The sequence below is a fragment of the Vicia villosa genome, linkage group LG5 (genome assembly GCF_029867415.1).
Source record: "Vicia villosa cultivar HV-30 ecotype Madison, WI linkage group LG5, Vvil1.0, whole genome shotgun sequence".
In the NCBI taxonomy this organism is placed as follows: Eukaryota; Viridiplantae; Streptophyta; class Magnoliopsida; order Fabales; family Fabaceae; genus Vicia; species Vicia villosa.
This window is the reverse complement of record NC_081184.1, coordinates 139,376,513-139,517,721: the sequence shown is the minus strand read 5'-3', so window position 1 is coordinate 139,517,721 and position 141,209 is coordinate 139,376,513. Positions and strand designations below refer to the sequence as shown.

Below are 141,209 nucleotides of genomic sequence, written 5' to 3'. Positions count from 1 at the left end.
CTCTCCAACTGTTCCCTCCCTTCCTTACACTTAGCCAAAACACCAATAACCTCAACACCCCTCTCAAGTCCACATTCAACACATCTCATCAGAATTGGCACCGCGCCACAATCCACCGCCCTTTTCCGATTATCCCGAAAACAGCAAAGCGCGTAAAGCGCAGTAGCCGCTTCTTTCCTCTCTCTCCCTTTCCCGTCTCGAAGAATCGCCACCAGAGCTCCGATTGCCCCCGGGAAAGCTCCGATAGTCGCTTTATTCACCTCCACAACCGCAAGGCTCGTGATTATGGTTGCAGCCAAAGCACGGCAGTCAGACGAAGCTGCACGGAGGAGAAAAGCAACAACGCGTGAAATTGCACCTTCTGCGACAAGTCCAATCTTAGTGTCGTCGTCGAGACTAAGGTTCAGAAGAAGAGATAGAGCCTTCTCCTGAAGCTTAGAGTCACCGGAAGCGGAGTCGATACAGAAGAGAACGGCGAAGACGGCACCGGAATCAACAAGACGGCGGCGGAAGTTCGCGTCACGCTTCGAAAGTCGACCGAGTTGGCGGAGCGAGTCGATTTTGAAATCGGAGGAAGAGGAAGAAGCGGTTAAAGACGAAATTAGGGTTTCCGGTTGGGACATGATCTGGTGCAGCGGTGGTAAGAGTGTGTAGCTAGAGATTAAGCTTCGAAGAGCGTGATTGGGAATAAGGGAAGGATTATCAGGGAGGGGTAGTTTGGTAATTGGACAAGTTCTGTGACCATCGTCTAGCCATCGTTGGATTGAAGGACGATCGAATGTGTGACCGGAAGATAGGATGACTGGGTCAGACATTATTTCGAGGGAAATCGGACATTTGAAGTGTTCCGGAAAGTCACTCGCCATAGCGAAACGGTGTCGTTGCTCTGCTGGTTTGGAGTAGTTGAGCGAGTTGGTGACTCGGTGAGTGAGTAAGAGGGTTTATGAGGTTTTGGGAAATGGAATGTGATTGGCTGTGATTTTTTCTTCCTTGGGTTCCGCCATTGTTCCTTTTAGCTTTGTCAGGGATTGTTATTGTTTTTTTTTGAGACGATAATGCCCTCTTTTAAATAATCTCCTCAAGTCAGTTTTTTATTTATTTGGATTACACTCTCTCTCGTGTGGATCGTAATTTTTTTTTCTTTTAGAATTTCTTCACGTTTTTTTAAAAAGTCTTTGAAAATAAAGTCTTTAATTTTTTTTTATTTAATAGTTGATTTGTCCTTTTTTAGATTAATCAAATTCAAACCATAGAAGATTTTGTCCATATCCACGGATTATAAAAGGTTATGCTAGCGTGTAGTTTAAGAATTCATGTTAAAAAAAACTACAAATATAAAATTTATATTAAAAAATAATTATTTTTCATTTCTTTTTAGTAATTACAATATAACCAAAACAACTTTATTAAAAAAATATATTTTAATATTTTAATAAAAAATATGTTCAATTTCCAAAACAAAGTATTTTAATTTAATTAACTTATGTTTTTATGTTTTCATATATGAAAGTTAGCCTACCCTTAATTGTATAAAATAAGAGGTGTATTTTAAAAAAATGTAATATATGTGACATGTCTCGTGAAAGACAAGCGAAATCTTAATTAGTATGAATTGAATCATTTTTTTTTCTAGCATTAACATGTTTATTTATAGTTGTTCTTATCGTCCAACTTGACCTAAAGTTAAGTTGTTTTAAGAGTCTAGTGGCCTCACCCTCTCATTTTATTGTGGTGAGCTAGTAATTGTGACTGCAGGTCAAATCCTCCACCCCAACCCACAACCACCTAAGTTAGCATAAGCATTCTCTAAGGTTTATGTCTGTTTTAGAACAAGCGGGTCAGATTCTGATAACTCAAGGCGAGCTTGTGTTATCATGAACATATTCACACATATTCCCTCAAGCACGAGACTAGTAGGGGCGAAGTGATTTACGCAATATTTGACACTTCACACATATCGATTTAAGTACTCTTTATTGGTCTAACATACTCTAAGACTAAGGCATTGGGTCTTGTTGAGGCTAAGCAAGTTTGGGCCTTTATGAATATATTGGTACACAGTTCCTCAAGCATAAGGCGTGTAGGTAGAATTTATTTAAGCAATATTTGACAGTTCATGGTCCCTTAACCACAAGCCTCGTAGGGCCGAGTGTTTTAAAAAGGCTAGCAATCAAGATCGCTAGTGTCATGTTAATAATGACATTATGGAATTTAACTATTTAATTCAAATGATATTTTTCAAGTATTTTTAAACGAAAAATTTTAGGAAAACCTTTGAAATTCAGTTTAACGGTCGTGATGATTAAGTTTGCCTTCCGAATGGTCGCTAAATTTGATCTAAATATAAATTTGTATGTGTGCATGTAGAACATTTGATATTCTGATATGCTAACAACGGCTATTGCGCTAGAGAAATATGCTCATTGATGTATAAATATCATAACACTTGCCTTTTTCTCTCATTATTCTCTTGGGTAAACATTTCGCTTTTCAATCTCTTATCTACTGTTATTTTGTCTTTTGTAACCCATTTTACCAAGCATTTGCGGAGCTTAACTACATGTATCTCCTTCATCCCTTTACTGTTCATTTCCTTTTGGTAGGATGATATTTGTTAGGGATTGTGATGTGGTGGTTATGTATCTGAAACTGATTATCACAAGGAGAAATGGGAGTTATGGTGTTGCTGCATTGAGTTTTAGGTGATTAGATGATAAGGTAAATATGAGATGTTTGGGAGTTGTGATAGTAGTTCTCATATCAATCAAAGTAAGAATATTCACATTATTTTGGTAGCTTCTTACCCATGATCGGCGAGACCTCGTATGGCAATTTTAGTGGGAAGTACAGTCGCCTTATGTAAAAAGGTGTTAAGCATCAACTCATTGTATAATATTAATACCCTAGTACGATCCTTTCACCATGGCTTATACATCTCAAATGAGATAAAGATGATGTCCTACTGATACCTTGCATCGAAGGCGATATAGCATGTAAAATTCTGGTACTGTTAGTCCATATGTCGTACATAATATCGTACCCTCGTTCTGGTATAAGATGTCGAACCAGGTGAGATATCTTCCCAAAAGGACTTTATAAATATTTTATGACACCAATATGGTTGATATGGTACCACGAAGGATGCAATGATGCCACTATGGGCCCAATAATACCCCTGGGGGAAAATGATGCCACTACTGGTGTAACGGTGCCCTAGAGGATGCAATGCTACCCCTAAAGGATGCAATGTCATTATGGGTTCAATGATAATCATGTGAAGCCCTTAGTTGAATTGTGGTATGGCGAGCTTAATAAAATAGGGTGCATCATTAAAAACAACCTTGCCTTTTGTAGGGGAATATAGCGTATCCCTTCTACTTTATTGATGTTGTAAATCCTAAGTATAGCAAATGGACACATGGAAATTTACATATTCGCCTTATTAACTTAAAAATAAATGTTAACTATAAAATTCCCTTTGACTTGTTAAGTTTCACCACTTGAGGATGCCCTGTCGTTGAGTTCTTTCAATATGCAAGCGTTATGTGATAGTTTCCCAAATTTCCTTTATAGTCCCTTTCAATCAAAAAATAGTTTCCCAATTCTGATCGGTGCCAATATTTTTTTACTTCTATGTCGCCATGTTTCATTCTTCTTAGAAAACCATGGTGGTACCATTTCTCTACTCTCTATTCTGCAGTGAACTTTTTATTGTGTTTCATCTTATCTGTCTTGTCCAGAAAATTATAACAAAGTTTAAAACTTGTCTTGTTTTCCTTAAAGGATAAGCACAAGAAGTACTGACATTTATATAAATTAAAAATGGGTAGGGATGACTTCAGAAAATAAGGGTTAATGCTAATGGAAAATACTAGAAAGGTTGGGTTGGCGAGTTCTTACATTCTCCCTTGAAGTGTTCACATCGTCTAATAGGTGTATCGATTTCCACGAGTATCATGGTATCAACGCTGAATATCCTATTAGAGGGCACTTACCTTATAGACGAGCACATTGTTGTATAGTGTTACCAAAATACTTCATATGTTTTCTTGGTCCATTTCTCATTTGTTTCATTAAGTTTATACTCGATTCTATTAGGGTTATCTTTGTTGGAAGATTTAGAATGCTTAGGAGAGATGAACTGAGTTTGTATTTCTAAGTGTTGGTTGAACCTATGCTCTATGGAAATGACAAGTTATATCTCTTTATCAGAGTTGATACCCCTTGGGATACCGATACTAAAAGTTATTGGTTTCCAATGGAATCACCCTATCTTAATTTCCATAAGGGTCATCTTCCCTAACATATCCCTCCTGTTGAACTAGATCCATGAAGATGATATTATGGATGCTAGATTTTTGGGTGATGCACGCGACCCTTGCCGTTTTCTCTAATTTTAAGTTGGCTTGGTAACATCTTCTAGCCAACCCCTCTCTTATAATTCATATTCGCTTATTCTTCAGGGTATATTTCATGGTTAAATAAAGTGTTGATAAAATTGCCTCTAAGGCATTAAATGTAGGTCTTCCACTAATAATATTGTATGTTGGCAAGTTTTAAAACCTCAAATTCCTAAAAATATTTTTTAAATTTTTTGTTTTTCACCAAAATCACTTTCAAAATATAACGTTTCACATGTTTTAAAGTCATGTTTTTTAACCTTGTGGAGATTCATGATCCTCACTTTCATCATTGCTTTCATTTCTAGAAAATATATCATATGACACTTTAGATTAAACTCTCGATGTTGTTAGACAACTCAACAAATTCCTCAACTCTCGAGGTTGATTAATTTTTGAATAGACCATCAAATAGTAATAAGAAGTTTGATCAATTTTTTAGCTATAAATTGCATTAGTTAGGTTGCAAGATGATGGATCATCATGAGGGGGAAACATTCATGTTGGATCAAACACTCACCTAAAGGTCAAAGACTTATCCAAACAAGTGAGAGAGACACCACATATTCACCCAAAACCTTAAGGTGATAGGTGTATGAGTCATCTCACTAATAAAGTGCTCAACCTCCACTTTTTTAAGCAATGTGGGACTTAGAACTCACACATTTTTCTCCACACAATCACAATTTTTTCTCAATAATCTTCCCTTCAAATGTGAGTCCATCCATTATATTCCCCCCTCAAGTGAAAGCTCTTTCACCCACATGTTTGTACCTCCATTGAGAGACACCCTTATCTCATCATGGGAACTTGAACGGGACACACCGTTTGACCACCATGTCAAGAAGACTTTCGACACAAGAAGTCGGTCCTTTACTTAAACTTGGCTTTGATACCACTGATGAGTTATCATGAGGGAAAAACATTCATATTTAGTCAAACACTCACCTAAATGGTCAAAGAATCACCAAAAAAAGAGAGAAACACCATATATTCACACTTATTTCTCAATATAAGATTCAAGAACTCCTTACTTAAATTTCTTGAATACTAAGATAATACTTAAGTGAGATTATGTGAGTAAAACAAAGGCTTAAATATCTTGACTTAGATTGAGAATGAATTCCCATTGTTTCAACTTTATCCCTTGCCCTTAACACAAGCCTATGATGGAATGTTTAAGATACACATTCATTGGTGTAAAATCAATATCTTACTAATATAAAAAAATATGAGGATTTCTTATATACCATAAAAAATAGTTTAATTTTCTTCTTTTATATCAACAATTACATCGAGAAAATTTCTTTTTATATTCCTTAATTTTTTTAGGGATTTTTAGCAAAATTTTAATTTTATCCCCTAAATTCATATATGCATATTCGAAATTTCAAACCCACTGCATTTTATTTTTTAATGGAAATTTTTGAAGATATATTTTTAAATTCACCCATTATTAAATTTTGAAAGTATATATCTGAAATAAACTTAACATAAATGGTATACACATGCATGATTTAATCCATTTAACCCAATATTAAAAAACAAAACAAGGTTATATATGCATGAATACTTTCCGAAAATATACAAATGAGAATAATACAACATTGTAAGAAATGCATGCATAATAAAAAAACTAGTATACAATTTTCAATTTCACTCAAAATATTAATCCAATTTTTAAATCTAAATACATATAGACATATATTCAAAATACTCCATTTTTTATGATTACAGCATAAAAATTTTAGTAGTGCGCAAGCCACACATTTCTCCTAAATTTGTACTGTCTTTTAAATCGAATTTGTGAAAAATTCTCTATCTATATGACAATATTTAAAAATGACAATATTTAAAAGAACGAAGGAAAAGACAGACGTACATAATATATAAAAAAATGAACTGACGAAAAATCAATTAATAAAATATTTAAAAATTTAATTTGAAGACGAAAAATCAATTAAGAATGGATGACTTTTTCAGAATTTTGGTATAAACTAAATATTTTTTGGAAATGCATCTCTAAGAATATCACATAATGTTTAAATTTAACATTTAAGTATAAATAATATGTTTTCAGATATATATTTTTAAAACACTTTAAAATTTAATTTGAGGTGCGTTTGGAAATTCATCTCCCAACATTACAAATAATTCACTCCTGTAAGCCTGAAAAAATACTTCACACAACATAATGGACACATAAAAACCCCTAAAATAGACATATTCAAAGAAAATGCTTTCAATCAAGTTACAAATAATTTTCAACTCACAAGTCACAACCACCTTCAGAACTATCTTTTCAAACACCCGCCACTTTAATTTCCTAACCTTATAAATATGTGGCCAAATCATAAAACCTACTAAAAAAAGGGACTAGTCTACGTCTCTATAATTTTATAGTAAGAAATTCGAATAGCATTAAGTATAAATTCAATTGAAACACGATAATAAAGGATGAAAAAGGCAAGGGAGATACCTTGGCTATATACCTTTGCACAACAAAGATCATAACATTGTCGTCCACTCGTCCATGTCTCAAATTTTTGGCTTAATGATAATTGAAATGGTTCAATTAATAGATACAACAGTAATGCTAAACTTACACTTATGAGTTTTTTTTTTAATAAGCCAAATTGATTAATAAGCTGGGAGAGGTACTAGTAGTACCAACAACCCAAAAACTATTACAAAGTTAAACAGAGACATTAAACACCTTTTAGTATATCTAAAGGTGCTTGGAACCAGAAAAATAACGGATTACATTTTCCTGTCTTAGCACATATCACTAACTAAATCCAAGAAACCACTTTAATATTAACTATAACTTCATCTAGAACAACATCCTCATTGTTGAACATGAAGTTGTTTCTTGCATTCCAAATAGACCAAACTGTTGTTAACCAAACCAAACACACTTTCTGCTTTGGCATCTTACCAATCAAACTTAAAATGAACTGCTCCAGGTGAATGTATCCACCCTGCTCACCCACCAATTTTACATCCAGCCATAAAGCGATATTCGTCCACACTTGTTTGGAGAAAGGACATTTGAAAAAAAGATGATCAATGTCTTCGATATCTGCTGCATAGAACACACAGAGCTTATCTTCTTCCCTATGTATGATGTTTCTATGCGCTAATTGGTCACGCACCGGCAGACGGTTTAATATAAGACGCCACCCAAAAAAATTTATTTTTGATGGAACAGTAGTATCCCAAAACCTTTTTATCACTGCTAAACTATTTGCGTCTACCACCCGCTCCAATTGATGTTCTCTCAAGGAAGATGTACAGCTCTTCACGGAAAAGATCCCATCGGTATTAGGCCACCACTTAAAAGAATCAGCACCTCCCACTATTGGATTAATATCGGCCAAAATCTCCACCAGCTCCAGGGCCTCCATGACTGCAAGTGGATTATCTAAAAGATTTCCAGCTTCTATGTGAAGATCCCAAGACCACTGGTGCCCTTGCCACGAACCCATTTCGCTCACGTACCCGCGCTGACTGTTTGATAAGCTGAACAGCAAGGGAAATAGCTGCTTTGATGTACTGCCACCCAGCCATCTGCCAAACCAGAATGGTATAGAATTACCAACACCTAGCCCACAAGAAATGTTACATGCAAAACAATCAACAAAGTTAGAATTATGTATGCTTGCCACCATCATGTCTTTCCACCAGACTGAATGTTTCTTTTCCGACTTAAACATTGCACCCATAAACACAGCTTTATGAACATCTCCGTATCTAGCTTTTAAAATAAGACTCCACATCGCTGCCCCTTCTCTCAATAACCGCCATTTCCATTTAGACAAAAGCGCGTTATTAAAATGGCCGATATGTTTGACACCCAAACCACCCTCTGATTTGGGTTTACAGATATTGTGCCAGCTAACCCAATTTATGGTTCTTTTATCTTCGGTTCCACCTGTAGCGCTAAAAAAAATACTCGAGGTGTCTACACACTCGAAAAAGAACAGAGTCGCCACCGATCTTTATTTGTTCCAGAAAGGAAAGGGAAAATGTCGAATAAAACCCATGAATAAAAACAAATGGATAAGATGGTCATTGCAACCAAATTAGGGTTCGGGAGTCGGTAAAGCAAGGGGAAGGTATTAGCACCCCTCACCTCCATCGTACTCGATGGGACCCATTTAGTTAGTTTTATGAATGAGTGTTTGCGTGATGTTTGCGTTCTTTAGTTTATTAATCGATAAAAGGGAAAAGGAAAAGGAGTTTTAGTTTTTTATTATTGTGAAGAAGAAGAAGAAGAAGAAAAGATTTTTTATTATTATGCTCGCCAAGACGTTTGTATCTTGTGCCTACGTATTCCCTCGTGCAATGGGAAAGTCAGAGCGATCGTAGTTCGGACTACGAAATTAGGTTTTTTATTAGGGAGAAAAAAGAAAAGATTTTTTAATATTATGCTCGCCAAGACGTTTGAGTCTTGTGCCTACATATCTTCAATGGAAGAATCAGAGCAATTGTAGTTCGAAAGAACTACGAGTTTGTTGGTTGATTTTATGAAGGATGTTTAGTGTTTGGTTCAAAGGATCAAAGGTATTCAAGAGGTGTGCACCCCTTGTCACTTAATCACTTTGATTTAATTAAGAAGGATTTTTTAATGTTTGATTCAAAGGATCAAAGGTATTCAAGAGGTGTGCACCCCTTGTCACTTAATCACTTTGATTTAATTAAGAAATAACTTTTAAGGTTCGATTCAAAGGATCAAAGGTATTCAAGAGGTGTGCACCCCTTGTCACTTAATCACTTTGATTTATTTAAGAAAGAACTTTTAAGGTTCGATTCAAAGGATCAAAGGTATTCAAGAGGTGTGCACCCCTTGTCACTTAATCACTTTGATTTAATTAAGAAATAACTTTTAAGGTTCGATTCAAAGGATCAAAGGTATTCAAGAGGTGTGCACCCCTTGTCACTTAATCACTTTGATTTATTTAAGAAAGAACTTTTAAGGTTTGATTCAAAGGATCAAAGGTATTCAAGAGGTGTGCACCCCTTGTCACTTAATCACTTTGATTTATTTAAGAAAGAACTTTTAAGGTTTGATTCAAAGGATCAAAGGTATTCAAGAGGTGTGCACCCCTTGTCACTTAATCACTTTGATTTATTTAAGAAAAAAACTTTTAAGGTTTGATTCAAAGGATCAAAGGTATTCAAGAGGTGTGCACCCCTTGTCACTTAATCACTTTGATTTAATGTTTGATTCAAAGGATCGAAGGTATTCAAGAGGTGTTCACCCCTTGTCACTTGATCACTTTGATATAGTTAAAAAAAAAAGATCAACAACTTGACGTTGGATCAAGCGTTTTAGGGTTTATGAAATGGGTCTAATCGCACTTGGGCGGAGAAGACAAACTTTGAAATGAGATTCACACTTGGGTGAAATTTGCACTTGGGCAATGAAAAGACCTCGCGCTTGGGCGAAAAATGAAATAATGAGTTTGAATTGTTTTTTGAAGTTTTTGTGAGAAGATATGAAATGGACCCGACGTTGAATCGAGTGCTTTATTGGATGAAAATCATTTTTTGGGATGAAATTGCTTAAATAAAAATGCACTTAACTAATTAATCAAGTTATTATAAATTTAATTAACAAAATTGATATGAATAAGATAAATTTAATCATTGTAATTAAGGTAATTAAAGACTTAAATAACTAAATCATTTAGTTACATAAATAATCTAATAAAAGAAAAGAAAATTGAAGTAAGTGGAAATTGGGCTAGGGGGTAAGGCCCAACAATTAATGGATGCATACTGTATGGGTGATGTTAGTAAACTAGTGGTGATATGGAAGTAAACCGACCGGGTCGGGTTGAATATGGCCCAAATAGTCTAACACTCAAACTGAAGAACACCCTAAAAGCCAACTACGTGGAAACGGCAAACTCTCCCTCTCATCTCACACTCTCTCTGCTTTTTGACTCTCTGTTCTTCTTCTTAATGAAAACAAAAAAAAACAAAAACTCAAGAACTCTCTCTCTCTCTCAATTTCGCGGTTTACTCACGGTTTCTCAGTTAGTGAACAACAAAACAACAACAAGTTGAAAGCCTCACTTCTCTCTCGCTTGATCTCCTCTGCTCATCTCACAGTTTGCGGTTTCTCTTACGAACAAACAACAAATAATACTTCGTTTCTCTATTCACCCCTTCCCAATTCATTATTGATGTTAGTGATTACATGGATTGATTACAGCAAGGAGCAACAAAAGTGTAAAGCGACAATCGAAACAAGTAACAGCTATATTGTGAAAAGAAAATCTCCAGGTATGATTCTAAACCCTTACCTTTCTTCGCTTTGCTTCGACTCGACTCTTTCCTCGATCTGCTCCTTTCTCTGATATATGCACGCCTTCTTCTTTGTGTGTATGATTCTGTGAGCATGGTGTGTATTGACGCTATGAGTTGTGTTCTTTTGTTCTCGCTGTGAGGCCGTAGTTGAGGCTCGGTTTTGAGCGGTGGAAGGTTTATGAGATTGTTGGCTTTCTGAGCTGAGTATTGCAATAGGTGAAGGTTGAAGTTTAAGGTTGAGAGGTGATTTGAGCAGAGTTTTTGTTGCTATCGTTTTTGGCTCCCCTTAACTATGAGATTCCTCCCTGTTTTATAGATAGACCAGAATGCATTTGGGGGGAAATTGGGGATGGATTTGAACATATTAGTGAACTGATTTTGTTACTTTTATATGCAGGTTTTTGTGTGACTACTTTTGAGCAATTTTTGGACAGATTGGAGCAGCATTTTGGACTATTTTGCTTGTTGCTGTTTTATTGCTTTTTGAATGCAAGTTTCACTTGGTCTATTTCCGTGTAAAGGTTGGACTATTAGGGACTGTTTTTGCAGGTAGTAGTATGCAGATTGTTGGACAGCATCAACACATTGGAGCAACATAATTTTTTTGGAGTTTTGTGGCTATTCTTTTGCAGTGGGCATGATGTTGATGATGGATGGGGCAATGGCTTATGGAGACCGATGATGACATGAAAACAATTCTTAACTTGTTTTTTTATTTTGCTGTAACTTGTATTATATGGTTAATATAATACAAATCAAAGTGTAAGAAGAAAGTTTACCATTTAATTAAAATAATTATTCACTTGATAATCAGAACATGTCATTTTAATTATCAACTAACTAATTATTTAATTAAATCGAAAATAATGGATGCATGCTCTTTAAAAAAACAATGGATAGAGAAAGACTCAAAAATCTAACTTGAAGTCCGAACGAATTGCTTAAAATGACTAAATCGGCCACACATTTGACTTATTTAACAACTTAGATTAAGAATACCAAAAATGCAAAAGTATAATATGCTAATTATGCAAAATGGAACAATTAGAAAAACAATTATTGATAAAGTGCAAGCTCTAAATGCAAAATTGTATCTAAGACCAAATTCTTTTATCGATTAAATGACATATGCTGATGGGATGAATTGATGCCAATGCAAAATGAATTAAAGGATGAATATTCATGTGGGCAAAATTTGGGGTATGACAGATGCCCCTATTTAATTATCTCTAGCCAGATAGCACGAAAGACTTTGGTTTTCGTGATATCAATGGCAGGAGGTAATTAAATACTAAAAGACCCGAATTTTGCCCTTTGACACAATGAGATGTTATGAATGTGTGGATGCATGAATTCTTGTTGGGGATATGAAAATGGAGAGTGATCTTCGTGGGGATTTGAACGAAGGGTTGATTCTCAACCAGTGGATTGAGCCTAAACAAAAGAGCAAGTTGACATCAACCGGTGAATCGATAAAATATCAACTAGTGAGTTGATTCCATAAAATACCCCACTGGTATAGAAACAAAGGATGCACCGACTTTTACTGAAGGTGGAGAAACAAAAGATACACAGACCTTTATTGAATGTGAACTACCGACTTTTACTGAAGGTAGAGAAAATGAAAGATACACCAACTTTTACTGAAGGTGAACTACCAACTTTTACTGAAGGTAGAGAAACCAAAGAATCACCGACATTTACTGAAGGTGAACTACCAACTTTTACTGATGATAGAGAAACAAAAGAATCACCGACGTTTACTGAAGGTGGACTACCAACTTTTACTGATGGTAGAAAAATGAAAGGATTGATGGAGGTAAAACAAAATGTTATCAACTTGTGAGTCGATTCTAAGACAACTACGTAACTGACATTAACCGGTGGATTAATGAATGTGGAATAAATTTGTCGTCAACTAGCGAGTTGACTCCATCAACCAGCGGATTGACAAAGAAAAACTGTTTTCAACCAGTGGGTTGCTTTGATCTAAACGGAAAGTAAATGATTGACTGTAACCAGCGGGCTAACAAGATGAACGATAAATTTCTACCAGTGGGTTGGCAAGGCAAATGATGTTCAATCAGTGGATTGACAGGAAAAATGATTAATTTCAACCTGTGGGTTGACAAAACAAGTGATATTCAATCAGTGGATCGACACGTAAAAGATGAACTTCAACCTGTGGGTTGACAAAACAAGATAATATTCAATCAGTGGATCGACACGTAAAAGATGAACTTCAACCAGTGGGTTGACAAAACAAGATAATATTCAATTAGTGGATTGACACAAAAAAGACAAACTTCAACCAGTGGGTTGACAAAACAAGATAATATTCAATCAGTGGATTGACACAAAAAAGACAAACTTCAACCAGTGGGTTGACAAAACAAGATAATATTCAATCAGTGGATTGACATAAAAAAAGACAAACTTCAACCAGTGGGTTGACAAAACAAGATAATATTCAATCAGTGGATTGACACAAAAAAGACAAACTTCAACCAGTGGGTTGACAAAACAAGATAATATTCAATCAGTGGATTGACACAAAAAAGACAAACTTCAACCAGTGGGTTGACAAAACAAGATAATATTCAATCAGTGGATTGACACAAAAAGACAAACTTCAACCAGTGGGTTGACAAGATGAGTGATATTCAATCAGTGGATTGACACAAAAAAGATAAACTTCAACCAGTGGGTTGACAAAACAAGTGATCTTCAATCAGTGGATTGACAATAATTGAAAAATACGATCCATGATTAAATTCAACCAGTGGGCTGACAAAAATGAACAGAACAGTTCTCAACCAGTAGGTTGATTCAGAAGACTAGAAGGTAAATGATCAATTTCAACCAGTGGGTTGGAAAAGGATTAACAAGCATGTTCAATCAATGGATTATCAAGAAAATAATGATTGTAGTGACATCGTTGGGGATTATGAATCCATGCATGCTTTTTGCTTATGCATGAGACATTTTTTTTTTTGCAAACTGATGCACGCGTAATGATGCATGATGGTTGATCAATGCAAGTTATGAATTTACTAGACGTGTGCCAGTGGGTATCAAAATTTTTCTTTGGGTACCTATGGTGGGTCGAGTTTTGTTTTTAGTGGAAAATACCGAGCAAGATTGAGCTTTATGATCGTAGGTGATATGGAAGGTGCCCCATGAATTATATGCATGATTATATGATTAATGAATGCATGTTATGGCTGAATGTTTCAATGGGTGTCCCAATGGGGGGCATGAGAAAGGTTCTCTGGTACACTTTGTGAAATAGAAGAGGTCCTTTGGTAGGACTTTTGTGCAAGCATGATTCCCAACACCAATCATGAGCTTAAGGGCCGCTTGATATGACATAGTCTGTTTTGACTGCTTGAAGGAGAGATCTTGGCCTTGATTTGCCCCAGAATGTTGAGTATATGGAGAAACTTGCTTCAACAAAATTTGGATTCAAAATGATGATCCTGAGATGACATGCCCCAATGTTTGGGAACTTTGAAATGAATTGCCTTAGTGCTTGGAACTTTGGAATGGAGTGCCTCTGAGTGAAGGACTTGTGAAGTGATGCGACCCTGATGATTCCACTTTAGGCTCTTCAATTGATTTTCATTATCGAAACTTCCTTGATGGAAAGTGTTGGCTTGCAGATGAAACTATTCAATTCAAAGTGGTAATTTTAATGCGACGTGCATGCAAGTTTTGAAAACAAATCATTTATTGAAATGAAATTGTGGTATTCAATGAATAAATCCTGATGAGGATGCAATGGAAGTTTGAAATTCAATATCTGAAAGATGATGTGATAACGTGGTATCAAAACAAATGATTAGCAAATATTTAGAAGTCAGGTTATCGCAACCTTGCTTTAGTATGCTTTCAAAAGAAATCTTGCTTCAATTAGGACTTTCGGAGGTTGTAACGTGGCCAGGTTCACGGTTTGAGAAACAAAGGATATAGGCTCAAAATTTGATTTAAACCCACCCATTCTTCGTGATGTACTTCAGTCCTAAGTTCAGTTAACTGACACATGTATTCAAATTCCAAGAGGAGTTACGAATGATGCTTGAGAACCAATGGATTCTAGGGTGACAGTCATCTATTCTTCTTCGGAAGTCACACAAGTTGGTTTTTGCTTTTCTTCTTTTGATAATGATCTTCTGATCTCTTTTATTTTGACTTTTGTATCCCTAAATTTTTTTTTTGCCTAAGTCTCCTTTTTAGGTTTTGACTTAGCGGGCTTTTCTTTTGAATAATTTTTTTTTTGAACAACTTGTGTGACAATTGTTCAATGATTAGAGAGGAGTATGACTGCCCCACTGATGGTTCAGGAAAGACAACCATTATGAGTTTTGAATATTCATTACTTCTTCGACATAGTGTACGAAGAGAGGATACGGTTGAACCTTTGGTCGGGAATGGTTCCCATGAAATGATTCTCTTGGAAATCATATGCATTAGTCATTTTAACTGAACAACTACCCTGCCCCAGGTTTTGATTAAGGGTTTCAATTGCGTGCAGAAAGAAAACACCTACTTCTAAGGCTCAAAGGGGTTAACAAGGGATTATCATCCTTATATCTCCAGTGTTTGGGGATTTGAAAGAATGCCTGTACATCATCAACAAAGTTTTATTTGAAAGCACACTGATGCAAATTGGGTATTTTGTTTATCGTCATCCTCCAATACTTGCTTAAACAAAAGTATGGTAGAGAAAAGGAAATAGGAGAAACATAAACATAATTTTTTTCATTTTTTTTTAGGAAACAAAATAAAATAAAAGGAAGAAAGAGTGAATACGAATGGACCTATTCAAAACTTGCATGCTCATTTCATTAATATTACCATTAAAGTTAACAATGTTCAAAAGCAAATAAACACTTAGCAAACAAGCGAAGAAACGTAAATGCAAGTGATAAAAAGTGGCTCAATGATCTGCTTTGACCCATTGGTTTTAGGAATGTTCTTGGTGTCTCAGCACTGATCATGGCATAGGACCAATATCCTTGAAAGAGAGTATCTTTTTGTCAACCAGATCTTGAACTTTTTCCTTCAGGACATTGCAATCTTCAAGGGAGTGACCTGATATCCCATCGTGAAAATCACACTTGACATTTGGATTGTATTCCTTGGGAAATGGAAACTTTGCAGGTCGGGTTGGTCTGGGAGCTATTGCTTTACTCTCGATTAGATATGGCCATAGTTGAGCGTAGGTCATTGGAATTGGGTCAATGCGGCGATCCTCCTTCTGATGGTTCCTTTGAGGTTTATTCTGATTCCGTTGACGATTCTGATTCTGAGCTGCATTCTGAGGAGCATTTTGTGAAGAATTATGAGGAGGAGATGCCCAAGGCTGTCAGTATGGTTGCTTGAATTGTGCGGCCGCAACATATGGATACTGATCGTATGATATGAATGGTGCCTGCTGATAAGCTAAGGGTCGGTAGGAACGTGAGTTATGAGACTCTCCACCATCAATTGCAAAAGCAATAGTTTCATCTTCCCACTTCTTCTGAAAGTTGTTTCCATATTTCTTGGTTCCAATCGATGATTCAGATTCCATAGTCAAACGTCCTTCTCGTACGCCTTCTTCTAATCGCATTCCCATATTCACCATTTCAGTGAAGTCGGTTGGAGCACTTGCAACCATTTTTTCATAGTAAAATGGGCTTAGGGTCTTTAAAAACATTTTGGTCATCTCTTTTTCTTCCATAGGAGGAGAGATTTGGGCGGCAACCTCACGCCATCTTTGTGCATACTCTTTGAAAGACTCTTTCTCCTTTTGTGCCATGGCTCGGAGTTGGTCTCTATCAGGAGCCATGTCGACATTATACTTGTATTGTCGAATGAACGCTTCTACAAGGTCATCAAAAGAACTGATATGAGTACTATCCAATCCCATGTACCATTTCAAAGCAGCACCAGTTAGACTATCTTGAAAATAGTGGATCAATAACTTATCATCATCAGTATGAGTGGCCATCTTTCTGCAGTACATGGTCAAATGGCTCTGAGGACACGAACTCCCTTTATACTTTTCAAAATCAGGCACTTTAAACTTGGCAGGTATTTTCACATTTGGCACAAGACACATATCATAAGCATTCTTTCCAAATGAATTCTTCCCTTTGAGGGCCTTAATCTCCTTTCGCATCTCTTGGAATTGATCTTGGAAATCATCATAAACTTCACCTCTTTCATTGGGCTCAACTTGGTAAATGGGTTCCTCAGCTTGTGGCACGGTATGTACCGGGGGTGGAATCACGGTCATTATAGGAGTAGTTTGAGCAGCTCCAGTAACAGGATGGTATCCCTCTGGCACAAAGTTGTAAGACATGCCCCCAGGGTAGCCATTAGGCATCTGATAGTGAGAGAGACCAGTGATAGGAGCCATAGAAACAGTAGCAGTAGAAACTTCGCAGATCGTAGTAGTCTGGACTTCAGTTTGTGTTTGAGTGGCACGAGGAGATGAAGGAGGTGATGGTTGATTCCGAGCAGCCACTAAGCTTTCCACCAAAGCAGTCAATCTTTCCACCCCAACTCGAAGAGTAGTTACTTCATCACGGAATTCATGATTCTCTTGTTCAAGGTCTTCCATCTTTATGTCGAGTAAGACTTCGCGTCTGATAAGGATGCCTGGGAATCAGCTTGGCGATTGATGGTGACTGGATGAAAGAGACAGTTGGAATGAGGTACAAGGACAACATGGATGTATGCATGATGCAAATGATATGTCATGCAATGTTGGATGCAAAGCAAGGTAATAGAACAACCTATCGGAAGGCTCCTTAAGTTAGGATAGTTCTAAGTTCTTTACCCAAAAATCCCCTCACAAGGTTAGCTCTAGAGTTTTTGGATATAACGGTTCCTAGAGGCATCCGAGCATGATCAGAATTTCATCATGCGACAGGTGAACCATCTTATAACGAATTTCATGAGTATGCAACCTCTAGGCGAAGTTATTGTACCCATCATACAAGGAGTGCACCTTGGGGATCGATACATAACTTCTTCAGATGGAACGGGTTCTAAAGGTCCTTGGAGTTAACGACGAAATCAGATTTTCGCCATGCGACGGGTGAACCATCTTATGACAAATCTCATGAATAAGTCTCCTCCAAGTGGGGTTTTCGTATTAGCCATTCAAGGTGTTCACCTTGGGGACTAGCACTACACAACCACCTCCTAACTTATGTTTTTCTCTTGTTTTTCAAAGCTCGGGTTGAGAGCTTCACTCAAATATCATTCCCATACCCACAATTGAGTATATACAGAAATAAAATAAAAGCGATAAAGCAAGAGTAAAGAAACATAAATAGCACAGGAGTAAACATAAGGAACATAAGAATAAGCATAAAGAACACAAGAATGAACAAACAAAAGCAAACACTTAAACATAAAACAAACTAAACTAGGGTTGACTCTCTTAGGATAGTCCCCAGCAGAGTCGCCAATTCTGTAGCGCTAAAAAAAATACTCGAGGTGTCTACACACTCGAAAAAGAACAGAGTCGCCACCGATCTTTATTTGTTCCAGAAAGGAAAGGGAAAATGTCGAATAAAACCCATGAATAAAAACAAATGGATAAGATGGTCATTGCAACCAAATTAGGGTTCGGGAGTCGGTAAAGCAAGGGGAAGGTATTAGCACCCCTCACCTCCATCGTACTCGATGGGACCCATTTAGTTAGTTTTATGAATGAGTGTTTGCGTGATGTTTGCGTTCTTTAGTTTATTAATCGATAAAAGGGAAAAGGAAAAGGAGTTTTAGTTTTTTATTATTGTGAAGAAGAAGAAGAAGAAAAGATTTTTTATTATTATGCTCGCCAAGACGTTTGTATCTTGTGCCTACGTATTCCCTCGTGCAATGGGAAAGTCAGAGCGATCGTAGTTCGGACTACGAAATTAGGTTTTTTATTAGGGAGAAAAAAGAAAAGATTTTTTAATATTATGCTCGCCAAGACGTTTGAGTCTTGTGCCTACATATCTTCAATGGAAGAATCAGAGCAATTGTAGTTCGAAAGAACTACGAGTTTGTTGGTTGATTTTATGAAGGATGTTTAGTGTTTGGTTCAAAGGATCAAAGGTATTCAAGAGGTGTGCACCCCTTGTCACTTAATCACTTTGATTTAATTAAGAAGGATTTTTTAATGTTTGATTCAAAGGATCAAAGGTATTCAAGAGGTGTGCACCCCTTGTCACTTAATCACTTTGATTTAATTAAGAAATAACTTTTAAGGTTCGATTCAAAGGATCAAAGGTATTCAAGAGGTGTGCACCCCTTGTCACTTAATCACTTTGATTTATTTAAGAAAGAACTTTTAAGGTTCGATTCAAAGGATCAAAGGTATTCAAGAGGTGTGCACCCCTTGTCACTTAATCACTTTGATTTAATTAAGAAATAACTTTTAAGGTTCAATTCAAAGGATCAAAGGTATTCAAGAGGTGTGCACCCCTTGTCACTTAATCACTTTGATTTATTTAAGAAAGAACTTTTAAGGTTTGATTCAAAGGATCAAAGGTATTCAAGAGGTGTGCACCCCTTGTCACTTAATCACTTTGATTTATTTAAGAAAGAACTTTTAAGGTTTGATTCAAAGGATCAAAGGTATTCAAGAGGTGTGCACCCCTTGTCACTTAATCACTTTGATTTATTTAAGAAAAAAACTTTTAAGGTTTGATTCAAAGGATCAAAGGTATTCAAGAGGTGTGCACCCCTTGTCACTTAATCACTTTGATTTAATGTTTGATTCAAAGGATCGAAGGTATTCAAGAGGTGTTCACCCCTTGTCACTTGATCACTTTGATATAGTTAAAAAAAAAAAGATCAACAACTTGACGTTGGATCAAGCGTTTTAGGGTTTATGAAATGGGTCTAATCGCACTTGGGCGGAGAAGACAAACTTTGAAATGAGATTCACACTTGGGTGAAATTTGCACTTGGGCAATGAAAAGACCTCGCGCTTGGGCGAAAAATGAAATAATGAGTTTGAATTGTTTTTTGAAGTTTTTGTGAGAAGATATGAAATGGACCCGACGTTGAATCGAGTGCTTTATTGGATGAAAATCATTTTTTGGGATGAAATTGCTTAAATAAAAATGCACTTAACTAATTAATCAAGTTATTATAAATTTAATTAACAAAATTGATATGAATAAGATAAATTTAATCATTGTAATTAAGGTAATTAAAGACTTAAATAACTAAATCATTTAGTTACATAAATAATCTAATAAAAGAAAAGAAAATTGAAGTAAGTGGAAATTGGGCTAGGGGGTAAGGCCCAACAATTAATGGATGCATACTGTATGGGTGATGTTAGTAAACTAGTGGTGATATGGAAGTAAACCGACCGGGTCGGGTTGAATATGGCCCAAATAGTCTAACACTCAAACTGAAGAACACCCTAAAAGCCAACTACGTGGAAACGGCAAACTCTCCCTCTCATCTCACACTCTCTCTGCTTTTTGACTCTCTGTTCTTCTTCTTAATGAAAACAAAAAAAAACAAAAACTCAAGAACTCTCTCTCTCTCTCAATTTCGCGGTTTACTCACGGTTTCTCAGTTAGTGAACAACAAAACAACAACAAGTTGAAAGCCTCACTTCTCTCTCGCTTGATCTCCTCTGCTCATCTCACAGTTTGCGGTTTCTCTTACGAACAAACAACAAATAATACTTCGTTTCTCTATTCACCCCTTCCCAATTCATTATTGATGTTAGTGATTACATGGATTGATTACAGCAAGGAGCAACAAAAGTGTAAAGCGACAATCGAAACAAGTAACAGCTATATTGTGAAAAGAAAATCTCCAGGTATGATTCTAAACCCTTACCTTTCTTCGCTTTGCTTCGACTCGACTCTTTCCTCGATCTGCTCCTTTCTCTGATATATGCACGCCTTCTTCTTTGTGTGTATGATTCTGTGAGCATGGTGTGTATTGACGCTATGAGTTGTGTTCTTTTGTTCTCGCTGTGAGGCCGTAGTTGAGGCTCGGTTTTGAGCGGTGGAAGGTTTATGAGATTGTTGGCTTTCTGAGCTGAGTATTGCAATAGGTGAAGGTTGAAGTTTAAGGTTGAGAGGTGATTTGAGCAGAGTTTTTGTTGCTATCGTTTTTGGCTCCCCTTAACTATGAGATTCCTCCCTGTTTTATAGATAGACCAGAATGCATTTGGGGGGAAATTGGGGATGGATTTGAACATATTAGTGAACTGATTTTGTTACTTTTATATGCAGGTTTTTGTGTGACTACTTTTGAGCAATTTTTGGACAGATTGGAGCAGCATTTTGGACTATTTTGCTTGTTGCTGTTTTATTGCTTTTTGAATGCAAGTTTCACTTGGTCTATTTCCGTGTAAAGGTTGGACTATTAGGGACTGTTTTTGCAGGTAGTAGTATGCAGATTGTTGGACAGCATCAACACATTGGAGCAACATAATTTTTTTGGAGTTTTGTGGCTATTCTTTTGCAGTGGGCATGATGTTGATGATGGATGGGGCAATGGCTTATGGAGACCGATGATGACATGAAAACAATTCTTAACTTGTTTTTTTATTTTGCTGTAACTTGTATTATATGGTTAATATAATACAAATCAAAGTGTAAGAAGAAAGTTTACCATTTAATTAAAATAATTATTCACTTGATAATCAGAACATGTCATTTTAATTATCAACTAACTAATTATTTAATTAAATCGAAAATAATGGATGCATGCTCTTTAAAAAAACAATGGATAGAGAAAGACTCAAAAATCTAACTTGAAGTCCGAACGAATTGCTTAAAATGACTAAATCGGCCACACATTTGACTTATTTAACAACTTAGATTAAGAATACCAAAAATGCAAAAGTATAATATGCTAATTATGCAAAATGGAACAATTAGAAAAACAATTATTGATAAAGTGCAAGCTCTAAATGCAAAATTGTATCTAAGACCAAATTCTTTTATCGATTAAATGACATATGCTGATGGGATGAATTGATGCCAATGCAAAATGAATTAAAGGATGAATATTCATGTGGGCAAAATTTGGGGTATGACACCACCCCAAAGAAAACGACTCTGAATGCTTATTAACTCTTTGATAACCTTGACGGGAGCACGGTAAAATGACATAGTATAAATTGGGTGACTAGACAACACCGAATTAAGAAGTGTGACTCTGCCCCCAATTGATAGAAGTCGCGACTTCCACCCTGATAACCTGTTTTTGACACTACTCACAACATCCTTCCAAGACTCTATCCTTCTCGGGTTTATTCCCATCGAAATTCCTAGAAATTTGAAGGGAAGTTTATCCCTGCTACAACTCATGAATTGTGCTGCTGTATCCATAAAATTCTCTTCCAAATTCACACCAACCACTTATTAGTGAAACTACACCATATATTTATACCAAGAGTTGTGCTATACTTACACTAAATTTTTACACGTATCTAAGTTACACCGTAGAAATACAATGGCTTTAGCTTGGCACAGATTTTGATGCAGGAGAAAAAATTATTAAAAAAATAAAAAGTATTGATTTATGGTATAATACATGGTGTAGGTGTAAGTTTGGGTGTCAAACTAGCATTTCTCTTATACCAATCCATGTACTTTTTTGTTTTTTTATTATTTTTTCTTTGCTTCGATTTCTGTGCCACTCCTAAAAGCTTTGAAAAAGCAATGGTGTACATCTACGGTGTAGCTAATTTAAATATAAAAATAGCAAACCTCTAGATACAATGATATAGGTTCAACTCTTACATTGAACAAACTTCTCTTATTTTTCTTTTACTCTTAGTAAATTATGGTTAAAATTAAAAATTCTCTCTCAAAAATACACTTATGGAACAAACAAGATTAAAACTTGACGATTAAGTTATTTTTGTTCATTATTGATTCTTACATGTACTTAATATATGCTTTTAAATATCTATTTTGATTTTTAAGAGAAAATTCCTATAAAAAATTGGGTTTGGTTGCCCTTGCATAAGGTCAGCCCCGTTAATCAGTTAAAATTACTATTCTAGGATTAGCAGTATTAGGATTAGGCTACTTAGAAAATAAAGTGCGAGTCATTACTAATTATTCTAATTTTCCTCTATTAATTGATTGGATACCCTTATATTATCTATTAGATCACAAATATTGGAGGTTAGATTGAATTCTGATCTCTATCTTATTTATTACCATAGAACAAATTTTAGATCTATATAACCTAAATTCTGCCTTTTAATTGAACATATAAAGAGTTTGAGATGGATTTTTTTTAAGAATGAATCTTGTTTCAATTTTTGTAGCTAAATAAAATATAAAAAATAAAAATAGGAATTACAAAAAAAATAAATTTGGGGGACATATAAATTTGACCCAACAATTACATATCAATTCTAAAAGGGTAATACAACATAGAAATAAAAATGGTATGAAAAAAATAAACTAGACAAAAACCAGTAAAAACCAATGCGAAACAAATAAATACACACATGGCACAATTCAGCAAATCCAACGTGAGGTCCGAAACCAAATTGCAAAAGAAAAGTATGTAAAAGCATGCAAGCATTCAAGAGACGAGTTTGAAAACTCAAACCAATCTTTTATAAAATGGTCAATATTTTGACCGCCAACACGGACAAATGCACGTACGAACAACTCCTATGAAATAAATAACAACAAGCTTAACAGCTCTTTTAAGCCTAATCAAACCATATCGCAGCGAGCAAGCTTAACAGAACTGACCACTGGTACACCCCAACCTGAAACAAGTAAAGATCAAATCTAAAATCAATTGCCTCTACAGAAACCATGGGAAACGCTGTTGTAACTCTCTGGCTCTTGTACAAAACTGCTTCGCATACAGAGTGGTCTCTAGGAGGAGCGTATGGTAGATTATCTTCTATTTGAAGTAGTCTTTGAGCCAAAAAGTGTGTGTTTTGCTGCTCTACCGAATTGTAAACATTGTTGAGCAGTTTTTAGAGGCTTTAAAGCATCTCATGTCTAGGAATTTGTGGTTGCGCCGGAGGTTGTGTTGAGGGTTGGCTTTGGAGTAGTTGTAGAGAAGGTCGAAAGGACTTGAAACGTCCTCTAGTCAGTAGTTGGAAGAACTAGATTATGAGAAGTTAGGAAGAAAGAGATATCACCAAGATTGGATCATCTTCGACTGTGGGAGGAAGTGGAACCTCCTTCCCGAAATTAGGAACATCGATTGTCGTGAAAATTGCGGCGACAATGTTGCATTAGGCGGTTAATCGAGTAGATTTCGACGCTTCTATGGTTTTCACGAGATCGATCGATTATTTGAACACAAAGAAGATCAATTATTAGCGAGTTACGGTAAAGAGGCAGTGGTTTCTCGTAGATTTTTTAAGGAAATTAGATGTTGATTTCCACATATGACACCAATTTTCAGTGGTAGAACTAGTGATATGAAATGAGATAGTATGGAGGTCTTCCAATGCGGTGGTAAGTGCTTCCAATAGTATGAGATAATATGAAATGAGATAGTATGGAGGTCTTCCCGTACGCTGGAAAGAGAGACAATGATTTTAACAACAGCAAGAACCAATGTTGTTGAGGCATTAAGAAAACGGTTGGAAAGGTGTAATAAAAAAGCAGTATTTGATAACTTAATCCGAGGTGTGGACAAGGAAGAGAACAGTAAGGGTGGCAAAACGGGCCGCCCGCCGCCCGCCCCGCCTTAAGCCCGCCAAAAAACGAGCGAGGCGGGCATGCCCGCCAAGTGAAATGGGCATAAAAATCATGCCCGTCCCGCCAAGATGGCGGGTTGGCGGGCGGCGGGCTTGTCCGCCTATTTTTATTTTTTAATAGATTAATAATTTTTTTTTACCTTTTAATTAAATTTTTCACTTATTTTTTAAAACAATTTATTATAAAAGCAAATTTTTAACAAATTTTACTTAAAAATATATTACATATATTTACAAATAAATATATAAAATAAACCATCAAGAATTGGAATTACTAGAATTAACTAAAAAACATGGAATTTTGGAGGAGGGGCAAGCTTTGGAGGGCGGCAGACATTGGCGAGGCGGACTATGGCAGGCTGCGGGTTTTGGCGGAGCGGGCTTTGGCGAGCGGCGGGCCAAAATCTTAACCCAACCCGCCATTTTTTGGCGGGTACGCGGGCCGACCCGGCGGACCACAGCCTGTTTGCCACCCCTAGAGAACACTGTGTTACATTTAGCAGAAACAAGAAGTGATCTAGATTGGCACATTTTTGGAGTTGCCTTGCAAATGACGTGGCATATCAAAAGGTATGGAAATGGCAGGTCTGTTTAAAACTGGTTGTTGATGATATTGTTCCATGCATCACTAGCTTTCTATATAACTATTGTTGTTCCATGCATCACTAGCTTTATCTATAAATGGCATTACAAGCTTTATATATCACTAGCTTTATATATCATAGAACAACATATTAGAGACTTTGACAAAGAGGCAAAGGTTTCCATAGTAAAACCCAACACTATACTAGTTTTAATTGATCTTTTCAGAACCAGACTGCCTCGCAATAAAGAGAATGCAGCTGCCATTTTACTTGCCTTGTGCAAGAGAGATACCGATAACCTTTCCTGTATTAGTCGACTTGGTGCTAGTATACCTCTTTCCTCTTGATATGTTGGTTCTAACCTATTGCATGAGATATATGTATTGCATGTTGGTGTTTTCCTAATATGTATGAAGTAGAATCTGGAATGTAAAAGAAGTCCCGCATTGAATTTTTAATAATAAGTGGAAGTGTTTATAAAGCTCTTTTAAACAATAGTTGTCAAATGTTCAGGTGTTGGATTGTTGTGTAAGGCAAACTGGGCTTTAGGTCCAACGTAATATTTTGATACTATAAAATAATAATTCATAAATAAATATTAATAAAATTAAAATAATAATTCTTACACAGATGCAGATAAGTTAATGTCATGATGACAGTGCTATTAAGTAGTGGAATTTTGAGAAGGGCGGATAGGATTGTGGAAAGATCCTTGTCCTAAATGAGGTTTTGATCTCGCTTTCTAGGATGGGATCCTAGTGCGTATGTATAATTTCTATGATGGAGAGGTTAAAGAAATACTACACATCTTGCGGACGTGGACGTTGGGTTTTCTTTCGGTTTGAACATGAATTTGATTTCGAGATGGTAAGATGAAGGATAGTGTACAACTATGAGTACGCGTTTGGTTGACTATTCATGTCTTATTCAGTCATTGGGCGTATTGTGTGGGTTGTACCTCAATTATTCCATTGTTGTTAACATTTTGGAGGGATAACGAGTGGTACACCTTTGGAGGGTCATATGCGACGTAAGAGTTGAGATTGAATGCATGAGACATGCTTTATGTTGGTTATGTCAGATGAATTTTGAGGATCGACTAGGGAAATGTTACCTAGAAACTGGAGAGTCAGATGAAGGACTCCTATCCGAAACTTTTCACTTGAAGTATGTTTTCGAGGACGAAAACTCTTTTAGTGGGGGAGAGTTGTAACACCCCATATTTTATATTTATTAATTAATTGGATTTTAATTTAATTAATTGGATTTATGTAATTATGCAGTGATTAAAATAATAAAATTGGAATATGTAGTAATGGGTCAGTGTTGTAGTTAGTGAGAAAGGGGGTGCAAGAAATAAGGCCTTACTAAAGCTATGTTGTGTTTTTCATAAAACAAGAGTTCTGGAAGAAGAGAAATACAAGTGCATTTGGGAGAACGCAGAGAACGTGAAAGTGCGACAGAGGAGAAGAAGAGGAAGAGAGCTTCAAGGATCCCAAACTCTAAGGTAAGGGGGGACTCTTCCGGTTAACCTCTATTATCGGGTCGTAGGTGTTAGGATTGAAATCGTATACTATTGATTCGATAGAGAATATGTTCTAGGTTGGGGTTTTGGTATTTAGGTTCAATTTTGTGAACTTTGTGTGATTACTTGTTGGTAGTGATTGTTGATGTTAAAAGTGTTGTTTGGTTGATGATATAACTCATATTGCATGTGAAATCCCTCTGTTTTTCGTATACAATCGTATTGGTTCGATTGGGGGATGTTTGGGGGGATTCAAGGTGCTGAAAACTGGTTTTTGGGTTGCAGGTACGAGGTAATCGGTTACCGAAAGGGGTGTAATCGATTACCCATAGTAAAAACAGCAAATTTGAGTTTTTGAGTCTAGTAACCGATTACTGGTGTTTGGGTAATCGGTTACCGCTGTACGTTTTTGAAAAATACTTGTTTTTATAAAACTCATAACTTTTGATCCGTAAGTCCGTTTTGGGTGCCGTTCGAAGCATTACGAAGCTAATGAAATGCTCTTTATGATTAAAATTAATTAATTAGCACTAGATAATTTAATTATTATGTGGTTTTGAAAATGACATGTAATTGTGTTTGTGTATGTCGCGGATTAATGTTATTTAAGAATAACATGTATGGGTATTGTGTATTATGTGCTAATTGTGATACATGGAATTGATAAATGATAATTTCTATGTATTGTTGTGATTGTTACATGATGAATGTAGGTTATACCAATGGTGGATAATTCAAGATGTTGAATTGTGATGGATGTGTTATACGTGGTATTATGGTGATGTAAATCTCATGTTGTTGTTGTGTGGATTTGATGTACTTGGTACATAATTGTGGAGTGTATTATTGTCGTATGCACTGTGTGATGAGTCGAGATATTATAATGTTGTTCATATGATTGAAGTGACGATGTTGTGATAACATGATTATAATGTTGATAATGTGATCATGTGGTGATTGTTTTGATTGTGTGATGATGATTGATTTTTTATGAATAGTGCATGATATATGTACATACTTGTTGGTGATAACTATGTTGAGTTATGTGAGACGATGTTGTTCATCGGATCGGTGGTGTTGTAAGTATGTGATATGTGTGCATCTATTCATAAAGCATTTTGTCGTGGGTTGTATCCCTTATGGTGGTGGGACAGCGGTAGCTAATTCCCATTATGTGGAATTAGTGAGAGAAGTAGCCGAATCTTTACGGTGGTGGATCGGTGAGATGGGTTATCCCATGTTTGGTACCACATGCATGTAGTTGCATTGCATTAGGTGTTTGATATATTATAACATGAATGGAAGTTGTCCAATGTTATAATATTGTGTGTTTGGTCAATTATTGTATTTGGTGTATGTTTGTATAGCCTGAATATATACTGATGTTGGGTGAATATTATACTGTTGATGTTTTATCGTTTATGAACTGATAACATTGTTTAATTGAGAATGAGACTCACCCTTACTGTTGATTATTTTTCAGATTAAAGATTAGCGGCTTGTGCTGGGTGAGGATAACTCGTAGAGTTACTCGTTAGTACGGTTGTGTCAGTGTCATGCTCTGGTCTTGTAACACTGGGGGAACGTTTGTTTTAGAATTTGATTGATGGATTATTTCTTATGTTGGAATAATGTTTTAGTGGTTTAGATCGGTGAATTTGGATGTGAATCCCGATGTTTTATGTTATTCAGTTTTGAAGTATTTTCCGCTGTGTTAACATGATTATTGAATAATATGTTTTGAAGTTCCTCATAAGGCATGACATGGCTTAATGTTTTAAATATTTTGAAGTTGTAATACCCTTTTCATGTTTTACTCTGAATTTTATTTGTTATTCTGCGGGGTTTTATAAGGATGTTACAATAGTGGTATCAGAGCAGGTCGGTCCGTCCGGCCAATTGTCGAGTCAGTTGAGTTGCACGACAGTTGAATACTGTCGGCGTTTTATCCCTTGGTACACGACATGTGAGTGAATCACTGTCGGTACTTGTTTGTTTTGTTGCAGGTGTTGGATTGAAACAAGTGGGGGAGAAGCTTCGCTTCTCGGTTATGTTTCAATTGTAAGATGATGGTTCAGTAGACTGTTATTGGCAACAGTGCAAGTGTTGTTGGAGTTGGTTGTTTCCCGAATCGAAGGTGACTTGGAATTAAGACTTGACTGGTAATTAAATTGGAGCATCTCGAAGGAGGATGATTATATATAATTGATGATTATTTGTAAGAGAGGGAAATTAGAAAGTTGCAATGTATCAGCTCTGCTGGTGGACTGCGAAGTTGTCAGTTGAGTAGCCTTACATCTCGGAAGAGGTTCAGTTGCAAGTTTGCAAGGAGGATTACGGACGTAATGTTTCAGAAATCGCACTTCGGCGAAGGGATGTATTGCTCAAGTTATAAGAATGTTTGGAAGTGAAGAGATATGATAAGGGGTTGTTTAGAACGTGATTGATTTGAAGAGGATGAGTTTCGAAGTGGAATTTCCGCAAGCAAAACGCAGGGAAGTTGCCGAATCGTTATGAAACTTCGAAAATTCATAACTGGAGTTCTGGACATCCAATTTGAGTTCCGTTTGAAGCGTCGGAAAGCTAACAAGATGAACTTTGTTATAAAAATGGTTGCAGCAGCCATAACATATTTAATTGTGACAGCATGACGTTGGAAAGAGGTGAAGTTACGGTTACACTTGTACTTAGAACTAGACTTGTTAGCGCGTACTGCACGGGATGTCAGTGTCAGAGTTGAACGGATTGAAGGGATAATTAAAGGCTTATTGAGAAATAATTTTAGAAAATTAAGTGTACCATTTGAGGAGTTTTGGAAATATTGTTTAAAGTGTCGCTGTATGGCGTCGGTGTTGCATTTTCGGATAACGATTGGAAAATTCATATCTTGAGTCCTGAGTGTCGGAATTATGTGTCGTTTGAACCTACGAAGAGGAGAGGTTATGTTCTATCTTATGGGATGGTTATAAATACAGTAGAGTGATCCTATGAGGAGAGGTTCTGAAGTCGGTTATGGAAGCGTGAAACTTGTTGAATAAGAATGCCTACTACCGTGATTGTTTGAAACAAAATTGAGTAGAACATGTTGTTGATGAATAAGTTGATGAGATGTTCGGTCATAAAGAAGATTTGAGTACCGATGGATTTTAGTGAGTAGTGAATTTGTAGTAAAGGTGGAATAAACTTTAGAACTCTTGGAGTCGTATTTATGATAATAAAGTAACGATAGGTATAAAAGAAGAATTGTAGATAATTTCTAACACCTGTTGATGTGAGGAAGACTTTGTTGAGATGTCAAGTGGAATGACATTGGGCGTGAAAGATGTCATGGAATTTAGAGTAAAACCACGAGTTATGAATGTTGTCGCGGTCTTTTGTTAAGATGAGGATTTGATTTGGAACGAGATGAATAGTAATGTTCGAGTATATTAGTGATTATGAAGTTTGAAAGTACTTAAAAAGTATGTGATGCTAAGTGACTATGAAGCGGATTGCGTAAAATGTTTGGACGTTGGTGTCTCACCGACAAGATCCAATGAGAAGGAAGTGTGCGAGTTGTAAAGACTCAAAGTGAATTATTGGATTATGATGATGTTAATGAGTTTGAGTGCAAACTCAGGAAGGACACTATTATGTAGTAACGACAGTTTATGCTTAAATATGGTTGTCGGCTAACTATTGACAAATTAAGGACTTGATCACCCTTAATCTCTTGTTGATAGTAGACGGAATCATATAAATGAGATGAGCTTGTTTTGTTACCTTAATGGTATAAGTTGTGATGGATATTAAACCGTGATAATAATCACTCACCATGTTGTGTGAACTTATGAAGAAGTGAATATGAAAGAGTGCAATATAATGGACAATGACTTAAGACGGGTAATCAGAGTCGCGCAGCGAAAGTGTGATGTGGAGTAGTGTTATGAGTACTACTCGTGGGCAGTGAGGAATTAATATGTCGGAAGCCTGCGTAGAGAATATATATTGATCTATATGTTGGATTTAAAATCTAGTGGATGTAAGGATGCTGCGCCGGAAGATTATGACTCTTTTGAATAATTTCCGAGATGATGAGTATGTTATTGTGGTTGTACGTAGTTAACGAGTATGTATTCGGCGAAGTGAAGACGATGAGTTGATACTATATGATGCTATAACAATTTTGTGTTGTTGTAAAGTGTTATTGTAGATTTCCAAATATAATGAAGAATTATACTTTAGGAAGGATGAAGTTGATTTAATTCTTAGAGAAGAGTGAGACTCGGTTTGAGCTATTTTGTAAGGAATGGTATATTGAGGCAGATGAGTGTAATTATAACTACTTGTGTGTGCTCGTTCCGATGGTTGGAATGTTTTAATAGATGTAGTAACTCAGGAATTTATTTTGAGTGCGTGCAAATATTGCTAAGTGGTAAATTAGTACCATGTATGGTAAAGAAGGATTTTAAACGAATGAGTAAAGAGAGTCGGAATTGGGTAAAACTCAGAAATCTAATTGGTAATGATGGTTGTAACGAGTAACCAGAGTAGTGTAGTGAAAGCTGACTATAACGGGTTAGATAATTGCTGGTGTGACTCGAGAGGAGTCAGATAGTGGAAATTAAATGGTATAGGGATATGCTTATTGAGTTCTTAAAGGAAGCAGTTGGTGAAAATTTTTATCGCTTAGACGGGAAGGTATGTTTAAGGATGGTACGTTAGGGAGATGGAATGCATTACTGCAGTGTCGAACGGGTGTAATCATGCTATGGATAAAGAATGATATTACACAGACGTGTGTAGCGGAAATCTATATTAGTGTTGAGTGACGACCTTATTGACAGATGCAAATAAGTTCATGTCATGATGACAGTGCTATTAAGTAGTGGAATATTGAGAAGGGCGGATAGGATTGTGGAAAGATCCTTGTCCTAAATGAGGTTTTGATCTCGCTTTCTAGGATGGGATCCTAGTGCGTATGTATCATTTCTATGATGGAGAGGTTAAAGAAATACTACACATCTTGCAGACGTGGACGTTGGGTTCTCTTTCGGTTTGAAAATGAATTTGATTTCGAGATGGTAAGATGAAGGATAGTGTACAACTATGAGTATGCGTTTGGTTGACTATTCATGTCTTATTCAGTCATTGGGCGTATTGTGTGGGTTGTACCTCAATTACTCCATTGTTGTTAACATTTTGGAGGGATAACGAGTGGTACACCTTTGGAGGGTCATATGCAACGTAAGAGTTGAGATTGAATGCATGAGACATGCTTTATGTTGGTTATGTCAGATGAATTTTGAGGATCGACTAGGGAAATGTTACCTGGAAACTGGAGAGTCAGATGAAGGACTCCTATCCGGAACTTTTCATTTGAAGTATGTTTTCGAGGACGAAAACTCTTTTAGTGGGGGAGAGTTGTAACACCCCATATTTTATATTTATTAATTAATTGGATTTTAATTTAATTAATTGGATTTATGTAATTATGCGGTGATTAAAATAATAAAATTGGAATATGTAGTAATGGGTCCGTGTTGTAGTTAGTGAGAAAGGGGGTGCAAGAAATAAGGCCTTACTAAAGTTATGTTGTGTTTTTCATAAAACAAGAGTTCTGGAAGAAGAGAAATACAAGTGCATTTGGGAGAACGCAGAGAACGTGAAAGTGCAACAGAGGATAAGATGAGGAAGAGAGCTTCAAGGATCCCAAACTCTAAGGTAAGGGGGGACTCTTCAGGTTAACCTCTATTATCGGGTCGTAGGCGTTAGGATTGAAATCGTATACTATTGATTCGATAAATGATAATTTCTATGTATTGTTGTGATTGTTACATGATGAATGTAGGTTATACCAATGGTGGATAATTCAAGATGTTGAATTGTGATGGATGTGTTATACGTGGTATTGTGGTGATGTAAATCTCATGTTGTTGTTGTGTGGATTTGATGTACTTGGTACATAATTGTGGAGTGTATTATTGTCGTATGCACTGTGTGATGAGTCGAGATATGATAATGTTGTTCATATGATTGAAGTGGCGATGTTGTGATAACATGATTATAATGTTGATAATGTGATCATGTGGTGATTGTTTTGATTGTGTGATGATGATTATTTTTTATGAATAGTGCATGATATATGTACATACTTGTTGGTGATAACTATGTTGAGTTATGTGAGACGATGTTGTTCATCGGATCGGTGGTGTTGTAAGTATGTGATATGTGTGCATCTATTCATAAAGCATTTTGTCGTGGGCTGTATCCCTTATGGTGGTGGGACAGCGGTAGCTAATTCCCATTGTGTGGAATTAGTGAGAGAAGTAGCCGAATCTTTATGGTGGTGGATCGGTGAGATGGGTTATCCCATGTTTGGTACCACATGCATGTAGTTGCATTGCATTAGGTGTTTGATATATTATAACATGAATGGAAGTTGTCCAATGTTATAATATTGTGTGTTTGGTCAATTATTGTATTTGGTGTATGTTTGTATAGCCTGAATATATACTGATGTTGGGTGAATATTATACTGTTGATGTTTTATCGTTTATGAACTGATAACATTGTTTAATTGAGAATGAGACTCACCCTTACTGTTGATTATTTTTCAGATTAAAGATTAGCGGCTTGTGCTGGGTGAGGATAACTTGTAGAGTTACTCGTTAGTACGGTTGTGTCAGTGTCATGCTCTGGTCTTGTAACACTGGGGGAACGTTTGTTTTAGAATTTGATTGATGGATTATTTCTTATGTTGGAATAATGTTTTGTTGGTTTAGATCGGTGAATTTGGATGTGAATCCCGATGTTTTATGTTATTCAGTTTTGAAGTATTTTCCGCTGTGTTAACATGATTATTGAATAATATGTTTTGAAGTTCCTCATAAGGCATGACATGGCTTAATGTTTTAAATATTTGGAAGTTTTAATACCCTTTTCATGTTTTACTCTGAATTTTATTTGTTATTCCGCGGGGTTTTAGAAGGGTGTTACATATACGAACGACGGGAGAGAGAACAACAGTGGTAGCAGGTGGCGAGAGCACTAGTTCAGTTGGAGAAAGTTTTTGTGACTTATGGTTTCTATGTTCAGTATTTAGAGTTTGGTTTTAGCTGAGTATTATGCTAAAAGGAAGTAAGCATAAAGAAAGATAAAGAATGGTTGGACCGATACAAAGTTTTAACTTAAAGATGGATAGAATAAAAGATTTAGAGCCTAATTATAGCCATTGGTTTGGTTCATCGATTTGGCGGTTCCTAATAACTAAAATTGAAAATCAAACCAAACCACCTTGGTTTTTATTGGTTCAGTTCGATTTTGGAACTGAACCATAAACAGTCAGTTTTTTCCGGTTTGGTTTTGTTTGGATTGTCTGTTTATTTGGACGGTTGAAATACGGGGATCATAATTCCAAAATTTTCCGTTTATTCATGAAATCTAGATTTCAATAGAATAATATAGTTGGTTTGCTGTTAGATTGTGTGTTAGTTGATGATGTATCGGGTATTATGGACCTGGCTTTCAAGCATTTTCATGACATATTCCATGAGCCTCCTCTTAAAAGGTTGTTTCTTGAAGGTGTCTCTTTCAATTCTTTATCCCCTAAAGAGAGTCTATCCCTTGAATCTCCTTTCTCTTTGCAAGATATCAAGGACGTTGTGTGGAATTCGGCTTCGGGAAAAAGCCTTGGGCCTGAAGATTTTTCTCTGGATTTCTTTAAGGTTGCGTTGGACATTATTCATGTGGATTTGTTCAATTGCTTTTTTAAATTTTTTTGTGCAAGATCATATTCTGAAGGCAATCTCAACGATGTTCATTGCTCTTATTTCAAAATCTCAAAATCCTCAAGGCTTAAATGAGTATCCTCCAATTTGTTTAATAGGGAGCATTTATATGATTATTTCAAAACTATTGATTGGGAGATTGAAGGGCGTCATTGGTAAGCTCATTTCTGAATCTCAATCTACATTCTTGCCAAAGAAGGGGATATTAGATAGTGTCTTGGTGCTAAACGGAGTGGTGGATTTTGCGCGAAGGAATAGGAAAAGCTTATTTCTCTTTACGGTGAAATTCAAAAAAGCTTTTGATCAGCTCTCTTAGGATTATCGTTTCTATGTTCTTAAGAGAATGAATTTTGGAGAAAGATCGATCTCTTGGATTAAGGCGTGCATTTTTTCTTGGTCTATCTAAATTCTCATCAAAGGAAGTCCTACAAGGGATTTTCAACCTAGTATAGAGCTCTTCCAAGGAGACCCTCTTTCTCCCTTCCTCTTCATCTTGGCTACCAAGGGATTTGTGGGGTTAATGAAGAATTCTAGAGCAATTCAGTCATTTTATCCTTTAAGCTTTTATGATAATCTTCAGGTTGATCTGTTATAATTCGCAGATGTTAAGAGGTTTTGAGCTCTCTTTGGGTCTCTCTGTTAACTTTCACATGAGCATGATAATTGGAATCAACAATGACAAGGAGTTCTTAAAACCGCTTTGAAATTCTTATCTTGTGCTACTGGTAATCTTCCTTTCACTTTTCTTGGTTTACCTATTGGAGCTAATCCGCGGATAATTTCAATGTGGAATCCGGATCTCTCTAAATTGAGGAGTAGATTAGCATCATGGAGAGGGAAATTGGTTTCTCATGGTGGGCATATTACTCTGATTAATTTTGTTCTTAACTCCATTCAGTTATACTTTTTCTCCTTTTACAATGCCCCGAAGGCGGTGGTAGTTCAAGAGATTATTAGGATCAAATGCTTTTTCTTATGGAATGGTGAATAAAAATCAAGAGAATTAACTGGGTGGCATGATCGAATATGTGTAAATCTAAAAGTAATGTGGGCTTGAGATTAAGCATTACGAATCATTCAACCATGCTCTTTTGAGTAAATGGGGGTGGAATATTGTGTCAGGGAGTAATGCTACTTTGATTGAGGTTCTTCGGTTTAAATACGGGGATATTAAAGCAAAAATTATGGATCCTTACTTGAACTGTATCATCTCCAAAATGTCTCTTTGGTGGCGTAATCTTCGGGTAGCTTTTGCACCGTGTGGTTCGTAGGTCAAGTGATTTGCAAATGGAATCTCTTGTAAAATGGGGACTGGTTTTGATGTAGACTTTTGGAGGGACAACTGGCTTGGTCGTGACCCCCTTTCAAAGCAATTTCCTGCTTTGTTTCTTTGTGCGCGAGATAAGGCATCATCTTTGTGATTCAAGGTCGTGGTTGGTGGGTTGTTGGAGCTGGTATTTTGGTGTCAATTCTGTAGAGATACCGAGTCATCTCAAGGAAGATTGGACTTCCCTTCACAATATTTTGCTCGCTCTTTTTCCAAATTCGACTAAAGCGGATAAGTTTGTTTGGTGGCCCATCCCATTTGGTTTCTCTATTAAATCTTCATATTGTTGGTTGTTCATTTTGCTTGCCCAAGACTTTAATCAGAGAAACACTTTGAAGAAAGCTCTTTTACTTGTTTGGAAAACGAATGTTCCGAGTAACGTACAAGTGTTTGTTTGGAAGCTTCTATTGGGAAAGTTTCAAGGGAGGGATGAGTTTGCTAAGCGTGGTATCATCTCAGGTGTTCACAATCTTGTTTATCCACTCTGCCTGGGGCCAAAAGAATCACATTTTCATCTCTTCTTGACTTGCTCTGTTGCTGCCAGGGGTTTAGAATTATATCTTAGATTGGTTACAAATATGCATGTTGTCATCCTGTGTCTCTTCTGCATATTACTTATTATGCTTTGGAGCGACATTGTAAGATAAGATTATAGTTAGTTACGAGCTCCTTGTGTGGTTAGCTATGGTGAGAGCGATTTGGTTAATAAAAAACGAGACTTTGTTCAATGGAGGGATGAAAAGAGCTTTTGATATCTATTGCCTAGCAAAAAAACTTAGCATGGGACTGGTTTGGTGCTAGGATAAAAGGGTCGCCTTAAGTGTTCGAAATCTGTTTGGTTATTGGATCCTTTTGCTTTCATGAGTTAGTTTCACTCTCCTTTGGCCACTTTGGCTTTCTGTTGTATGGTTTAATTTAGTTTCAAATAGGCATGGCAACGGGGAGGATCGGAGACCGTTATTACCGTCCCCAAACCTAAACCTAAATCCTCAAACAATATCCGTTCCCCGCCCCAAACCCAAACAGGAATGAAGAATTAAAACCCAAACTCAATTCAAACCGATTCGGTTGGGTTCGGATATTTCTCCCCCGCCACCATCTATTAGGTGATATTAATTTTTTTAATAGAAACTTATTTTTTTCAAAATCAAATTACATTATAAATAATAAAATAAAACAATTTCAAAACATTTCATATACATTTAAAATATTTTAAATAAGCAATACAAATCAAAATACGAAAATATTGACCACATATTTAATATTCTAAGTTATGAAAAATAAATAATATACATAATGAAATAAACGAGACGAGTTTGGGGTGAGTATTAATCTCCTCATTATTCAACCTGTTCTAATATTTTGTAATCGAAGAAAACCAAAATCCAAATCCAATCAAAATAAATTTTTTGCGTCAATTTCGAGGCGGATTCTGATAGATATTCGCGAATATGAATTTTGTTGTCATGTATAATTTTAGATTCAGTTATAGTTATTCTGGTTTTGTTTGGCTTGGGGTTTGTTGTAGCTTTTGTTTCTTTTTATTTGTAAGGGGTACTCCTTTTATTTGTTATCTTAATTCATCTTACTTATTAAAAAAAATGATTTTTTCTGATCTGTTTACACACTTACATTTAACTCTTTGTCGTTCAATGCCAACAATGGCCTCTTGTATGGTGATACTGCAACACAACTTTTGCTTTGTGTTTTCTGTTAATTTTTTTTCTTAAATGTTAATATTAATTTATTTATTGCCGGTTGTAAAAGACAAGCAAATATATGAAGTTTCATAAATAAATTAAAAAAACCGTAACAAGAAGAAGGTTCCATAATTATGACCAAGGAGAAAATATTTTCACACGGTTATACTATTTAATTTACTTTTTGTTTGTTATTTGACAATTTAAAAGTAGTTGAAAAGTCAAAATGTCTTTGATGCCAGGTTTTCTTTGAATTTGGGCGAGGAATTGGTGGTGCTATATAGCACTACTCTTTTGCTTTAATGGAACAAACTCTCCACCAGTAATTTTAGAGTCAAACTTTCACAATCTATTTATAAAATATTATTCTCTCTTATATTTAATTTTTTAGTTCATAAAAAAATACTCAAATAGATAACTTTTTTAGTTCATAAAATAATATAAAAAATCAATTGCATATTATTGACTTATTTTTGTGATATAAAAAAGTAATATTGACTATTCAAAATTCATACACTACAAAAAAACTCTTCCCCAGCGACATAGGTAGCGACGTGGTTAACACGTGGGTAGTTGCGACGTGTTACCCACGTCACAACAAACTTTTATAATTAAAAAATCAATCCAACGTTATAATCAGGCGTGTCAGAGGTTGATTTTTTTAAAAAACTGTTGCGACGTGTGAAACACGTCGCTAATAAAAAGTAAAAAATAAAAAAATACAAACTTTAACGTTGTAGTTGGTGGGAGATTTGAAATTTTTTGAATTTTTGTAGTGACGTTACTCCCACGTCGCAACGTATTACTTGGGAATATAACTCTGTCACTTTTACAGATGTGTCATTATTATTATGACCGTTTAAGTGTAGCGACGTGTTATCCACCTGGCAAAGTAGCGACGTGGTCATCACGTCGCTGATGTCCTTATATACACAAAACCAAAACCCTTGCGTTCCAGATTCAGAAAGAAACAGAAAGAAACATTTTCACAAATCCTCCACGCATCTCCCCTTTCTTCAGTTCCTCCCTCCATTGCTCCAACTCCCCCTCCCCTTTTCTTCTCCATTGTTGTCTTAATATCAATCAAAGGTTAGTAATTTCTTCTCCATTCTTCTCCATTGTTGTCTCCATTGTTGTATAATTTAATTTATTCTGAATTTAATTTAGAGTTTTTTTTGAAGGATTGAAGTTTGAAGATTGAAGAATATTGTGAAGAAGAGGTACTACAAGAGTGAAGGAGATTTGAAGAAGAGGTATTTTAGTAATTTTTTATATTTTATTTTTATTGTGATATACTGAAATAAATTTATTTTGTATATTTGTGAATTTATATGTGTGGGATAAATCTGTGAATAAATTTAAATGTGTGGAATAAATTTATTTTGTATATTTGTGAATGTATATTTGTGAATTTATTCTGAAATAGATTTTATTTCACAATATCTAAGTTTAATATATATATATATAAATTTTTTATGTTTTTTATATTCTGTTTAATATATACGAAAATGTAAGTTTATTTCACAATTTATTTTGTATGTTTTTTAAGTTTATTTCACAATGTAAGTTTATTTCACAATATCTAAGTTTAATCTAAGTTTAATATATTCTGTTTTTTATAACTAAATAAATTTATTTGGTCTAAGTTTAATAAATTAAATTTGTATATATTCTGTTTTTTGTCTAAATTTATTCTAAGTTTATATATTTAAAGTTTAATTTTTATATATACGAAAATGTATAAATATATAAATAAAAAACAGAATTATGAAAATTATGAAAATATTTTTAAAACAGAATTATTTTTGCATATATAGAAATTAAATTTTTTATGTTTATAATAAAAAGATAATATATTTATATTATGAATTATGAAAAAAAATATTAAAAACAGAATTTTTTATGTTAACATTAGTTAAATTAGTTTAAATGTAAGATTATAAATTAATAACTACTACAAACATAAATATACTCTTGCATACTCATGTAGTGTGATAACATTTAGAGAAATACAAAATTTAAAGAAATACAAAATTTAAAAAAAAATAACATTTAAACGACAAAAAGTAAATATGTTTCTTCTTTTTCACAAACTATTACACTACTAGAGAAATACAAAATTTAAAGAATATAAAGCTAACATTTTCTTCTTTTGCATATATAGAAATTAAATTTTTTATGTTTATAATAAAAAGATAATATATTTATATTATAATGAAAATAAAATATTAAAAAGAGAATATTTTTATACATATAAGTTTTGAATTTTTTATGTTTATATAAAATAAGTTATTTTTTGAAAAATAGAAATATAAACAAACTACAATTAAAAGTACATCATTGTTGTATATATTTGATAAAAATAGTTTTATTAAAAAAAATCTAATAGACTATGTTTTATATGTAATATATATTATTGTTTTTTAAAATAGAAATTATTACTAAAAATAAGATACATATTAATCTTAATGAATGTATAGAAGTTATGTTTGAAAAATATTATTAATATTTAAAAATTAAAAATAAAATATTATAAATTTACATTTTGTATATAATATTTATTATATATTTAATAAAAAAATTATATTTATTATCTTTATGAACTATGGTGTTACATGAGTAGTACTTTTTAATAGATAATATTTATTTATCTGGTACATGTTTAATAGTTGAATCAAAAATAATATTTTTAATAATAGTAAATATTTATTAGTAGTATTTTTATTAAATAATATTTTTAATATATGTAGTTAATAAAAAAGTAATTTTATGGTTAACATAGGTTCAATATAACATGTGTAGTTAAAAATATTAGTATAAATGTAGTCAAAATGACAATGATTGTATAAATTTGCAGTATGGAATACTATCGGTATTATCGTAGTTGGATGTACGATAGAACATTTCCAGGAAGAATGGGACTTAAACCCAATTTTATAGTAGGAGTTGAAGGGTTTATCAGTTGGGCGTTTGCTCAGGAATTATGTCGAAGCGAAGGAGGAGTTAGGTGTCCCTGTCTTAAATGTGAATGTAGACCAATAATTAGTGACCCACAGGAAATAACAGCTCATTTGCATAGAAGGGGTTTCATAGCAAATTATTGGGTTTGGACGTTTAACGGTGAAGAAATGCCTAGTAACGTACCAGAGACTAGCAACTCTCATGCTTCAAGTAGTCGGCCGCCTGTGGAATATGAGGAAAACTTTAATCTGATTGGTGACATGGTTGAGGATGCTTTTGGTGTGAACGTGACTTATGATGAGCCTGAAGATTTTGGTGGGGAAGAGATGCCGAATGAGGAAGCGCAGAAATTTTATCAGTTGTTGAATGAGATGAATACGCCGTTGTTTGATGGATCGTCTGACTCAAAGTTATCAATGTGTGTGAGATTGTTGGCCGCCAAGGCAAATTGGAATGTTCCTGATAAGTGTTTGGAATTCTTCGTAAAGATGATGTTGGACTCAACTGCAATGAAAGACAACTTGCCTACAACATTTTATGAAGCAAAGAAGTTGGTGTCGAAGTTGGGCTTAAGAGTAAGAAAGATTGATTGTTGCATTAATGGCTGTATGTTGTTCTACGACAATGAGTTTGGTACTCAAGATGGGTTGTTGGAGGAATGTAAGTTTTGTATGAGTCCAAGATATAAAGTTCCAAGTAGAGCCGTTAACACTAATCAAGACCGTGTAGCAGTAAAGTCCATGTTTTATCTTCCGATAATACCAAGGTTAAAAAGAATGTTTGCTTCAATGCACAGTGCAAGTCAAATGACATGGCATCACACAAATAACACAAGTCCAGGCACTATGCGGCATCCATCTGATGGCGAGGCATGGAAGCACTTTGATCGGATGCATCCTGATTTTGCCGCAGAACCTAGAAATGTCAGGTTGGGATTATGCTCTGATGGATTTACTCCATATGTCCAAGGGTCGGGAACTGCATATTCTTGTTGGCCAGTTATTGTAACCCCCTACAACCTCCCTCCTGAGATGTGCATGACAAAACCATACATGTTTTTGACGTGCGTCATTCCAGGACCTTCGAGTCCAAAAGCAGGAATTGATGTGTATTTACAACCTTTAATTGATGATTTGAAGAGATTGTGGATTGGAGAATGGACTTATGATATATCACATAAAGAAAACTTTACAATGCGAGCTTCATTGATGTGGACCATCAACGACTTTCCAGCATATGGCATGTTGTCTGGTTGGGGTACGCATGGCAAAATGGGTTGTCCGCATTGCATGGGAAACAACAAAGGGTTCACGTTGGATAAAGGTGGGAAAAGCTCGTGGTTTGACTGTCACCGCAGATTCCTACCACGAAATCACTCCTATAGAAGAAACATGACAAACTTTAAAAAAGATGTACGAGTGAAAGATGCGCCTCCTCCTCGATTGTCACCATGGGCTATATGGGAAAAAGTTAGTGAGCTACCAAAATTTACAGATACTGGCAAAGAATGCCGAATTGAAGGATACGGAGTCACGCACAATTGGACAAAAAGAAGTATATTTTGGGACCTCCCGTATTGGAAGGATAACTTGTTGCGCCATAATCTAGATGTTATGCATATTGAGAAGAATTTTTTTGATAATGTATTTAACACAGTGATGGATGTGAAAGGCAAAACGAAAGATAATGAAAAGGCCAGACAAGACATGGAAAAATGGTGTAACAGAAGAGAGTTGGAGTTGAGGCCTCTACCGAATGGAAAGTTATTAAAACCCAAGGCTTGTTTCACTCTGACTTCCCAAGAAGCTAAAGCTGTTTGTCGATGGCTAAAAGATTTGAGAATGCCCGATGGCTATTCATCAAATTTATCAAGGTGTGCTGACCCTAACACTGGGAAGTTGCATGGAATGAAAAGTCACGATTGTCACATTTTCATGGAACAATTGTTACCAATTGCATTTGGCTCGCTACCCAAACATGTTCTTGATCCACTAACTGAAATTAGTCAGTTTTTTAGAGATATTTGTGCGTCATCTTTAAAAGTGGAAGACATCATGAAGTTGGACCAAAACATTGCAATCATTCTTTGTAAGTTGGAACAAGTATTTCCGCCTGGTTTCTTTGACTCCATGGAACATTTACCTGTGCATCTTGCATATGAAGCTTTTCTTGGTGGACCAGTTCAATATAGGTGGATGTATCCGTTTGAAAGGTTCATGGGTGATTCAAAGCGATCAGTGAAGAATAAAGCAAGAGTTGAAGGTTCTATATGTGCACATTACCTGCATCGAGAAACATCACATTTTTGCAGTCATTATTTCAATCACTTGATGTTAACTCCTAGAACCATACGGAATCCGGTAAATGTCAACCAGAGGAGTCAATTCACCTTATCGGTATTCGGTCTTCCAGGTCGACCTTCTGGAAAGAAGAGTGTGCATTGGTTGACCCAGAAAGAAATGCAATCCGCACATGTCCATGTCTTGATCAACTGTGTTGAAGTTAAACAATACCTTGAGTAAGTTTACCCAATAGTTTTTTTACCTTTGTTGACAATGTCTGTATACCAAACTTATTTAACTTATGCTGTATATTTTGTAGGGAATTTAACAATGCCTATTTTCATAGTACCGGTGTACAGTCAACATCCGGCGTCATTCATGCTCAATTTCCCTTATGGTTCAAGCAAAGATTGTCTACCGTGTTTCCACCAACTCCAGAAATACTCCATTTGAGAAACTTAGCAGAAGGCCCTATCCAAAGCGCAAATGATTGGCACACATACTTCGTGAACGGATATAAGTTTCACACTGAGGCATGGACTGAAGGGAAAAAAACCATAAACAGTGGTGTATTTGTAAAAGGAGTTACAGATGGTGGTGAAGATGACTTTTATGGAGTTATTAAACATATCTACGAGTTGGTATACCATTACATGGATTCAGAAAATAAAGTTGTCTTGTTTTATTGTGAATGGTATGATCCAAGTAGAGGCACCAAAATAGACAGGTCATACGGTACTGTTGAGATTCAAATGAACCGGAAATACAAAGAGTATGATCCTTTCATAATGTCAAATATTGTTAGGCAAGTTTATTATGTACCTTATCCTTCATTTGTGACACGTAAAAGAGGATGGTGTGTTGTAATAAAAACAAAACCCCAAGGTCATATTGAAAACGGAGATCAAGTAGAAGATGTTGCCTATCAAGTTGATGATGTTGATCAAATTAATGAAGTGGTTGCAGCTGAAGACATTACAAGTTTGAATGACACAACTGTTGAGGGACATCAAGTTGATGCATCTATATTGTTGGTTGAAAATAATGTGGATGAAGAGAATGATGAAGAGTTTGAATCCGATGACAATAATGAAGAGAATGACGAAGAGAATGATGAAGAGAATGACGAAGAGAATGACGAAGAGAATGATGAAGAGAATGATGAAGAGAATGATATGGATAGCGAAGATGAAGAATAACTAAACATTGAATGTAATATCTAATTATGTGTTAAGTAATATCTAGTTATGTGTTAAAGAATAACTATTTATGTGTTAATGAATATCTATTTATGTGTTAATGAATATCTATTTATGTGTTAATGAATATATATTGATCTTAATGAATTTATTATCTTTGTTGGTGAATAATAAAATAGGTAACATGCCACCTAAGAGTAAAGATAGTGGTAGGAAGTCCCAACGTCCGAGGATAGTAGTATGTGAGGCGCCTCCCATGGCCGTGTCTTCCCGCCCTCAGAGTGTTGATCATATGTCTTTAGCCAGTACTCAGGCTTTTACCCCATTACTCTCCTCCCACACATTCCCGTCTGGGGTACCACCATCCTTCCAGTACTCAGCGGTACCGCCATCCTTCCAGCATCCTGGTGTGCCCCCGTCCTTCCAGCAGGCGGCAGGACCTAGCTTTCCATTCACACATACTGGTGTGCCCCCGCCCAGCTTTCCATTCGCCCATACTGGCATGCCTTCATCCTTCCAGCATACTGGAGGATCTGGTTTCTCATATCCCATGCAGATGACTTCCTCCTTTCAGCATACGGGAGGATCCAGTAGTACACCTCCGACACAGGCTGGACGATCTCCTAGTCCACGCCCCACACAGGCTGGACGATCTCCCCGTCCACGTCCGACACAGGCTGGACGATCTCCTAGTCCACGCCCCACACAGGTTGGAGGCTCACGCACCCCACATCCCACACATGTACCAGCACGTGAGGTTGATGAGGCAGTTGATGAGATAGATGGAGCTGATCTTCGTGGGAGGGATGATCCTGATGAGATTCATGTGATTGACGGCAGATTTTGGATTCAGCCCGAAGGAAGCAAGTAAGTTTCCTATTTAAAAACTTTTATAGTATGTATACTTTTTCATTTTTTTTATAAATTTATATCTAACATTTTCATTTTTTGTTTCAGTTTTACGCCGAGTCGGACAGCTGCTAGGGTTGTTAGCTATATAATTCAGCAGATGTATAAATCAGCTTTTAAGAGCTATGGGGACGTCAAAAATAAAGATGAATGGTTTAGAATGTTTAAGGTATTGTTATTTATATATGTTATGCATTTAATTTATTGTTTTAGTTATAGTTATTTAAATAAAATTCTCATTATAATTACTTAACATTTTATTTTAATGTCATACATTATTGCAGGAGAAATGTGTGTGGGATCCTTTGAGTGAAAAAAGTGTTCAGAAAGTTTTCAACACCAGATGCTCTAAAAGAATGTCTGATATGCTGCGGAGAGTAAGGGAGAATCATGAGCTTCATGGCATCCGTCCTAACTGGATAGGCGAGGAGGTTTTTCATGATCTTGTTACATATTGGAGGAGTCCAGAATTCCGGGCTAAATCAGAAACTTTTAAGAAGATGAGGGCATCTGAAAAGGGCGGTTGTGTCAACACAGTTGGAAGTATTAGCACCGCCGAGCATGCCCGACGATTGGTAAAAATTTTAAATTTTTTAAGTTACATCTTTATTCATAATATATTTTACTAATTCTTTTTAATTATATTATTTAGGCTAAGGAGTTGGGGAGAAAACCATTGATGCCTGAGCTGATTTCGAGGACCCGGACAAGGAGATCGGGAGGTTTTGTCGACGAGCGCACGAAGTTGTATCTTGTAAGTGAAATTTACGTTGTTTATTTTTTTTAAATTAATACAAAATTTGTGACGTGAATTTCATGTGGCAATTGATAAATTGCCACATTAAAATCATGTGGCAAATCATAAGTTGTGGCGTGAAAATCACGTGGCAACTTTTTAATATATTTTAATTGACTAATTAAATATGCATTTAAATATTTAACTTACATTTTTTATTGAATATCTGTGCAGGAAGATTATGATAGGCGACTTGCCATTTTTCTGGAAAATAATCCTCAATTCATGCCAGCAGAGGGGGAGCCGCTAAATGCGGATGTTGATCACTATATCTGGTGTGAGGTTATTAAAGAAAAAGGACCTAATGGTTGCTTTTTTGGTGCTGGAAATTTGGCGGCCAGCTATAGACGTGGTGACCGCAATCTGTTTCAAAGACTTCAGGATGGAGAGGGTGGATCGCGTCAACCAAATCTGACACAGGAACAAACTGAATTAGTAAGGCAATTGGCGAGACGCGAAAGTGAGGCCCAGATCGAGATGATGCGGAAGAAGCAGGCTGATATGGAGGAGCAGCATGCGCGACAGATGGAGGGCATTATGAAGAAGCAAGCTGAGATGGAGGAGCAGATGAGACGGTTTATGCAAGGAGGTGGAAATTACAGTAATGCTCCTCCTCAAGAGCCGGAGGATGACGGGGTGGCTGATGATTTTAATCCGGATAATTATTTTCCGGATGATGCGTCTTGAAAACATTTTGTATTTTATTTATTTTTAATTTATTTTTATGTAAAATATTCTACATTTTAATTCATAACAGTATTAGTTTTAAATTTTTAGTTTTAATTAATTGAATTTATTATATAATGTTTATTATATGAATTTATTTTATACAAATTTATTATATAAATTAGTTTTTATAGATTTTAATATATAAATTTTATTTTATAGGTTTTATTATATAAATTTTATTTTATAAATTTTATTATATAAATTTTATTATATAAATTTTATTATATATATTTTATTATATATATTTTATTATATATATTTTATTATATATATTTTATTATATATTAATTAATTATAAAAAATATATAAAACAAAACAAATCTAGGGTGAATAAATTTTAAAAAAAAAAAGCATTTAATGTAGCGATGTGGTAATCACGTCGCTACATTGGTCAGCAAACACACTGTCCCACACCTGCCACGCCTGTTGTGTGTGCAGATGGATGTTCCCCATGTTTCCTTGTTGCGACGTGGGAGGCACGTCGCTACTTTCTGACGTGGTCTCCACGTCGCTACAAGTTGCCACTTTGTCTCCTGCGACGTAGTGGCCCACGTCGCTACTTTTTTGTTGCCACGTGATATTTCATGTTGCGACGTGTTTCCCACGTCGCTGCAGAGCATATTTTTTGTAGTGATAAACACTATAAGATTTTAGATTTAATAAGATTTATAAATGTAAACTCAAAATAAAATATTTAATTTAACAATAATGATATTTGTCTATTCAACCTCTTTATAAATAAATGGTTATAGTAGGCTTATTTTTACATGAAGGCGTTGATTAAACTAAGACTAAGTTCTCATTGCAAAGTCATAAAATCTAGATGAAAAGACAACATAATATTCTAGACACGGACCTTTTGAATATAAATAAAATTTGTTGCGAAAGTATAGTGTTCTATATATATACTTTATACTTCCTGATTTAAAACACTTCTCATTAAAAAAATTGACTCATTTTTTCCGAATAATTTTCTTTATAATAGCAAGATAAAATTTATATTTTGGTATTTTTATATTCTTATTTATAATATCAATTGATTAATTACATCAATATAAATATTTTAAGCTGAACTTGAATGCTCAAGATCCACCAAAGAACCGGCTTAACAGAACTGGACCATTGAACTGACCGAAACATGGTATGGTTCAAGAATGAATAAATTTTTAATCTGTTATTCGAAACAAGAATCGACTCAAGTATCCAATAAGTAAACACAATTATTTGTATAAATTATACTATTTTTATTTTATTTCTAAACTTTCTCCCCCCTCTTCAGTCACTCTCCAAGTCACTCTACTCTATCTCTGCCTCCGATAACCTCCTCTTCCCCTATCTCTTTCCGGTCAAGCCAAAAACTTTAGAATGTTGAGTGTGATATAATGATATTATCTGTTCTTGAATCTTTAGTGTGATATTCTGTGTGATATTATCTGTTAAAGTGAATCGTTCAAGTCAAAATCTTGTAATGCATTCAACCATTCTTTTTTTTGTTATACTATTCTTTACCATGTTTGCATCTTTGAGTTCTTGAATCGTTCTTTACATGCCTGTTTTAATTTTGACCTAACATGTTTCGATTTTGACTTAAAATGTTCTTTTATCTACACTTCTAAGTTTTGACCTAAATATGTTTTGATTGTTGTGAGTTTGTACATGCATATTTTAATTTTGAACTGAGTTTTGAGTTATGACATTTGATTAATAATAATAATAATAAAGAGGTTGTGTTTTGTTGTTGAGTTTTGTTCTTAATAAGGGTTCAACTAGGGTTTTGAATTGGGGTTTTTTTAATAATAATTGTTTGTCTCCTGTTGTTGAGTTTTATTTCGTATTACATTATTGTTTAATTAATATTGTATTTTCTTCCATGTCTTTTCAATATTCCCCATTGACTCCAACCATGGATGATCTTATTGATATTAATATGTTGCTTGATGGGATTGGGGAAGAGGAGACAATGGATGGAAATATAGAGATTGGTGAGATCATTGATTTAGAGCTTCCAGTTCCAACTAAGAACACTACTTAAAATACTACTACTGCTCAAAATACTACTACTACTACTACTGATGGGTCAACCCCTCCAGGTGACCAAAATCATAGTTCTTAGAGTCAGAGAAATGCCTTTGGTAAAGCTCCTCGTCCCAAATAATATGTTGTTCATACTGAAATGCTACTTATTGAACAACCTAATGGTATTAAGAAGTGGAAGTGTAAATGGTGTGGTAAGCTTTACACTTATGATGTGAAGTGCAAAAGTACTTCTAATGGTAAGAAACATTTAGAAGCTCGTACTCAGAGAAAGTTGAGGTTGAAAGGTAATAAAAACAAAGAGGTTACACAATCTAGGTTAAATATAGGTGGTAGTGATAGTACTCCTAGTTTGACAACTTGGACATATAATCAAGCTAGGGTTAGAGAAGTTGCAACACATATGGTTCTATGTCATAAATTTTCTTTTTCTGTTATGGAAGGTGTTATCTTTAATGAGTTTCTAAGAGATTTATCCATGGTACAAAAAGATTACTAGGCAACAGGTTATACTTGATTGAGAGACATTTTATGAGGCTGAGAGAGTTAATATGAAAAAGTTTATGTCTTTGATTAGCAGGATCAGTCTTACAACTGACATGTTGTGTTCTGGTGAACAAAAAATAGGTTACATGACTATGACTGGTCATTTTATTGATTCAAAATGGAAGCTTCACAAAAGAGTTTTATCTTTTAATAATGTGCCACCACCATATTCTGGGGAGGTTCTGCGTACGGAGATGATTAAGGTGATGGATGATTGGGGCATAAGGGATAAGGTTGTTTCAATTTCAGTAGATAATGCTAGTGCCAATGATAACTGCATTGCTAGATTAAAGAGAGATTGTTCTAGTAGGAGAAATTTACCATTAGATGGTAAACTGTTTCATGTGAGGTGTTGTGCACACATCTTAAATTTGTTGGTTTAGGATGATTTTGATATGATTAAGGTGGTTGTTGATAATATTAGAAATGGTGTGAAATACTTGTTGAATTTTGAAACTAGATGCAAAATATTCAAAAAAAATTGTTGATGCGTTGCAACTTGAAGGCAGAATGCAAGTGTTGGATACTAAGACAAGGTGGAACTCAACTTGGTTGATTTTGTCCACTGCATACCACTACAAAAAGTATGGCTTAGATATGCTGGGGAAATGGTGCATTTCTCAACTTTTGCCCGAGACAAATGATTGGGAAGATGTTCATGATATTTGCAGTTTTTGAGAGGTTTTTGCTGATGTTACATCAATTATAAGTGGCTTCTTTTACCTTACTGCTAATTTTTCTTGACTGAGCTTTACATGGTGAAGGTTCTACTTGATAAACCTTCAAGCATCTCAAATAACCCTCATCTACAAGTGACTGCTAATGAAATGAAGTTGAAATATGACAAGTATTAGTCAGAGTTTAATACATTGATTTCTATTGGTGTAATTCTAGATCCAAGGTATATATAAGTAGATAGATAATTAAGTTTCCATTGAATTGTACCTTAGGTAGCTAGTTTTCTGCTTGATATGTTGCCTTGTGATTCAATTTTTTCTATGATGATTTCTGTTTGATATGAATTATGTCTGAGGCTAATTCGGTTTGATCTGCTTGATATGCTGCCTTGTGATTCATGATGTGCCTATGATGATTTTTGTTTGATATTAAATATGTATGAGTCCAATTCTGTTTGACTTGCTTGATATGTTGCCTTGTGATTCAATTTTTCCTATGATGATTTCTGTTTGATATGAATTATGTCTGAGTCCAGTTATGTTTGACCCGCTTGATAAGTTGCCATGTGATTCATGTTGTGCCTATGATGATTTATGTTTGATATTAAATATGTTTGAGGACAATTCTGTTTGATCTGCTTGATATGTTGCCTTGTGATTCATGTTGTGCCTATGATGATTTATGTTTGATATTAAATATGTCTGAGGCTAATTTTGTTTGATCTGCTTGATATGTTGCCTTGTGATTCAATTTTTCCTATGATGATTTCTGTTTGATATGAATTATGCCCGAGGTCAATTCTGTTTGATATGCTGCCTTGTGCTTCATGTTATGCCTATGATGATTTATGTTTGATATTAAATATGTTTGAGGCCAATTCTTTTTGATCTGGTTGATGTGCTGTCTTGTGATTCATGTTGTACCTATGATGATTTTTGTTGCCTTATGACTTATGAGTTGTGATTCAATTGTGCCTATGCTTCAATTATGTTGCCTTGTAAATTCTGTGCCTATGATTCAATTATGTTTCTTTGTGAATTATGTGCCTATGATGAATTCAAAAACTGAGGCCAATTTTGTTACCTTGCGAATTATGTGCCTATGATGATATTAACTTCTGAGGCCAAATCATGTTGCCTTATGAATTATGCTGCCTTATACTCTACTTGATCAAGTAGGCATAAGATGATCTTCATCAAATGGGTATATCCGTTGTTGTATCCAAGTCCTACTTAAGAAACTTCCTATCAACAAAAGTTGTCAACCAACTTAAATTCCCTCTTCCAATTGTAACAAGATACCTATGGAACCAATGATTATGATGAACATGTATCTGAACTCCAGAAGTAGGATCCAGTTTTGGATTGTGAAGGAGGAATTTTGAGAGGTTTTTAGAAACAGTTAAGGGTAATAGTAATTCAAAATATGATATTGAATTATATCTTGAGCCTCCATTGAAAGTTCCCCTTAAAGCTAAGTTTGGTGTTTTAACATGGTGGATGGGGAATGAAGCAAAGTATCATGTTCTTAGTAAATTGACAAAGGATATCTTAACTGTTCCAATTACTACCGTTGCTTCAAAAGCAACTTTTAGTGCTGGAAAAATGGTTATTGATCTGAAATGATCATCTATGAAAACTAAGATAATTGAAATGGTAGTTTGTGAGAGTGATTGGGTGAATGAGAAGTATGGGATTAAGAAAGGTTGCATTGTTAGTGTTGTAAGTAGCTTTTGCTGAATGTCTTATTTTACTTAATATGTATATGCTTAATATGTTTTCTAACTTTATGCCGTTACTTTGTAGCTTGAAGAACCACAAGATGAACCTTTTAAATATCATTTTGGTGAAGACCCGAGTGTCGCTTCTTCGACAACTGCAACTTGAATATTTGTATTTTTCATTTCAAATGATGAGTTTATTCTGAGGCATCATTCAAAAATGTAATCTCCTTTTGTACTTTTTTGAAAATTTAAGTTTCATAACTTATGTTTAAACATTTTTTTTTAGAATCGACAACTATGTTATGTGAATCCTTACGATTTTTTTGAGATTCTGGAAATTCTGGAAGTTTTTGTTTGTTCTTCATTAATCCTTATCATTGTTTATTTCAAATTCTAAAAATTCAATTTTTTTCTATTTCGGGTGGTCCAGGTACGCACCCAAAAAAGTATCGGTCCAGTCTCGGTTCCAATGAAACAGTCAACTATATTATGTTTTATCAGAATATACTGGACCAATTTCGGTCCAAAAAACTGTCGATACCTTTTATGGTACGGTCTCAGTTTACTCGATTATAGTTTTGGTCCACCTCTCGGGAGACTTAATATCCGGACTCACCCGGATTAAAAATTACCCTATATACAACTGCTTAGTCGCCCAAAAAAGTATACATCTTATTTCAATATCTTTTATTTCATATTTTTTACTAACTTGAATGTTAGAGTAATTATGTAATTGCATGTACACTACGGTGACAACTAATCTAAGATGTACACTCAAGGCCGATCTTAATTTTCTAAAGGCTCATGTCAATTAATAAAAATGGATTCCTAATAAAAAACGGAGTAATCAATCTTGAATTTTAATTTTCTTTTTCTGGATTTTGTTTTTTCCTTTAGTTTAAGAGAAAGAAGAGGAGAAAATGATTGTGTCAGACTTAAAGAGAAAGGCGATGGTTGTCAGCAGAGATGGCGACTGGATTTTGTATTTGCTTATTTAATTCTGTTTTATTATTATGCATGTTTCCTCTTTTATGATGATAAATGTGTTTTTTTACTTTTAATTTATTTTGTAGTTTTTTTTGGGTGTTCTGTGGTGAAGTTGTTTTGAGACACTAATATGAGGCTCAAAATTTTATCAGAATTGATTTAAACCTTATCAATGTTGTGTTAGATTAGCATGGTACCAAATAATTTAAAGGCCGTATTTAAAAAATTGATGTCTAGTAAAAAAGTTGTATTTTATTGAACTAAAAATTTGGATGGATATTCTGTTTGAATTGAATTATTTTATTATATCCCTAATCTTCTTCTATTTGTGGCATCTCTGATTTTATTTATCTTTTATGTTCTCTAAAAAACACAATTGCATTTTTATTTCAAAGTTTAAAATTTTGTGTTATGGGGGCGACGTTGTTTTAAGATACTATGATATACGCCTGAACATTTAATTATAATTGATTTAGTAGCATGAAAAAAAGTAGAACTAATTGAAAGAATTATGAAACTTTATAAATATTATGTTATGTTAGACTAACCTAAGTTAAATTATTTAAAAATAAATAAATTTATTAATTTAATTTATTAATCATATAATCGAAAGACTTAATTAAAATAATGCTAATATCGCTCATTTTTAATAATTTTTTTAATAAAAAACCACTTATAACTATCTTATATATTATCATAAAAATTTAGTAATAAATAATTTAATTTTATAATAGTTATTTAAATACTTAACTATAAAGAATAAATATTATCTATAGTTTATATTAAAGGTTAATAAATATGAAATAATTATGCACACATATAAAGCAGGCTAAATGATTGGGACCCTGAGCTATGAGACTGGTTGCTATGGCCCAAGGTTGGCCTTGTGTAAACTAGCTTGCTCGTGATTTCTAGGAGTTACCCATTGTGATTTAGTTCGATAATCCAATTCAGATAAATGGTGTATTAGTCAGGTGTCAAAGATTTCTTTTACATAAAAAGAAGATAATTCTATGCAATGTCATCCAAGTCGACATGGCGACATGTACTCTATCACTACAACCAATAATCAACCTTAGAACGACATTCTAGTTGTGAAGGTCAATGACGAACTACCGATTTAGGATCTAATGGTGTGGTGAAGTATTAAACTAGAACGATTACTGGCTAGATTTGTCACATTGAGCAAATGGAAAATGGTCATAACATATTCTAAATCATACCTCAAATCACTGACCTTAGAGGATCCTAATAAAATATCTTACATTTTGTGTGTCCTGGTCGCATGATACTTCATCTCCTCAACCTCCTCCTTAGATAAACCAAATGCTAGAAAAATCTCTTTCTCCAAGACGCCACAAACAAAACTGTGGTTGTAGGCATCAACTAAACATAGTAGACAAAATCTTATATCATCAACTAAATATCATTTATTATCCCCAAATCATCTAACTTTCCTACCGAGATAATGTTTAGACACATTTCTGGTACATGTATTACTTCTTTCAACATGAGTTTATTGCCATTCCCTATGATCAGAGTCACTTCACCAATACCAACAATCTTGCTTGTGACATGATTTTCCATCTTCATCATTCTAAAATCTCCTCTTTGGTATGATGAGAATAATTCTTCATGAGGTGTAGCATGAAACGATGCTCCTGTGTCAAATATTCAAGTGCAGTCATCAAATACAACATTTAGATAATTGTCATCTCCAATAAGGAAAATATTCTCGTGGTTCGAGGCTACTGCAGTAGTGGTTCCATCTTCCTTATTCTTCTTTGGGTTTATCAAATCTGGATGGACTGTTCCTGTATGTTGATCTCTCTTCAAGAATATGCACTTAGGTCTTTTGTAGCATGGTTTGCCACAATAATAACAACTTAGTGATGTGCGAGACTTGGATCTAGCTTGTGATCTCCCACGACCTCCTCTTTCACGATTCTTACTCATTCCTCCGTTATCAATAATGTTGGCCTCAAACTGGTTGATGAAGCCTCTTTCCCTCCATCTTGACTATTCATTTTGCAAGGAATCTGTAACAGAAACCATGACAAGTTTTCTGTCTGGAGTAGAGTTACTAAGAGTGACGAATAGAGTGTCCCAAATCTCAGGTAGAGAACCTAGGAGTAGAAAAGTTTTCAAATCTTCATTTATCTTCATGTCATCTTTCATCAGTTGATTCACAATACCTTTGAAGGTATTTAAATGCTCGATCATGTTTTGACCGTCTGAGTACTCCAATTTCACCAGTCGTATGACAAGGTGGGCTTTGTTTCTCGGTGTCTTCTTTTGAATCGAGGATTCAAGTTTGGTCCACAACTTATACGCTTTGGTATAAGTTGACACATGCTCGAATAAACTCATATTTATTTATTTTTTGATCATGGCAACTACCTTCCGATTTTGGAGCTCCCACTCTTTTTATTCCTTCCCCTTTGGCTTATCCTTTTGGGAGATTGGCTCATGCAAATCTTTACAATATAGATGGTCTTCCATCATCGACTTCTAATAGGTATAATTATCAGCGGTTCACTTGAACATATCTCCATCATGACTAGTAGAACTCTTCATCTTAAGAACACGGAAAAATAGTTCCTTCAACTAGGAGATTTTGTTAATAATATCGTACACAAGACACATTTTCGTAATACTACAATTTAATACAAACTATAATAGTTCCTTTCTGATGCGGAAGATCAAACAATGTTGCAACCAAATAGCATACTAAGAACTTTCTTAGGAGTATAACACTGTAGTATCTCAGAGCTTAGACACTGCTCTGATACCATTATTGGGACATGACCTCCATAATTTTCCTTCTCTGTGAACTCAAAATAGGCACTAGCGGAAACGTAAATTTAAGTTTAAAGACACAAAAAATTTTAGCGTGGAAAACCTTCTCAATGTGAGAAAGGGAAAAACCATGGGACCTTAGGCCTCTTAAACTTCCACTTCACCCTTAGGTGGACCTCACTATTATGTATCTCTCAATTTGTAATGAACACTCTTACAAATTGGCTCACCATTTCTCTCACAAGGAAACTCTATAAGGAACAATTTTCTCTCTTGAGCAAGACTCTATTTCTCTCTTGCTTCTTGTTGTTCTTCTCTCGAGATTGTGAATCGAATGCTTTTCTTATGGTCCTATTAATAGGAGAAGCAAGCTAAAAGTGCCTTACATACATGAAGACACTTTTCTTTTACCTTCCATGCAAAACACCAAGTGTCCTTTGCAAAACATACACCATAACAAGTGTTGTTTCACTTCTTTGCAAAGCATGCACCATAACAAGTGTTATTCATGCATTACACCATGTGTACACCATACATCTTGCTACTTGTCATCACATGCAACATTCTATTTTGTCAAATGTATGTTGGACATGTTAGTCTTTAATATTACTATGAAGGGTTAATAATTTGACTGAGTTTGAATTAAAAAAAATCATAATCTTAAAGACTTACAAAGTCAATGACTGATTTGGTGGTTTGCCATATGTTATGTTATTGGCCAGTTAGTTCTATGTTGTGAGAAACAAACCTTGCAACTTACACAAGTTATTTTTTGTCATTAGATTAAAAAAAATCCTTCTATGGAATCAAATGAGAAATAATTAAATTAATTGAACCAAGAGTAATTTACTTGTATTCATGGTTATACTTAGGGTGACAAAACGGGTCCGGTCCGTTGGATATGTTCGTTTTGCCCGCACTTTTGTATGGGGCGGACCAAAGTTTTAGGCCCTCACCCTCTAGTGTGACCGTTCCGCTCCGCTCGATTTTTTATGCAGGCTTTTGCGGACACTGAAATTAACATAAATTTTGGGCGGACCAAGATTTTAGGCTCGCATCCTCAACTATGACCGTCCTGTTCCGTCCAATTTTTTTTGCAGATTTTTGAGGTGCGGACTTAAACAGGGAAGACATGCCCGTTTGCCACTCTAGCAGAATCTTTACACAATATCAAAGTCACTGAAGCCAATTCCAGCTTAGGCTACTACTTCCTACTGATATGACAGATGCAGTAGCTTGTTTTGAAGAGAACATTAACCTTTTGTTCCTGACATGTATTGACAGTCATTGACAAAGTGATCGATAGTTCTAATTCGTACAACACACACGAACTGTCCATGAAAAGACTAAGTCAAATGAAATCTTTTTCATAAACAGATTCCCCAAACTATGCGCCATTGCGCCTCTCTCCACTACCACATAAATACCCTACGAATTTAATACCAACCAACTACCAAGTACCAATTATTCAATTTTTAGTTATGCGTCTAAATCACACTCCTTTACACACACATGAAAAATCACAAACAACTCATCATCATAAATGATTACGTAACAGAATCAAACACGTTCAGCTCTATGTTTTTTTATTCTCAAACCGACACCATGAAAGAGCTTCTACTCATTCCATTTCTTCTTCTGTTGATGCTTTTTCACCCTTCTTGCTACTCACTTGACACCATAACGCGAAACCAAACAATCAAAGACGGCGACGTTTTGGTCTCCAACCCTCAAGGAACATTCGTACTAGGTTTCTTCAGCCTGAAGCCAGATTCCAAAACCCGATACCTTGGTATATGGTACAACAGAATTTCTGAACAAACCGTTGTTTGGGTTGCAAACAGAGACACTCCTCTCAGTGACACTTCCGGTGTTCTCTCCATCAACAATGGAAACCTCGTACTCCACGACCTTAACAAAAACAAAAACCTTAAACCCATTTGGTCTTCCAATTTTTCAACTTCTAGTTCCACCTCATTTGCTGACTCTTCAGCTAACCTTTTGGATACAGGAAACTTGGTCTTGTTTCATAATAATGGAAAGAACGTTGTTTGGCAGAGTTTTGATTTTCCAACTAACACTATGCTTCCTTTCATGAAACTCGGATTGGACCGTAAAACTGGTCTGAACCGGTTCCTCACATCATGGAAATCCCCGAGTGACCCAGGAACCGGAAACGTGACATACTGGATTGACCCGACCGGTTTTCCTCAACTGTTTCTGTATAGAAACAAATCTCCAACATGGAGAGTCGGGTCGTGGACGGGTCAAAGATGGAGCGGAGTACCCGAAATGACTCCGAATTTCATATTCAACGTTAGTTACATCAACAACGAAGATGAAGTTTCTATACTATACGGTGTGAAGGATCCAAGGGTGTTATCGAGAATGGTTTTGGATGAAACGGGTCATGTGAGGAGGCTGACGTGGCAGCCTAGCGAACGTAGATGGTTTCAGATTTGGTATGGTCCGAAAGAGGAATGTGATGATTTCAAACAGTGCGGGTCGAACTCGAATTGCGACCCGTATAATGCGGATAAGTTTGAGTGTGAGTGTTTACCCGGGTTTGAACCGAAGTTTGCGAGGGAGTGGTATTTGAGAGACGGGTCGGGTGGGTGTGTGAGGAAGAGAAATGTTTCCACGTGTCGGAGTGGGGAAGGGTTTGTGAAAGTGGCACGTGTGAAAGTGCCTGATACTTCTAAGGCACGTGTGAATGAGAGTTTGGGTTTGAGAGAGTGTAGAGAGAAGTGTTTGGAGGATTGTTCTTGTGTTGCGTATACGAGTGAAAATGAGGTATCTGAGAGTGGGTGTGTTACTTGGTATGGTGATATGGAAGATACAAGAACTTATACACAAGTTGGACAAGATTTGTATCTACGAGTGGATGCACATGAATTGGGTAAAAGTTCTTAGAATAATGCATTCAACATGTTTGTATAAATGTTTTGAAACATAATTTCATTGTAAAGTTAAAGGCTTATGTGTTTGATTTGTTTGGTTATGATGTTTGTTATGAGATTTTGCCTTTTCTGTAAAATGCAGCTATGTATGCAAAACATCCATATGGTTCTCTTGGCAAAAAGGGGATGGTGGCAATAGTAGTTATTTCTTCTTGCTTGGTGTTGTTTATGGGGACCATTTTCGTGTATTGGTTTGTGAAGTCCAGGAAACAATGTGAGTAATATTCTTTTTAATTATCAAACTGGCCATTGTGGGAGGATTATTGATTCAATTGATGTGCTGAAATGTGTTTGTTTTCTTGTTTGATGACAGGGTCGAAAAGGGATCCCAAGTATTCGTTTCGTCTTAGCTTTGATGACTCTTCTACTCAGCAAGAATTTGATAGTACAAACAATTCAAATTTACCGTTCTTTGATCTTAGCTCCATAGCTGCTGCAACAGATAATTTTTCACTTTCTAACAAGCTTGGTGAAGGTGGTTTTGGTTCTGTTTATAAGGTAGCTATTTTTTTTTTAGTATTGGTTTTAATACGTTCTATTGTACCATTGTCAATTTTGGAAAATTTAAACACATGTTTACGATTCACAACTAGTTGGACTAATCGCGGTATTTCTCTAGACATATATATATATATATATATATATATATATATATATATATATATATATATATATATATATATATATATATATATATATATATATATATATATATATAATGTGTTTTATAAAAAGGAAAAAGAAAAGTTTTTAAGAAGTTTCGTTTGGTTGATGGTTTCAGGGTGTATTGAGCAATGGAATGGCGATTGCAGTGAAGAGACTGTCAAAGTATTCTGGACAAGGCATAGAAGAGTTTAAAAACGAGGTTGTTTTGATTTCAAAACTGCAGCACAGAAATCTTGTGAGGATCTTAGGTTGCTGCATTCAAGGAGAAGAAAAGATGTTAATCTATGAGTATCTGCCCAACAAAAGCTTAGACTTTTTCATTTTTGGTATGTGTTGTTTATTTTTACCTGTGTTGCATTAGTGCATAAGCTCTCACTTTTTCATATATAGCAATGTCATTTCCTAGCCATTTATTTATGTTGATATTTTCATACATCAAAGTTATAAAATAATTGACATAACTTACTTAATTCATTCACTAAACCATGAATTGTTTATCTAGATAAATCTAAAAGCTCAGAACTAGAGTGGAGAAAGCGGTTTGATATTATTTGTGGTGTTGCTAGAGGGATCTTATATCTTCACCATGACTCGCGATTAAGAATAATTCATAGAGACCTAAAGGCCAGCAATGTCTTGTTGGATTCTGCATTGAACCCAAAAATAGCAGATTTTGGTATGGCGAGAATGTTTGGTGGAGATCAAATTGAAGCCGTTACAAATCGTGTCGTTGGAACCTAGTATGTATTCATTGAAACATTCAATTCCTTGTATTATGTTACATTATTACATAAACTTCTATCGAAGTTTTAGTGATCTCATTTATCTATATTTTGTTTTTACAGTGGTTACATGTCTCCAGAATATGCCATGGAAGGACAGTTTTCAGTGAAGTCTGATGTATATAGCTTTGGAGTTTTACTGCTAGAGATTATTACAGGAAAGAAGAACACTGGGCTATATGAAGACAATGAATCCACAAATTTAGTTGGACACGTTAGTAGTTCTTAGAAACTATACTCCAAATAATTATAACTCTTCTTTTAATATATAGTTTGATTAATCTAGTAAGTTCAATAATTGATGCAGATATGGGACCTATGGAGAGAAGACAAAGACATGGAGATTGTTGATCGGTCATTAGGAGATTCGTTCTCTGAGCTTGAAGTCCAAAGATGCATCCAAATTGGGCTTTTGTGTGTACAAGATTATGCTGTTGACAGACCATCTATGTCAACTGTTGTATCTATGCTGGGAAATGACTCAACTCTTCCTACTCCAAAACAACCAGCATTTATTTTCAAGAAAAGTAACTATGAGAGTTCAAATCCATCAACCAGTGGAGGAATTTACTCAGTAAATGATGTAAGTATGACTATGATGGAAGCTCGCTGAAGGCCATGCTTATTGTATGATGCTAGTGTGCAGTATACTTGTAAACTAAACTGCAATAAGGTACGCCATAATACTCTCAATCTAGATTCTTACAAGGAGGTATAGTTAAAACCAGCATTTTACTTGTACGAGATGAGTGAGAAACCATAAAAATGAGTGACCATGTCTTGATCCCAAATCTAAAGCTGTTGTGTATTGTGCCTCCACAGTTATATTGTCTTTATTTAATGTAAACCAACGTGGCACTAACACAGCTCCACACTTGTATTTACTGAAGTCCACTCCTTTATGTAAATTAAAGTCATTATTGTAAGTATATAATTGCACGGAAAATGTAAAATCCTGTTGTTATAGTAGTATGAATTACTGTTACTTTCTTTTTATCTTTGAGAATTCAAATGGATAATTGTGTTGAAACATTTTATTTTGTTACTATATATTCTATAAACTCTTAAGATTTTCAATGGCAGAAAAACCCCTTTGTGATCAAAGATCAAAGATCTTATATATTTTATACGTATACTTAATTGGTCTAGCAAACCAGTTTTTTTTAATAACAAACACCGAGTCTAGTATAGATAGTTAGTTGGCTAATTCAATTTCTATTAGTTGCATTTTTTGTGATTGGAAGATACACGTTATCTTAAATTCATCAAATCACTGTTAAAACATTGTGTTAAAGACCAATTCCAATTGATAAGCTTATTGAAACAGAGATACTCGAATATTCACTTTCACAGTACCACAAAGTGACTACACATATTTTTTTTATAAAGAACCTCAAAATGTCTACAAACTCAATTCTGATGGAAAAGTATGAACGGAAAATTACATATTTCATTAACGTAGCTTTTAACGAGCACTTATGGTAGTTTCTGTTAATTCATTTATTGAAGAACCTCCTCCTGATGTTGAAGACTCTTGCAAAACTTGGTTGCCATTTAATACAAATGCTGGTTTTTGAGGTGGGAAGAGAGGTGTTTCATTGGCTAGCATCAAAACAACTTCTAACATGGATGGTCTATTCATGGCATTTTCTTGCACACACATGAGTCCAATTTGAATGCATTTCAGAACTATATCAGAAGGATAAGACTGGTTTAGTGCTAGATCAACTATATCCATGGCCTTTCCTTCTGTCCATAGTGTCCACACCTACAAACGCACAACACAATCTTTAAATAAACTATTGGCCAATTTTAGAGTTACCTCTTTTTATTTTTATAACTTACATGTCCAATTAAATTTGGGGATGCTCTTCCTGTTTCATAACGTGTGTTTCTTTGTCCAGCAATAATTTCTAGTATCAAGACCCCATAACTAAAGACATCAGATTTTGTTGAATATAGTCCTTCCATTGCATATTCTGGTGCCATATATCCACTACAATTATACAAAACTGTTAGACCATCATATAAAATATAGACCCATCTCTATAATACTAATGATTATAAGGGGATGACACTTACTATGTTCCAACCAATCTATTTGTTCTTGCTTGGATCTCATCTTCTCCAAATATTCTAGCCATACCAAAATCTGAGATTTTGGGATTCATTGCAGCATCAAGGAGAACATTGCTAGCTTTTAGATCTCTATGAATTATTTTAAGCCTTGAATCTTGATGAAGATATAATACACCTCGAGCAATCCCACATATAATCTCAAAACGTTTAGCCCAATCCAATGATGATTTTTGGTTTAGATCTGAGTTAGACAATTGAAATTTTAAGAAATTGAATATATTGGGAAACATTAACTTCATATTGAGCTTAAGTTCATAAGAGTTCATCAAAATATATAAAATATATGATGGGCAAGGGAAATACAATTTATTTAAATATTAGGAAGCCATTATTTTCACTTAACCATGAAAATATAGAATTAAGTGGATATATTAAACTGCATTGTGATTGGCTTATGAACAATTTACCTGAACTTATCTACTGATATAAGTATTTATGAGAATGTTGAAGAGAGCTTAGGGAAGCAATGTATACTATGTCTCCATGCTGTTTTCATCTAATTTTTATTAACATTCCATGATAATTTATATGAAAACAGTTTGACCATATTTTCTATTTCACTACAGAAGTGCTTACATTCTAACCACTAATTAAGTTGTTTATCCAAATAGTTCATAAATCATTAAGGTAGCTTGGCTATTAATAGTCTCAATCTTCTCCCATGTTTAGCTATCTAAACATTATAAAGGATTACTAGTACCTTATTTATTTTAGCAGTAGTCTTGCATGTAATGTGCTGATTTCCCTCGCCAATTCAGCCACTATGATCTATGCTTATCTAATACAAGTTCATCCAGGCTAGAGAGAGACAATGAGTGAATTAGTGAGAGGGACATACCGAATATAAAGAAGTCTAGGCTTTTGTTTGGTAAGTATTCGTAAACTAGCATCCTTTCTTTTTTTTCAAAGCAACAACCGAGCAATCTCACTAGATTTCTGTGTTGGAGTTTAACTAAAAGTGTAACTTCAGTTTTAAACTCTTCTTTGCCTTGACCTGAATCTTTGGATAATCTTTTCACTGCTATCTCTTGTCCATTAACCAAGCAACCCTGAAATATTTATCACTTAAATCCCCTTTCATTATTTTTGCATAATTTTTCTATTATGTGATTGAAATGAATATAAAGAGGCGAAGGATGTTCTCACTTCTTTCATCAGTAGATTAATGTAGAGTTTTACTTACCTTATAGACTGAGCCAAATCCACCTTGTCCAAGCTTATTCTCATTAGCACAATTTCTTGTAGCTGTCATTATCGTCTTAAAGTTGAAAAATGGTAGATTTGGATGTGGAGCACCATTATCTTCTCCAGGGGAATCTTGGTTTAATTGCTGCATCATTTTATCTGAAGTTTCAAATGGAAATTTAGGTTCAAAACCAGGTAAACCATTTGAAAAGCATGGTGTCTGTTGGATGATCAAAGCTTTCCCAGACGACAGTTTTGGTGTTGTTTAGGATCAGAATAAGGTTTGCTGTATCTGATAGTTGAGCTATAACACTGGTATTATTTGTTTGTGATTGTAGTAATGAAACATTGGTAGACCAAATAGGAATGGTGCTAAGGTTGTGGTGGAGTACTAGATTCCCATTTGGGTCGATTGATAGAATTCCAGAAGTATCATTGATTGAAGTATCTCTGTTTGCAACCCAAACAACAGTTTGGATTGGCAAGTTGTAGTACCAAATTCCAACATAGCGAGATGAGGATTTTCCAGGAGTGAAGAATCCAAGTGCAAAAGTTTTAGATTTAGAAACAAGAAGATCACCATCTCTTATAGGTTTGTGAACAGATACGGTATCAGTAGAACAAGAGCAAAAAGTGAACGTGAAAAGGAGCAAAATCAAATAGTTAAGCAGCAGTCCATTGAGTTCCCTAAGTCTATGATTTTGAGGTTTGAGAAGGTAGCTAAGATATTTAGCAAAGTCCATTGAGTTCCTTTTACGTACTCCTTTTGCATTTTACGAGGAGAAAATTGAAATAGAAAATAGGAATGTCATATAAACATAAAAAACATCAACACCATATAGTAATTTGTATTTTTCAATATTTTTTCTACCTTGAAATGGTTGCAGATACAGCAACCTTCTCTTTAGTAACCTAACAAAAAGTATACAGTGTTGGGCATTGACGTTGAATTTTGTGTAGACATAGCATTCCTAGTTGAAATTCATTCAAACTAGATGAGGTGTTTTCTCTTTTAAATGATATAATAAAGGATGCTTTTCCTACACGCTACTGGCCAACAATACATATTTTAACTTTACAGATGAAAAACCTTTGTCCAACATCTTTATATATTTTATGGAAATTTGTTATTGTAGTGCTCCAATTTTCCAAAGGAAATGGAAAATATAGCCTACTTGAATAAAAAAATGTCACCAAATACGCAACTTTCCAAGTAAAAATTATATAATGCTCTATGCCCTTTACCTAAAAGGCAGAACGGAAAAAAAAAATTAAAACCTTCGGACTATTCAGTCTACCATCCTTTATTTATTACTACTATTTTGTTTTTTTAATTATTTAAATAATAAATATTATATTATTTAAATAACTAAAAATAATATGAAATAATTTAAAATAGGCAAAAAGTCCTTAAAAATTTATAATTAATATATTTTTAAGTTAATATGATTTTACAATTATTAAATTATACTATTTATAATTTAGTTTGATTATAAATTGTTCTGGACTGTTTGTGAGACCCAAGATGAGAGGTCCAATGCATAGGTATACTCATTCTTCCCTGAAAGTAGACGATTCCACCCACTAAAGCTTCATCGACCGTCCATATCAATCTGACATTTGATCGTAATTCACGCCTCACTCTACGCTTTCTACTGTTAACTATTTCTCCTGTTTAAAAGGAAAGGCACACCGTTTCCCAGCTATTCAAATCTACTCTCACACAAACCTCTCTTTTCGCCATCTTATTGGCTTAAACGTTGGAATGCTAACCTTGCTAGATGTTCCAATCTTCTAAATTAGAGGTTCAGACCTCTGTTTCTTGATCACTCTTCTTGAATCTCAACTTCCTCTCTGTCAGATCCTTTCTCAAATACATCAGTTATGGTGCCATCCAAGACTACTTGTTCCGACGTTCAACGATAAGCTATCACTGCTAAGGTTGGCAAAGATACATTTCCTCTTCCTCTAGTAGTGGACGAACAAGCCTTGGAAGCATCTTCGTTCAGTCCTTCATAACAAGATCTTGTTCAACCTAGAGAAAGCCAAAGAATATTTCAACCTTTTCAGTTCCTCAGATGAACGCAACAATTTCACCAGGCGAGCCTTCACACAGACCTTTACCACTACCTTCGATTCCCAGACAAGAAGCATTCCCCGACCTTCAGTTATTGCAGGCTAACTTCACAATGCAGGGAGCCACTGATCTGTTGAACAATGTTTACACAATGGTACAACAATAGAATTCACAAATCCTACATAAAAGGTTACTTAGAATTGAGGAAAGCATAAAGCATGTTAATCCGAAGAAATCAAATTGTCATTCTAGAGTCGGCTTCTATTAGATCAACGATGTCACAAATAGAAGCTCGAAGATCACCAAGTTGCTGTCACCATCGAAGACACCATACTTCTTCTCCCAGTCGTGAAGGTGGAAGTGAAAGCCACACTCCCCTGGAGGTCCGTTGTCCTCGCAAGAGGGAAAGATATGAAGAAGATGATCCGACTCTGGAGCAGAAAAGGAGTCTCATGTCCGCTCACATTCTCGAGAGAAAAATTCCAAGGTCACTAGAGAAGCCTCATAAGCTTCAAAGTTACGATGGGATCGGGGATCCAGACGAACACGTCAAGCACATGGACGATCGATTGGACTACTACCACGTTCGTGGGGCTGTAAAGTGCAAGCTCTTTGCATTAATTTTGACTGGATCATCAATGACATGGTTTAAAGCTCATCTCGGTTGAATCATAGACTCTTGGAAAGAGCTATGTGAAACTTTCACCACCTAGAAGAGCCAACCCACAACATTGATTGTGCTTAGTGGGATAATTCAAGGGAAAATTGAAACTGTGCGTGGATACATTGAACGCTTTACCAATGTGGTAGTGGCCGTAGGGAATACAAATGACAGATTAAAGTGCTGGATTTTTGAAAGGGACTTGAGGCAAGACTTCATGTTTAGAGAGAAGTTAGGGCTCAAGGAGGTCCATAGCTTGAAAGATTTATTGATGAGGGCACAACCTTACATCAAATTCAAAGAGAAACTCTTGGACATGGGAGCTAACCAAGGATTGGGAAACACTGGACCCAACCAGGCGCCAAATAAAGATGTTGACCGACATAAGGAAGGGGAACACAGGTCGCGGTCAAGATTTTATGCCCACACTCTCTTGAATACCTCGAGGGAGAATATTTGGAAAGAGTGTGCAAATACGGAATTCAAGGAAGCCGAGATCCAAAACTCGTATCCACTCAGGGAATCTTCCTGGATGGACAAATCCAAGTACTACCGTTTCTATAAAAGTCACGACCATAACACGAACGATTGCAGCGAGCTGAAAGATGCAATAGAAGGACTGAACAAAAAGGGGAGGCTTGAAAGATTTATTGATCAGGGAGCAACCTTAAATCAACTACAAAGAGAAACTCTTGGCCATGAGAGCTAACCGAGGAGTAGGAAAAACTAGATCCAACTGAATGCCAGATAAAGATGTTGGCCAACATAAAGAAGGGGAATGTGGCTCTCGGTTCAGGTTTGATGGCTGCACTCCCTTGAATACCTCGAGGGAGAAAATTTGGAAAGAGTGTGCAAGTACGGAATTCAAGGAAGCCGAGATCCAAAGAAAGACCGTGTTTCTTAAAACACATTTCGATTATGTGACCCAGTTTGTTGCAATAAGTGCAAATCTCGATTCCTCTTCCTTTGTTGGTGGAATAGTTTTTGAGTTTGATCTCTTGAGAACAACCTTACATGTAGGGTTTGTTGATGTGAGCAATGAGTTTCTCTTCTTCAATTGAAATGACTTGTTGTCTTTCTTGTTGGATGAGTAAAGAAAAAACCTTATTGATAGGAGGAAATGGATTTATCATGTAAGACCTATCATGTAATGTTATTTTTTATGACAATGCTTGTATACTGCAGGACAAGCACTCGGGGAGGACGATTGGACATGCTAGAGAATGGAATGGCCTTTACTACTTGGACAGCTCGAATCTGCCACCAGACCTACAAAATAGCAACTCTTTTTTCTCTGACTCAATAAAGACCAACAGGGAGAAAGTCCTCCTACATCATTGTCGTCTTGGACATCCTTCCTTTAGAGTCATAAAAATGTTATTCCCTTCTCTTTGTAGCAAATTAGATGTCGAGAGTCTTCATTGTGAAGTGTGTGAGCTTGCTAAGCACAAGCGTGTACCTTTTCCAGTTAGTAATAATATGAGCACTTTCCCTTTCTATTTAATTCATACTGATGTGTGGGGACCCTCAAATGTCCCAAATGTTTCTGGTTCCCGTTGGTTCCTTACCTTTATAGATGACTGTACTCGGGTCACATGGGTTTTCTTACTAAAACAAAAGTCCGAAATCAGCTCTGTGGTCCAACATTTTTTCTCCATGGTAAAAAATCAGTTTGGTGTTAGCATTAAAAGGATTAGATCTGATAATGCCAAAGATTACTTTAATCATGAGCTTATTTCCTTTTGTCAAAAGGAAGGTATCATTCAAGAGTCATCTTGTGTCAAAACACCTCAACAAAATGGGATTGTTGAGAGGAAAAATGGACACCTACTAGACCAAACTCGGGCTCTTCTTTTTCAACATAAGGTTCCTAAAAGGTTTTGGGGAGAAGCTGTTTTGACTGCATGTTATCTAATTAATAGACTACCTTCTAGTATTCTAGCCTCAAAAAGTCCTATGGAGGTTCTGTCTTCTTTCTATCCTAATGTGTCCACATCCATTCAACTCGTTCCAAGAATATTTGGGTGTGTATCTTTTATCCATGTCCACAGTGGTGATAGAGGTAAACTTGATCCTAGAGCCTTAAAATGTGTTTTCATAGGATACTCATCCACACAAAAGGGATATAAATGCTACCACCCACCATCCAAAAAATTCTCTGTGTCCAGAGATGTCACCTTTTCTGAGCAAGAAAGTTACTTCCACCAAGATCATCTTCAGGGGGAGAATACAAGAAAGGAAGATGATCTCCTTATGCTCCCTGACTTAAGTTTAGGACCAGAAGTAGGGAATAGAAGTGTAACAACTTCTGAGAAGGAGGCAACTTCTGAGAAAGAGGCTCAACCCATTAAGTCCACTCAAGATGGAGTTGATGTAAGATTTGGGAAAAAGCTGGTTTATACAAAGAAGACAAAGGCCATTCCAGAATCTGTCCATGTCCAAGAATCCAACCCAACATTACATGAGGTAACTACTCTTGATCCTTTAATCTCCACTGAATCAATCTCTGATTTCGCCACTGTACAGGAACCCGAATCCGATTCAGCACCACTTCATGAGGACCTAGATATTCCAATTGCCCTTAGGAAAGAGACTAGGAAATGTACCACCAAGCCACTTTACCCTCTAGCCAATTACCTATCATTTAAAAACTTCTCACCTACCCATAAAGCCTTCCTCACAAGCCTAAACACTACAGCCACACCTACTTCCCTATCTGAGGCATTGACTGATAGGAAATGGAAACAAGCCATGGACTTGGAAATGGAAGCATTAAAAAAGAATAGCACCTGGGATTTGGTTACTCTCCCAAATGGAAAAAAACCAGTAGGATGCAAATGGGTATATACTATAAAATACAAGGCTGATGGATCCATTGAGAGGTATAAAGCAAGGTTAGTAGCTAAGGGATTCACTCAAACTTATGGAGTGGATTACATGGAAACATTTGCTCCAGTTGCAAAAATGAATACAGTTAGGGTGATATTATCCCTAGCGGCTAATTATGGTTGGAACTTGCAACAATTTGATGTTAAAAATGCATTCCTCCATGGAGAACTTGAAGAGGAGATTTACATGGAATTGCCCCTGGATATGGTGGAAAAAACGCTGCCAACACTGTTTGCAAGCTAAAAAAGGCATTGTACGGGCTGAAACAATCACCACGAGCGTGGTTTGGTAGGTTTACTAAAGTTATGATAGGTCTGGGCTTCAAACAGAGTCAAGGAGACCACACTTTGTTCATTAAACACTCTAATTCAGGGGGAGTAACAGTGCTACTGGTTTATGTGGATGATATTATAGTGACAGGTGATGATGAGGAGGAGCAACAACTGTTAAGCCAACATCTAGCGCAGGAATTTGAAATTAAGACCTTGGGAAAATTGAAGTATTTTTTGGGAATTGAAGTGGCTCATTCTAAAAAGGGAATCTTCATATCTCAACAGAAATACATCACTGATTTGTTGAAAGAGACTGGTAAGACAGCATGCAAGCCTGCAAGTACACCAATTGATCCAAACCTGAAGTTGGGAAATGTAGAAGAAGATACTGCAGTTGACAAGGAAATGTATCAAAGACTAGTTGGTAGACTGATATATTTATCTCACACTAGACCTGATGTTGCATTCGCTGTGAGTCTAGTCAGCCAGTTCATGCACCAACCGAAGGAGGTTCACTTACAAGCTGCACTAAGAATTGTGCAATATTTGAAAGGGACCCCAGGCAGAGGAATTCTGTTCGAACGGAATAGGAGTGTAAGTCTTGAAGCATATACAGATGCAGACTATGCAGGGTCGATTGTGGATAGGAGGTCGACTACAGGATATTGCACTTTCCTTGGAGGGAATCTTGTGACTTGGAAGAGTAAAAAACAAAGTGTGGTGGCTAGATCCAGTGCTAAAGCAGAATTCAGGGCAATGGCACAAGGGATATGTGAGCTATTGTGGTTGAAGATCATCTTTGAAGACTTAAGAATAAAGTTGGACGAACCAATGAGACTTTATTGTGATAACAAATCTGCTATTAGCATAGCCCATAACCCAGTGCAGCATGATAGAACCAAACATATTGAAGTTGACAGACATTTTATCAAAGAAAAATTAGACAGTGGCCTGATCTGCACTCCATATGTCTCCTCACAAGACAACCTTGCAGATATTCTAACGAAGGGGCTGAATAGCAACAACTTTGAGAAGATTGTTTCCAAGCTGGGAATGGAAAATACCTATTCACCAGCTTGAGGGGGAGTGTTAGAATTTGTTTTATTAGCTGTATTATTTCTGTCAGAATCGGTGTTTTATTAGTTGTAGTATTTCCTTATTTAGCAGATTACAATTATAGTGTATGAAGGAAATATCCCTGAATCATAGGGATCTGATAGTTTAGGTGTTATTGTATTTCCTAAAATAGCTTTCTAGCCTTGTATATATGACTGATGTATTCTCAGCATAATTCATATAAGAAAATCAATTCATTCTACCCTAATTTTTGAGAAACATGATTCAGGCTGAAACAGGAGTTGACAATTGTAGTTAGGGTTATACGTCCATGTTGGAACGGGGCGAAATTTCTTGATTTCTTGAGTATGGTGAAGTATTGAGTGATGCTCTGATCTTCTTGCTTAAGAGCGTATATCTCCTCTTGAAGACAGATAAAGTGAAACGAAAAATTGAAATAATTCTCTTGATGAATATCATATAAGAGGATGAAGATACGATTTCAATCTCCACAAACAATCAATTGATGACGCGTAGTGGATATGGGCAAAATGAAATCAGAGCAATCTCTTGCTATTGATACCGTGTCAACATTTGACAGCAAAGCGATGAACCTGCATAATAACAAGAAAGATAAAAAGAAAAACTGAAAAGAAAGAAGAAATTTTATTATTTGCTTGACATTTACAAGTAGGACCACATTATAATTTTTTTTAGTAAAAAGCTCTAACAGAATAGACCTATTCTCCAACTAAATAGATACAATCAACAAAGAACAATGAGGATCAATAGTCATATCACAAATTATATTGTAAGAAGCCTTGATACAAACCACTACAATATAGCACTAAACCTAACACCATTCTTTAAGCACTATAAGCATAAATTGATAAAGAAACCAGCAAGACCATTATAGAACCAGTTATGCTTACATCATCAACACTCAAACATTGTAAGGTTGTGAACTTCAAAATCTGAAAGATTGTCAATCACAAACTCCGTAAGCATGTTTGATATACCTTGGAAAGTTCTCAAGAGCCTCTAGAAATGTCTACAAACTCAATTCTAATAGGAAATTATGAAGTATTAAATATTTGATCAAAGCAGCTTCTAGCGAGCACTGATAGTAGTTTCTGTTACTTCATTTATTGAAGATCCTCCTCCTGAAGTTGATGACTCTTGCCAGTTTTGGATGCCATCACATAAGAATGCTGGTTTTTGAGGGTGGGAAAGAAGTGTTTCATTGCGTAGCATGAAAACAACTTCTAACATTGATGGTCTATTCATGGCATTTTCTTGCACACACAAGAGTCCAATTTGAATGCATCTCAGAACTATAGCAGGAGGATAAGACTGGTTTATGTCAAACACGTATTATCAAACTGTCTTTTTCTTCTGTTGTCTTATTTCTCTATATATAACTAGTGTATACAATCTATTTCCTTAATTAAGGAGATGCTAAATAATTACATAATTACAGCTAATAATAATCAATATTTTGTAATAATGAGGAAATCAACTATGTCATTATTCTGCTAATAAATTCCATTGACATCCCCCCTCAAATTGATGTTGGTAAATCTATCAACATCAATTTGCTGACAAGGAAATTATGACGCTGACGTGTCAAAGGTTTGGTGAATATGTCTGCAATTTGAACAGAAGTGGAGACATGAGGTAGCGTGATAACTCTACGATCGTAAGCTTCCCGGATGGAGTGACAATCAACTTCTATGTGTTTTGTCCGTTCATGATAAACAGGATTTGCTGCAATTTGTATGGCACTTGTATTGTCAGCATGCAACGAAGTTGGTTGTGTTTGTGAAATACCAATCTCTGACAGAAGACCACGCAACCAAATAATCTCAGAGCATGCTGCAGACATGGCGCGATATTCTGATTCAGTGGATGACTTAGAGACTGAGTCTTGTTTCTTACATTTCCATGAAATTGGTGCATTGCCTAAAAACATACACCATCCCGTAGTAGATTTCCTAGTGTCTGGACATCCGGCCCAATCGGCATCGCTGTAGGCTTGGAGTTGTGGAGATGCACCAACGGGGAAGAATATACCACGATTGGAGGTGCCGACGAGGTATCTAATAATACGGTGGACTGCTGAAAGATGCAAGTGCCGAGGGGATTGCATGAATTTGCTTACTGTGTGGACAGCAAACGAGATGTCTGGTCGTGTAATGGTTAGGTAGATAAGACTTCCCACAAGTTTTCTATAAACAGTCGGGTCTTGTAAAAGTGTACCTTCATCCCGTCGATATTTTACATTTACTTCCATAGGGCTGTCAACCATAGTTGCATTGGCAAGACCAGCGAGCTTAATCAGATCATGTACATATTTGTGTTGGGTAACATAAATGCCTTCTTGTTGATATTGCACTTCTAATCCCAAGAAGTAAGTTAGTTGGCCAAGATCTTTCATGTGAAACGTGGACTGCAACAGTTTCTTGATTGTTGAGATAGACTCTTGATCAGATCCAGTGACTACAATATCATCCACATATACCAAGAGTAACACAATTCCCTTGGAGGTGTTTTGTATAAAAAGGGAGGGATCGTACCGACTCTGTGTGAATGAAAAGCCAAGGAGTGTTGTTCTGAATTTTTCAAACCATACTCTTGGGGCCTGTTTCAATCCATATAAAGAACGCTTCAGTTTGCAAACAGCATTAGGCGATGAACAAGGCATACCTGTAGGGAGTTTGATGTAAACTTCTTCCTTGAGGTCACCGTGTAGAAACGCGTTCTTTACATCCATCTAGTGTAGGTGCCAAGATTTGGATGCTGCAATGGAAAGAATAATACGCACGGTAGTCATCTTGGCCACAGGTGCAAAAGTCTCCTCATAGTCAAGACCAAATTCTTGCTTATTTCCGAGAACAACTAGCCTAGCCTTGTAACGATCTATTGATCCATCTGAGCGAAGCTTTATAGTGAACACAAATTTACTGCCAAGAGGTTTAACAGATGGAGGACATGAAACAACCTCCCATGTCTGATTTTCTTCAAGTGCTAGAAGTTCTGCTTCAACAGCTTCTCGCCATGAGTTGTGCTCCATGGCCTGCTTATAGGAAGAAGGAATAGGAACAGATGCTAAAGTAGCTGTTAAAGACAAATGGGAAGAAAAACCATATTTTTCCGGAGGTTTACCAACGCGAGTACTGCGACGTATGGGAGCTGGTTCTGGATTCAGTACTGGACCAGCAGCCAGAGATTGATCAAGAGGGGGCCTGGTATTGGGTAGAACAGCCGGACGTCTTTGGTAAACCAATAAAGGTTTAGGTGTTGATTCTCCTGCAGAAACATTAGAAAACAATGGCAAAATAGACTTGCATGTAGAAGGGAGAGTATCTTGATGAGTTGTAAAAAAATATGTATTTTCTTGAAATATGACATTTCTAGAAACCCGAATCCTACGTAGATTAGGATCATAGCATAGAAAACCTTTTTGGTTGGTTGAGTAACCAAGAAAAGCACATTTAACAGATTGAGCTGTGAGCTTAGTGCGTTCTTGTGGGAGAAGATGAACATAGCACACACAACCAAAAGTGCGCAGATTGGAATAAATGGGCGTGTGACCAAAAAGTCGTGAGAAAGGAGAATCATTATTTAAAGATTGAGAGGGTAACCGATTAATAAGGTGGGCAGCAGTGGAGAGAGCTTCACACCAAAATCGTGGTGGCGTAAAGGATTCCAACATGAGTGTACGAACGACATCAAGAAGATGTCGATTTTTTCTTTCAGCCACCCCATTTTGTTGAGGTGTCGAAGGACACGACCTCTGAGATAAAATTCCATTGACCTGCAAGAAATCTTGGAACAAATGAGATGTGTATTCCCCCCCATTGTCAGAGCGCAAAATTTTGATTTTGGAAGAAAATTGAGTTTGAACATAAGCTAGAAATTTTTTGAAAGCAGAAAATGCTTCATTTTTCGAGCGCAAAAAATAGACCCATGTGAAACGACTATAGTCGTCAATAAAAGTGATAAAATATTTGTAATTCGCATGAGATATAACTGGTGATATTCCCCATAAATCACTATGAATCATATCAAAAGGTTGATTCATATTTGATTGATGAATCGGAAATGGTAGAATTTTACTTTTACCAAGTTTACAAGAATTGCAATCAAATTGAACAACACTAAAAGAAGGAGAATTTTTATTACCAAGAACACCAGATTTCACTAAGTCATGAAGTACATATGAATTTGGGTGACCAAGACGCTTATGCCATATTTGAAAATCAACAGTAGCAGAATTACAAGAAACAAAATGCAATAAAGAGCGTGGAGACAAAGATAAATAAAGAGGAAAAAGACGTCCAACTTTAGGCCCCTTCGCGATCAGTTTCCCTGAGTGTTGATCCTGCACAAGACAACCAGATTTTGAGAATTCAACTCGGCAATTATTATCAACCAATTGTCCGACAGAAATAAGATTACTAGTGAGACTAGGGGAAACATAAACATTGGTTAAAGAGGAGGAAATGTCACCAATTTCTGTGATAGGTAAATTATTCCCATCAGCCGTGTGAATTTGAAGATCACCAAAATATCTTGTAACGTTTGTAAGAGTATCAACATTGTTGGTCATATGATTTGAGGCCCCAGAGTCAAAATACCAAGGAGAACAGGGAGGAGAAGGTTTACCTGAAATTCCTAAAGCAGAAAAAGCTGAAATTATCATTTGTTGAACCATTTCAGGAGTCATGTTCTGGACGTTGGTGGAAGCAATCTGATCCACACTACCAGTTGCAGAAGAGGAACCAACACAGGCAGTAAAAGCGGGTACAGTTTTCTTTGGTGGTCTTATAGGGCATTCCTTAATGATGTGACCGTCTTTTTTGCAATAGTTACAGAACTTGTTAGGACAGTGTGAAGCAAAATGTCCAAGTCCTTTGCAGCAGAAACATTGGACAGCACTCATATCACGTCCTCTAGGCTTGCCTTGTACAGCGTATGCAATCGGAATCGAAGACGATTTATGTTGTTCCATTGTTGTTTGAGTTAGGAGGCGCTGTTCTTCACGAAGAAGCTCATTAAAGCATGCATCCAAGGTGGGGACAGTGGCTCTATTCATGAGATTGGACCGGATACCTTCAAAATCAGATCTCAGTTTCATAAGAAATTGATCTCTTTGAGTAGTTTCGTGAACTTTTCGCACTGCAATTTGATCGGTAGTTGACAAATCTTCATAGACAATGTCAGTGTATTCAGCCCAGAGATTGATAAAATGAGAATAAAATTCAGAAATTGAGAGACTATCCTGTTGAGAAATGGCAATGTCGTGTTCTAGCTGGAATCTACGAGCTGCGTTATTTTGGCTGTATACTTTCTTTAGATAGGCCCACATCTTTGCTGCAGTGTTAAATGGCCGAAGATTGAGAACAATGGTAGGATCAACAGAGCCTATGATCCATGCCATGACTTGAGCATCTTTGACTATCCATTTGGCATGGTCTTCCTTGTGCTTCTCTTTGTCAGGGGAAGGTTTGGTGCCATCAACATGACCCCAAAGATCCTTACCAGTGACAAAAATCTGGAACTGAAATGCCCAAGCTGAATAGTTCTTGTCATTCAGGCGAATGAACAAAATATCATATTTGTCATACTTTTCGGTAGACATGAGGTCGAGAAAAATGACAAGAGAGGACAAAAAAACTAGATCTGGACAGATTCGAGAAAGACAAGAAACTAAGACTGAATTAGGGTAGGATCGAAACCTAGACTGATACCATGTCAAACACGTATTATCAAACTGTCTTTTTCTTCTGTTGTCTTATTTCTCTATATATAACTAGTGTATACAATCTATTTCCTTAATTAAGGAGATGCTAAATAATTACATAATTACAGCTAATAATAATCAATATTTTGTAATAATGAGGAAATCAACTATGTCATTATTCTGCTAATAAATTCCATTGACAGTTTAGTGTTGGATCAACTGTATCCAAGGCCTTTCCTTCTGTCCATAGTGTCCACACCTACAAATGCACAACACAGTCTTTAAATAACTACATCATATATCATTAAAGAGTTGGCCAACTTTAGGGCTACTTTTTATTATTATAACTTACACGTCCAATTAAATTTGGGGATGCTCTTCCTGTTTCACAATGTGTGTTTCTTTGTCCAGCAATAATTTCTAGTAGCAAGACCCCATAACTGAAGACATCAGATTTTGTTGAATATAGTCCTTCCATAGCATATTCTGGTGCCATATATCCACTGTAATTGTACCAATAGTTAGACCATCATAAAAATTACAGATCCATCTCTATAATACTAATGATTATAAGGGTATGACACATACTATGTTCCAACCAATCTTTTTGTTCTTTCTTGGATTTCGTCCTCTCCAAATATTCTAGCCATACCAAAATCTGAGATTTTGGGATTCATTGCTGCATCAAGGAGAACGTTGCTGGCTTTCAGATCTCTATGAATTATTTTCAGCCTCGAATCTTGATGAAGATATAACACACCTCTAGCAACCCCACAAATAATTTCAAAACGCTTACTCCAATCCAATGACGACCTTTGGTTTAGATCTGAGTTGAACAATTGAAGTTTTTAGAGATTGAACATAATGGGAAAATCAACAGCATATTGAGTTTAAATTCATAGGAGTTTATCAAAATATAGAATGTAAAAAGAAAATATAACTATAGTTAAATATCAGGAAGTCATAAATTTCCACTTAACAATGAAAATATAGAAGTTTAGGAAACTGACAAGTAGAGAAGATTAGATTATATGCTGAATCAATCAGCTTGTTCTTGACAAGGAGTTTTAGGAATATATGTAAAATTTTCAATCTCGTCTCGTGTTTAGGCATCTAAACATTATAATTGATTACAATTAACCCATTTATTTTAGCAACATCCCTACGAGTAATGGGCCGATTTCTCTCCCCAATTCAGCCACGGTTCACTATGCTTTATGCATGTCTAAATACAAGTTTATTCAAGCTAGAGAGACAACGGGTGAGAGTTAGCATACCGAATATAAAGAAGTCTAGGCTTTTGTTTGGTAGGTATTCGTAAACTAGCATCCTTTCTTCTTTTTCAAAGCAGCAACCGAGCAATCTCACTAGATTTCTGTGTTGGAGTTTAACTAAAAGTCTAACTTCATTTTTAAACTCTTCTTTGCCTTGACCTGAATCTTTGGATAATCTTTTCACTGCTATCTCTTGTCCATCAACCAAGCAACCCTGAAACATTTATCAGTTAAATCCCATTTCACTATTTTCCCCTCATTTTTCTATTAGGTGATTGAAGTGAATATAAAGAAGTGAAGGATGCTATGTTTTCTTGCATCAGTAGCTTAATGTAGAGTTTCACTTACCTTATAGACAGAGCCAAATCCACCTTGTCCAAGTTTATTCTCATGACCACAATTTCCAGTAGCTTTCATAATTGTTTTAAAATTGAAAAATGGTAGATTTGGATGTGTGTTGCTTTGAGCATCATTCTCTTCTCCAGAGAAATCTTGGCTTAAATGCAGCATCATATCTGAAGTTACAAATAATATTAGATAAGATCTAAATCTACCGCGTAAACGGGAGGTTTCTGGATACATGCTTCCAGCAGTTTATTTTAACATATTTGAGCATATAGGAGATGACTGAGAAACTCTCCAAAACTTGGTTAAAATGCTAATACTTTGACAAAATAATTTGGCATAAATCAGTCCCCTTTAGTGCTAAACTCGATTTGAATGGAGAAGATTTAATTGGTGCTGATGTGTATGGGTTATAAAAATGGTATATAAGGAGAAAACTTCTTCTGCCATAATGAATCATAGGATCTCTTGTCAGCAGAAATATGAGACTGGGAGGTGGATTTGAATCTGACAATAGTATTGGGATATGGTGTGGTTCTGTCCATAATTTGGGGCTGCTGGGGACCATTTTTTGTGGTTAGTAGCGCTGGATTTCCTATTAGTTTTGTGGTATTTGGGACTAACAATTGATGATTTGGAGCTGTTTTGGAGCTATTTTTTTTGGCTCTTACTGCTGCTTTTTTTCTCTGGTTTTTAATGGCATTTGGGCTATTCTGATTTTGTTGAAGTGAAATTGAGGTGATTCGGTCTTGAGGTGATTCTCAAGGTGGTAACCATACAGTCATTGCAAGACAAAAACATGGTTAATTTTGTTAATGGTGGACAATGGTTGATGTCTGGAAAACATAGGTGAAGGTGGCTCATGACAGCAAAAATTAACCCGGTACTCTAAATATATGGAAAAGGTAGATGTGGCTGATGTTATGGAAATGGAAAGAATTGGGTGAAACAGGGACACAACATATACTATTTAGGTAGGAGTAGCAGGACATGCGTTGACTTGTGCTAGTAAGAAATTTGTCATATGAATAAAATTCATTTTGCCTTTACCAGAAGAAAACATTAAAATACCACATAACATGTCATACTTGAACATAAAAATAATGACACTTTTTTGTAACACAAATTGCAAATAATAATGAAGTATTATGAACAAATGACATCATCCTTTTAAATAAATCACATACCCTTTCTTTTTTTCTTCCACCTGCAATACACACAGGAGAGGAGGAGAACAGTTACAACAATAGAAGCTACCAGAATTGCAGCCAACCTCTTTTTATCAAGGGCTCCTTTGCTTTTTGTGTAGTAATTAGCTGATAAGAAGAAATGAGTCTAAATAAGTCCTAACTGCACCTAAACGGTGTCAAATCTATGAAGAAAACCACAGTGGGAGGAAATATCTTACCTAGTTCAACTTTATCGACGCGTAAAAACAAATCTTGGCCTTGATCACTGAGTTTCTGAATGTCCATTAAATTCCCATACCATGCCAAACAACCACTTCCACCATTTGTCACATCATCAACGGCATAGGCAGTACAAGAGCAGTTTCTCAAGCATTCTTTCTCACATTCTTCCAAACTTAAACCACCTTTAACAACTGCCACAGATGTATCAGGAACTTTCAAGCTTACAACTTTGACAAACCCTTCTCCGTTCCTACAAACAGATACACCTTTCTTCCTTACACATCCTCCGGACCCGATTCTACTATCATACCAATCACGTGGATATTTGGGTTCAAAACCAGGTAAACAAGAACACTTAAAGCTCTCCAAGTTCAAAGGATCACAATTACTATTTGATCCACATGTTCCATAGTTATCACATTGGTTTGTTGGTTCAGACAAGTACGGGCTCCATTGACTCTTTTGACTGTCCCATGTGAATGATTGAAGGAAACCAGATTTCTCAAGCACTATGCTAGTAATGACAGACTTATCAAGCATGTTATAGGTGAGTGCTAAATAGTTGTCATCTTCAACCAAAGTAACGTTAAAAAGGGCCATATCTCGTTTAAGGTTTGGCACACCTGCTAATAGTTCTCCATTCCAAGGGCCACCACGCCACAAAGGATTGTTCCGGTTATATATAAACAACTGAGGTTTACCAACAGTGCTGAATTTTAAAGTATATGCACCTTTTCCAGGGTCATCATCTGTCTTCCAGGATTGAAGGAACCAGCTTTGATTAGATTTTCTATCAAAACCAACCCTTTGATATGAAAGCATGGTGTCTGTTGGATGATCAAAGCTTTCCCAGAAAACAGTTTTGCTGTTGTTTAGCATGAGAACAAAGTTTGCTAAATCTGATAGTTGAGCTATAACAATACTGTTGTTATTTGTTTGTGATTGTGGAATTGAAACATTGCTAGACCAAATGGGAATGGTGCTAAGGTTGTGGTGGAGTACTAGATTTCCACTCGGGTCGATTGATAGGATTCCAGACAGGGACGGACCCAGAAATTTTATATTGTGGGGGCCAAATTAAAATAGAATTATAATATTTTTTTAAAATATAAATATGTATCACTTCTTAAATATTTTAAAGTTATTAAACTTTTTATCTTTAAAATAATTGTGAAAATGTTGAAGTGCACCTAATTGAGATACTAGTATATTTCTATAGTGATGCTACTTTGAAAGATTTATATGGTCGGCCTTCTTGGCATATGAGCCAACATTTTTTGTTTTTTAGACACAATACAATGATTATAAATTTGTAGTATATGTAGTATATGAAATAAATACAAAGAAATGATACATGGATATATGCATGCATATAAATTAATTAAATTATAGTGGGGGCAAGGACACCCACAAGCTTGGCTTTGGGTCCGTCCCTGATTCCAGAAGTGTCATTGATTGGACTATCTCTATTTGCAACCCAAACAACAGTTGGATTTGGCAAATTGTTATTGTAGTACCAAATTCCAAGATAGCGAGAGGTGGATTTTCCAGGAGTGAAGAATCCAAGCGCAAATGTTTTAGATTTAGAAACGAGAAGATCACCACCATCTCTTATGGGATTATGAATAGATATGGTATCAGAAGAACAAGAGCAAAAAGAGAATGTCAAAAGGAGTATAAGCAAAGAGTTTAGCAGCAAATTATTATATCTATGATTCTGGTTTATGACAAGGTAGACAAGATTATTTGCATAGTCCATTGAGTTGCTGTTGTATTTTAGTCTTGGAGGAGCAAATTGAGTTGATATATTGTAACTGACATAAATTTTACTCTTCAATAGTACATAATCACTTGACTTTGAAGCCATTAATTTTCCATACAATGGAGCAATGACCAATGACATAGTCAACTGAGGTATTTTATGCAACTACGCCAACAATTCTCAGCCAAGAATTATTCATACGTGTTGGACCAATGACTTGTAGGAAGCACGATTGACTTTCTTAAACATGCGTGTCAAGCTTAAATTAAATTATACAATTGAGAAAAAAAAAAAGAAAGTAAAACTACATTTACTTTTTGGACATAAACAAACTTTTCTATATTATGTTATCTATAGTAGTAAGTAGTATTATTATTATTTAATAGACAATAGAATACAATAGATTCCATCTATAATTAGTGTACAATGATTTGATATAAAATTATAGTAGTTATTATATATTATTAGTTTTTGAAATAGGTTTGGTAAATCATTGTATATGTATCAGATTACAAATCAATAATATTCAAGGAATCACATTTTTGCCTGGTATCACTCAAACTCTTTCTCACCGCCATCAATCTATAAACCTCCATTGCTAGACATGGTTCCTCCCAAATCATGTTGATAACACTTGGTCAACGACAAAACCAAAATACGAAGAAAAAACTTTTCACTCCGTTTTCGCTAACAACGACACAACAATTATACTGGTGATGTTGGACTATGACTCTTATCTGTATCTGTCGTGGTCTGCCTTCTTTAAGGTGCAAGCACGCGTTCACAACGTGCTTGACCATATCATTCCTCCTCTGATGAACAAGCAATCCAAGCAGCAAGCTAGCGATTTCGATCTTTTGACGCATTCAGGCAGTCAAAATATTATAAGCCCTTTGATCTTAATTGCATGGTCCAGAAAAATAGAGTTTATTTCTCATTTTATAACTAAAGAAATATTAGTTTAAATTAAAACGGTCTGATCTTGACCAGAAGACCAAAGATGCCTGGCTGCGTGAATGCAGTGACTAGTGACTGCCGCAAATCATTATCCATACTAACTGGTTTTAAGAATTATGGACCCAAATTATTTTTCAATTTTTAAAATGGGATGGGTTAAGTTTTATAAATAATGGTTTGGACTTTTCAAAATTAGCTCACTTAATTTTAAGTTATGATTCCTGTGAACCAGTTTAAGACTATGTTTGAATATTTTAAAATGAACGAAATAGAATAGAAAGGAGCGGGCGGAAAATTTACTTGTATTCATTACGTCAATTCCTCCTGATATCCTTATCTAAAATACCACTTATTCTAATTATTCATTTTACAATATTTGTTTCTTAAGAAATTTTGGAAAGGTCTATATAAACTCAATTCTAACAGAACTTACAAAACAAAAACTACATATTTGATTAAGCTAACTTTTAGCGAGCACTGACGGTAGTTTCTGTTAATTCATTTATTGATAACTCTTGTAATTCTTGGCTGCGATTGAATAAGAATGCTGGTTTTTGAGGTTGACAAAGTGGTGTTTCATTGCATAGCATGAAAACAACTTCTAGCATTGATGGTCTATTCATGGCTTTTTCTTGCACACACAGGAGTCCAATTTGAATGCATTTCAGAACTATATCAGGAGGATAAGACTGGTTTAGTGCTGGATCAATTGTATCCAAGGCCTTTCCTTCTGTCCATAGTGTCCACACCTACAAATGCACAACACAATCTTTAAATAAATACATTATACATCATTAAAGAGTTGGCCAACTTTAGTGCTACCTCTTTTTATTTTTCTAACTTACATGTCCAATTAAATTTGGGGATGCTCTTCCAGTTTCATTGCGCGTGTTTCTTTGTCCTGCAATAATTTCTAGTAGCAAAATCCCATAACTGAAGACATCGGATTTTGTTGAGTATCGTCCCTCCATTGCATATTCCGGGGCCATATATCCACTACAGTTATACAAAATAGTTAGACCATCACCAAAAATACAGATCCGTATTTATAATCTTAATGATTATAAGGGTATGACACATACTATGTTCCGACCACTCTTTTTGTTTTTGCTTGGATTTCATCTTCTCCAAATATTCTAGCCATACCAAAATCTGAGATTTTGGGATTCATTGCGCCATCAAGGAGAACATTGCTAGCTTTCAAATCTCTATGAATTATTTTCAGCCTTGAATCTTGATGAAGATATAAAACACCTCGAGCAATCCCACAAATAATTTCAAAACGCTTACTCCAACCCAATGATGACCTTTGGTTTTGATCTGAGTTGTTGAACAATTGAAGTTTTCAGAAAGAGAACATATTGGGAAATCAACTGCATATTGAGCTTAAATTCACAGGAGTTCATCAAAATATAGAATGGAAAAGGAAAATACAATTTTAGTCATATATCGAAAAATCCATTATTTCAACTTAACCATGAAAATGTAGAATTTAGAAAACTGACAAGTACAGAAGATTATATAATCTGCTGAACCAATCATGTGCCTTAAAAGGAATTTTAGGAATATATGTAAAAGTTTCATTCTTTTCCCATGCTTAGGCATATAAACATTACAATGAATTACTATTAACAGTCCTACGACTCTGCGAGTAATGCGCCAATTTCTCTCCTAAATCAGTCACAACTCACTATACTTTATGCATGAATAAATACAAACTTATTCAGGCTAGAGAGACGACAAGTGAGTTAGAGATAGAGGCATACCGAATATAAAGAAGTCTAAGCTTTTGTTTGGTAGGTATTCATAAACTAGCATCCTTTCTTCTTTTTCAAAGCAACAACCGAGCAATCTCACTAGATTTCTGTGTTGGAGTTTAACTAAGAGTGTAACTTCATTTATAAACTCTCCTTTGCCTTGACCTGAAGTTTTGGATAATCTTTTCACTGCTATCTCTTGTCCATTAACCAAGCAACCCTGAAATATTTATCAGTTAAATCCCATTTCACTATTTTTGCATCAATAGCTTAATGTAGAGTTTCACTTACCTTATAGACAGAGCCAAATCCACCTTGTCCTAGCTTGTTCTCATGACCACAATTTTTTGTAGCTGTCATTATCGTTTTAAAATCAAATAATGGTAGATTTGGATGGATGTTGATTTGAGCACCATTCTCTTCTCCAGAGGAATCTTGGCTTAATTGCTGCATCATTTTACCTGAAGTTACAAATAACATGAGGTAAGATTTCAATCAACTTGCACAATTTGAAGAGTATGTTTTTTCTTAGCTCTTAAATTAAAAATAAATTATATATTTAGCTAGTTGCATGTGTAACGATCTCAACAATAATAGTAATAACAGTACTATTATTCAATCATACATAGAATAGACATTAGTAGTAGTTGCTAAGGAACTTTGGAGATATTGTTTGTTTAACATTGATAGACCAAATCTTGATAAAAATTGGTTGGATCGGCTATTAAAATGTTTAAGTCTAGATTGGTGCACACAATATATCCAAATTGCAAATAATAATGAAATAAGGATATCATCAGTTAAAATAAATCACATACCCTTTCCTTTTTTCTTCCGCCAGCAATACACACAAGAGAGGAGGAGAACAATTGCAACAATAGAAGCTACCAGAATTGCAGCCAACTTCTTTTTATTAAGGATTCCTTTGCTTTTTTTGTAGTAATTGGCTGAAAAGAAGAAATAAGTCCAAAGAAGTTCAAACAACACTCTATAGTATCAAATCTAGAAAGAAAAACAAGAAGGAATATCTTACCTAGCTCAACTGCATCAACGCGTAAAAATAAATCTTGGCCTTGATTACTAAGTTTCTGAATGTCCATTAAATCCCCATACCATGCCAAACAACCACTTCCACCATTTGTCACATCAGCAACGGCATAGGCAGTACAAGAGCAGTTTCTCAAGCATTCTTTCTCACATTCTTCCAAACTTAAACCACCTTTTGCAACTGCCACAGATGTATCAGGAACTTTCAAGCTTACAACTTTGACAAACCCTTCTCCGTTCCTACAAACAGATACACCTTTCTTCCTTACACATCCTCCTGACCCGACTCTACTGTCATACCAATCACGTGGATATTTGGGTTCAAAACCAAGTAAACATGTACACTTAAAGTTCTCCAAGTTCGAAGGATCACAATTACTGTTTGATCCACATGTTCCATAGTTATCACAATGGTCTGTCGGTTCAGACCAGTACGGATTCCATTGACTCTCATGACTGTCCCACGTGAATGCTTGAAAGAACCCAGATTGCTGAAGCACTATCCTAAGAATGACAGACGTATCAAACATGTTATAGGTGAGTGCTACATAGTTGTCATGTTCAACGAAAGAAATGTTATACATATCTCGTTTCATATAAGGTTGACCTACAATTAATTCTCCGTTCCAATGTCCCCCGCGCCACCAAGAAAGGTCATGGTTGTACATAAACAACTGAGGTAAACCAACAGTGCTGAAGTTTAACGTATATGAACCTTTTCCAGGGTCATCATCTGTCTTCCAGGATTGGAGAAACCAACTTTGATTATTCTTTCTATCAAAACCAAGTGTTTGATATGGAAGCCATGTGTCTGTTGGATGATCAAAGCTTTCCCATAATACAGTTTCGGTGTTGTTTAGCTTCAGAACAAGGTTTGCTATATCTGATAGTTGAGCTATTACAGCACTGGTGTGATTTGTTAGTGATTGTGGGAACGAAACATTGGAAGACCAAATTGGAATGGTGCTACGGTTATGGTGGAGTACTAGATTTCCACTCGGGTCGATTGATAGGATTCCAGAAGTGTCATTGATGGGAGTATCTCTGTTGGCAACCCAAACAACAGTTTGATTTGGCAAATTGTTGTACCAAATTCCAACATAGCGAGAGGTGGATTTTCCTGGAGTGAAGAATCCAAGTGCAAATGTTTTAGATTTAGAAACAATAAGCTCACCATCTCTTATAGGCTTGTCAGTAGATATGGTGTCAGTAGAACAAGAGCAAAAAGAGAATGTCAAAAGGAGTAGAATCAAAGAGTTAAGCAGCAAATTGTTATGTAACATAACAGCTGTTGTTTATGATTTTTTGCAGAGAGCATTGAATTGCTCTTACGTAACTCTGTTGCATTTAGTAATAAGGAGAAAATTGAAATAGTCAAACTGGCACATTTAACTTTCAACGACACGTAGTCATTCCTGATTAGTGATATGATTTTTATTATATTTTCCACAAAGGATAGAGATTGAGGAAAAGTAAAATGAATGAAGAACATAAACAAGTAGATAGGGTGGTTTTCATACATGAAAGTGGGTAAGGAATATACTTAAAAGTATATTTGACTTTACGGACACAAGAGACCTCAAACGGTCAAGAAACAACAATTCCTTGTTAATTGAAGGAGGGCAGAATTTCAAATTTTTAATAGGGATTATAGGGTGGTGGTGATAATGAATGGTTGAGATTTATTCTTGTCTTTCTTGTTTTTATGTTTTCTTAACAATAAGTATTTTCCATTAAGTAAAGTGATTAAAGATCAATAGACTTTTTGACTCTGCGTTCAAGCTTCTCAATAAACGTGTGTTTCATCCTTTGCTACATTAGTAGTACTTTAGCTGTCACTCTGAACATATAGCAACGTCATTGCGTAAACATTAATATTCATATTTTCATACAACAAAGAGTAATCCAACATACTCATGTCACTCGTTATACCATGCATATATCTTATTTAGATAAATCTAAATGTTCAAACCTAGACTGGGGAAACCAATTTGATTTTATTTGCGGGGTTGTTAGGCGAATCTTATAGCTTCATCATGATTCGCCAATATAGATCACTCATAGGACCTCAAGGCTAGCAATGTCTTGTTGGACACTGCATTGAACCCAACAAATGCAGATTCTGGTATGGCTATAATGTTTGGTGGAGATGTGATCTAGAAACTTGTTTATAAGTCAAACCAGTGTTCACCTTACAACAGCTATTCAGACCCATAAAACCACCTGATAAACTTATTGAAACAGACTCTTACTCAAGTATTCATTTTACAATACCACGGTGATTAAACATTCCTGTTTCTAAAGAACCTCTAGAAATGCCTGCAAACTCAATTCTGATGGAAAAGTATGAACACAAAATTACATATTTGATTAACGTAGCTTTTAACGAGCAATAAGGGTAGTTTCTGTTAATTCATTTATCGAGGAACCTCCTCCTGATGTTGAAGACTCTTCCAAATCTTTGTTGCCGTTGAATAAAAATGCTGGTTTTTGAGGTGGGGAAAGAGGTGTTTCATTGGATAGCATGAAAACAACTTCCAACATTGATGGTCTATTCATGGCAATTTCTCGCACGCACAAGAGTCCAATTTGAATGCATCTCAGAACAATAGCAGAGGGATAAAACTGGTTTAGTGTTGGATCAACTATATCCAAGGGTCTTCCCTCTGTCCATAGTGTCCACACCTACAAATGCACAACACAATCTTTAAGTAAATACATCATACATCACTAAATTGTTAATTTTATGGTTACCTATTTAAATTTATATAACTTACATGTCCAATTAAATTAGGGGAGGATCTTTCTTTTTCACTATGTGAGTTTCTTTGTCCAGCAATAATTTCTAGTAGCAAGACTCCATAGCTGAAGACATCAGATTTTGTTGAATATCGTCCTTCCATTGCATATTCCGGTGCCATATATCCACTGCAATTTTACAAAATAGTTAGACCATCATGTAAAATACAGATCCATCTCTATAATCTTAATGATTATAAGGGTATGACACATACTACGTTCCGACAACTCTTTTTGTTCTTGCTTGGATCTCATCTTCTCCAAATATTCTAGCCATACCAAAATCTGAGATTTTGGGATTCATTGCACCATCAAGGAGAACATTGCTGGCTTTCAGATCTCTATGAATTATTTTCAGCCTTGAATCTTGATGAAGATATAATACACCTCGAGCAATCCCACAAATAATCTCAAAACGCTTACCCCAATCCAAGGACGACCTTTGGATTTGATCTGAGTTGAATAATTGAAGTTTTCAAAGATTGAACGTATTGGGAAAATCAACAGCATTTCGAGCTTAAGTTCATAAGAGTTCATCAAAATATAGAATGGAAAAGGATAGTAAAATTTTAGTTAAATATCAGGAAGCCATTATTTCCATATAAACATGAAAACATAGAATTTAGGAAACTGACAAGTAGAGAAGATTAGATAATCTGCTGAACCTATCATCTTGTGTCTGACAAGGAGTTTTAGGAATATATGTAAAAGTTTCAATCTTGTCCCATGTTTAGGCATCTAAACATTATAATGAATTAACCCATTTATTTTAGCAACAATCCTGCGAGTAATGTGCAGATGTATCTCCCCAATTCAGTAACAACTCACTGTGCTTTAGCCTTTATGCACTAAATACAAGTTTATTCAGGCTAGAAAGACAACGAGTGAGTTAGAGATAGTAGCATACCGAATATAAAGAAGTCTAGGCTTTTGTTTGGTAGATATTCGTAAACTAGCATCCTTTCTTCTTTTTCAAAGCAACAACCGAGCAATCTCACAAGATTTCTGTGTTGGAGTTTAACTAAAAGTGTAACTTCATTTATAAACTCTCCTTTGCCTTGACCTGAATTTTTGGATAATCTTTTCACTGCTATCTCTTGTCCATTAACCAAGCAACCCTGAAATATTTCTCCGTTAAATCACATTTCATTGTTTTTGCATCATTTTTCTATTATGTAATTGAAATGAATATAAAGAAGTGAAGGATGTTGTCTTTTCTTGCTTCAATAGCTTAATGTAGAGTTTCACTTACCTTATAGACAGAGCCAAATCCACCTTGTCCCAGCTTATTCTCATGACCACAATTTCTTGTAGCTGTCATTATCGTTTTAAAATTGAAAAATGGTAGATCTGAATGTGTCATTATTTGAAGATTGTTCTCTTCTCCAGAAGAATTTTGGTTTAATTGCCGCATTATTTTATCTGAAGTTACAAATAACAAGAGGTAAGATTTCAATCAACCTGCACAATTTGAAGAGTATGTTTCTTCTTGGCTATCAAATAAAAAACTTAGATTATACATTTATCTATAGTTGCACTTGTAATGATCTCAATATTAGTAGTAGTAACATTAGTGTTATTCAATCAAACATAGAGATTAGTAGTAGTTGCTAAGGTAATTTTGAGATATTGTTTGTTTGACATTGATAGACCAAATCTTAACATTGAGGCTGATGGGAACTTTTTTTGTTGTTGTGGTTATTAGTGCTGGTTTTCCTATTAGTTTTATGGATTTGTGGCTGTTTTGGAGCTACTTTCTGTCTCTTACTGCTGATTTTGTTGAGGTAAATTTGGTTGCTGCTCTGCTGCAGTGGTGAATTGGTCTTGAGGTGATTGTCAAGCTTGTAGCAGTACAATCATATCAAGACAAAAATCATGGTTTATCATATGAATAAAATTCATTTTTCCTTACCAAAAGAAAACATTGATATATCATATAACACACACATTCCATGAAATATTTGAGCACTGATATAACCAACACAGTCCATGTAATAGTTGAACATTGATATAACAAACACAGTCCATGTAATAGTTGAACACAACAAAAATAATAGCGAAACAGAAGAAACTAACGACAATTTTTGTAAGATAAATTGCAAATAATAATGAAATACAATGAACAAGGATATCATCAGTTAAAATAAATCACATACCCTTTCTTTGTATCTTCCGCCTGCAATATACACACGAGAGGAGGAGAACTATTGCAACAATAGAAGCTACCAGAATTGCAGCCATTCTTTTTTTATCAAGGACTCCTTTGCGTTTTTTGTAGTAATTGGCTGATAAGAAGAAATAAGTCCAATGAAGTTCAAACAACACTCTATAGTATCAAATCTATAAAGAAAAACACAAAAAGGAGGAAATCTTACCTAGTTCAAATTTATCGACGCGTAATAACAAATCTTGTCCTTGATTATTAAGTTTCTGAATGTCCATTAAATCCCCATACCATGCCAAACACCCACTTCCACCATTTCTCACATCAACGGCTGCATAGGCAGCACAAGAGCAGTTTCTCAAGCATTCTTTCTCACATTCTTCCAAACTTAATCCACCTTTAGCAACCGCCACTGATGTATCAGGAACTTTCAAGCTTAACACTTTGACAAACCCTTCTCCACTCCCACAAACAGATACACCTTTCTTCCTTACACATCCTCCTGACCCGTCTCTACTGTCATACCAATCACGTGGAAATTTGGGTTCAAAGCCTGGTAAACAAGAACACTTAAAGCTCTCCAAATTCAAAGGATCACAATTGCTGTTTGATCCACATGTTCCATAGTTATCACATTGGTTTGTTGGTTCAGACCAGTACTGGTTCCATTGACTCTCTTGACTGTCCCACGTGAATGCTTTAAAGAACCCAGATTGCTGAAGCACTATCCTAAGAATGACGGACGTATCATACATGTTATATGTGAGTGCTACATAGTTGTTATCTTCAACTAAAGAAATGTTACAAAAGGGCATATCTCGTTTCATATAAGGTTGACCTACAATTAACTCTCCGTTCCAATGTCCCCCACGCCACCAAGGAACATCATGGTTGTACATAAACAACTGAGGTTTACCAATGGTAGTGAAGTTCACTGTGAATGAACCTTTTCCAGGGTCAGCATCTGTCTTCCAGGATTGAAGGAACCGGTTTTGATTATTCTTTCTATCAAAACCAAGTCTTTGATAAGGAAGCCAGGTGTCTGTTGGATGATTAAAGCTTTCCCATAAGACTGTTTTGGTGTTGTTAAGCATGAGAACAAGGTTCGCTAAATCTGATAGTTGAGCTATAACAGAAGTGTTATTGTTATTTGTTAGTGATTGTGGTAATGAAACATTGGTAGACCAAATGGGAATGGTGCTAAGGTTATGGTGGAGTACTAGATTTCCACTCGGATCGATTGATAGAATGCCAGAAGTTTCATTGATGGGAGTATCTCTGTTTGCAACCCAAACAACAGTTTGGATTGGCAAGTTGTAGTACCAAATTCCAACATAGCGAGAAGTGGATTTTTCAGGAGTGAAGAATCCAAGAGCAAATGTTTTAGATTTGGAAATGAGAAGGTCACCGCCATCTGTTATTGGATTGTGAATAGATATGGTATCAGTAGAACAAGAGCATAAAGAGAATGTCAAAAGGAGTAGAAGGAAAGAGTTTAGCAGGCAATGATTTTGGGTTATGAGAAGGTAGAGAAGATTATTTGCAGAGTCCATTGAGTTGGTTTCCCATTTTAGCTTGAAGATTAAATTGAATTTGTATATTATAAGTTACACAAATTTCACTCTTGAGCATTACATAATCAATTGACTTTGAAGGCATCAATTTATGTGTTTGGATGGATGCTTTACATTTTCCACACTGACACGTAACCAACGGCCAATGAACATTGACATAGTCAATTGAGAAATTTTATATCTATACTCAACTAATTGAAAATTATTTATTGAAACCACAATCATTCCAGCTTTCACTTATCATTTCCCTCGTGTTTTGTCTTTGGATGGCTATTTATTTTTATTATATTTTCCACAAAAGATAGAGATAGAGGAAAAATAAAATGAATGAATTCATACATAGCTTTAAAAGTATTTGACCTTACAGGAGGAGAGTAGGTTAAGGCAGTTAGGAATAATTGAAGAGCTTGTTGTTCTGAAATGATTTCGGTGATGAAATAGTCTCTTACTTGTTGTACACTGCATAACGATTTAAACATGGAAAAAAGAGAGTAAATCACACTCTGCGCAGGTCTCCAACTCGGCAAGTGAAGGGCGGAAACAAGAGAGCATGTTTATGATTGAGTTTGCCTGCATGGAAGTTAAACAAGTCAACAAAACCTTGGCTTAAATACTTCAGTCCCTCTTAAAAAATCAGTTTTTTTGATATCTCTATTAATTTTTTGCTGTTTTTTTTTCGCTCTCCCTATTTATATATTTGATATTAAAAAAATCTGATGTGGATATACTACTTATCCAATCATGGCTCAATGTTTCAAAGGATCCAATTGTGGGAGTTGATCAAAAGGCTGAGAGTTTTTGGGTAAGAGTCGCTGCCAATTATAACGAGTATCGTGGGCAATCGTGGGAAAAGTTAAAGGGACAATTAAAATGTCGATGGCATCAAATAAATAGCTTGGTTCAAAAATTTGTTGGGTGTTACAAACAAGCTGACCGCTGCAAATGCATTTTTTACTCAGGATCAAGGTACAACATTCAATCTTGAGTACGCATGGCGATTGTTAAAAGATGAACCTAAATGGATGGGAGAATCGATTGGAAGTTCTTCAAAAATAATAAAGACTTATGCTAGTGAGGCATCGGCGGAGAACCCAGATACACCTTCAAGTTATGAGTTTAACTCATCATCACCAATGGAGCGTCCAATGGGACAAAAAGCAGTAAAAAGGAAGGGTAAGGCAAAGGAAATTCCAAATGCAACGCAAGATGCAAGGAATAAAAGAGTAGTGTCAATGGAAAGACTAGCGCAAAGTAAAGAGGACGAGATAGAATTAAAGGTAGTGCAACTAATGATGAAAGACACTTCTACTATGAGCGATAGTCAACGAGATATTCATGAAAAATATTGTAATAAGATGAAAAAAAATATGGAATGTAGTTAGTATCACTTATGTAAAATGGTCATTAGTACAACTTTAATTTATCAACACCTATGTAACATGGTCATTAGTACCACTTTAATTTATCAACACCTATGTAACATGGTCATTAATACCACTTTAATTTATCAACACCTATGTAACATGGTCATTAGTACCACTTTAAATTATAATAAATATTATGTCATTCAAACTAGCCGTTATTCAAACTAGCCGTTATCCAAACTAGCCGTTATCCAAACCATTATATATACTACCACTTATGTCATTGTTTTCTCATTCTCATCTTATTCTTCTCTCATTATTTACTAAAATGGATTCAGACGATTCAGATAATTACGATCAAGAATTTTGGGAGTTGGTTGAAGAAGAATTTATGGACGACAGTGATGAAGAAGGTTTAGAATGCATAGGCATGCATTTCTTCGAATTGTAGATGCCCTTGAAAATCATGATGAATATTTCCAAATGAGGGTCGATGCAACTGGTAAAATGGGTCTTTCACCATTGCAGAAATGTACATCTGCTATTCGTATGTTGGCGTATGGGTCTGCTGCTGACATTGTAGACGAATATGTTCGAATCGGTGAAAGCACTTCAATTGAGTGCTTACAAAGATTCGTTCAGGGCGTGAATGTTGTATTTGAGGCTGAGTATTTGAGAAAGCCTAACAACACTAATGTTGAACATCTTTTACAAATGGGAGAGTCACGTGGCTTTCCAGGTATGTTGGGTTCCATTGATTGTATGCATTGGGAATGGAAAAATTGTCCTGTTGCATGGAAAGGACAGTTTTGTCGAGGTGATCATGGTAAGCCCACAATCATGCTTGAAGTAGTGGCATCACAAGACTTTTATGGATTTGGCATGCTTTTTTTGGTATTGCAGGTTCAAACAATGACATTAATGTGCTAAACCAATCCAACATGTTTAACGATATTTTGGAAGGACATGCTCCCAATGTGCAATATACAATCAATGGGACACCATATAATATGGGGTATTATTTAGCAGATGGTATATATCCCGAGTGGGCTACATTTGTCAAGACCATTTCAATGCCACAGGGAGAAAAGAAAAAGTTATTTGGTCAACATCAAGAATCAGCTAGAAAAGATGTGGAGCGGGCATTTGGAGTGCTTCAATCTCGATTTGCAATTATACGTGGCCCAGCACGTGCCTGGCACATGGACACCCTCAAGCATACCATATATGCATGCATTATATTACAAAACATGATTGTTGAAGACGAACGACAGACATATGGAGGTAATTTTGATTACTCTTATGATAATGTGGATGACAACAACTCAACAACCGAAACATTTAGCGGTCCTCATCAGAATCTTGCAACAAGACTACAAAGAAGAGCAAGTATTCGAGAAAAACAAGTTCATCGTCAACTTCAAGGAGATTTAGTCGAGTATATTTGGAAACGTTTTGGACATGTAGATGATGAAATTTAAATTTAATTTATTATGTGATGTTATTTATTTTTATTATTTTTAATTATATGTCATGTATTTGAGATTAATATTAATTATCATTTTAAATTATAAGTTTAATTTGAATTTTATTTATTTTATATCAATTTTAATTTAAATAATTAAAATTATTATTTTAATTGCTATAAAATTTAATATGAATAAAATATTAATAAATAAAGTAAAATGGTGCGACCTAATATGGGTTCTTAAGAGTTGCACCATTGGAGCGAAAATTAGTTGAGTTGCTTGACGTGGCTTAATAGGTCCCACAAGAAACCCAAAAATGAGTTCACTATTGAAGATGCTCTAAGTGGTTCATGGTGGACCACACTTGAAAACCGTTGGATTATCCTGATTTATTAAAATTTATGGTGAACCTTTTCACACCAAATTGTATCTTCTCTCTCCTTTCCTCACCATATATTTTCAAAAGGTGGAATGAATTATCTTAATTGTTTGGCTTAAATGCACTTTTGACCCCCCTATTTTCATTATTTTTAACTTTTGAACCCCCTTTTACAAAACTCAGCCTTTCAGTCCCCAAACTTACTTACTTTTGGCAATTTTTGAGCCCCCCACCAGAATTGCATATGTGGAGTGTTTTAGTGATGACATGGAAGGGTGACCAAGCTGCCACGTAATATAAATAAGTTAACCCAATATTTTTAATTATATTATTCCAATTTAATAAATGATGAAATTTGTTAAATGGAATTTGTGTTTTTTGAACCCTAAAATTGAAACGAGTTCCTCTTCTTCCCTTCTGCTTCTTCCCTTCGTCTTCTTACCTTCGTCTTCTTCCCTTCTTCTTCATTCATTGTTCTTCAGTTAGGGTTGGAATCGCAGTAAAGCTCCTTCTTCTCGTTCGACCATGTCCCGTTGTTCTGTAGCAAGTAATCGCAGCAAAGCTTCCTTTGTCCACGGAGAATGCAGATGTGGTCTGGATGCACCCTTGATGACTTCGTGGACAGATGCTAACCCAGGACGCCGTTTTTATGGGTGTGGGATGTACAAGGTTAGTTTATACCAAACTTCATCAGCTTTTCCCTTTTTTCTTCTAAACATTGAAACTCATACCGTATACTCTCGTCTGTAGATCCAAGGGTCCAAACGATGCAACCATTTTGTTTGGTATGATGAAGAGATGGGAGCAAGAGCAAAGGATATGATTTCTACACTAAATCAGAGACTGAATAGTGCAAAGGTGACTATTGAAGAAGGGAAGAAAGTAGAAGAAGAGATGAATAAGCAGATTAAGGATTTGAAAATGAAGATCAAGAATTTGAAGATTTTGATTGTTATTATTCTTGTGTGCAGTGTTGGTAGCATTAGTATTAGGTTGTTGTAATTTGTATGGGGAAGACTATTGTAGTATTAGGTTCTTGTGTTAGATGTTATCTGTTATTTCAATACCAAATTGGTGGTCAATACAATCTGTAATGCAAATTGAATGTTATATGTTATCTGTTGTATCAATATCAATGTTTTCTATTTATCAATGTTATCTGGCCATACCAAATCACAGGTCCTTGTATTTGTAGCTCACGATTGGCATAACAAACACCTAATTGACATAATTGCAACAAATAACTTGACATATAAGGACCTGTAATTTGACATAAGTTTGACAAGAATATTTACATAATTGGAGCTGTAATTGGACCTGTAATTTGACACAATATTCTGTACTTTTGAACAAAATCTGGACCTGTAATATGTACATATCTGGACCTGTAATATGTACATATTTGGACCTGTAATATTACCATAATTGGACCTGTACAAAATGTAATCCCTAGTTAACCATCACACTTCTACTAGTTTACCATAATTGGACTTGTACAAAATCTGTACATAATTGGACCTGTAATCCCTAGTTAACAATCACACTTCTACTAGTTAACCATAACTGTACAAAATCTATACATAATTTTGACAGTAATTGAAATATATACCATATGACAGAATTGCAACTTCATTTAATTGGCATAATACTAGGTTATCCAAAATAGTAGGTTGTTCATTACAAGTACACCATAATACCAAATTCATGACAGAAGTAGGTTATCCAAAATACTAGGTTACACCATAATACAACTTAACCAAAATACTAATTATCCAAAATACAAGTGATCCAAAATACAAGTAATCTTCTTGGCACTACTGTTGAGATGGTTGTGTAGCCATTGGTGCTTGGGATGAGTTTCCAATCTCCTCTTCATTTGGCTTTGTTTTCTTCTTCTGTCCACCAACAATCTTCTTCTTGTTTCCCCCTTTTGGGATGGCTCTATCAGCAGCTGTCTTGCCTTTGCAGCTTCTCTTGTTATGTCCCATTCCTCCACATTTATGACAAGTAACTGTTGCAAGTTTCCTGGGAAGTAGATGCTTTAGTCTTGGTTCATCATTAGCTTTGTTCCTCATTTTCTTGGGACGACCTATGGCCCTTCGCATAATGGGTGGATTCATGGTGGACTGATTATCTAAAGGCCACAATTGTGGACCATTAGTGGGGTAAATGATGTGTGAATAGATGTTCTTGAAAGTGTCCTTCCTGTAAAAGTCAAACACATTTAGATTAACACATAGATTAAGATATATATTTACTAACTTAAATACATGTGATAGAATGGTGTACCTGTAATATTCAGAAACATAGTCTTCAGGTTTTTTCTTGTTTTGCCAAATACATGTGATAGAATGGCTACAAGGGATGCCAGTTAAATCCCATTTCCTACATGACAAGTAACTGTTGCAAGTTTCCTGGGAAGTACATGCTTTAGTCTTGGTTCATCATTAGCTTTGTTCCTCATTTTCTTGGGACGACCTATGGCCCTTCGCATAATGGGTGGATTCATGGTGGACTGATTATCTAAAGGCCACAATTGTGGACCATTAGTGGGGTAAATGATGTGTGAATAGATGTTCTTGAAAGTGTCCTTCCTGTAAAAGTCAAACACATTTAGATTAACACATAGATTAAGATATATATTTACTAACTTAAATACATGTGATAGAATGGTGTACCTGTAATATTCAGAAACATAGTCTTCAGGTTTTTTCTTGTTTTGCCAAATACATGTGATAGAATGGCTACAAGGGATGCCAGTTAAATCCCATTTCCTACATGCACAAGTCTCTTGCTTGAGGTTAACAACATATGTATCAATTCCATTAGTGACACCATATATGGCCATGTCATCATCACCATGCCATGTGGGAGTCCAATGTGCTGCATTCCTCTTGTTTTTTTCTAGCACCATTTGTATTCTAGGACATATATCACCACTGTAGGTATTCACTAGCTCTTTCATCTTAGCTATCCTCTTAGTGATGTAATGCTTAATCCCCTCTAATAGAGTGATTATTGGCTTATCCCTATATTCTAAAATAGCCCTATTAAAAGCTTCACACATGTTATTTACCTGGAGGTCACATTTGGAATAGGTTTTGAAGTGGGACCGACTCCAATAAGTTGCAGGGACATCCACCATTTCCTTCCATGCAGTTTCTTTCATGCCTTTCATCTTTAACATTGCCCTTTCCCATGATGGTACAGTTGTAGCTCTTGCTGCACTCCACATAACCTCTTTGAATTCAAGACCAGGATTCTTCTTCTTCCAATTCCCATATAGATGCTTCACACATATGCGTTGCTCAACATGAGCACTCACACTTTGAATTGCTGGTATTAATCCCTGCCATATAATGAAAACAAGTTTGAATGATAAGTAATCTCAACATATACATGTTTGAATGATAAGTAATCTCAACACATCAAGATTCAAAAAATGGTAAATAATTACAAGTTTGAATGTACCTTTTGTTGGTCTGAGATAAAAGCATATGCTCTTTGGTTTATAGCTTCCAAGTCTTCCAATAGAAGTTTGATGAACCAATCCCAAGAATCTCTTGTCTCAGCCTCCACCACAGCATATGCAATAGGCATAATCTTATTATTTCCATCTCTCCCAACTGCTGCCATTAACTGACCTCCAAAATCACCTTTCAAAAAACAAGCATCCAACCCTATTAATGGCCTACAGAATTTTGCAAACCCATACTTGCAAGCCTCTAGACATACATAGATTCTTTCAAAAACAGGGCCTTCATTTGAGTCTGCACACCTAATCACAACAGTACTGTTAGGGTTGGATTTCAACAATTCTTGGGCATACCTCCTCAAATGTTGAAATTGTTCCATACCAGCCCCTTGCAACATATCCATGGCCCTCCTTTTAGCCCTATAAGCCTGATCATGTGATAACTTTACTCCCCATCTATCAAGAGCTTGGGCAACCAATCCTGCTGGTTTCATGTCAGGGTTGTGCCTCAGAATGTGGCCAAACTTCTTAGCCAACCAGTTAGTCTTTGCTTGTCTATTATAAGGAGTCCTAGCACAATTATGTTCATCTATTAAACTCACCACTTGCCAATACTGATTCCCCACCCTCTTACTAACTCTCATGTGAAAATTGCATCCTTCCATACATTTAATCACCATTCTCTTTGCCTCATTCTTCTTTATGACAACATTTTTGTTGTTTTCCATACCATAGTCTTTGACAGCATCCTTCACCATTTCTTTGTTGCTGAACACCATACCAAGCTCAAACTTTGATGACTCACCTCTTTTATAAGAAGGAAACTTTTCAAGTTCCTCATCATCACCACTACCATTAGGAGTATGCAGCACATCAGAATCATCATCCTCATCACTTTTTCTAGCCTTATCATGATCCTCATCACATTGCATCACTGATGTCCAATCCAAATCCTCAGTTTCTTCCACATAGTCATCACTGCATTCTAAGTCTTCATCAGATAAACTGCCTATCTCAGTATCAGCCACATAGTCTTCATCTTCTTCATCATCTTCTATTCCAACATCAACATGTTCAGTCTCAACATGTTCAGTCTCAACCTGTTCAGTCTCAACATGTTCAGTCTCAACATGTTCAGTATCCACATCTCCTATGTCAGCTTCATTCACATCCATTTCATTGTCACTTGCAACAACATTCTTAGGCATATCAGCATCCTTTACAACTTCGACATCACTATCAACCTCATCCTCAGCATAATTTGGGCCACCATCATCATCATAATGATCTACTATGTCTTCATCCCCTAACACTTCTACTGTATGCTCAACATAAATATCCACCAAGTCAAATCCTTTTAAGTCCTCAATTAACTTAAGAACATCACCATCACAGTTAAGAGGTCTAAGACCACGACTAAAACTATACTTAGGGTTCCAATACCACATGCATTTGATATTCCTATATCCCTCTTTTCTGATCAATTTTTCAAACTGCATATATGACATGTAATCTGTATCCCACAGCCAATCCATCTCAGACACTAATCCATTAACATACCATTTAACAGGATGATCTACTAACTCTCCCATATGATGAATTCTAAGCTTAATGGTTTGACTCTGAACTGGTCTGAAAGGACAATGCTAACAATCAGTCTATAACAAACAGACAATAGAAGAAGATTAAATTAGGGCAAAAATAGATGGGAATCGTGACTAACCTCGAACAAAATCTGACATCTTCTTTGTTCTTCGATGAAAGAGGAATGGGTGGAATGTCGCCATTGTGGTTACCGGTCCCTGCGTCGTCGCTTTGTGCCATCTCTGCAACTGCCTTAGGTTTTGAAGGATACGAGTGTTTGAGTGTTCAGAGCGTTTGAAGGATATGTGAGAAGTAGGGTTCGAGAGGTAGGAGATGAAGTGGGTGGGTTTTCAGATAGATGAATTTGGGGTTGGTTCAACAATTTAGGGTTTTGTTTATTAACTTACCTTTTCAGCAAATTATTGGAATTAATGAATTTTCAGAAAAACTATTTTCAATTAAAAATAATAACATAAATGATTTATATTACGTGGCAGCTTGGTCACCCTTCCATGTCATCACTAAAACACTCCACATATGCAATTCTGGTGGGGGGCTCAAAAATTGCCAAAAGTAAGTAAGTTTGGGGACTGAAAGGCTGAGTTTTGTAAAAGGGGGTTCAAAAGTTAAAAATAATGAAAATAGGGGGGGTCAAAAGTGCAGAAATGTACATCTGCTATTCGTATGTTGGCGTATGGGTCTGCTGCTGACATTGTAGACGAATATGTTCGAATCGGTGAAAGCACTTCAATTGAGTGCTTACAAAGATTCGTTCAGGGCGTGAATGTTGTATTTGAGGCTGAGTATTTGAGAAAGCCTAACAACACTAATGTTGAACATCTTTTACAAATGGGAGAGTCACGTGGCTTTCCAGGTATGTTGGGTTCCATTGATTGTATGCATTGGGAATGGAAAAATTGTCCTGTTGCATGGAAAGGACAGTTTTGTCGAGGTGATCATGGTAAGCCCACAATCATGCTTGAAGTAGTGGCATCACAAGACTTTTATGGATTTGGCATGCTTTTTTTGGTATTGCAGGTTCAAACAATGACATTAATGTGCTAAACCAATCCAACATGTTTAACGATATTTTGGAAGGACATGCTCCCAATGTGCAATATACAATCAATGGGACACCATATAATATGGGGTATTATTTAGCAGATGGTATATATCCCGAGTGGGCTACATTTGTCAAGACCATTTCAATGCCACAGGGAGAAAAGAAAAAGTTATTTGGTCAACATCAAGAATCAGCTAGAAAAGATGTGGAGCGGGCATTTGGAGTGCTTCAATCTCGATTTGCAATTATACGTGGCCCAGCACGTGCCTGGCACATGGACACCCTCAAGCATACCATATATGCATGCATTATATTACAAAACATGATTGTTGAAGACGAACGACAGACATATGGAGGTAATTTTGATTACTCTTATGATAATGTGGATGACAACAACTCAACAACCGAAACATTTAGCGGTCCTCATCAGAATCTTGCAACAAGACTACAAAGAAGAGCAAGTATTCGAGAAAAACAAGTTCATCGTCAACTTCAAGGAGATTTAGTCGAGTATATTTGGAAACGTTTTGGACATGTAGATGATGAAATTTAAATTTAATTTATTATGTGATGTTATTTATTTTTATTATTTTTAATTATATGTCATGTATTTGAGATTAATATTAATTATCATTTTAAATTATAAGTTTAATTTGAATTTTATTTATTTTATATCAATTTTAATTTAAATAATTAAAATTATTATTTTAATTGCTATAAAATTTAATATGAATAAAATATTAATAAATAAAGTAAAATGGTGCGACCTAATATGGGTTCTTAAGAGTTGCACCATTGGAGCGAAAATTAGTTGAGTTGCTTGACGTGGCTTAATAGGTCCCACAAGAAACCCAAAAATGAGTTCACTATTGAAGATGCTCTAAGTGGTTCATGGTGGACCACACTTGAAAACCGTTGGATTATCCTGATTTATTAAAATTTATGGTGAACCTTTTCACACCAAATTGTATCTTCTCTCTCCTTTCCTCACCATATATTTTCAAAAGGTGGAATGAATTATCTTAATTGTTTGATCTTTTAATCCATACCTTAACAAAGATAATTCAATAAAAAAACCAACTGAATTAGAATTAGAATTAGAAAGAAACAAATAATTGTTTCTAGTTCTGAAAAATTACTAGTAAAAAATGAAAATTTAGCACACCCTTAAACGTGAAGTTTGAACCTTTGAAGTTGAAAAAGATGGAACCTGGTCGTCTTTACTTTGATACCTGGCTCTACTTGTAGTGGTAACAACAACGTGAACATGCTCTTCCTTGAGAATGCTGATCTTGGTTTTCAAGGTGATTTTCTCTGTTTTTTTCAAATCTGTTGATTTTCTTAATCTGTTTTTCATGTTGTCTGAGAATGATATCTTTTTGGGTGGTGGAAAATTTAGAAACTGAAAAAAGTTGCTCTTTTTTTTCGTAAGAAAAAAGCATGGTTTGAATTGGGTTTTGTTAAAGGAAGCAACTTTGTTGAGTATGAGAATTGGGTTGTACTTGTCAGGAATAATGAATTACTCCCTCGCAGTGTTTTAAAAATCGGACCGGCCGAACCGGGAACCGGTCAGGTAACCGGTCAGGTTCAATAGTCAGATCGGGTATGCCATCAAACCGGTGGGAACCGGTGAAAACCGGCGAAAACCGGAAAACCGGGAAAACCGGGAAAACCGGAAAACCGGCGGTCTAATTGCTTTTTTTTTGTTTTTTTTTAAACTTTTTTTTTTTAATTTTTTTTTAAACTTTTTTTTAACATTTCTTTTAAACTTTTTTTTTTAATTTTTTTTTTAATATATTTAGTAGTGTATTACTTAAATAGCATTCTCACATAGTTTTTTTCGTTAGTGACAAATTAAAAATTTTATTGTCTATTTGTTATCTTTGCTAATAAATTTTCTTAAATAGATAAATATATTAAATTTTATTTGATTTTCTTTTTTAGGAGATCCTATTTTGAATTAAATTTGGTACACATTAGAGATATTTTGTTATAAACTATTCAATTAGATTATGTTGTAATTAGACTTTGTTTGCAATTAGACTTTGTAATTTTTTACTATTTTGTTATGTGTGATACCTTTGTTTAAAATTTGAATTTACGTTATGAAATTGTGAATTTATATATGATATTTTTAAAAAATTTAAAAGCTAGTTATATTTTTTTAGAGACTGAATCATCCGGTTCGACCGGTTTTATACCTATATAATGACAGGTCTATTCAACCGAGTTATCCGGTTTAATCCGGTTTGGTCGTGCGGTTCGACCAGTGACCCAGTACCCTCACCGGTTCGATGACCGGTCCGGTTTTTAAAACACTGCTCCCTCGTTCTTTAATAATTGTCATTTTTGTGAAAAAAAAATATTTCTTTTTAAGTGTCACATTTCAAAGTTCAAGAAAGTATTTTTGTTGTTTTGTCAAAATTACCCCTAATCATTATGATAGAGAGAGAAAAAGTTAAAGAAAGTGTTAAAAAATTTAGAGTATCATTGGAAAAAGAATAATCATTACTTAAAAAGTAACAATAATTATTGGTTGTATTGGTATGTGGAAAAACTTAAAAAGTGACAATTATAAAGGACAGAGGGATTAGAAATTAGTGTTTTGATTTGTAATATATATGTTTTGATTGAAATATTTGATGTAGAAAAGAGTGTAAATTGATGTGGTTTTTACTTTATTTATTTATAATTTTGTTATGAAATGGAAGGTCAATGATGAGCATGGAGGAAGGCTCAAAGAAGAGATCTTTCTTCAGCTCACCGGTGTATGGATAGGATTATCACGAGTAACATGCTTTTTCTATGATTTTAAATTACTTTTGTCTTGTACAAGCAGGTAATTTAGCCGATAAGGAAAAAATCATTGATTAGTGAAAAAATTTGGATAGAGATCTGATTTGCTGCGGTATAACCTAATATAATGTATATCAAATTTTTCATCTAACGGTTACAAAACATGGTCCACTGGTGAGGGACTTGCCAGCAACCTTTATTTTAAATAAATCTTTTTATATATCTCGGCCTATGACCCATACATCACCAAAATCCAGTGAAATTTTTTATAGTGAAATTCTTTATATATTTTTTAAAACAAAATATCTCGGCCTATGACCCATACATCACAAAAATCCATTTAAGAAATATTCTAGTGAACTTTATTTTCATCCCATTTTTATACATTCTACTAGATTTAAGGCGAAATTCTCATAATACCCCCTATTTTCAAAGATGAATCTTTAAATGCATTAAAAATTATTTTTTCCTCAATAAAATTCGAATATACACAATCGAAGTTATTTTAAGGGTATGTTCGGAGATGCATCTCCGAACAAATCTTTTTTTAAATTAAAAAAAATAGTTCGGAAATAAATCTCCGAACTAGATGAACATATTTAAAGCCCGCGTCAGAACTCTTCCCTCTTTTCATTTTTTATTTTCAGAAAATCAACTTACTCTCTACCTCATTCTATCCATTTCAACTCAAGATCAAGTCAAGTTTTGAAGTTACATTAATCTGTTTTTTACCATTCCCAACTCCTTATATCTAATGCATTCAACATCAGAGTACTTTAATTCCTCACTAACACATTTTTGAGTAAGTTTCTTATTTAGCTATTTTTGAATTTTGATTAGTGCATTAACTCAAATAGGTTAGTTTAAATGCATTAGATAAGTCAAATAGGTTAGTGTTCACGTTTAGAGGCTATGATAATATATTTGGATGACTTTAGATGTGTTCGGATGAGCCAAGGCACTTGCAGAAAAACTACTACCAATGAAGTAGAAGAAACTTAAGAAACTTTTTTTCGGATATGCATTTTCGAACTAGGATGTTTCAAGTGTTCGAATATGCATATTCGAAATCTTTCAATAAATATAAGTTCATGAGCAAGAAGAAGGATCTAAACTTCGTCAATGTCCATAACCCCAAGTTTTCTTTCACATGTGCATATTCAGTCGCTAATCCTTCAAGGATAGAAGTTGGAATATGATCTCCAATGGTGGCTAGAGCATCAACAATTATGCTAACTTTTAGAAGATAATCTTGAACAGATAGTGTAACTCTTAGGTGGGGTGCTCTAGCATGTGTTTGTTTTTGGAAATGACTGAAGCCACGATAACAACACCTGATCCTTATGAATTCAAACAGAATAAGCAGGATTGATCTTACCAGTATGTCGAGCTTCATCGTCAAGGAGCTGAGGCAGAATGCGAGTGAAAACTGCCAGATCTGTAAGATCACGCACGTTGATATAAGGTTCCACTTGTTAGCGCAAAAGATAAAAATTCTTTTCTTCTAAATTTTGCATGATCTTGAGCAAAAAGTGTAGTCGCCGTGATTCATCAGTTGCAAACGACGCTTCCGGTGTCGTAGTAGTGGAAACCTAAGGGGAGAAGGGAGGTGATACCGGTGGAGTAATCGCCGCCATGGATCAACTCAACAATCTAATACCATATTAAAAAATAGAATATAAATTTTCATTTTTATTGTAACTGAATTTCATTATTATAAAAAGTTTGTTACAAAGCTATTAATTGTTTGTCATTTATAGAGCAAACAGGATGACCTGCTGTAGCAAATAAAAACTATACTCAGTACGGGGACGGATACTATAGTACCTGTGTGAGTGAGACTTAACTCATCCTTATAAAACCGGCTTCTAAGACAAGGGTTGTCCAAACTTTATAAACGCTACAAAAGTCATATCTTTTAGAAATGTGGGACTCAATCCACCCCTTCAAACCCAACACAAGTAAGGTGTCGGAGGCTACAATGAAGTCGAGACAAATGTCGCAGTTACCCAACCAGTGATGAACCTCAATGAAAGCGAAATTTCCAACAATAACTATTCAGACCCCATAAAATCATTTGATAAGCTTATTGAAACAGACTCTTACTCAAGTATTTACTTTACAATACCACAAAGTGATTGAACATGCCTGTTTCTAAGGAACCTCTGGAAATGTCTGCAAACTCAATTCTTTATTGAAAAGTATGAACAAAAATTACACATTTCATTAACGTAGCTTTTAACGAGCACTAATGGTAGTTTCTGTTAATTCATTTATTGAAGAACTTCCTCCTGATGTTGAAGACTCTTGCAAAACTTGGTTTCCAATTAATAAAAATGCAGGCTTTTGAGGTGGGAAGAGAGTTGTTTCATTGGCTAGCATCAAAACAACTTCTAACATTGATGGTCTATTCATGGCATTTTCTTGCACACACAGGAGTCCAATTTGAATGCATTTTAGAACTACATCAGCAGGATAAGACTGGTTTAGTACTAGATCAACTATATCCAAGGGTCTTCCCTCTGTCCATAGTGTCCACACCTACATCACAATCTTTAAATTAACTGTTGGCCAATTTTAGAGCTACCTCTTTTTATTTTTATAACTTACATGTCCAATTAAGTTTGGGGATGCTCTTCCTGTTTCACAATGTGTGTTTCTTTGTCCAGCAACAATTTCTAGTAGCAAGACCCCGTAACTGAAGACATCGGATTTTGTTGAATATCGTCCTTCCATTGCATATTCTGGTGCCATATATCCACTGCAATTGTACAAAATAGTTAAACCATCATAAAAAAATACAGATCCCCATCTCTTTAATCTTAATGATTATAAGGGTACATGACGCATACTATGTTCCAACCACTCTTTTTGTTCTTGCTTGGATTTCATCTTCTCCAAATATTCTAGCCATACCAAAATCTGAGATTTTAGGATTCATTGCAGCATCAAGGAGAACGTTGCTAGCTTTTAGATCTCTATGAATTATTTTCAGCCTTGAATCTTGATGAAGATATAAAACACCTCGAGCAATCCCACAAATGATTTCAAAACGCTTACCCCAATCCAATGATGATCTTTGGGTTTGATCTGAGTTTTTCAAGTAAAATTTCCATGACTCGAACATATTGAGCTTAAATTCATAAAAGTTATGCAATGGAAAATGAATTTTTTTTAATTGCATGAGTTAGTTAGAGAAAGGCATACCAAATATAAAGAAGTCTAGACTTTTGTTTGGTAGGTATTCATAAATTAGCATTCGTTCTTCTTTCTCAAAGCAACAACCAAGCAACCTCACTAGATTCCTGTGTTGAAGTTTCACTAAAAGTGTAACTTCATTTTTAAACTCTTTTTTGCCTTGACCTGAATCTTTTGACAATCTTTTTACTGCTATCTCTTGTCCATTAACTAAGCAACCCTGAAATATTTATTTGAAATGAATGTAAAGAGGGTGTCACTTATTGCAAGAATATTTCAACGTTGAGTTTTAGTTACCTTATAGACAGAACCAAATCCACCTTGCCCTAGCTTATTCTCATGACTAAAATTTCTTGTAGCCGTTGTTATCGTTCTAAAGCTGAAAAATGGTAGATTTGGATGTGTGTTGCTTTGAGCACCGTTCTCTTCTCCAGAGGAATCTTGGTTTAATTGCCGCATCAGTTTATCTGCAAGTTACAAATGACATGAGCTAAGATTTCAACCAACTTACAAACTTTGAAGTCTATATTTCTTCTTGGCTCTCAAAAAAATCTTAGATTATACATCTATCTAGTTGAAACATAAGAAACTAGTAGGACACTGTCTGTAAGTTTCAGATTGCAAATTTCAATGAAATATAAAGAACAGAATATACCATCCTTAAAAATAGATCACATACCTTTCCTATTTTTATTCCACAAGCAATACACATAGGAAAAGAGAAGGACAATTGCAATTATAGAAGCTACCAGAATTGCAGCCAACCTCTTTTTATCAAGGACTCCTTTGCTTTTGTTGTAGTAATTAGCTGATGAAAAGAAATAAGTCCAAAGAAGTTCAAACTGCAGCTAAGCGGTGTCAAGTTTAGAAAGAAAACCACAGGAGGAGGGAATATCTTACCTAGTTCAACTTTATCGACGCGTAAAAACAAATCCTGGCCTTGATCACTAAGTTTTTGAATATCCATTAAATCCCCATACCATGCCAAACACCCACTTCCACCATTCCTCACATCAGCAGGTGCATAGGCAGCACAAGAGCAGTTTCTCAAGCATTCTTTCTCACATTCTTCCAAACTTAAACCACCTTTTGCAACTGCCACAGATGTATCAGGAACTTTCAAGTTTACAACTTTGACAAACCCTTCTCCATTCCTACAAACAGATGCATTTTTATTCCTAACACACCCTCCTGACCCATCTCTACTCTCATACCAATCACGTGGAAGTTTTGGTTCAAAACCAAGTAAACAAGTACACTTAAAGTCGTCAAAGTTCAAAGGGTCACAATTACTGTTTGATCCACACGTTCCATAGTTATCACATTGGTCTGTTGGTTCAGACCAGTAGCGGTTCCATTGACTCTTTTGACTGTTCCATGTGAATGTTTGAAAGAAACCAGATTGTTGAACCACTATCCTAGTAATGACAGACTTATCAAACATGTTAAATGAGAGAGCTGAATAGTTGTCATCTTCAACATAAGAAACGTTAAAGGTGGCCATATCTCGTTTCATATTAGGTATACCTGCAAAAAGTTCTCCATTCCATGGTCCACCACGCCACCAAGGAAGGTTCCGGTTGTACATAAACACCTGAGGTTTGCCAATGGTGCTGAACTTAATAGTAAATGCTCCTTTTCCAGGGTCCTCATCTGTCTTCCATGATTGAAGGAACCAGCTTTGATTAGTTTTTCTATCAAAACCAACCTTTAGATATGGAAGCATGGTGTCTGTGGGATAATTAAAGCTTTCCCAGATGACAGTTTTGGTGCTGTTTACCATCAGAACAAAGTTTGCTATATCCGATAGTTGAGCTATAACAACACTGCTGCTATTTGTTCGTGATTGTGGTAATGAAACATTAGTGGACCAAATGGGAATGGTGCTAAGGTTGTGGTGGAGTTCTAGATTTCCACTCGGGTTGATTGATAGAATTCCGGAAGTATCATTGATCGGACTATCTCTATTTGCAACCCAAACAACAGTTTGGATTGGCAAATTGTAGTACCAAATTCCAACATAGCGAGAGGTGGATTTTCCAGGAGTGAAGAATCCAAGTGCAAACGTTTTAGATTTAGAAACAAGGAGCTCACCGTCTCTTATAGGCTTGTCAGTAGTTAAGGTATCAGAAAAACAAGAGGAAAAAGAGAAGTTAAGGAGTAGAATCAAAGAGTTAATAAGCAACCAAAACTTGTGTTTATGATTTTGGGATGTAACAAGATAGAGAAGATTTTTAGCAGAATCCATTGAGTTCCTCTTTCATACACATCATGGTAAAATATAAATACTCAAACTGACCCAAAGCTTACTCTTCAACAACACAATCACTTATACACTTGATTTTGGAGTCATCAACTCTTTCCTGTGTCACTATCATGTCTTGTCTTTGGATGGCTGCTTAATTATTTTTCAACACCATGGAACAATGAAACACTGACACCTAATGATATAACTAACTATGAAGTGAAGTATATTCTTGTGAATACAGAATGGCTTCTTTTCATGCATGCACCTGGCTATTAATAAATGTTAAAAGAATTTGACTATAGAAACTCGTGAGACCCACACGTAATTAGGCTTAGAAGGTTAAACTTTATTGGTTATAAACAATACAAGGTGTTTAAAAATAATAATCAAGTAAACTTTTTCATTTCAATCTTGCCTTAAAAAATTGAAAACCAAGTAAATTGTGTTTCTATGTAAACAAATATCACTATCAATCCTATGAATTAAAAAACAAATTACAAGTATATATAATCACAGTTTGATTGATCCTGCCTTCCACTATCTGCCATCTACCATTGTTACAGTAACATGGTTCACACTGCAAGATTCATCTTGTTTACTTGATGATGAATCAGTTTCAATAGGAATGCTTCCTAGGCAAAATCCGGGATTTTTGGGCTGCGCTATTGTTGCTGTTTCACTACTCAACATCAAAACCACTGAAGACATTGTTGGTCTATCTTCTGCTCTCTCTTGTACACATAATAGCCCAACTTGTATGCATCTAAGAACCTCAGATGGTAAATATGAATTATCAATAATCGACGAATCAATTAATTCCAAGGCATTTTCTTCTTTCCACAGCTTCCAACTCTACAAAAAAGGATAAAACAGTTTATCGTTAGCAAGCAAGAGATGATACTATTAAGTTTGTAAATTAGTGAATAACAACTAATAAAGTAGCTTTATTACGTACATGACCAAGAAGATTCAATTCTTTGCTTGCTGAATAGAAACCTCGGTTCTTTTTTCCACTTACGATCTCCATCACAAGTACGCCAAAACTGAAAACATCTGATTTCACTGAGAAGATTCCATCCATAGCATATTCAGGAGACATATAACCACTGCACGAACAAAATTTTAAAAATAGTAAGATGATAAGAGGTTTGGCTCTTTTGAAGTGACACTGTTTACTTAGGTACTCACTATGTTCCAACGACTCTAACTGTATTTGCCTCTGTTTGATCCGTGCCAAAAATTCTAGCCATCCCGAAGTCTGATATCTTTGGGTTCATCTCTCTATCAAGTAGAATGTTGCTTGCCTTAAGATCTCTATGGATGATTCTAAATCTCGAATCTTGGTGAAGATAAAGAAGTCCTCTAGCTATTCCGCATATAATATTGAAGCGCGTTTTCCAATCCAGTGAGGATTTTTTAGTCTTGTCTGGATATCAAACATTTGTATACACATTAAGAAATCAAGAATATGAAAACAAAACATGAATATATAAATGTTGAAATTAAATTAACTAACCAAATAAAATGGCATCAAGGCTTCTATTTTCCATGTACTCATACACCAACATCTTCTCATCCATTTGAAAGCTGCAACCAAGTAGCCGAACAAGATTTCGATGTTGAAGCTTGACAATCAACTTGACCTCATTCTTAAACTCTTCAACACCTTGGCCAGAATTTTTCGATAACCTCTTCACAGCGATTTCCTGACCTTCCATTAACCTACCCTGATGTAATCAAGTTATTCATGTTATATTTAATGGACGATATGCGTATACTAACTATTATCGTTATCGTGACGACAGTTGCAAGAAAAACTTACTTTGTAAACAATACCAAAGCCTCCTTGTCCAAGTTTATTCTCATGAGAGAAATTATTTGTTGCCATTGTTATGGTATTAAAATCAAAGAATGGCAATTCTAGTTCATCCATGTTATTTTCATTTGACTGTTCCCTATTACTCGTAAACACTCCATCAGTCATAAGCAAATCCTGACTTCTTTCCAATGAACCTGCTTTTAAGAACAATAAGCAAAACATTTAATCATTCAACACACAGTTCAAGCATGTACAATTGCACAATTCATATATGTGATACAGCATCACTTGTACATTACCTCTTCTTTCTCTTTTCTCTTTCAAATTCAATAGACACTGTAATTTTTTCTTCCTCCACAAGAAACATATTCCTAACACCAGAAATATAATGGCTGCACCACCAACTATAATGCCTATAACCTTAGCTGTCTTGTGACCAGAACTTTCTCTTAGCACATCATCATCTGAGAGAAATAAATTGTGTAATTGAGAATAATATCCACTTTCCATCTAATTTAGTTTTTTAAATAAAAAAGAAACAATGATTCTAGCATTAAGATATGTAAGTACAAATTAAATGATGTTAATTATAGGCATGTGAATCTTCCAATAAAAAATGCTATTGTCATTTTGATCAAGTACAGTGCAACAAAGGGTATCACTATCATGCACCAAAGTAGTAGCAATATGATTTTGCACAATAACTTAAGGAGACAACACTCACTTTTCCTTTTATGTACTTGTAAAATCAGACCAACTTTTATATTTTAACGATGTCTTTTCTAATTAGAAATTAATAATCAGTCACAAAAAAGCAAGTAGAAAAAGAGAAGAAAGATTTTGTTTGTTTAAGCAATTTAATGGATCCTTTACCGTTGAAGAAGACATAAAACTTTAACAAAGTAGATAAAAAAATCTCACTTTGTGTCCCACCATAGAAGGTGGAGTGCTCCATTTTAATTACTAGATCCCTCTCCTTTAGATATTTTGTCAAATATTGGATCATACTTGTTTATGATGTGACTTCAACAAAACTGTGATCACGCATTTATAAAATAATACATTAATAAATCTTATTAGTTCCGGCTCAGTTGGTAGTTGCAGAGACATATTATCTGCAACATATAAGATAACTATATATCGGAGGTGATTTTGTACAAAAAGAAATACAAAATCTTTCTTCATAGAAACATTACACACAGAGAAGATAAACATGAAGATCATCACTATATTCTGCACTGATTGCGCGGCGGCAAGTGTAGGGTGTGAAAAGTAAATAGAGGGTCTCACAAGTCAAAATTGTTGGCCCACAACCCAGCAATTGGTGAGAAGACAATTTAAAATTTGAAGGGCCATAACACCGTCCTTAAGACAGCTAGAGTCTTACATTGGACCCACAAAACATTATTAAAAGTCCTTTAAATCTTGTATTTATTTGAGTCTGTTAACTGACCTAACTAATCAAGACAAACAGTTTGCACACATGTTTTGTTTTTCCGACAGCAACAACAAACAGCTAGATATGTTTTGGTTTTTGGACTTCCTCACACAAAGTTGAATAAACAAATTATTAGTTTTTTCTTTAAACAATTCGTCATGAATTAAAATTCATGAGTGTCCATGAGGTTTGTGTCACATAGGAGTCAAAACGGTCAATAATAATATAAATTTGGTAATTTAATGTTTGATAGTATTTGGAAAGAAAATAAATGTAGAAAAATGAAAGAGTTTGGAAGTGAAAAGATTAGGAATCAATGGGACCTAAAACTATTGAAGAGCACGTGGATCATTCAATTCCTAAACTATTTTTAATCAAAATAACTACTAGTTTTGCTACATGACAAGACAAACAAGTAATTCCTATTCCAGGTAACACTACTTCACCATGTTAAACTACCTGGAATATTCTTTCTAATAACACAAAGTCTCAAAACAAAAAAACACCAATTTTTATCAAATTCAATCCAAATGCATATGAAATAGAAATAAACAAATTGTAGAAGAAACAAACATACCTACATCAGAAGCTGCTAATCTGACAAACAAATCTTGACCCCCAGCAGGATAAACTCTAATATCAACCAATTCATCCACCCACATAACACAACCACTTCCACCATTCACAACCTCAACATTCCCATAACCAATACAAGAACAATTCCTCTTACACATCTCACCACACTCCAAAATCCCCATACTCCTATTCACAAAAACCCTACTAGTCTCAGGTAACTTCACATTCACCATACGCAAAAACCTATCACTCTCACAATCCAGTTCATTGTTCCTCAAACACCCATCAGATCCATCTCTCAAACTCCACGCTTGATGATTCTTGGGCCTAAACCCTTTTATACAACTACAAACAGGTGAACCGTTTGTGTCACACACACCAAATGGACCACACTCTTTGTAATTGTCACATTGGTCTTTTGGTGCATACCAGAATTTATTCCAAAAGTTTCTGCTATTTATCCATGTCAGTCTTTGAAGTTCACCTGATGCACTCACACTGAGTCTTGAATATAAGGACTCTTTCCCAATTGTGAATGTGTAGTAAACCTCGTGTTCGTTCTCGACGAAACTGAACTGAATCGAATCGGTTACTGGTTGCATCTCCGGTACACCGCTGAATCTTTTACCATTCCATGGTCCACTTCTGTAGATTCTTCTGTTTTTGTTCAACATGAAAATCTCTGGGATACCTTGATAATCCATCTTGAATGATATGTCTCCATTGGAAGGGTCTTGTTCTGTTACCTTCCATGAATTTATGTATGTTTCTGTGTCTGTGTCGAAATTCCAACCGAGTTTCATGCCAGGTAACAAAGTGTCGGTTGGAAAATCGAAACTTTGCCATAGGATTTTTGTTGGGTCGTTTTCATTTGGTGATTCTGTTGATTCTGTTACAATCAAATTCCCAGAATCCAAAAGCTGAAGAACTGGGTTTTTGCTGTTAAAGGTTGAATTTTTATTGATTTGAATACTGGCCCAGATGGTTTTATTGGATTGATCTATGATAAAGAGGCTTCCTGTGTTGGTTAATCTGAGAAAAGAATTGGGATTCTGAATTGGGGTGTTTCTGTTTGCAACCCAAACCACTGTTCTGTCATTATCTATGGTGTAACGTATTCCCAAGTACCAAGAGAAATTTGTGTATGAAAAGAAACTGAGTTGGAAGATGCCGTTTGGGGACAAGAGGGTTTGGTTGATTGTAAGGATTTGGGTTGTTGTTAAGGTGTTAGAAGAAACAGAGATTGAAGGTGTGGAGAAGAAAATGATTGAAGTGGAGAAAGAAAAGAGGAAGAGTTTGTGGAGGGTGGTGAGAGTGAGCATGTTTGGTTTTTTTGAAAAGGGGAAAAGAATAGAAAAGAGAACTTGTTAGTGGGAAGTATTATATGGACAAGAAAATTTGGTTTTTATGACAATTGATATTTATTTGGTCAATTTTGAAATGGGGTTTACTATTTTTGACCAATTTCTTTAAAATATTAATGGAAAAGGAAAAGAAAAAAAATTGTTATTACTAATGGGCTTGGGATTTAATGTTGATAGGTCATTGGTAAAAACAGGAATGGAATTAAACACGTATATCCATAATATGGTAATGTTATCTATTTAGGAAAGTTATGCTATTTAAGGGTTACTTAAAAATGGAAGAAAAGTATTCTTGAAAGACAAATGGTAATAGCAATTTAGGATAAAATCACTTTAATATACTTTAATATTTGCAAACGCAAACAATTGAGAGGACATTGTTTTGATTTTCATTTTTTTTTTAAAAATTTTGATATTCGGCCTTGCGACGGACTAATTCAAGATGATCAATCTTACCGTCTATTTGCAGGGATTCGTTTAAAGTCAGAGCAAAGCTCTCTATGAATTGATCTCACATGAATTGTTTGCACTCGGCGGGTTTCGAATATATTAATACCAAGTTTATACGATATTGCATTTTTTAATTTATCAAAAATTAACTTAATAGTTTTTTTTTATAATTTTGAATTTATCACTATTATTTTCTTTTAATAAATTGTTTGTCAAATACAAATACTTTTATGTAAGTTGTAATATATTTTAAAATTTCACTTATATTTAATATATGCATTAGAAAAAAAATAAAAATATTTAATTGAATCTCATTAATTAATTTTTGGATTAAATATGTTTTTGGTCCCTATTAAAAAATGACATATTTTAATCCCCACAAAATTAGTATGCACATAGTTTTAGTTCCTACTGTTAAACTGATGTGTATTATAAAAAGTTTTTCGAAAAAAAAAATTTAAAATTTGATTTCTAAGTCAATATTTACTTTACTTTTATCATTATCTTTTGAAATTTGAAAAATTATATTTAATACTTCTTATTTTAAAAAATTCTATAATTTGATAAAGAAATATTTTATAGTATTACAAATATGTTATTCAAAAATTTAAAAATTTAAAGGTAATTAAATATTTTTTAAAATTTTAAAAAATAGCAGGGACTAAAACTGTATTCATAAAAATTTTGTAGCAATAAAATATGTCATTTTTTATAGAGACTAAAAATAAAATTTTAATTATTTATAATAGGGACCAAAAACATACATAACCGTTGGTTTTTTTTTCTTATTGATTCATTCTAAATTTTATATAGTAAGCTATAGAGTTTTGAATAAGAAAATTTCTCAACCAACTCCATGGATCTCTTACACACCACAGGAATTTTAATTTTTACCCTCCGGAGAATTCTATAGATGGATCTCCGGAAAATCTCCATATTTTGAAAAAATTTGATTCCTCCGGAGATGCATCTACGGAAGGGTAATATACTAGTATATATTGGGAGAAAATACACATAAAATCAGTTCAGGGATTATTCTGTAGATGCATATACTAAATGCTCTTAACGTCACATTCTTCCGTAGATGCATCTACAGAAATGTCTGATATAGTTTGAACCAGCATGATCACTCCCTTCATTGTTTTATTTCTCCAAACACCACATACTCCACACCCTAAAAACCCTACTTCATCATACCTTATATCACTCCAAGACTCAAACTTTTTGGTGCAACAACTCAAAGGGACGGTAATTGCGAATTTCGGGTCGTATCGGCTTTACTTTGTAAGGGAGCGGATGCCCATGAGCTTGTCCGTCATGATCTTATCAAAGAATTGGTGAACCATAAAGACTCGTACACGCGGTTATTTGGAGACGAAACCAAATTTGAATCGGTAAACGAGGTTCTTGTTCCTTGGGGTGGCGCTTACACACCGATTTCGAATAGGATGAGATTCCCGAACATGGGGCATCTTATTGCATCCGCATATGACATCGTATGCATTGAATTGACGCGTTACGCTTTTTCGGAAACCTTTTTTCCGCTCCGCACGACACCTCCTACAAATCCAATTGATCGTATTATATGTGTTGGATGGCTCGCCAAATCGCTTCATTTTGTACAAGTTTACTTGAAACCGGGATGCCTCATACCACCTACTTCACCAGAATGGGCACTTTATCACACCGAAGTTTTTGATACATGGCTGGATCGTTTTGTGAATAGGATGCACGATTTTGAAAGGTTGAACAACACCAAGAAGGAATCAAATGCCGAAAAGTCAAGATTAGAACCTCCAATAGATTTAGTCGGTGATAGCTCTTTTGATGTATTTATGTAGTTTCAAAGTGTAATATATATACTCTATAACATTGCAATATAATCTTTTTTTGTCAAGTCTTACTTTGTGTTTATGTGTTTATGTGTTTATGCATTTTTCCTTTTTCTCACTACTAATAGCTACTGCATTGCTTCTGTTGAAAAAACAAACAACGAAACTTCCGTAGATGCATCTATGGAAGGTGCTAATTTGAAAAATTATGGGTGTTTATCGTAGATGCATCTATAGAAAAGGGAATTATAACATCCTTCTGTGGATATATCTACGGAAATTTCTGTGACAGAGTTTGTGTGGTCCATAGCCTCCAAAGGCTTCTAAAAATTTGGGGTTTCTAGGTTTGCATTACACACAAACACAAACCCTAAACACAAACACAAAAATGTCTCGCATTAGGCTAGATGGATGTCACCGAACATCAATGAAGCGTCCCGATCCTGAACCGGAATACCGCATAATGGATGGGCATGTCATTTTCTCTCCCGTCAAACCCCCCGTGCCGGTGAAGTTTTGGAATATCCATTCCTTCGACCAACTCAAGGGAACTATCATGTCTGTTTTAGAGGGGGAGTACAAAACCGGAGAGGAAATCAAAAGGATCCAGAGGCTTAGAACAAGAACCTCATTTGAGACCGGAAAAAGGGAACGTTGGTGGGTTGAAGTGAAATTCGACATGGTTTGCATTCAAATGATGCATGGATTAGATGAAATTGTTTAAACCGTTGTAATTTCTTAGATCTATTAGCTTTCTTAATTTTCTGTTTGAAATTTCGTTGTAATATCGATTAATCAATAAATCAATGCATGGGTCTTTTATGATTCAAAATGCTTCTGTTCTTGTCTGCTTTCGTGGATGGATCCACGGAATGCTTCCGTAGGTGCATCTACGGAATAAAGTAAACGTAAACAAAAAAAGGGGTGCTTCCGAAGATCCATCTACAGAAGCACGAAGACAAATTTGTCAATTCAGTGATGCGCCTAAATGCTATAGGGTGGGGTGAGAAATTTTTTTGATTAATAGTTTCTATATTTCTTGATTACATTATATACATAATTTAATTTTGTTGAATTAATAATTTTGATTTTATTATTATTTTAAATTTTTTGTAATATTTTTGTAAATTATTTAACTAATTTACTTAATAATTTATTTGATTAACTTGTTTGTCTGTCTTAAAACAGAACTAGTTAAAGTTTTTAAATCAATCAATTCCGTCTCATTTTAAAATAGTCGGATAAAAACGAGCGGAACTTAATACTACATTTAGTCTATGTTTGGGATTTTACAAGAGTCGTGGTCACACCATGCACGTTGAGTGGAAGCTAGAAATAATAACTTCTAAAAAATACGATCAAAGTCACTCCACCGCTTTACCAAACACACACTTAGAAGTAATGTTTTAAAAATTGGACCAAACCGGCCGGTTCAACTGATTATACTGTGAATCAAAGATGAATCTGGTTGGGTTAATCTTTTAAAACCGCTGGTGGATCAAACCTAGAGTAGAACCGAAAAAATTGGATTAAATCGTCCTAATTGTTCGAACCATAGAACTGAAGCCGATTATGTTAAATTGTTTGTTTCAAAAAAATATCAAAATGACAATTTTTAATTTGTTTTAAAATTTTAATATATAAATATCAAAACTTAACATACATTCTCCATTATAAAAATGAATAAGGTGTTTTTATTACAAACATATAAATTTTTAAACTTTATCAGTCCGTTATAGTTTTTCTTTTAACCACACACTCTATCATATATTTGTCGGTCAACTCAAAATTGCCGAAATAATATTTGATTTCCAGTAAAAAAAAGTAATATTTGATTTTTTTCCTCATATGATTTTTTCTTAGTGATTTTCTTTGCTTAATTTTTATGTATAACTTTAGTAGACTTATCGACAATATGTTATGATCAAGGTCGAAGTGTTTTTATTTGAGGAATGAGTTGGGTCTGACAGGATTTTAACCTGAGACTTAGAGGAGAGCACACCCTCAAAACCCAAATTTTACCACTAGATCATACACACGCACACCACTATTCAGCTTGTAACATCCCTCTACTATTTCTACTCGTTTTATTTCTTAATTGGTAGTTTTATCTCAATATCTCCGTTAATTTAGTAACCTTCTCTTTCACATGTAGTTCAACATAGAGTCAAGTCATTTGTGACGGTTTTCAAAAAAGCATGAAACATGTGAATGAGAATTGCTCAACACAAGTTGTCTTTATTTTGTGTATTCATTGTTTCTAACTTGTATGTTTTGTCATTTGTGGTGGAGATTTGTAAATGTTTTGGGGAAAATGATTTGGTTTATGTTTTCTATTTTTTATTTGGACCATTATGCTATAATAATTCAAGTCCACTTTGATATTATTTGGCGCAGTTCACCAATTGACTTATCTCATAAAAAATTCAGGCTTGCCACATGGCTCAATATGATAGAGATTACTCATCAAATGCTCCCCAGCGAAATGCTGGATAGTAATATGGAGTAGAGAAATAGTCTGAGGGGTGAATAGATTCTTTTAAAATTTTAATTATTTTTTAAAAAAAATATCAGAGTTTTTCAAATACACGAAAGTCTTGAAGCAAAAATAGAGTTTTCCATCATCTTAGGCTTGTGTTGAAAATCAATCACGATTATAAATACACAATTTATAAATATCACAAATTATTCAAAGACAATACACAAAAAGTTACACACTATATTTAATTTGATAATTTATAAATTACACGAGATATGTTATTTACACAAATTCAATTATTGTAGGATTCTATTTACTAGCGATTTTGATAAACAATCACTTTGTTTTAATTCCTTACAAAATCAAAGTAGAAAATCTTAAGGCAATTTTTGTACAATTTGTGAAGAAAAAAATGTTTGAATGTGGTTATGAATTTAAAGTTGATTGTTAAGAAAATAGCAAGAAAGAGGTTTGAGAGTGAAATGAAGATAAAAGCTTCTACTGTGTCGAAGTCTATTGTGAAGTAAATTGAAAACAACGATGCTGAATCAAAATAAACAAAAGCAAAAGAAATGTTTAGATTAAATGAATATAAGTTGGTGCGCAAAATTATACTATCCCATACAAGCTTGTTTCTCGCTTTGACTTGGGCAAGTTCTATAGAGATTCTATAATGATATTGTCACCAGATTCCTAATACTATATATATAATGAGGGATCAAATTACACCCGAAGATTTACACTACGAGTTACACTGGTTCATAACTTCGTTTTGAATAATTTTTTAAAAAAATTGACCGTTAGATTGAAACAAAATATCATATAGATCATACATATAAAGTTTGAGATTAATCTATAATGATATACTATATCATCAAGATATCCAAAGATTAACGTTAAAGTGAACTTTTATATAATGTAAATTTTGATGTAATTCAATGACATAGTAAATTATTATAGAATAATCTCAAACTTTGCAGGTATGATCTATATGATATTATGTTTCAATCCAAGGGTTGATTTTAAAAAAACATTATTGAAAACGAAGTTATGACCGAGTATAACTCATGGTGTAATTTGATTCCTTATATATATATATATATATATATATATATATATATATATATATATATATATATATATATATATATATATATATATATATATATATATATATATATATATATATATATATAAATCCAAAGAAGTCATGATGGCAACCCTAGCCACATGTCATCTTGGTAACAATTCCAAGTACAAATCCTAATTATACAAATATATATTAAAATAAATAATAATAATAATAATATTCAACCTCCACTATTAATAATAATAATAATAATAATAATAATAATAATATGGATTAAAATATACAAAATTATTTTAGCAATCAAATTAATTTATGTTAGAGAAGAAATAAAAAACATAAATAAGATTTTAAAATAAATGATATGCTATTTATTAAATAATAAAAAATAAATAATAATTATAAATATAGTAATAATAATAATAACAACAATAATAATAATAATAAAAATAATAAATAATATATTATTTAATAATTGACACAATATTAATAATAAAAATAATAATAATAATAATTGAATTAATAATAATAATAATATTGACCCATAGCAATAACAGATACAAATAAATAATAATAATAATAATAATAATAATAATAATAATAATAATAAAAATAATAATAATAATAATAATAATAATAATAATAATAGTATGGGTTAAATTATACAAAATTATTTTAGCAATCAAATTAATTTATACTAGAGAAGAAATAAGAAAACATCTACTTAATATAAATTCAAAGAAGTCATGATGGCAACCCTAGCCTCATATCATCTTGGTAATAATCTTAGCCACATGTCATCTTTGTAACAATTTCAAGTACAAATCCTAATTATACAAATATACATTAAAATAAATAATAATAAAAATAATATTCAACCTCTACTATTAATAATAATAATAATAATAATAATAATAATAATAATAATAATAATATGGATAAAATTATACAAAATTATTTTAGCAATCAAATTAATTTATATTAGAGAAGAAATAAAAAAACATAAATAAGATTTTAAAATAAATGATATGCTATTTATTACATAATAAAAATTAAATAATAATTATAACAAAGTTACTTTAACAATCAAATTAATTTATAACAAAGAAGAATAAAAAACATAAATAAGATTTGAATATATATTTTTGGATTGAAAATATATTTAAAAACTCTTTTTATTATTATTATCAATTTAATAATTACAACACCACAAAAAATTAAAAATAAAAGAAGTCAAATAACTATAATTCCTCTATTATTACTCTCACAATCACAACTTAACAAGATATTTTAATACACGCAAATTTGTTTTTACATTTCATAATTAACTATTTTTCTATTTTTAATGATTGAGTAGAAATTCTTTCTTCATTATTATTTTTTTCTTTACTTCATGTAAGTTACAAAATTAAAAATTATTATTAACTTCATTAACGTTATATAATAAAATAAGTTATAAGAAACTCTTTAAAATTTAATAAATGTAATAGTATAGTTTAGTGTTAAATTTCTTTTAAATGTAACTCCTAAATAATTTTTTCTATAAAAACGGTTAACTTTGTCATTAATTTCTTTTATATCACAATTAATATATTTATAATAAATTAATTTGCTTAATATTATTGATCATTTTTAAAAAGGAAGAGAATTATGAAAGATAAAAGTAAAAATATATATGTAAAACCGCAGGTAAGATAATTTAAAATAGGTAAAATAATTTAAAATTACAGTTATAAAAAAATGAGAAAATATACAGAGTTAAACTAAATATAAAGGAGGACTGAATTAATCAAAATTTATATTAATTAAAAAATAAAAATTAAAAGGATGAACAATAATTTCATTTCCTTGATATTTTTTTAAATTGAAATATTTAATTATGACAGTTGCTATTTGATTCATATTAATATTATTTAAGGTAGAATTTACTCTACATTATATTATTATTTTAATTCATATTTATGGTTGAATTTTTATTGATTTTATAATGATATTTAAGGGGGAAAGAGTGACTCATCAACTTATCAGTTTATAGGTTTATTTTGTCTCACTAAAACTCTATTTCTCTTTATGTTTTCTTTTTTATTTTCATAATCTTCTATTTTTCTTTAGGTTTTCTTTTTTTTATTTTTATAATCTTCCATTATATATATGTTTTGAAGACATATTCGATAATTTTATTGAAAGATTGATCATAATCTTTCATTTTATAAAATATTGAAGATATATTTGAGAATTTTATTGAAAGATTAATTTTTATGTGGTAATTTTTTTAATGTCCTATATTTGTTATTCATCTTCTTACAATTGAAATCATAATTTTGAATTACTCTTTTGAGATGAATTGTATTGTAGAAAATTGTTTGACAATTCAAACATTATGTATGAAAAACAATATTATATACTTTTAATGTATAAGTTATAAATCTAATAGTTTTATAGTTTTCTTTTCTCTAAGAATTTATCATATATGTTGTTTAAGGTAACATTAAAAAATCTTGCATGTTGGAAATATGTTTGAAGAACTCTAATTTAGTAGGAGCTGAACATAAAATATGTTGAAAAGTAATAAGTCTTTGAAGTATTATATTATAGAATTAGAAGTTGAATGTAGTTTTGCTATTTAAAGGTTTAATGGTTAAATTGTTGTTTGTCTTAGTAAAAGATATAATGTTATTGTAGGTTATCTTCGCATGTTGAAAATGTGTTTGAAGAACTCTGATTTAGTAGGAGTCGGAGGTTTATATTTGGTTTTAATTTCACATGTAAATGTAAATTACCTAAAATTATTTTTAAGTTTCCTCTGCCTCATGTTCTACTAGGTTTTGTTAGAATACAGAATATTAATGATATTATAATAATTTATTATTTATTTAAATATTTATTCTATTTTTGTTATTATATAAGTTTAGATATTTGTAATTATATTTTAATTGTTTATATTTTGTACTTATTTTATCTTAATAATAGCTTAATTTATATTATTTTGTTATGATAGTATAGATATTTCTTTAATTTGTGTTTATTTTATCTTAATAGTTATTTAACTATTTAAATTATAGTAATTATTATTAAAGATATTTCTTTTTATAGTTTATGAATATTTGGATACAATTAATTTTATTATCTAATTTTATAAAATAAATTTGTGTATAATAATAATCTAAAATATGAATCTTATATCACCTTAAATATAAAAAATCGTTCCTATAAAAAATTATTTTTCGTCAATAACTTACAATAACAATTTTTTTTTATAAATATTCTATAATAGAGAAGAATTAAAATTAATTTAAATATGAATAAAAAATTTAAATATGTATATATATATATATATATATATATATATATATATATATATATATATAATTTAAAACAATAATTTACAATTGAAAATAATTTAAAAAAACTCAATAAAAAATTTCTCTACAATGTTAAAAAATCATTCTCTTTTATTAATTTTATATTGAATTGTTTTTTTAAATAATCATCTACACAAATGTTTACTAAATTTTACGTATTTAAATCCACAAATACTATATAAATTATTTAAATAATCATTTTTATATAATTAATTAATAAGAGGTTAAATAAATAAAAATATACCTATAAAAATATTTTTTTTAATAGTAACAATAATGAAATGAATATCAATAACAATAACAATATTTTAAAGTTTAAAATATTATATACAATGAGAATAATATATTATAGGTCAACCCCGCAAAGCGCGGGTTATATTCTAGTAACTTCCTACAACAGTTGTGTCTGTAGCGTTCGACACGTAATCCTGTGCCTAATTTCCAACCTTTTAATTTACTCCCACATGTCTTCCATGCATGGATAAAGTTAAATACAATTTCTCAATCCGATCTTTTCACCTTGTCTTAACTCTATGCCTAATTTCCAACCTTTTAACTTACTCCCACATGTCTTCGATGCATGGATAAAGTTAAATACAATTTCTCAATCTGATCTTTTCACCTTGTCTTAACTGTCATTGTCGACGACTCAACCAATCGAGTCATAAGGAAAAACATTTCTACTGAAAAAAAAAAGCCAAGTCCAAGAACTTAGGGAAGATGTGTTGAGTTCGATATCAACGGTCGAAAAACTATTCTTGTCGAAAATATAATCAAATGCCTTCACATTCAACTATGTATCATATTCTCTTTGCTGAGCTCACCATGTCGAGAATTCTAAGCTAACGAATTGTCCCCTAAAAATGTCACTTTCGACCATCTGAGAGACAGATGACATTTTTTGAAATTTTTATCACTATTCAGAGTATTGAGTTGACATCATCGTCATCATAACCACTTTATCAAACAGTATTTTCGAGACATGTTCCTGAATAATCACCACCATAGCTTTGTTTTCAAAGAAAGATCGTGGGCCACAAAAAAAAATCTTTCTATTCTAACTCTGAATTCGAAAAAGTGAAGACACGTATCAACTAAAGGGTGTCAAACTGTTTGACTTTAAGAGAGAGAAAAGGAGAAATGAATAGTCTGCTATAAGTATCCCTTCTTTCACCGTTCTTCCTTTTCTCCATTTAATTTGAAAAACTAACCGAATTGAAGTTTGAACTAATATGAAAATACACTTCTGGATGACTAGAATCCGAAAATGTAATTCCAGAGACAACATTCATTTTTTCAGCTAAAAAACTAGATTAATATAAACAATTAGGAAAGAAATACATGAACTTTATCTCAAATTTTTCTTTTTTTTTTGTTAAATAAGGTTTTGGTCTCGATAAGTATTGCAGTTTCATTTTTAGTCCCTCTCTGCCTTTAGGCAACCGTTTTAGCTGCTTTTGGCAACGGTTTTTTTTAAAAAACGTTGCCTAAAGATAGGGAGGGACTAAGAATAAAAACTGCAATATTTATAGGGACCAAAAACTTATTTAACCCTTTTTTTTACTTCTTTTGATGTGATAAAACATAAGAATGATGTTTTAGAGTGCAAAAGTTGATTGAGAGTGAGAGGATTTTTTTAAAAGATTTTGAGCGAAAAAGAATATTTGATCACGAGAAAGAAGAACATGCAATATCATATTTTATTACAATTCTAGAAATACTTTTTCGGAATTGTCACTGAAGGCAAATGTGACATTTTTTAAAATTCCCGTTTGACAATTCTAAATTCTAGAAGTATACTTTTGGATTTGTCCTTAAGTCATTAAATAAGCAAAATTTCTTATGTGGTGTGTCTAAAAAAATACATTTCCATATTAAATTTTAGAGAAAAAGAAGGTGTGTCTTTTTTAAAACGTATTTTGATGTGAAATAGATGCATCTCAAAATATACTTTCAAATTTATAGAGGTATTTTAAAATTTACATAAGATAGTTTTTCATCTGTTAAAGTGGGAGAATTGTGGAGAAGCCAATCTCATTGTTTTTGACACGTTGATGCAAAGCCTTTAAAGTTTAAACATATATTGTAAGTTTTTTTTTTCTAGTTAAAACTATCAATGCATGACTAAACTACCATCATCATGCAAGTTAAACCTTCTCTTTTAATATCATAAAACAATGTTTTTATTTTATTTTATATATACTATTTTAAAATTTTATTTAATTATTTTTATTAAACTTCAATCAGCTTTAGTCCGTTAACATGAAGCTATCCAATTTAATACCCAGTCAAATTTTAATTATTGATTAAAAAGATAAAATAGAAGCTAATTTTGAAAGCTATCAGTCCCAAACTTAAGATAATCAATTATAATAATAAAAAATTGAATTTGAAAATTTTCTTTCTAACTAATGAATCCGTTAAGACAGAAGGAAAATGATCGAGTGAAAACACCTAATGGTACTTTTTTTTTTTACTAAAAAAGAGTGAAAACACTTGACGGTTAATAATCTAGTTTTGTTTATATATAAACACACGAGAGGAGTAAAGTACAATTATAAATTGGTTGAAAGGTAAAGAAAGCTGCGAGTTAAAACAACATGAGAAAATCTCCACTTTTTTTAGTTTCAACAATTCTCATAGCCATAATATTAACCTCGTACTATTGCAACTCAATGCCACTCTCAACTCAAAATAGATGGATCATAGACGATACAACAGGGAAAAGAGTGAAGCTAACATGCTCACATTGGGTTGCTCATATGGAACCAATGCTTGTTGAAGGTCTTGACAAATTGCCAATACATGACATAGCTACTCAAATTGCTAATTCAGGATTCAATTGTGTGCGTTTATCTTATGCTACTTACATGTTCACTAGATATGCAAATCACATCGTTCGTGATACACTTTCTAGTCTTGATATACCCGAGGTTGTTATGACGGCTATTGAGAAACATAATCCGTTAATGTTGAATATGACGCATGTTCAAGCTTATGAAGCTGCTATTGGTGCTCTTGGAGAAAAGGGTGTGATGGTACTTATTGATAATCATGTTAGCATGCCAATGTGGTGTTGTGATAATAATGATCAGAATGGATTCTTCGGTGATAGGCATTTTCATCCTTCTGAATGGCTTCAAGGTTTGGCTTTTATAGCTAAGCTCTTCAAGGGAAAACACAATGTAAGTAATCACATGATATTAAAAAATCATGATCAAGTTTACTTTAGCATAAACATAACATACCTTATGCTTTACCACAAGATCTGGTGTACAATGTATGAATGTTGTAAGCTTACCCTATTCTTTACTTGCTGTTATATGCAGGTGATAGCCATGGACTTGCGGAATGAACTAAGAGGTGGACGCCAAAATTTGCCTGATTGGTACAAGTACGTAAGCCAAGGAGCAAAAACGATTCACAAACACAACCCAGATTTATTAATCATTATTTCAGGGTTAAACTTTGACAGTGACCTTTCATTCTTGAAGAATAGGACCCTTGATCTAAACTTCAATAACAAATTGGTATACGAGGCACACATTTATTCCTTCTCAGGAAACCAAAATAGGTGGAATTTGCTACCAGTGAACTGGGTATGTTCCTCTGTCATTGAAACCTTAAAAGACCAAGCAGGTTTTCTCATCAGTGGTAGCAATCCAGTACCTTTATTCATAAGTGAATTTGGATATGACATGACTAGTGTCAATTCCGTGGCCAACAAATTCTTGCCATGCTTTGTGTCTTACGCTTCTTCTGTTGACTTGGATTGGAGCCTGTGGGCTTTTGGTGGAAGCTACTATTACAGAGAACGCACTGTTGGGGCTGGTGAGCCATATGCTGTTATGGACAACGATTGGAAAAATTTCAGAGACCCAAAATTCCCTGAGAAATTTCAGCTTATCCAAAAGAAGGTCCAAGGTACGTATGATATCATATAAATACATACTTCACATTATTACATTCACATAAACATTATTTGTACAAAAAAAAACATTATATGCACAACTCATTACCCGTATGTGTCACATAGCTTAAATAAGTGCTTACTGAAACAAGATCAAAATAACATATGAACACATCAAAAGCTATTTTCATAAACTTTTACAGACGCAACCACAAGTGGATATATTCTACCAGAAACCTAAGTATAAATATGCTTTTTCAAATGCACTAAGACTATATGCCTAAAAAATAAAAATTGTGTTTATGTGATTTACTTAAGCAGATCCAAGTTCAAACCTGTCGAAGTCCTATATAATGTTCCATCCATTGACTGGGAAGTGCGCTCATGTGAATAAGATTTACAATGAACTTGTATTGGGTGATTGTAAGAGTCATAACCAATGGAGTTCTGACGGAAATGGTTCTCCAATAAGGTTGATGGGTTCTGCTCTGTGTGTAAAGGCAGAGGGTGAAGAACTTCCTGCAAGTCTCTCGGGACATTGCTTGTCGCAGCAAAGTTCATGGAAATCTGTTTCAAAGACTGGTCTTCACTTGGCCACCTCTGATGGGAATGGATCCCTTTTGTGCTTGGAAATGGATTCAGATTCTTCCAAAATAGTGACCAGAAAATGCATCTGCATAGACGATTATGATTCTTCATGTTTAGACAATCCCCAAAGCCAATGGTTCCAACTTATTTCAACCAATGTTTATATATGAATTAGGATCATTCAAATTAGATTTGGAAGGAATCTGGAGCGTGTTGGTTTATACCAAGTTAGTACCTGCATATTTTCATATTTTTTAGTGGTAGTAATGTCATTTAGGTAATAGTGTTGATGTCTATGGCACCGATACGATGCTATATTAGTAGAAAATAAATATAAATATTTATTGTCTACATCATCTCATTCATGAAAAATAATAAAGACATGCAGACAAGTTGGAATATACGGTCAATTGGAATATTTTAGAATCATGGGTCATATGAGACAAGTCCTAGAATACAGTTGTGACCTTTTTATTTTTTGTTCAATTATTATTTCCAATCATTTGAGTGCAATTCTTTTCTTAGATTAACTCCTTTCAGATCAACAATTTTCAAACATCTTCTGTAATTAAAATTATCATTGTCATACAAGATGGAAAAAAGTTTACAGTCAATGTTCATGGGACTCATAAGGTGTACTTTGAATTAATATTTGTGTCGCTTATCTTAGGATAGAAAGGAATGATAAATAAATTATTAAAACTTGCTTTACTTACAAGTTGGTCTTCAGCATCTCCAACCTCAAACCAATGTAAACTGCTACCATTAGTAATCAAGAAAATCATTCTTTTGAGGCAGCAAACTCGATATACTTCCTTGACCCCAGCCTTTTTCTACACGCTTCAGAGTTTTCAATGCGATTCCACTGCCAACATCTCTGTCAAGTAATAAGTAACAGATCATTAGGAAATATTGAAGAATATGCGGCATAAAGAAATGGTAATTGCAACAATTAAAAAGCCATAGACAGAACTCATGATAGTAAAAAAATTCTAAGGCAATATCCGGATCCATGTTTGTATTTAGTTTGATAGAGAACCAATATATTTGAAATGGAAGTAAATAATAATAAGAGATAATTTTAGATGTTGTGCGATAAAGCAACCCTTTCAAAGATGAAGACAATTTGAAACAATATAGCCATATATATTTATCAATTTATATGATATTCTCAATCCAGTTGAGTTAGAAACTGTCAAACAAGGCATAGCAATGGATGCAAGCATTTTATCACAGGATAGTCTTCAACTCATCTAAACGTGATTTTATGAGAAAATTCAGTAATTGGAAACGTCACTGCTCATAAGTTCAAGTTTACACAGAGCATGTTTAAGGAGAACTATTAGTCACATTTAGAAATTAATGGTGCGGAGTTTTGAATTTGTAACCATAACTGCGTAAATAATTAATCCAAAACAACCCAAACAATCTAGTATATAAGAACAGAACCCCAAAAGTGGAATGAAAAGATTATCTTCACTACCATATGGTAATACCTGTTAATTATATCCTGCCAATCACTTCCACCATCCTTGTGTAATTTATGACGAAAGACAGTGTTTCCATTTCGACAAGTCCTATCTGCAGATCTACCTTCTAAAGCCAATTCCATTATTCTTGCTAGTTCATCAGCTTGTTGTTTATTTCCCCTTTTACTTAAGCCATCAATCACAGGTATGAATGATGAGTGGTCGAAGCCATATCCTTTACCAATCAATTTCTGAAGAAGGAAGTGGGCATCATCTAACCTTTCATTCTTGCAAAGTTTGTCAATCAAATCTTTATACATGAAATTCTTTGACAAGAGAGATCTTTCTAAAGAAGCTTCAAATAGCTCCTTTGCGTCAGAGAGTTTTCCACCGGCAAGTAATTTATTGAACATCAAACTGTACAAAGCTTCTTTATGGCCACATACACTCAAAGCTACGTCAAAAAGTTCACAGGCTACTTTAAAATCTCCAGACTTGCAGAAGGCTTTAATCAATATTTTGAAGGAAGATACATTGGGAGATATGCCCTTATCTAACAGTTCATGTAAAAGAGAAGTTGCATCCTTTGCTTTCCCTCCTTCACAGAGACAGCTAATCATATTATTGTAAGTGCAAATATCTGGACGTATTCCTCTTTCTTTCATCTCATCCATTAATCCGTATATTTCAAATAATTGCCCTTTACTTCCTAGTCCCCAGATTAGTGAATTATAAGTTTGAAGAGTCTTGCTGCAACCATTTCTCTCCATATCTTTCAATACACGTAAAGCCGATGATATCTTCCCTTGCTTACAAAAACTCAATACAAACGTATCATAAGTCACAGAATCAGGGTGCAAGTTTTTCGCCATCATCTCAATAAATTTCTTTTTGGCTTCCTCCAGCCTCCCAACCTTGCAAAGTCCATTAATTAAGGTTGTGTAAGTGATCACATCAGGCATGCTGGTTGGTACATTGTGGACTGAATCAACTAGACCAGCAAAAGAGTTTTCTTTACTAATGGAATTTGTTCCATCAGTCCACATCTCACTTACAACTTCACTTGCTTTCTCCAATTCTCCGTTTCTACACAGACCATTGACCACGATATTGCAGGTCACAGTATCTAACTGATAATTCTTTTCTTTCATCTTTTGCAGCATTTCCTCAGCCTCTACTTTTCTCCCTTCTCTCCACAGGCTATTCAGCAACGTGTTGCAAGTATAAGTATTAGGATGACAGCCTTTCCTTATCATTTCATTAAGAACAGCTTTAGCTTCAAAAACCTTCCCTTTGCTACAATAGCCATGTAGGAGAGTAGTGTAAGTAACAGTATCCGGGTAAACACCATTACTTACCATCAAATCCATCAACTTTCTGGCATCCAACAGCATATGGTTCCTGCATAGTCCATCCATCACAATATTATACGAATAAATATTCGGTTCAACACCATTATCCACCATTTCATCAAGAACCGATCGAGCCTCCAACAACTTCCCATTCCTAAGCAAACCCAACAACCACGTATTATAACTTTCCAAATTTACAAAATTTCCACCTTTCCTCATAGTTTCAACCAAAGACCTTGCCTCCTCCATCATCCCTTGCTGGCAAAACCCCTTAAGCATCAAATTAAAAGTTATAACATTAGGCTTCGGAAGTCCCAATTCTCCATCCATCTGCATATCCCTGAAAATCCTCGACGCCTCGAAAACCTTCCCTGCTCTACAAAGTGCAGATATCCTAGAATTAAAAGTAACAACATTCGGAAACAAACCCTTCTCTCTCATCCTCTCAACTAATTTCTCAGCCTCATCATTCATATCCTGTTTACAGAAGCTAGAAACAAGAGTGTTAAACACAACCCTATTAACATTAAAACATAACTTCTTGTCAACAAACTCCAACGCCTCTTTCGTTTTCCCTGCTCGACAAAACCCGCGAACAAGAATCCCAGCAGTGAACTCATTAGGCTGACACCCCTTTTCAGACATTTTATCAAACAGTTGGAGGGCATGGTCAAGAGCGTTAGACTCACAAAGTGATTGAAGCAAGAGATTAAAAGTGTAGGTTTGAGGATTAACACCTGTCTGAATCATGTCAGTGTATAAAGAAGTAACGAAATGCGGACGGTTTTGTTGGAGGCTGGAACGGAGGAGGAGGTGGTAGAGTGGAAGAGGGAGAGGAGATGATGGGAATTGGGTTCTGAGGGATTTGAAATGGGAAAAGGCGGAATCAATGTGGTGGGGTGATTGGGCTAATATACGGAGAATTGAAATGAGGGAGTGATGGGCGGTGTTGGGGTGGTTGGAGGTGATGAGTTGGGTTAGATGGTTGATTTCGTGGTGCATGTTGGCGGAGAGGAGAATGCGGGTGATGGTGGGGATGTGGTGGTGAGATAAAGTGGAGGTGGAGGGAGAAGAGAGGATTCGCTTGAAGAGATGCCATGCTAATTCGGGGTTGTTGCTGTTTTGATGAATTGCTTTCATTAGTTTTCTTGTTTCTTCCATGTTTTGGAGGGAATGAGGATCATAGTTCAGGTACTAGAGTTGACATGCTGTGAACGAAGATGATGATAGTGATGAGCATGGTTTTGAGTAAAAAGGTATAATCCCGTTTAAACATTTTATCTATTTTTTATTTATTATTGTTAGTTTATAATATTTTTTTATTAGCTTATTCCATTTCTTCCTCCATTTTTATTTATAAATAAATTTTCATTTTTTCGATTTATTGAATAAAATGAGAAAGAATAGTTCAAAAATAAAATTGGTGTGAAAATAAATGAGGAGAAGCCTTTTATTTATAAGTAAATAATTGGCTTAAAAGGAAAAAGGTCCATAAGCTTTTTTAATGACTTAGTCTCTGTTTGGTAAGACATATTTTCGAGCTTATAGCTTATGTCTTATGTCTTATAAGCTCATATGATAACTTAGACCTGTTTGATAACGGTTTTCTCATCACAAGCTTATAGCTTATTTTACTAGCTTATAGCTTATTTTCCAGACGTTATTTCAAATAGCGTTTTAGCTTATGTCTTATAGCTTATTACTTTTTCTTCCTTTTTTTATCCTTATTATTTCAATTAAAATTTAGTTTTAAACCCTTATAATTTATTTTAATTTAAAATAAAATAATTATATATTAAATATCTTTTATGTCATTTTATATTTATAAGTTAATTGAACCGCTAATTTTACCAAACACTTCAATAAATTTATAAGCTACCATTCTCAACCATCTGCTATAAGCTATAAGTCATCAGTCATTAACCATCAGTCATAAGCTATCAGCTATCAGCTAGCTTATCAGTCAACCGTTATTTTTACCAAACAGACCCTTAATCCCTATGTTTGAAATTAAGTGTTGTTTCCATTGAATTTGATTTGACACCTTGACCTCACAAAGAACATCTAGATATTGATAGAACATCTTGATCATTGCTTCTTCTTGATATATGAAGACTCCACATAATGTCTTTTGACATATGATGTTGTGTATGTTTGTTTTTCCAATGAAGCACCGCTACCGTGCGTTTAATAGAAGCTGGAAAGTGTAGCTTTTACATTAACATGCCTTGGGATGTGATTATTGTATGGAGAAACGCGGATCCAAACATTGCAGTTGTCATTTATCAAAACTATCATGATTATCTATCAGTTGCAAAGATATGTATCTACAAGCACATAGATCAACAACTAGGTTCTAGGCCTGAGAATCTTTGAACTATCAGACCTTGAGGTTGTTCTAGAAAGCTCTAACAATTATTTTTTTGGTTCAGTGTGGCGGCCTCAGTGTGTGTTGGACGATAAATGATGGATCATCTTTCTTTCCAAATCTTCACTTTGTGGCGATTATTATCCTTTTTCGGAGCTTGACCATCTTCGGTAATTCTCGCACATTGAGTCTTATCTTAAGTTGGGCCCTATTCATCCGGTCACTTAGGGTGTGTTTGGTTCGGGGTAGAGGGAGGGGAGGGGAGGGGAGGGAATATTTTTAATTAAATGTGTTTGGTTCAAATTTTATGAGGGAAGGGGGGGAAGGGGAGGGGAGCAAAACCCCTCCAAAACACACTTTTTGCATCCCTCTAAATCGGAAGGATTTGGAGGGGAGGGGAGAGGAGGAAAACTCAATTTTAATATTTTAAAAATTATTATAATTACTATAATATCCTCAGTTTTATTTTAATATTTTAAAATTATTCATTTTCTTTTGTATTATTGCTCTCTTATGTGTGATTTTTCTCGATTGTTTCTATCAGCTTATTATAATTATTCTCCATCTTCAAATTATTTTGAATTTTTTGTCTAATCATTTCACTTTTTTGATTTTTTTTATAACTCTTTTATGTTTATTTATGTTTTTTTCTAATTTTGTTATGTATGCTATCGTATTTTCTTTTATATCAAATTTTAAAATTTTCATTTTAATTAATTAATTTATTTTATTAAAAGATTTAAATCATTTATATTTAATAATAAATTATTTTATGTATTTTGTGTGTTAAATAATTCATTACGATTTCAAAGTTGTTATCAACATATAGTTTAATTTGTTTTTGAATATTTTATTCGAATTAAGTCAACTCAATTTTTTAATGTTATGTAGTAAATTATAATTTTTTAGTCACTCAATATTAGAAATTTTACTAACAAAAAAATATGTATAAATTTTTCACATTTGAATATCGTACTGTATCACTTATATAAGTTAATAAGGATAAAAATATAAATTATTAGTAAAACCCCTCCCTTCTCCTCTTCAACCAAACATATTTTTAATTAAAATCCCTCACCTCCCCTTCCCTTCTCTCCCCTCCATTAAAATCCCATCCCCTCGTTTGAACCAAACACACCCTTAAACTGCAAATTGCTTACAGCCCTACTTTTTCTTCGAACATGCAGTCTGATCCCAGTCCCTTTTTGAAGATCTAACATGTTAATCCATCGTATAAACCTTCTAACTCTACCGCTACCTTGGTAAATCTATCAATGTACTCACACATGGTTTCTTTCTTCTTTTGCATGAGCTCGTTGAGTACTACCATTGTAGTAGGTTGTCACTTTCAATAGGTGAACTGAGCAGTGAATAAATTGGCAGTTCCTTCCATGAGTCTATGCTCCCATTTAAGAGGGTTTTAAACAAATTCTTAACAACTCTTTTAAGGGTTAACGCACATACTTTACACTTCACGACTCCACGGGTGTTGTAATAATCTAGCCTGTTGTCTACATGTTTGTCTAGATCCTCACTGTCGTTTTATATTTCTAGCTTTAGGGGCTTCCCAAGGGACTAGGGGATCCTACTATCAGGAATGCATGAGGAGAGTAAGTTTATTTTCTAATTAGAGATTGAGGCATCTGCATCATATCTTTCCCTTTTTCGGGTTTATTGTGCTAGCGAGATATGGGGCTAGCAAACAACGGGACTGTCACTTCTCCCTCCAAAGTTGGGTGAAGGAGTACAATGTCTTCTGCTTCAGTTATGTCTGCTCTATATGGGGAAAATTCATCTACCAAAGTCGTATGTGGTATGATCACTCCATGATCGTCGAGTGTTGCCGTCTTGCGTAGTGTTGTCTATTGGAGGAGCACATTGCAATTTCTCTTCAATTTGAGGTATTCTATAAACCAAGGCTTGGGAATTTTGTTGTTATACCAAGTTACAAACATTGATCAGTATGTCAACAACTCCTTGCATACCTAAGTTAGCTTGTAATTGTTGAATATTCAGGAGCATGTCTAATTATAAACGGTTGCTATGGAGCTTGATGTGAAGATTGGCCTTGAAAAAGTTGTTGCATAGGTTGGAATACAAAAAAATCTTAGAACGTTCCTGAGTCAGTTCTTGGAGGAGTGATATCTTGTTGTGCAACAACAGACAGAGAGGTCACAAAGATTGAATCATTTACTAATTGAGGAGGAGGTGAAGATTTGTTATTCTCAACGGAATGATGTTAAGCGGCACATTTGGTAATCTCCGATGTCACCATGGCTTCAAGAGTTTGTTATATGATTCGTTAGAGAAAGAGATCAGTGTTTCGAGAGAAAAAGATCAGCGACCTGCGAGAAGAACATCAATGATTTTAGAGAAGAAGATCTGTGATATGTGTCTTCGATGAAGAGATAGTGGTTTTTGTGGAAAAAACTGTGGGAATCAAGAGTCGATTCTCACATACTGCGTCATATTTCCGTTAGGCTTAGGGAACCATAAATGTGTAGTAAAGTGGTGAAGTGAAGTCTAAGTGCAGTGGAGCCAGTTATTGGTACGACGGAGAGGAAGTGGACCTACAAGATTAGTATTCCAACTCTCAAATATGGCACTGACTGTAAAGTGGTATAAGAGTGGGGGAAATTGAATATCGAGCATTACGCGATCTGGTCTTTATATAGTATGGACGGTTAAAACCATCCGTGTGTAATTCGGCGCCTTTTGCAAACGGTTGTTCAATTAGATATCAATGATAAGAGATGTGACCGAGTGTCTTCGACAGAGAGAGATGAAGGTCCGTCTGTTCATTGCATCTTTGTCTCTTCAACGTTTGTTATTGGACATTCTTCGTGAACCTTGTAGACGGCCCAGAATAATAAGGGTAGAAAATAATAATAATCAAACCATACAAATAAATCCCTATATTTATTATTATCCACAAAAAAATCCCTATATTTATTAGTAGATTTGTTGCCACTACAATACCCTTTCTTCTATGAGAAACTGTCACCGTCTTCTAACGTGTTTCCTCCACTCTTGTTTTTAAAGTGAAATAATGCAATAAAAGGGAAGTGGAAATGCCACCATGAAGTGGAAATGCCACCATGAAACAAGCACTCAATAATAATGTATAATCAAATGAAACATGTACATATTGCTATGCTATTACTATACATGGACTAATTTGTTTGCTTTATCTCCCTGTCACTGTAAGATCAACTGAGGATTCAAAGGGTTCGGTATGAAATTCTTCAGTATCATCATATCTCCTCATTGAAGTAAACAAAGGTTGAATAGGCAATGGAAGAGTTGTTGCCTCACTTTCCAGCATCAATACCACTGAGGACATGTTTGGTCTATTAGATGCTGAATCTTGCACACATAACATCCCTATGTGTATGCATCTCAATGCTTTACTCTTTTTACATGAATCACGGATCGAAGGATCAACAAGCTCCATCACTCTCTCTTCATTCCATAGACGCCATGCCTACGCTCATTCATCACAAAAAAGAAAAAACATTATTCTCTTTGTTCCAAAATAACTGTCATTGCTAGTTGATTTGGAATTTATCATATGGTAGTGTAAAATAGGAGTTACTCACATATCCTATGAGACTTGGATCATAAGAATCACGAAAGCTAGTGTTTTTGCGACCACTCACAATCTCTAGTAGAAGTACGCCAAAACTATAGACATCAGATTTAACTGAAAATAGACCTTCCATCGCATATTCAGGAGACATGTAACCACTGCAGCACATACACATAATGTCGTATTGAGATTAGTCTAGTTCTAGAAAGAATTAAGATGGTGAATTTCGTATACAACTAAGATACTAAAATCAAAGTATACTTACTATGTACCAACTACTCTAGTTGTATTGTCTTCATTTTGGTTTCCACCAAATATCCTTGCCAAGCCAAAGTCTGATATTTTTGGATTCATATTTTCGTCCAACAAAATGTTGCTTGCTTTTAGATCCCGATGAATTATTCTAAGCCGTGAATCACGGTGCAGATAAAGTAGTCCTCTAGCAATACCCTCGATGATTTCAGAACGTATAGTCCAATCTAGTTTTGTTTGCTTGACTGGATCTGCAACGACGATAACCATTAAAAAAACCAGTTGTTATGCAAATGCACTAATAATTTCTGTTTCACACATAATTTCCAAATGAAAATGCTGAAAACTAATATAAAGAAACATACCAAATAAAAAAAAGTCTAGACTTTTGTTTGGCATGTATTCATATACCAGTAACTTTTCTTCCTCTAGAACTGAACATCCTAACAGTCTAACAAGATTTCTATGTTGTAATTTGGCTATTAGCATCATTTCATTCTTGAACTCATCTGAACCTTGGCTAGACTTTCTACAAAGCCTCTTTACCGCGATTTCTTCTCCCCCTGGAAGCTTTCCCTGATAAATGGAATAAATGTACTTCTTAAATCACGGTGAAAAATCACATAAGGACAGAAGCTACACATACCAGTTTCTCAAAATCACGGTGAAAAGAATATTAAACGTGCGGTAGCAGTGGCCTACTGGGTTGCTAAACATTACAATCATATTAACAGTTACATTGTTTACCTTGTAGACAGGACCGAATCCCCCTTGTCCGAGTTTATTTTCTTCTGAGAAATTGTTTGTTGCTATTACAATGCTACTAAAATTGAAGAATGAAAGTTCTGCATTATTTAGAGGACTCCCTTCCGAATTCGGATCAACTGATCCTGAAAATTCTGCTGGTACTAATAAGTTTGTACTTTTGGATGGTTCAGAAACTGTTCCATTACCAATGTTTCTGTTGAGAGAAGAAGTCGAAGAGACTGTGGAAGAAAAATAGAAAGGAATAGAAAATTATAATGTCAACATTGAGAAACAGTATATAAATATAATACATAGTGATTCATCAAAGACAAAATCGCTATATTACCTTTGAGTTTTCCCTTAAATCTCCATAGCAGCCATGCAAAAATTCCAAGAAAGATAACCGCCATTACAACAGCTAATGTTATCCAAATCTTGGTCTTTTTCTTCGCATCATCTGTGTTTTTCGACATAAAAATTTATTGTAATTACTACCTCGCATCAAAATTGAGAAACTAATACATGGAAATAAGGACAAAAGATGATTTCTTTTCTTTACCTAGATCAGAATCGGAAAGCCGAATGTTGAGTGTATTTCCATAAATTTCTAGTCTTTGAACATCAACTAACTCTCCAAACCAAACCATACACCCAATTCCAATAGTGTTTACATACGCGGTACAAGAACTATTCTGCAGACAATTTCTTTCACAGTCATCGCTATTACCAGCATTAACCAAATGTGCAAAATCAGGCAACTTCAAACCCCTTTGCACCAAAAAACCATCTTCTCCAACAGAACTATTAGTACTAGTTCTCTCACCCTTCAATGGATTCTTCCTCTTACACCCTTTTGACCAATTCCCATTTTTCCAACTTATCATATCCTTTGGCTCAAACCCTTTCAAGCACTTACACAAAACTGAATCAGACTCATCACATATTGCGAAACTACCACATGAATTATAAAACTCACACTTCTTATAAGGAAGACTTTGTATCACATTCCATTTTTTTTCATTTTCATTCCACCTGAATTGTCTCTCAAATCCATCATAAGCAATCTGAAACCTTATCTTATCACTACTATTCAATGCTTCATAAACAAAATACCTTTCTCCCTTATCGTCCGTGTTAAGCCTAAAACCATAAAGATAATTTCCTGTCATATTTGGCACACCTGAGAAAACTCTACCATCCCAATAACCACTTCTCCACCTTCTTTTCTCACCTTTCATAATCACTATCTGTGGTGAGGCTTCCGAATCAACACTCATCGTGTATTTTCCGAATGAAGGATCCTTCTCTGATTTCCACGCACGAAAGGTAGGATCCTTCCCGATTCCACCTCCGCTACTCGCGGGAACTTTCATACCTGGAAGATATGTATCAGTTGGATCTTCAAAAGTTTGCCAAATCTCCTTGTTAGTTTCTCTATCCGAAAGAATAAGGTTTCCATCATTACGAAGAACAGCTTGCGAGTTATTTATAGGAACTGATATATTACTTGACCAAACCTCGTTGTTCTCTCCATCAAGAACTACCAAGTTACCATCCTTTTTTATTGTGATGGAACCTTGTCTGTTTTTAATAGGATTTTCTCTGTTTGCAACCCACACGTATGCTGAAACCGAAACGTTGCGATACCAAATTCCAACGTATCTTGAAGAGTTGTTTAAGCCGAAGAAACCCATTTCGAATTTGAGACCTTCTGAGACCAAAGTAGAACCATCTTTGATAGATTCATTCTGTGTGATGGAGGAAGCAGCATGCAAAAACAAAGGATAAAAACATAGGAAAGACAAAAACAATAACAACAACATAAAAAATGAAACATTGAATCCTATGATCTTGCCCATGTTCTTGAGATTGCATAGAATAGTATACTGTTTGGTTTTTTTTGTTGCTAATATATTAATGGTCAAATATGAAAAGGAGGAGAAGTTTCAAAGAGTTAAAACGTGTTACATGACTTAGAAGGAGAAAAGATGGAGAATGGAGTTAAGAAGTTGAATATTCTTGAGCGCCACTTTCTTGAACAATTAGGTGAAAAAATGTAACAAAATGGTTAAATCATGGTTGTTAAACAAGTTGAAATTTAAAAAGAGAATAATCTTTGTAAAAAGTGTTACTTATTAGTTAACTATTTTAATGTAACTAGTTGAGTTAACTTTTACGTAAATGAATATAAAGTAGTTAGGTTTTATTGTTTTGCATTACTTTTGTTTTAGTGGTGGGGTGAAGATATTTTCCTTTCCAGCGGTTTAGATTAAACCTGGTTTTTCGATCATTATCTCTGTAACGAGGCTTTATTCATACATGTTTGACTAAGATATAAGGAAAATGTAACGATTATATAGTTGAATATATGGGGAAAATAGTAAAAAATATTGAAGAGTTGAGAGAGGAAAAAATTATAAAACATGAAGGACACAAAGTCTAGAGATGATATTCGTAGAAGGAGGCTGTAAAACACAAGAAGTTGAGAGTATATCAAAGTTGGTAACTTGGTATCCGTACCGTGTTTGGCCACCCTGCCGGATATTTCGTCACATTGCATGACGCCCGCCTCTTATTAGTAGTACGTAAGCGGGGAGAAATTCTTGCATTAAATCTAATTTTAGAAACAACCAATAAGAAGAGAGTAATTTTTTAATTTATTTTAATTTTAATTTTGTTTTTAATTGAATTCATGGGATGGTTGAGATTATGAAGAGATGGAAAATTCATTATTTATTTTTTAATTAATTAAAATTTTGTGATTGGTTGTGTGTAAAATAATTTCTTAGTTCTTTGTCCATTTAAGAATTTTCTCAAGCGGGTTAGAATTGAATTTAAAATAACTTTTACAAGAATACAGAGAAAAATAAAATAGGACCGGCCTTTGAGTCTTTTTCTATACGCACGGTTCGGTTACGGAAGGCGCATTTGTTTTAAATATATATTTTTTAATAAAAATATATCTGGTATTTCTGAAAAAATAATAATTGAATATATAATTAATAAATAAGAGAAAAGAGGTCATGCACTGACAGTGTAAAATATTTGTACACTGTCAACCAATCACCACCATACATCCAATTAAAACATTCTTTTATTTAAAAAAATCTTTAATGACATGACATATTCATGACTCCCTATTGGATGACAGTGTAAAACTATTTTACACTGTCAATGCACTACCTTTTAATTCAATAAATAAATATTTTGATCAATAACATTATGTTCCCGTTAATAATTAATATTTTAATCAAAAATTTTATTTCTGTATATAAACATTATCTTTGTTTAGGTATCGTTATCAAAAGTATTTGAATCAATAGTTAAACTATTTAAAATATAATTCTTGAAAAGATATCTTTAAATATATAATTTATTAGTAGTTTAAACCTTTTTAAAACGGTGTAAATTTGTTGTAAAATATAATTTTTATTAAGGCTCTGTTTGGCATGTCCTTTTTTGAGTTTATAGCTTATAGCCTATAAGCTCACACAACAATAAAAGAATTGTTTGATAACGGTATTTTCATCACGAGCTTATAGTTTATTTTCCAAACGTTATTCATTTATTCTTCCATTTTTACCCTCTATAATTTATTTTAATTTAAAATAAAATAATAACATATTAAATATTTTTTGTCATTTTAATTAATCAATTAGTTGAACCGTTAATTTTACCAAACACTTCAATTAGCTTATCAGCTATAAGTCATCAGTTTATAGTTATCAATCATCAACCATCAGTCATCAGCCATAAGCTATCAGCTATCAACTAGCTTATCAAGCGCGGTACGACGACATTATGATTCGGGTAGCGGGCAATGGCGGGAAGGTTCATGAGTATACCTCTAAATCTCTATGGTGGTCGGATATTCTTTTACTCGATAAAAAAATTCTGGAGGATTTTTTTGTGAATAATTTAGATTTCAAAGTTGGTGATGGTTTTACTACTTCCTTTTAGCTTTCTTCTTGGTTGAAAGAGGGAACTATTAGTTCATTATTTCCTTCTCTTTTTGCTATTTCCCGTTTGCAGGATGTTTTCATTGCCGGCATGGGAGGTTGGATTAATGGGGGGTGGCATTGGAATGATTTTGAAATTCCAATTTTGTCGGATTCAGAGACAGGGACAGCAGCGATGCTGCGTTTTTTGTTGGGGCAGCAGCTTCCCTTTTCGACGGTTCGCGCCGCGGAAGTTCTAAGGTGGAGGAGGACGGAGGATTTTCGGTTTTCGGTTTCATCGTGTTATGAAGCGTTATGTGTTAGGTATACACACTCTGGCCCTCCTAATTGTTTTGATTTCGTGTGGGATTATTTATGGAAGATTGAAGTCCCGTTAAAATGCAAAGCTTTTGGATGGAAGTGTTTTCTAAATAAAAAATGCAACAAAGGACTTGCTTGTGCACCGAGGTATTTCTTTTGCCCCTTCTAATTTAGCTTGTGTTTTCTGTGATGGT

General features: G+C 34.6%; 19 protein-coding genes across 21 annotated transcripts in view; 7 read left to right on the top strand and 12 right to left on the bottom strand.

Annotated features, from left to right (window-relative positions):
* LOC131607534 (U-box domain-containing protein 8) overlaps nt 1-1,095 on the bottom strand; it is a 1,685-nt gene extending 590 nt beyond the window's left edge. Inside the window, exon 1 of the mRNA XM_058879528.1 lies at nt 1-1,095. This exon is cut by the window's left edge and continues 590 nt beyond it. Coding sequence (XP_058735511.1) covers nt 1-866 — 866 coding nt within the window. The 5' untranslated portion in view covers nt 867-1,095.
* Nucleotides 1,096-7,192: 6,097 nt separating this feature from the next.
* LOC131605584 (uncharacterized) lies at nt 7,193-8,179 on the bottom strand. The gene has a single exon (XM_058877926.1). It carries the CDS (start codon nt 8,177-8,179, stop codon nt 7,193-7,195), a length of 987 nt encoding a protein of 328 aa, XP_058733909.1.
* Nucleotides 8,180-44,029: 35,850 nt separating this feature from the next.
* Nucleotides 44,030-46,165, top strand: LOC131605582 (uncharacterized). The gene is made up of 5 exons (XM_058877925.1): nt 44,030-44,640; nt 44,731-44,851; nt 44,967-45,257; nt 45,335-45,436; nt 45,653-46,165. The coding sequence occupies exons 1-5, from the start codon at nt 44,030-44,032 to the stop codon at nt 46,163-46,165; spliced, it is 1,638 nt and encodes a 545-aa protein (XP_058733908.1).
* A 10,329-nt stretch (nt 46,166-56,494) lies between these two features.
* LOC131602759 (G-type lectin S-receptor-like serine/threonine-protein kinase RKS1) lies at nt 56,495-60,412 on the top strand. The gene is made up of 7 exons (XM_058874947.1): nt 56,495-57,873; nt 58,017-58,148; nt 58,248-58,432; nt 58,716-58,926; nt 59,103-59,340; nt 59,446-59,596; nt 59,690-60,412. Exons 1-7 carry the CDS (start codon nt 56,553-56,555, stop codon nt 59,993-59,995), a joined length of 2,544 nt encoding a protein of 847 aa, XP_058730930.1. The 5' UTR covers nt 56,495-56,552; the 3' UTR covers nt 59,996-60,412.
* Nucleotides 60,413-60,496: 84 nt separating this feature from the next.
* LOC131602762 (G-type lectin S-receptor-like serine/threonine-protein kinase RKS1) lies at nt 60,497-62,860 on the bottom strand. The gene is made up of 5 exons (XM_058874950.1): nt 62,705-62,860; nt 62,360-62,570; nt 61,465-61,702; nt 61,228-61,378; nt 60,497-61,150 (listed from the first exon to the last, which is right to left on the bottom strand). The coding sequence occupies exons 1-5, from the start codon at nt 62,858-62,860 to the stop codon at nt 60,848-60,850; spliced, it is 1,059 nt and encodes a 352-aa protein (XP_058730933.1). The 3' UTR covers nt 60,497-60,847.
* Nucleotides 62,861-62,891: 31 nt separating this feature from the next.
* LOC131602763 (G-type lectin S-receptor-like serine/threonine-protein kinase RKS1) lies at nt 62,892-63,449 on the bottom strand. The gene has a single exon (XM_058874951.1). The coding sequence runs from the start codon at nt 63,447-63,449 to the stop codon at nt 62,892-62,894; it is 558 nt and encodes a 185-aa protein (XP_058730934.1).
* Nucleotides 63,450-70,766: 7,317 nt separating this feature from the next.
* Nucleotides 70,767-80,366, bottom strand: LOC131602764 (G-type lectin S-receptor-like serine/threonine-protein kinase RKS1). Its single transcript, XM_058874952.1, has 9 exons — nt 79,884-80,366; nt 78,435-79,477; nt 78,214-78,342; nt 77,030-77,196; nt 76,685-76,895; nt 75,996-76,233; nt 75,760-75,910; nt 75,616-75,666; nt 70,767-71,023 (listed from the first exon to the last, which is right to left on the bottom strand). The coding sequence occupies exons 1-9, from the start codon at nt 80,339-80,341 to the stop codon at nt 70,772-70,774; spliced, it is 2,700 nt and encodes an 899-aa protein (XP_058730935.1). The 5' UTR covers nt 80,342-80,366; the 3' UTR covers nt 70,767-70,771.
* A 1,063-nt stretch (nt 80,367-81,429) lies between these two features.
* On the bottom strand, nt 81,430-86,054 carry LOC131602761 (G-type lectin S-receptor-like serine/threonine-protein kinase RKS1). The gene is made up of 7 exons (XM_058874949.1): nt 83,948-86,054; nt 83,733-83,861; nt 83,206-83,375; nt 82,924-83,134; nt 82,240-82,477; nt 82,003-82,153; nt 81,430-81,906 (listed from the first exon to the last, which is right to left on the bottom strand). Exons 1-7 carry the CDS (start codon nt 85,242-85,244, stop codon nt 81,625-81,627), a joined length of 2,478 nt encoding a protein of 825 aa, XP_058730932.1. The 5' UTR covers nt 85,245-86,054; the 3' UTR covers nt 81,430-81,624.
* Nucleotides 86,055-86,188: 134 nt separating this feature from the next.
* LOC131602760 (G-type lectin S-receptor-like serine/threonine-protein kinase RKS1) lies at nt 86,189-91,087 on the bottom strand. Its single transcript, XM_058874948.1, has 7 exons — nt 89,136-91,087; nt 88,917-89,045; nt 88,013-88,182; nt 87,668-87,878; nt 86,976-87,213; nt 86,739-86,889; nt 86,189-86,646 (listed from the first exon to the last, which is right to left on the bottom strand). Exons 1-7 carry the CDS (start codon nt 90,475-90,477, stop codon nt 86,344-86,346), a joined length of 2,544 nt encoding a protein of 847 aa, XP_058730931.1. The 5' UTR covers nt 90,478-91,087; the 3' UTR covers nt 86,189-86,343.
* Nucleotides 91,088-92,369: 1,282 nt separating this feature from the next.
* Nucleotides 92,370-93,343, top strand: LOC131605581 (uncharacterized). The gene is made up of 2 exons (XM_058877924.1): nt 92,370-92,688; nt 92,766-93,343. The coding sequence occupies exons 1-2, from the start codon at nt 92,370-92,372 to the stop codon at nt 93,341-93,343; spliced, it is 897 nt and encodes a 298-aa protein (XP_058733907.1).
* An 877-nt stretch (nt 93,344-94,220) lies between these two features.
* Nucleotides 94,221-94,712, top strand: LOC131605580 (uncharacterized). Its single transcript, XM_058877923.1, has 2 exons — nt 94,221-94,379; nt 94,461-94,712. Exons 1-2 carry the CDS (start codon nt 94,236-94,238, stop codon nt 94,710-94,712), a joined length of 396 nt encoding a protein of 131 aa, XP_058733906.1. The 5' UTR covers nt 94,221-94,235.
* Nucleotides 94,713-95,524: 812 nt separating this feature from the next.
* On the bottom strand, nt 95,525-99,151 carry LOC131605579 (uncharacterized). Its single transcript, XM_058877922.1, has 6 exons — nt 98,909-99,151; nt 97,182-98,817; nt 96,389-97,059; nt 96,100-96,304; nt 96,000-96,034; nt 95,525-95,915 (listed from the first exon to the last, which is right to left on the bottom strand). Exons 1-6 carry the CDS (start codon nt 99,007-99,009, stop codon nt 95,525-95,527), a joined length of 3,039 nt encoding a protein of 1,012 aa, XP_058733905.1. The 5' UTR covers nt 99,010-99,151.
* A 302-nt stretch (nt 99,152-99,453) lies between these two features.
* LOC131605578 (uncharacterized) lies at nt 99,454-100,385 on the top strand. The gene is made up of 2 exons (XM_058877921.1): nt 99,454-99,730; nt 99,808-100,385. The coding sequence occupies exons 1-2, from the start codon at nt 99,454-99,456 to the stop codon at nt 100,383-100,385; spliced, it is 855 nt and encodes a 284-aa protein (XP_058733904.1).
* Nucleotides 100,386-103,498: 3,113 nt separating this feature from the next.
* LOC131602758 (G-type lectin S-receptor-like serine/threonine-protein kinase RKS1) lies at nt 103,499-108,281 on the bottom strand. Of its 2 annotated transcripts, none has more exons than XM_058874944.1 (7): nt 106,727-108,281; nt 106,506-106,634; nt 106,124-106,293; nt 105,836-106,046; nt 105,481-105,718; nt 105,239-105,389; nt 103,499-105,169 (listed from the first exon to the last, which is right to left on the bottom strand). In XM_058874944.1, the coding sequence occupies exons 1-7, from the start codon at nt 108,072-108,074 to the stop codon at nt 104,867-104,869; spliced, it is 2,550 nt and encodes an 849-aa protein (XP_058730927.1). In that variant the 5' UTR covers nt 108,075-108,281; the 3' UTR covers nt 103,499-104,866. The 2 variants fall into 2 exon arrangements, with proteins under 2 accessions (XP_058730927.1, XP_058730928.1); XM_058874945.1 differs by having other exon boundaries at nt 104,969-105,090.
* Nucleotides 108,282-108,446: 165 nt separating this feature from the next.
* LOC131602756 (receptor-like serine/threonine-protein kinase SD1-8) lies at nt 108,447-113,287 on the bottom strand. Its single transcript, XM_058874943.1, has 7 exons — nt 111,909-113,287; nt 110,193-110,357; nt 109,897-110,087; nt 109,591-109,801; nt 109,263-109,500; nt 109,030-109,180; nt 108,447-108,926 (listed from the first exon to the last, which is right to left on the bottom strand). The coding sequence occupies exons 1-7, from the start codon at nt 113,227-113,229 to the stop codon at nt 108,612-108,614; spliced, it is 2,592 nt and encodes an 863-aa protein (XP_058730926.1). The 5' UTR covers nt 113,230-113,287; the 3' UTR covers nt 108,447-108,611.
* Nucleotides 113,288-115,184: 1,897 nt separating this feature from the next.
* LOC131605577 (uncharacterized) lies at nt 115,185-115,562 on the top strand. Its single transcript, XM_058877920.1, has one exon. It carries the CDS (start codon nt 115,185-115,187, stop codon nt 115,560-115,562), a length of 378 nt encoding a protein of 125 aa, XP_058733903.1.
* Nucleotides 115,563-125,024: 9,462 nt separating this feature from the next.
* LOC131602755 (glycosyl hydrolase 5 family protein-like) lies at nt 125,025-127,149 on the top strand. Its single transcript, XM_058874942.1, has 3 exons — nt 125,025-125,666; nt 125,811-126,405; nt 126,713-127,149. The coding sequence occupies exons 1-3, from the start codon at nt 125,082-125,084 to the stop codon at nt 127,147-127,149; spliced, it is 1,617 nt and encodes a 538-aa protein (XP_058730925.1). The 5' UTR covers nt 125,025-125,081.
* Nucleotides 126,934-131,029, bottom strand: LOC131602754 (pentatricopeptide repeat-containing protein At2g17140). 2 transcript variants are annotated; one of them, XM_058874941.1, is made up of 3 exons: nt 128,476-131,029; nt 127,696-127,856; nt 126,934-127,064 (listed from the first exon to the last, which is right to left on the bottom strand). In XM_058874941.1, exons 1-2 carry the CDS (start codon nt 130,959-130,961, stop codon nt 127,745-127,747), a joined length of 2,598 nt encoding a protein of 865 aa, XP_058730924.1. In that variant the 5' UTR covers nt 130,962-131,029; the 3' UTR covers nt 126,934-127,064; nt 127,696-127,744. The 2 variants fall into 2 exon arrangements, with proteins under 2 accessions (XP_058730924.1, XP_058730923.1); XM_058874940.1 differs by lacking the exon at nt 126,934-127,064 and adding an exon at nt 127,079-127,214.
* A 2,877-nt stretch (nt 131,030-133,906) lies between these two features.
* On the bottom strand, nt 133,907-138,816 carry LOC131602753 (G-type lectin S-receptor-like serine/threonine-protein kinase B120). Its single transcript, XM_058874939.1, has 7 exons — nt 137,316-138,816; nt 137,103-137,213; nt 136,757-136,995; nt 136,375-136,585; nt 136,023-136,260; nt 135,768-135,915; nt 133,907-135,652 (listed from the first exon to the last, which is right to left on the bottom strand). The coding sequence occupies exons 1-7, from the start codon at nt 138,613-138,615 to the stop codon at nt 135,356-135,358; spliced, it is 2,544 nt and encodes an 847-aa protein (XP_058730922.1). The 5' UTR covers nt 138,616-138,816; the 3' UTR covers nt 133,907-135,355.
* Between the last annotated feature and the right edge of the window lie 2,393 nt (nt 138,817-141,209).

Excerpts from the sequence above, each read along its gene's own strand:
- LOC131605581 (XM_058877924.1), top strand. The coding sequence starts at position 92,370 with ATGGGTCTTTCACCATTGCAGAAATGTACATCTGCTATTCGTATGTTG. Across the intron at positions 92,689-92,765 it reads GTTTTGTCGAGGTGATCATG|GTTCAAACAATGACATTAAT; the intron begins GTAAGCCCACAA and ends TTGGTATTGCAG.
- LOC131602761 (XM_058874949.1), bottom strand. The coding sequence starts at position 85,244 with ATGTTACATAACAATTTGCTGCTTAACTCTTTGATTCTACTCCTTTTG. Across the intron at positions 83,862-83,947 it reads CGTTGATGCAGTTGAGCTAG|CCAATTACTACAAAAAAAGC; the intron begins GTAAGATATTCC and ends TCTTCTTTTCAG. Across the intron at positions 82,154-82,239 it reads AAAAGAGTGGTCGGAACATA|TGGATATATGGCCCCGGAAT; the intron begins GTATGTGTCATA and ends GTATAACTGTAG.
- LOC131602759 (XM_058874947.1), top strand. The coding sequence starts at position 56,553 with ATGTTTTTTTATTCTCAAACCGACACCATGAAAGAGCTTCTACTCATT. Across the intron at positions 58,149-58,247 it reads TGTGAAGTCCAGGAAACAAT|GGTCGAAAAGGGATCCCAAG; the intron begins GTGAGTAATATT and ends GTTTGATGACAG. Across the intron at positions 59,597-59,689 it reads CCACAAATTTAGTTGGACAC|ATATGGGACCTATGGAGAGA; the intron begins GTTAGTAGTTCT and ends TAATTGATGCAG.
- LOC131605578 (XM_058877921.1), top strand. The coding sequence starts at position 99,454 with ATGTTGGCGTATGGGTCTGCTGCTGACATTGTAGACGAATATGTTCGA. Across the intron at positions 99,731-99,807 it reads GTTTTGTCGAGGTGATCATG|GTTCAAACAATGACATTAAT; the intron begins GTAAGCCCACAA and ends TTGGTATTGCAG.
- LOC131602764 (XM_058874952.1), bottom strand. The coding sequence starts at position 80,341 with ATGTCATTGGTCATTGCTCCATTGTATGGAAAATTAATGGCTTCAAAG. Across the intron at positions 79,478-79,883 it reads GATAGTCCAATCAATGACAC|GTCTGGAATCCTATCAATCG; the intron begins TTCTGGAATCAG and ends GGGTCCGTCCCT. Across the intron at positions 71,024-75,615 it reads TGGATACAGTTGATCCAACA|ATAAACCAGTCTTATCCTCC; the intron begins CTAAACTGTCAA and ends TACGTGTTTGAC.
- LOC131602753 (XM_058874939.1), bottom strand. The coding sequence starts at position 138,615 with ATGGGCAAGATCATAGGATTCAATGTTTCATTTTTTATGTTGTTGTTA. Across the intron at positions 136,996-137,102 it reads ATTTAAGGGAAAACTCAAAG|TCTCTTCGACTTCTTCTCTC; the intron begins GTAATATAGCGA and ends TTTCTTCCACAG. Across the intron at positions 135,916-136,022 it reads ACTAGAGTAGTTGGTACATA|TGGTTACATGTCTCCTGAAT; the intron begins GTAAGTATACTT and ends TATGTGCTGCAG.
- LOC131602760 (XM_058874948.1), bottom strand. The coding sequence starts at position 90,477 with ATGGACTCTGCAAATAATCTTCTCTACCTTCTCATAACCCAAAATCAT. Across the intron at positions 89,046-89,135 it reads CGTCGATAAATTTGAACTAG|CCAATTACTACAAAAAACGC; the intron begins GTAAGATTTCCT and ends TCTTCTTATCAG. Across the intron at positions 87,879-88,012 it reads GATTTGGCTCTGTCTATAAG|GGTTGCTTGGTTAATGGACA; the intron begins GTAAGTGAAACT and ends GAAATATTTCAG.
- LOC131605577 (XM_058877920.1), top strand. The coding sequence starts at position 115,185 with ATGGGGCATCTTATTGCATCCGCATATGACATCGTATGCATTGAATTG.
- LOC131605580 (XM_058877923.1), top strand. The coding sequence starts at position 94,236 with ATGTCCCGTTGTTCTGTAGCAAGTAATCGCAGCAAAGCTTCCTTTGTC. Across the intron at positions 94,380-94,460 it reads ATGGGTGTGGGATGTACAAG|ATCCAAGGGTCCAAACGATG; the intron begins GTTAGTTTATAC and ends TCTCGTCTGTAG.
- LOC131602756 (XM_058874943.1), bottom strand. The coding sequence starts at position 113,229 with ATGCTCACTCTCACCACCCTCCACAAACTCTTCCTCTTTTCTTTCTCC. Across the intron at positions 109,501-109,590 it reads CCTTGATGCCATTTTATTTG|ACAAGACTAAAAAATCCTCA; the intron begins GTTAGTTAATTT and ends TTTGATATCCAG. Across the intron at positions 109,181-109,262 it reads GTTAGAGTCGTTGGAACATA|TGGTTATATGTCTCCTGAAT; the intron begins GTGAGTACCTAA and ends TTGTTCGTGCAG.
- LOC131602762 (XM_058874950.1), bottom strand. The coding sequence starts at position 62,860 with ATGATGCAGCAATTAAACCAAGATTCCCCTGGAGAAGATAATGGTGCT. Across the intron at positions 62,571-62,704 it reads GATTTGGCTCAGTCTATAAG|GGTTGCTTGGTTAATGGACA; the intron begins GTAAGTAAAACT and ends TAAATATTTCAG. Across the intron at positions 61,379-61,464 it reads AATAGATTGGTTGGAACATA|TGGATATATGGCACCAGAAT; the intron begins GTAAGTGTCATC and ends GTATAATTGTAG.
- LOC131602755 (XM_058874942.1), top strand. The coding sequence starts at position 125,082 with ATGAGAAAATCTCCACTTTTTTTAGTTTCAACAATTCTCATAGCCATA. Across the intron at positions 125,667-125,810 it reads TCTTCAAGGGAAAACACAAT|GTGATAGCCATGGACTTGCG; the intron begins GTAAGTAATCAC and ends TGTTATATGCAG. Across the intron at positions 126,406-126,712 it reads TATCCAAAAGAAGGTCCAAG|ATCCAAGTTCAAACCTGTCG; the intron begins GTACGTATGATA and ends TTACTTAAGCAG.
- LOC131602754 (XM_058874941.1), bottom strand. The coding sequence starts at position 130,961 with ATGGAAGAAACAAGAAAACTAATGAAAGCAATTCATCAAAACAGCAAC. Across the intron at positions 127,857-128,475 it reads TGGCAGGATATAATTAACAG|AGATGTTGGCAGTGGAATCG; the intron begins GTATTACCATAT and ends ATTACTTGACAG.
- LOC131605582 (XM_058877925.1), top strand. The coding sequence starts at position 44,030 with ATGGCCGTGTCTTCCCGCCCTCAGAGTGTTGATCATATGTCTTTAGCC. Across the intron at positions 44,641-44,730 it reads ATTCAGCCCGAAGGAAGCAA|TTTTACGCCGAGTCGGACAG; the intron begins GTAAGTTTCCTA and ends TTTTTGTTTCAG. Across the intron at positions 45,258-45,334 it reads CCGAGCATGCCCGACGATTG|GCTAAGGAGTTGGGGAGAAA; the intron begins GTAAAAATTTTA and ends TATATTATTTAG.
- LOC131605584 (XM_058877926.1), bottom strand. The coding sequence starts at position 8,179 with ATGTGGAGTCTTATTTTAAAAGCTAGATACGGAGATGTTCATAAAGCT.
- LOC131602758 (XM_058874944.1), bottom strand. The coding sequence starts at position 108,074 with ATGGATTCTGCTAAAAATCTTCTCTATCTTGTTACATCCCAAAATCAT. Across the intron at positions 105,390-105,480 it reads AAAAGAGTGGTTGGAACATA|TGGATATATGGCACCAGAAT; the intron begins GTATGCGTCATG and ends GTACAATTGCAG. Across the intron at positions 105,170-105,238 it reads CCCCAAACTTAATTGGACAT|GTGTGGACACTATGGACAGA; the intron begins GTAAGTTATAAA and ends ATTGTGATGTAG.
- LOC131602763 (XM_058874951.1), bottom strand. The coding sequence starts at position 63,449 with ATGGACTTTGCTAAATATCTTAGCTACCTTCTCAAACCTCAAAATCAT.
- LOC131605579 (XM_058877922.1), bottom strand. The coding sequence starts at position 99,009 with ATGGCACAAAGCGACGACGCAGGGACCGGTAACCACAATGGCGACATT. Across the intron at positions 98,818-98,908 it reads GATGTCAGATTTTGTTCGAG|ACCAGTTCAGAGTCAAACCA; the intron begins GTTAGTCACGAT and ends TTGTCCTTTCAG. Across the intron at positions 97,060-97,181 it reads TTATCTCAGACCAACAAAAG|GGATTAATACCAGCAATTCA; the intron begins GTACATTCAAAC and ends ATTATATGGCAG.